Here is a 122,926-nt window from a genome sequence, read left to right on the forward strand (position 1 = left end):
GGCCTGCTTACGCCATGTTAGCCGGCGCAGACAGGTTTCCCCTTTGATTTACAGGTCTATGTACTAAACCTTGGGGAGAGATAAAGTGGGGCGGAGATAAAGTTCCAGCCAATCAGCTCCTAACTGTCATGTTGCAGGCTGTGTTTGTGAATGAATGGAGCTGATTGGTTAATACCTTATCTCTCTGGTGGTTACGCCTTGGAGAGAGACAAAGTAGCATGGCGATGAATCGGGCATTGTATAGCAGTTATGTGGCAGAATCATCGCATCACATGCGACGGGCACCTCAGACAATCGTTCTGAGGGGGCAATGTGAGACTTGGCTGGGTCAGATATAGTGAAAGAGGAGGCCGAGCCTTCTAGAGAGCGGAGACGTTGCCGATGGCAACCCATCCATTTCCAGCTAACATTCTATAGAGTGTGTTTGAAACACCTATATCCTGGATCTAAGCCACCCTGCGAGAAATCACTGATGCCAAAAAAAGCTAAGGGTCATCTTACCGTATAGGCACAGCAGGCATCTGCCGAGGGCCACACAATTCTAGGGGCCTCCGAGAAGGGACAGCTGCCGGTCACACAGTATCAGTGGTGAGGGAGCGTTCCGCCTACCATCCTGCAGCCAGGCAGTCAGCAAGCTGATTGGTGGATAGCTGGAGTGGTGTGGGAAACGGCGGCGTATTGTAACATGTGCACGTTTAATTGATCCAGTTGACTGTAACACTAAGGGGCGTCCTTCAGAAGCCAAGGACCCTGCCATAGGGCGCTTGCGCGGGACGCCTGACAAAGTCGTCTCCATCATATTAGATTGATTAATTACTGTGCATCCATGATTGATTTCAGTTCAAAATTAACAATAAAACGCACCTGTTGCCGGTAGGCTTCTAATGATCAATTGGCGATTAATTGTTTAAGCGCATTTTTATCTCAGGGTGCAATACTCCTAGTGACCTAGGGGTGGCAGTAATCTGCAAAAAAACTATGTCTGATTATGTATTATACACAGATTATATAGGACAGCTGCGATACCCCATGGGATCAGGAGTTTATCCCGGATCCCATGTGTGATCTCGCAATCACAAGTCCTTTTTATGGCCGATTATAAACGGGCACCGTGATAACGACCATCGTTCGTAAAACATGTTTTTATAGGCCATTAACATATTGTGTGACATAGGAGACCCCCTAAATGTATTGATACAGACAACAGCGGCCATACTTTACAAGAACATTTTATTCCGGGACACCTATAACTTCTCTGTATGGATCCTGGTTCTCCGGGAGGGACGGAGAGATTTCATGGACCTGCATTCCCTAAACCGGGCAACCAGACCATGTGCAGCAGGCTAGCTCAGTGGTCTGCATTGCTGCACATAATTGACCCAGGGTTCTATGGCCCCTATTCTGGTTAACTCGCAAAGGCAAATTCCTTCTCAAATGGACATAACCATGTGCACTGCAGGTGGGGCAGATGTAACATGTGCATAGAGAGTTAGATTTGGGTGAGTTATTTTGTTTCTGTGCAGGGTAAATACTGGCTGCATTATTTTTACACTGCAATATAGATCTCACTTTAAAGTAAAACCCCACCCAAATCTAATTATCTCTGCACATGTTACATCTTCCCCACCTGCAGTGCAGCATGGTTTTCTCCATTTGAGAAGGAATTTGCCTTTGCGCGTGAACCAGAATAAGAGTATTTATGTGTTGAGTTTGTATGTTCTCTCCGTGTTTGCACTGAGGGGGGAAACCACCCACAAAAGATACTGGGTAGGTGACTTGGTTGCTGGCAGAAACTGGGTGCATGCCTGCGTCTTTTGCAGCAGGAAATTTAGATTGTGAGCTCTGTTGGGGCAGGAACAGTTACTGCAAAGTGCTGCGTAAGGAGACTGTAAATAATAGTGTATGGGCGAGAGAGGGTTCCTGCGTACGAGGACTGCTGGGACTCTCAGGGACAGGCAGCGTGAGGTGTGAGCCTAGAGCAAGGTGCAAGCGAGCAGGGGAAGGGGGGTGGATGGGAGTGTACTGCGTCAGCATATTGAACGCCTGCCAGTCACGTCTCATTCCAGGAAGCCGGGGATACATTTAGCTGCAGGCTGTACATGAAAGTAGCCGTCGGAAGCCTGACTGTGTCAACATGCACAGGGTGACAGCGAGGTGACGCTGCCAAAACAAGTGAAGGGGAACCAAAAAAAAAACCTGTCTGCCCGACATGAAAGCCCATAGATGGTAGCATGCACCCCCCCCCCCTCTCCTACACTTTTACCCCACCCGCACAGCTTTCCTAAGAAAGAGACTATTGTTACACACCTGGGCCCAGTGAGTCACACGCTGACCCCGGCCAGCCAGGTGACCTGGCCCATGTCTACGTGCGTGTGTTCACACGTGAGGCGGGGGGTTCCTGAGCACTCTTCGCTCGGGGGAAGGAAGCCACAATAAGCCTAAGCGATATCGTAAACCCCACCGTTACAAAGCTACAGTATAACAAAAACAAAAGGCCACAGATATTCAAGAAATAAAAGTATTTTTTTTTATTTTTCTAAAAAATAAAAGAACGATATCCTCTCCTTAAGCCCGGGAACAGGGCAGGTATCCGGAACGTGAGGAATCCGATATTAAAGTGCTGTTTCCTGCAGTTTATACCCCATCCTGCAGAGCGGGGGCTGGCAGGTCACGGCGTGGACTTGCCACAAACCACGTCCAGTGCCTTAACAGTTTTGTAGGCTTTGGTATATTATGCGGGCAGGGGAGGGGTATTTGGTTCATCACCCCAGCTGCGCCTGAACTCCAGGTCCAGGACAGCCTCCGTTATCTGACTGGGAAAGACTGGAGGTGAACATGGGTCATGATAGAGTTGCCCCCCCCTCCCGTCGCCTCCTGATTTAAGTCTGAGGTGGTTGTCCCTTATTTTTGCATTTAACTCCCCAGCCAATAGGTCCTGGCCTGTACATCACATCTTGTAAGCGCTTGCATTCCCAACCAAAGCCGGTGCGGTCTGGGTAGACGTGGACACAGACACGTGCCTTCTGACCAACACCCAGGACCTATATAATTGTTCATTGAAGGTCCTCTCCACGTAGGTTGCGCACCAGGATCTCTTGCGGAGTCTCCCACATGCGGCCCAGAATCCATGTTTGTCTTCTGCTAGTAGGACAGCCAGATCTCCTTTGGTCAGTGTCAGTCCTTGGGCTCGGTGCCTACCATGGGCACCTGTTTGAGCGCTTGCAGGAGCGTAGACGAGTCCATAACTGGGGAGTAAACCTGTTGGGCTCTGTCTTGGCTCAGTAGCCCAGATTGTGATGGGGTGGGATAGAGCATAGGCATAGAACTGGGGTACCAGCATTTCTCCAGCATGGGCAGATAGGCAGAGGATGAGGGGGGTAGCAAATAAAAGGGGAGACAGAAAGGTGGATGGGTAGGGTATGGCCCCATTGAAGACAGGTCATTGTTGCAGTACCTGGCCTCGTCCTCGGCCGTATCCATCCTTGGCCTCTTTTTCGGAACTTCAGCGTCCTGTTCCTGCTTGATAATCCTGTCCAGAGGTGGAGAGGCAGAGTTTTTTTCTTTGAGGGCCCTGCCCTGTTCAGTGTTGGCATCAACCTTGTCAACTTCACCGCCATATCCACTATCAGTGTCCGTATCGGTACCACTCTGCTCACCGGATTGGAGGGGGGCTGCACGACGGATGACCGACACGCTGTTGTTGGCCTGCGCCTTTGGACTTGGCTTCTCAGCAAGTTTGGAAACCCTAGGGGGACTCTGTCCGAGATCTGAAGCCAAGCGATGGAGATGAGCGACCAGTTCACGCTTTTCCCCTCCTTGCATGAATCTCAGCGCCTCTTCTGCGCAGAGCTGGAAGCCGGAGCGAAACATTTCCTCCCCCGATGTCCTGTCAGCTGAGCCACCTGAAAACAACAGACATCGAATGAAGCAAAGATGTACATTGTCAAGGGGCCGTATCAAATATAACAGACTGCACAGGGGATTTATTTGGACATTTAACTCTGTATTGTGTTTCTCGATAAAACATTCTCACGCAGGTTGTTACTTTGCTTATAAGACCACTTGCAGAGCTTAACATTTAGTGCAGTGCCATTGTTTGCTTTCTATTCCCCATAAGCTCTTTATGACATAGACAAGGAAGTGATAGGTGATAATAATCCTCTCAACGCAATAGTTGGGCGAACCCATGGCCTGTTGCATTTTAGTCAAACACCCTACTCATTGAACTGTTTGATTCTTCATATGAACTTTGAGATTTCGAACTATATGAAGCTACTTGTGCTTTGTAAAACATAATCAGCAATTTAGCAGATCTATCTAGTGTGCAGCCAAATGAATAGTGTCTGACTGCAGAACCACAGGTGGTGGGTTTGAGTCCTAGGTGTGTCAGTGTCTTGAAAATGTAATAATGGGCAGTGTGACTGGGTTGCAAAGAGCTCACAATTTGGGTTTGTGAATGTTAGGTATTAGTGATGTAAGAGCTGGGGGAAGGAGAAAGAGACAGTCAGGAGATGCCAGTCTTCAAAGAGGGAAGGGAAGCTATGAATTAAAGTCATTAAAACCGATAATTGACAAGTGTGGCTCGCTCCGCAGCACCCTAGTTATGGCCGACAGATTTACAGGGTGGGGAAAGACGAAGGATGGTCAGGAACAGGCATACTAAGTGTTTCTGGGTGTTCTAGGAGATAGGGTGTACAAAGCGATGCTTACCACTCTGCAGGGTCAGAATCTGCTGCTGTTGCTGCTCGATGAGGTTAGATAAGGACTGTACATGTTTCAGGGTCAGTTCCAAGACCACAGCTTTCTCCAGATGTCCCAGGGTCTGCAAAGGAAGAGCAAACGATGAGCAGAGAGCCAACCCAAGTGGTGCATGCAACCCAACAACAGTACCCAGGGTCCCAATTACTGGCAAAGCCCCTCAGCAATGGTGTTGTGGTCTCCAGCCAAGACGCCATGGACCTCTCACCAGTATGGGATCAATTTGCAATAAAAGACCATAAAAGTTTGGGAAAACTTGATAAAATACACCCAACTTTCCTCTACTACACATCCCAGCATGCCCTGCCACAATTTTACCATGGTCTTGCATATCCATGGTGCTACGGGCCGTGCCCCTATAACCAGCCAGGACACGTACCGTTAGTTTCAGGTGCTCAGGCAGCAGATCTTTCAGTTGAGAGATACATTCGTTGATCCGGTCCCGGCGCTTCTTTTCAATAAGCCGATGGGGGAGCTTGTAAGTATCCTACAGGAGGAGAGAGGTGCGCAGACATATTATATTCCACGCTAATTCAGGACAGCTCCCAGGAATAGAGCACAGCGCTCCCTGGTGGCCATGTAGACATTACATGTGACTGTACACGTGAGCTTGTACTAATCACACACACACTCACCCCACCTCCCTCGCAGAGAACATGTGGGCAAACGTGCAGACACACACACAGTGCGGCACATACTGTACAGAGACAGCAGAACATGGGACTGGAATCGTGTTATCCAGTAACGCGATTCTACACGGTACAAATTGTACGGGGGAACAACGATCAGGCACAGGGGCCGGGAAAAAGAACTCTCTGTACATAGAGTCTGTTCTGTTACATGTAGGAATACAGAACAAGAACCGCAACTACGTTAAAGTACGGACGGTGTAATGGTTAGCATTACTGCCTCACAGCACTGAGCTCATGGGTTCTATCCCCACCATGGCCCTAACTGTGCAGAGTTTGTATATTCTCCCCGTACTTGCGTGGGTTTACTCTGGGTACTCCGGTTTCCTCCCACAATCCAAAAATATACTGTTAGGTAAATTGGCTCCCAAAAAATTAACCCTAGAATGTCTGTGTGTGCGTGTACATGTGGTAGGGAATATAGATTGTAAGCTCCACTGGGGCAGGGACTGATGTGAATGTTCAAATATTCTCTGTACAGTGCTGCGGAATCTGTGTGCGCTATACAAGAAACTGCTAATAAATAAGTAAATAAAGTACAACAGAAAGCCACCCAAAAATAGACTGTCCAATATACGCACTTCGCTACAAGAGGCTAAGGGTCGGACTAGATGGGGCAAGGGGTTGTGATGAGTTTTGGGAAAGTTTTTGGGTTACACACAAACACACGGGACAGCATCCTCTTACCTTCATGTCCTCGCACCTCTTTAACCCTTTCCTGGCCTTGAATACTGGATACATGTGTGCAAAATCCATCCTGCAGAAGAGAGAGACAGACACCGGGATGAGATAACGAAGAGACTACTATTACTATAAAACCAATGCAGGCGCGACCATGCAAACATACCGCCGTCAGTGTATACTATAGAACGTTGCATTTAAATGACCAAACGCGCTCAATGCCGGGGCTTATCACCTCCCTATATTTGCACAAATTATCACAGGCACGGCATCAGCCCACGTACGGAAGGAGGCATCACACGTACAGCCTGGTAATTATTAACACTATCCTCCTAGTGCCAGCCGGGCGATACACATTGGTGCCAGGCGACGCGTTTGCCCGTGAAAAGTCCAAGACTAGCTCAGGTTGAGGTTTCCAGGCCACACGGGGGAACTTACCCAGACAAGGAAGCCGGTCTCTCCAGACAAGCAGGCGGTGGCTGGGCACTGGGGATTCTCTCCATGCCAACTGAATGCCACAACAGGGTAACTGTAGATCCCAAAGCGACTCTCCAGCAGTGACTATACAGCTGCGCCTCTCTCGGAGAGGTGCAGGATTCCGGGGATGTGCACAGGTAGTGATCCAGGTAAGTCTCAGGTGAGAAGTGAAGCTGTGTCTGCTGCTCTACTGGATGTGATGGGGTTATGAGCTCCAGCTTCTGGTTAAATGGGTGGGAGGGGATGTTCTGGGCTGGTTGGAGAAGGGGGGGTCAGTCGGTGGTGTGTCCCTCCCTGTGACACAAGCACGCCCAGTGCCAAGTGAGACAGCTGCTGCTCCTGTCATATGAAGCTCACGTGCTGCTCAATGCTGCATCTGTTCCAGACAGGGAGGGCAGGGAGAGTGGGAGAGGGTGGAAGGGAGGCAGGGCTGCTGCCGCCGCACAAGGAGAGACATGAGCAGGCGGCGCTGTCACGGGTACAGCATGAGCACACATGGTCTCAGGGAGGCTGCACGCACATTTTACGAGCATGGGAGGCAAACACAGTACACACCAGGGATGTGAGGACAGGAGGTACAGGGAACCTCATGTACAATGTGCACAAGCTCATTTTCTATGCATGTATTCTAATGTGTTACTGTAAGCGACACACGCCATGGCAATTCATTTCTCTTTACAGCCAATAAAGGGCATCCCATTGTTCTCTGTACAGTGACAGAACATTCAATTACAACTTTTAAAATAGAAAATTATAAAACAGTTACAACACACTTTTATTTAACCCTTTGAGTGCCAAGTGAATTTGTCAAAATAGGTGTCAAAACTTGGCAAGCGGACACCTTTATCCATCAGAATGACCTGTGATGTTACCTTATCTATAGGAAATATACTATTTAATAAAAAAAAAAATGATTTGAATTGATATAACAATTGTGAGCGATGCCGGCATTATTAGCAGATCTCTCAGAGATGTTGGCACTCAGCGTCATTTGGTCTACAGCATGATGGTCGACAGTCATTAGGTCGACACCATAAGGTTGACATTGGGAAGGGTCGACATAGGAAAAGGTCAACATGGTTCTAGTTCGAAAGGTCATTATTTCGACATTGTCCGACTCTAGGCCGACAGTCAAAAGGTCGACATGGAGTTTTTCACTGTTTTTTTTTTTTGAGCCGACATGTGCCGACCGGCGGTATTTCATGCCCTACCATCCACCAGGGCGTGGTGGGAGAATAAAATAGTGTGCCGAGCGCAGCGAGGCACCGTGCCCAACACATAGCGAGCGATGTGGTGCACTTTAAACTGTGTCCATGTCGACTGTGTTGACATTCAGGTAAAAAAAACAGTGAAAAACCCCATGTCGACATTTTGACTGTTGACCTAAACATTGTCGAACTAATGACCTGTCGAACTAACGACCTGTCGACCTAATGACCTTTTCCCATGTCGACCATCATGCTGTAGACCAAATGATCCCAACCCGTGTATAGACAGGAGAACGTTGAGGTAACCACCCCCCAATTTAGTACCTACCGTAATGTGCGGCTTTATAGATTCCACCTTGAGAGTGGGGAACACTCAGTGTCTTCTTTTACAATGTATTAGACTTAAAAAGTTCCCACAATATTTACGCTCCCGTCAGGCTCGGACTGGCCCGCCGCGGAACCGGGGGGAGTCACAGGTGGGCCCCGGTGATTTAGGACTCTAAAAAAAGTAGACCCCGCCCACTATGTCATCCGCTAACCTGTCGGCACCGTTCCCAGAGGAGCTGGGCTGACGTCGCTTCGCGTCATGATGTCGTGCACTGGTCCCGCTGCCTACATTCCACCGGTGGGCCCTTAGCGTCCCAGTCCGACACTGGCTCCCATAGAGGACAGGTCGATACAACTGTCCCTTCTAAATCTGGGTTTACACCTATGAAACGGTGATATCGGGGGTGTGGATCGTGTAATAAGGTCAACATGGGGAAAGGTCAACACAAGTAAAAGGTTGACGTGATTTTTCGTTAGCGCACTACCTCGCTCGCCATGCATTATGGATGGTAAAGCATGACAATTTTTAGACAATAATAATAAAAAAAAAAAAACATTTGAAAAACTGGTGTCACATGCCGTCCATAATCGTGTCAACCTATTGTCCATGTCACCGGACAAGTGAACCCATTGTCCTGATCCCAATACCTCGGCCTCCTTCCTAAAGCCCCATACACACCAAGGGGTCAATGTGTGCGGTGGGCCAAATCGCTGAAAAGTGCTCACACATCCATAGGGGTGCGAGCAATTTTCAGCCCTGCGAAGGGTGCGAGTTAGGGTTAATTCGGGTGCCGTTTTCAACATGAAACGAGGCCTGCTCCCATGGGTCATGGTCGTCCCCCTTTCTCGTCTGTACATGCAGTCACATTTTGCCTATGACTGATCTATCACTGGGTGCATATTGTTCAGTGTGTATGAGACAAAGATACATTTTTCATAAAACAACATGGTCAGTGTTATTGCAGACAATATCTTTGTCATATGAAACTGCCAGCATTTATTCCGCCACTCCCAGGCGGGTACCACCCACAAACGCGCGGCTTCCTGGCTTGCGAACGGCGAGCGTTCAGATTAGACTCTGGATTTTGTCGCTGTTTTGGCAACGTGCATGCACGCTATGTTCCGTACGCATGTGCAGTTTTCCGTCCACCGTCCTTAAGGCACCGTAACTATCCTCGTTTTAAGGGTATCCTGCCTGAGTACACCTGGGCTTAAGCATGAATACCTTAAAATGTGGACTGTTAGGGAACCACCATGTTAGTGGATTTGTCCATCTCTCGGTTTGTGCTCCAACACCCACATAGGGATCTGTGGGGCCCAGTGGTGGAACTTGGTATGTTGGCCCAGGTGCAAAAATATTATTTGGGCTACACGTCAACCCAAGTTCACAATCTGCTGCACAGCAGTGGGGCCCTTAGTCCTCAGGGGCCCCAGGGCAATGCACCTTCTGCTCCAATGGCAGTTCATCCTCTGGCTGGGCCTCTAGTGAAGTTCCGAGGAAGCCCTTTTCCCCTGCACAGTAGGGGGCAGATTCATAACAATGCAGGTGGCGTTACCACCTTGTCCATGGCACCTTCATTGCAGGGTCTCACAGAGAGGTGGATAATGAAGCAGCTACACACCACAGAAATACTTACATATAGATATACTTATCTCCACCATGCATGGCTTAGGTGCAGTGGCGGATCCAGGGGGTGGGGTTGAAACACAGTTCAATATTCAAATAGCAGAGCTGCATCTATGCCAGGGAGTCAGTTTGGAAAGGCAGTTGGAAAGGGGTGTGGCGCCCAGCATTGAAGTAACATTTATAATTTGCATAATATAAAATTATACAGAGCGGCTGATTGGTTGCATCGTCTCCACACTCATCGCTGCTTCCTACATTCACCCCACAGCCTGTAACATGGCAGTTAGGCAGGAGATTGGCTGCTACTTTATCTCTCTCCTAGCCATAAAACACATGCTCCATATTCCATGATGAGTTTGCACATCCAGGAAGACTGTCCCAGAGGGAAGTCTCCGCATGTGATCCCGGCAAGGGCTGCGGGATCCGACAATTCCATAGTACAGCCCTGGTCACCTCCAGCCCTGATGCACATCGGAAGCGGAGGCAACGCGTGCGATTCGACACTTGTCATCCGATTTAGCAAAAGTGCCCAATTCGCACAAGCGTACGTCTCCTTTAAAAGAGGATAAATCGCTGCATTGGGTGTTCTATTGAGAGCGAACCTGAGCGATTCCAGGGGACAGATCGATGAGTTGGGCCGGTAGGTGGTCAACAAAGCACTCGGCTTTCCCTCCCCCCAGCACTAGCTATCACCTCCTGTATCCTAGAGTCAGGTCACAGCCCAGCACGTTTAATCCCCAGCTCCATCAATGAAACACTGTGCATTAAGCCGGATTGTGTGTCCACAGAGAGCTGGTTATATAATGTGAGCGCTCATTGAGGAGGCACATGCAGAGCCTTGCGTGCGCTGCTGACGTTACAGCGATTAACCACTTTATCGCTCAGCTGTTCCTGAGACAACAGCCACTGGGCAGCCGCCGGCCGCTGCAGGGACCAGGCGGACCGCAGCCGCGCACGGGTTCTGCACAAGCTTAACACCGTCGTGACCTCGGCACATGGGAGCTAGAGAACAAGGTTCTAACATAGAACACAAACATCTACACAGACAAATAAACTCAGAGCCTCACGTTCAGAGGATTAAGACCCAGACAAGACAGAGGGGGCGGCTTAAGTAAGAGAGGGGATTTCCAAACCTCTGTGCATCTAAAGTCAGACAACAGGGGGTGACGCGATCAACACAGATCATTAGCCACAGTCGTGGCATCTCCCCAAACGTCTCACTGGTCCATGCGGTATCCGGATTGTTGACGCCAAGTCAATTTTTTTTATGTACCAAATCTTTGTGAGTGATGGAGGTGGTAACCAATCAACTCCTGGCGGTCATTTTATAAACTGGGCTAGTTAATTAGAAGCGGATTGGTCCGTTTGAGCAACAGAGAACGAGAACCAGCTCATTTTGCAGACACGGCCTGTAACATAAGTTCGGAGCGGATTGCGGATTTTAGTGCGCATTGCGAGCCCAAATAGGGGGAAAAAATTACGGTATGGATCAATTCGCAATCTCCTCGCAGTTTGACAGACAGGAAGTCGGCGTTTGTGTGTAGTAACTGGCAGTTTTCTGGGAGCGTAAGAAAACCACAGGTGTACCCAAATGTTTTAAAGGGAGGGTCTGTGACATCAGCGCCGGCGTCGTTCAGTCGGTCTGCCGCAGAGTTGTGAAAGGCTCAGAGTTACATACACTTGCAGAAAAACACTTGATGGTTCTTGAATTGCAGGTGGCTAGCAAATAGCATTGTAATTCTGTTGCAGACTTGCACTTTTTTTCTCCCCTTTCTGTTTGTAAATAATAGTCATACAATCCCACTAATGTCCAATTACTATGAAAGGCTATATAAACTCATACAGTCAGACCAGCGCTATCACCTTGACCCATGACCTCACAGCACTGAGGTCATGGGTTCTATCCCCACCATGGCCCTAACTGTGCGGAGTTTGTATATTCTCCCCGTACTTCTGTGGGTTTCTTCCAGGAACTCCGATTTCCTCCCACAATCCAAATATATACTGGTAGGCCAATTGGTTCCCAACAAAATTAACCCTAGAATGTCTGTGTGTGCATGTACATGTGGTAGGGAATATAGAGTGTAAGCTCCACTGGGGCAGGGACTGTTGTGCGCTTCGGAGTACGTGTGCGCTGTATAAGAAACTGGTAATAAATAAAGTTATTGAGCGAAACGCATCGAAGTTTCCAGGAGCCCCACCAGGCAGCACTTCCCCTTGTGGGGGGGGGTGGTATATGGTCCCGACAGTCGGGGTCCTGACTGGCCAGACTCAGACAGCGGGGCAAGCGCAACAAAGCCCCTTGCTGGTTCGCTGCGCTCGCCACCTATTCTATTCTCCCTCTAGGGGGGTCATGGAACCCCACGAGGGAGAAAGAGCCGGTGGCCGTCGGGACCCTGAGTGTCAGGGTTTTGACAGTCGGGGTAATGACTGTCGGGATCACATACTGCAACATCGTGAGGACAATTGGACTCAAGCCCCGGAAGAGACCCAAGTGTTCCCCTACAGTAGTGAGACGTTAACAATACAGGCACCCATTGCCAATTTAACATGAAACTTCACATGAGGATTCCGTACGATTCATATTGAGAAAGCGCTGTGCCTACAGAGGCAACTGCTCCCCAGTGATTGTATTTTTACATCCATTTAAGGACTTCTGGTATTAATTGTTTATTTTTATATTTTGTTTAAAAAAAAAAAAAAAAATTAATGTACAGAGAATCCCACTACTGTTGAGTCTGATCATTTACATTGGTTCTAGTGCGGCTTCATTTTGGTTTTTATATTTGTACCAGTATGATTTGTGGGGGTTGGACTATAACTCCCTCCCCAAGCCACTTCTGGTAAGAAGCACCTTATATTAGCGCCCAAATAAAAAAATGTTTTACCGCTTGGTCACAGGACTACCAGATAGAATCTGCAAAAGAACCCCCACCTAAAAACGTTCATACAACCCCAGAAAAACAGACTAGATGTTCTGCATCAATTTGTTTTAATCTCAAACTTACATATTAACAAACTCAGGGAGCAGCGTCCGTGTATCAAGAAACAAAAGTGAGTTTACAAAACAGAAAACTGGGGAAGATCTAAACTGAGCCGGCTCCCTTCTACCAAACAGGAGAGGCGGAATGTGTCACAGCAGCAAGTCCCGGAGGAGGGAGACGCGGCCCAAATCCTCGCTCGCCGCCTTGTTTGTCCAAGATCCCATACACACACATATGAATTGCAAGATGTCCCAGGGAAACGGAGGCAGGCATGGCACAGAAAAAAGTTACGTTCAGTTGGGTTTGGTCACTCCCGGGACACAGACCTATGGTGCCAGGTGTGCTCCCAGGTACAATAAAGGCATTTCGAACCTCTGGCAATCGTTGAAGTTCTGGAAGGGTTCAAATGGGGCAACATCCCACACAAAAAAAAGTACGATACAGTTACACGAAGGTCCATATACTCAGACGTCATAAATTACAAAAAAAAAAGTTTCATAAATAGAATTCTTTAAGTCGGAAGTATAAAATTAGCTTTCCCTCGAAATTCAGTTTATTTTATTCTCATGTGCAAAGTCTGTTCCGTCCTGGCTGTCGGAGGATTTGGCACAAAACTCCAATGTTGGATGCCATCAGTTTCAAGGCTGGGGTTGGGACAACAGTAGTGGAAAGGGCGGCGTGGAGCGGTGTGTTCAGGTCATGAGAACAACATCAACCCATAGTGACTGCCAAGATACAGAGCAGCATTTTTGGAGTCCGGAGCTGGGAAGGGAATCTATGCTGGCTGCTGGGGATTGAGGTTTAGATGAGCTGGTTGCCCGAGAAGGCCGATCCTTTGCTTCTGCTTCCGTTGCTCGGTCATCTGTGAAGCACAAGACAAGAAGAGATGCTGGAGATGGACTTGGTCATGGTGGCTTCAATGCCTCCACCCGCATTTCAGACCCGAGCAACCACCAACCCTAGAAGAGGCCAGAAAGCCCAAGTCCTCCTTACCTGATCTTTCAGTTCACTCAGCTGGCTGGACAAGTAGGTGACCAGACGCATGGTGGACTCCAGCTTCTCCTGCAGGCTCCTTAGCTCGTTCTGCTCACCTTCAGAGTCGCTGCTCACAAGGGACATGGCACGCATCCTAGGGAACCAGTCCAGATTTCGCTCCTGGGGAAGAAACAGGACAAAGCTGATTCAGGGGACGTCCAAGCCAAGCCTACAGAAACATCTACTAATGGTGGAACGTTTCCCTGGACAGTCGCACTACAGGAACATCTACTAATGGTGGAACGTTTCCCTGGACAGTCGCACTACAGGAACATCTACTAATGGTGGAACGTTTCCCTGGACAGTCGCAGACTATTACCAGAAATGGCATGTACACCCCCATTAATTTCAACATTAGGATGATTGGAACTTCCAATAGCTACTAAAGTTTAAAGGTGAACAATGCCGATTTAAACCCATAGATGGGCAACTTTAACCAGGACATGTGACCGCGTTGCCCAAATCCCTGTTTTCCTATCTGCATGCCCAGTGGGTTCAATGTCCCACCCCACTCCTCACCACAGAATGTGGAACAAACATGAAGATACAGATATTGCAGCAACATGTGCTGTAGCGCCGCACAGTCCGGTGGGAGGCCCTAGAATAGAGAGCAGCAGGAGCTTACAATCTAAGGAAAATGGATGATAAGAAGCACAAGCGTGCACGTGGGCCGTTACATAACTATTATAAAAGGGTTTATAGTGCAAAACGAATGCCCGGGAAAGGTTAGAAAGCAGATAAGTAAAGCAGGCCTGGATTCCCAGCAGCAGTCTCTGCACAATGCAGCAGGTCTGACACTCGCCTGGATGTGGGACTCTACCAGGAAGGATTGCTTACATGTGATCGCTGCTGCAGGTTTCGTTTACATAGAGCGTAACAGACATATCTCCTGCACAGCTACTTCTCCAGCAGCGCACAGGGAAGCGGTACATCTGTCAGTCCAGACTTAGGTCTAAAGTCATTAGGTCGACTGGCCCCAAGGTCGACAGGGTTAAAGGTTGACATGGACCAAGGTCGACATGGGTTTAGGTCGACATGAGTTTTTTCACTGTTTTTTGACCCGAATGTCGACACAGCTGGAGTTGAACCACAGCCCCTCGCAATGCTTCGGGCACGGTGCCTCGCTGCGCTCGGCACACTATTATATTCTCCTACCACGCCCTAGTGGATGGTAGGGCATGAAATACCGCCTGTCGACACGTCGGCTCAAAAAACAGTGAAAAACTCATGTCGACCTAATGACTGTCGACCTAAACCCACGTCGACCTTCCGGGGTCGACCTAATGACTGTCTACCTAAGTGTGATCTGACAGATGACCGTTTCCCGCGCACATACCCTTCCCAGAAAAGCCCACTCCAGTCAACAGTGAGCACTACTACAGCCAGCAGTGCCTCATCCCCTCCAGCACAGTAGTGCCTGCACCACTCCCCCACCCCATCATCAGTGAGCACTACTACAGCCAGCAGTGCCTCATCCTTCACAGCACAGCAGTGCCTGCACCACTCCCCGTCATCAGTGAGCACTACTACAGCCAGCAGTGCCTCATCCTCTCCAGCACAGCAGTGCCTGCACCACTCCCCCACCCCATCAGTGAGCACTACTACAGCCAGCAGTGCCTCATCCTCCACAGCACAGCAGTGCCTGCACCACTCCCCCACCCCATCAGTGAGCACTACTACAGCCAGCAGTGCCTCGTCCTCTCCAGCACAGCAGTGCCTGCACCACTCCCCCACCCCATCATCAGTGAGCACTACTACAGCCAGCAGTGCCTCGTCCTCTCCAGCACAGCAGTGCCTGCACCACCCCCACCCCATCATCAGTGAGCACTACTACAGCCAGCAGTGCCTCATCCTCTCCAGCACAGCAGTGACTGCACCACTCCCCCGCCCCATCATCAGTGAGCACTACTACAGCCAGCAGTGCCTCATCCTCCACAGCACAGTAGTGCCTGCACCACTCCCCCTCATCAGTGAGCACTACTACAGCCAGCAGTGCCTCATCCTCTCCAGCACAGCAGTGCCTGCACCACTCCCCATCATCAGTGCGCACTACTACAGCCAGCAGTGCCTCATCCTCTCCAGCACAGCAGTGCCTGCACCACTCCCCGCCCCATCATCAGTGTGCACTACTACAGCCAGCAGTGCCTCATCCTCCACAGCACAGCAGTGCCTGCACCACTCCCCCACCCCATCAGCGAGCACTACTACAGCCAGCAGTACACCTCATCCTCTCCAGCACAGTAGTGCCTGCACCACTCCCCCACCCCATCATCAGTGAGCACTACTACAGCCAGCAGTGCCTCATCCTCTCCAGCACAGCAGTGCCTGCACCACTCCCCGTCATCAGTGAGCACTACTACAGCCAGCAGTGCCTCATCCTCTCCAGCACAGCAGTGCCTGCACCACTCCCCACCCCAACATCAGTGAGCACTACTACAGCCAGCAGTGCCTCATCCTCTCCAGCACAGCAGTGCCTGCACCACTCCCCACCCCAACATCAGTGAGCACTACTACAGCCAGCAGTGCCTCATCCTCTCTAGCACAGCAGTGCCTGCACCACTCCCCCACCACATCAGTGAGCACTACTACAGCCAGCAGTGCCTCATCCTCTCCAGCACAGCAGTGCCTGCACCACTCCCCGTCATCAGTGTGCACTACTACAGCCAGCAGTGCCTCATCCTCTCCAGCACAGCAGTGCCTGCACCACTCCCCACCCCATCAGTGAGCACTACTACAGCCAGCAGTGCCTCATCCTCTCCAGCACAGCAGTGCCTGCACCACTCCCCACCCCATCAGTGAGCACTACTACAGCCAGCAGTGCCTCATCCTCTCCAGCACAGCAGTGCCTGCACCACTCCCCACCCCATCAGTGAGCACTACTACAGCCAGCAGTGCCTCATCCTCTCCAGCACAGCAGTGCCTGCACCACTCCCCACCCCATCATCCCTTCCCACAGCTTCCTCCTTGCAGATGTGTCTAAACCACACGACCGCTCGCTTCTAAGTAAAGGAACTGGAAAAGTCCCTGACACAACCCAACGCCCAGACACGGGGGAGGACAGCTCTTGAAACTCATGGGGAGGGGTATTCTATAAACCACAACCACCACAGCTGCGCCAAGAGGGACAGGTGACGAGGACATGCCGAGCGCGCAGCACATCTATGGTTAATCCAGCTCAGGTCTCCCTGGACAGACGCGATATTGGGCAAGGAAGAATAAAGGGCCCCATACATCAGCAATTAATTGTGACAATTTTCAGATATGGAGATGATTGCCACAATTAATTTTAGATGTGTGGGCTCCCCCTTTTGGCAATCCCAATCCCAAATCGCCAATCGATTGCTTAATCAGGTTTTTAAACATGCTTAATAATCTGGTATTATCTGCGGATCTTTTTTAGATGTGCGGGCATTCCCAATTCGTTTTCTTCATGTATTTACATTATGAACAGCTGAAATGACAATCGATTGGGGCAATTTCCAGATATGAAGATGCAATTTCCAGATATGAAGATGCAATAAATCTGCCGATCACTGAAATAAATCTGTAATGTGTGGGCAAAGTCGGATAGATCTGAAAATCCATTTATCTGGCCAAAATATCCCAATATCTGAAAATCCATAAATTGTGATTGCTGATGTATGGGGCCCATTACGCACTTATTTGCCATGATTACCAGGATTAGTGCAATAGGGCCCAATAGCTGCATTTACTAGCCCTTATGTAACTGCACAGCCCAGATACTGCCGCCATGGAGTGTTGTGGGCACTCACAGGGTTAAACAGCAGTAAAATGCTTGTTTACTAGTGGTCATTATCCTAAATACAGAAAGATATCTGGCACAGTAATTGCCAACAGGGGTGACTTAACTGCGCCCCATTTGGTGCAATATACACTTTCAGTATGTCTGCCAACTTGGCCGACAACATCTCAGCTCACACAGAAGAAGTGGTGCAACACACACACACACACACACACACGAGGAGGAGGAGGAGGGTAGAGGGGGAGAGATGTTTTGACAAGGATCTCCCTCCAACGTCATCGCTTTTACAGAGAAAGTCTATCTGCACCCCACCCCCCCTCCCCATATATAGTCCTAGGGGTCATGTCTAGTCCAGGAACCAGATTCCTCAACTGCAGGTCTGATGAGACACCAGCAGCCTAATCCGGTCAGACAACCCACCCACCAGATGATTCAATTCTTGCTAATGAGGAAGATGTTGGTCCCCCTGCAGAGGCTGAAGTTTCCTCCCTCTGACCCCACTGTGGCCCCTCACTCCAGACGTGAGACTTAACCGCTTGCACGCCCTCATGGGAAATCTCCCCAGCAGCACGTATCCACTGTGCAGGCAAAGCTTGTGCCTGGTTAGCCGCTCTGCAACTACATGTCCCAGCATGTAGTCAGAGGCTGGTCGGTTATGCTGGGGCCTTCGGTTCCAATCCAACCAAAAAAGTCTTCAGTAACATGAGCTTATGAAGAGAAAGGGTCATAAATAGTTAACTATCCTGCAATTGATCAGACAACAGAAAATCGGACAAGTCCCAGCTGGGTCCTCACGTAAGAACAAAATAGTTTATAATCCATGCAGAGAGACGGTAGGAAAGGGAGAGAAACAATACGGAAAACAAATAAAGCCATTGTAAACCGGTGAGACAAAAACAAAACAAAAAAGCCAATTTGGGGTGGCGGGGGGGGTGGAAGGGGAACTATGAAGAGGTTTCAGGGAGCAGCCAGTGACGTCACTAGGAACCCGGTGACATCAAACCATAAGGAAAGCAAAGGCCTACGAGAACATTCATACAAGCCAGTGGCCCCCATCTGGGGATACGGTCAGTTGGTTGACCTAAAGATGGTCAACAATCATTAGGTCGACACCACTGGATCGACATGGCATTAGGTCGACATGGGCAAGGTTGACATGGGGTTTTTCACTTTTTTTTTGAGCCGACAGGCTGTATTTCACGCCCTACCATCCACTAGGGGGCGTGGTGGGAGACTAAAATAGCATGGTGAGCGCAGCGAGGGGATGCAGTGCATTTAAAACTGTGTCCATGTCGACATTCGGGTCAAAAACTGTGAAAAACTCAGTGTTGACTGTCGACCTGGACCATGTAGACTTAATGACCTGTCGACCTTGCAGTATGTCGACCCAATGACTGTCGGCCATACAATCCCCCCCCCATCTGTGTACCACCCATAATCCCATGCAGAGATTTAGATGGAAGGCAGGTCCCTGCATAGGTCCTTCCCCACAATACGCCCGTATCTCTATTGTGCGAGCATATTACCGGCAGCACCTTGGGTGTGTTGCTCCGTGGACTGCAGTCGCATTTTTTGCAATGCATCAGCAGTTCACAGTCCTGCGCACTGGCACCACCGCAAGTCTGCAAAAATCACGCATTCTGATTTTCTGCAGATCGACATGGCCACTGAATGAGGGACGCAGCCCGGAAGCCTGGTACAGAATTATGGTCAGGCTTCAGATACCAAATTGTACGAGTTGACTATTAGCATCAATACTGTTATACTGTGCGCAGAAGCAGTCGTGGCTACACGCATGCGCACATTAGCTGAGCTGCAAAGACCACTTCTGGCAGATGGGCATCAGAAAGCTGCAACCAACAGCCGGCAAACGTCACTTATGGAAAGACTACTTCTATCGCCCCATTAACTTCGATGGTTGAATCAGGGCTGGACATTGGAAGCGGAACAGATTAGGAACGTTTAATCTCCTCCAGAAAACAGACCCAGATTTCAGCAACAGGCAGAAGAATGACAATTGTGCCTTTTCATTTCGTTCCTTGACCCTTTGCAAGTCCCCTCAGCTAGAACGGGAACTGTGGCGCACAGGGGCCACCGAGCAGCAGTCAGCAAGTCTCACCTTAATCATTTCCGCCACATAGCTTTCCGGTCCAGTGTACTCCGTGGAATCTTTCACCTTCACCAGCACGATGAAACACAAGTAATGCCACATGTTGTGTTCTTCCTTAATGTGCTCCTCAAACGTCACAGTTTTGTTGTCAAATTTGTCCCGTTCCAGCCCTAAAAAAAAAAAAAAAAAAAAATATCAGATAAAAAACTAAAAATTGTGGGATCACATTAGCGTACAGGGCGCTGGTACAGGGCGAATGGTTTTCTACAGATAAAAGTATCGCCCAGAGCAGGGGTTAAATAAAACCAGAGAGTGAACATGATGCTACGTATTCATACCTCCCAACTTCTGTACATGCCGGGTCGGGACAGGGTGCGCGCGCGTCGATTTTTTTCGTGGGCGTGGCCTATCGGGAAGGGTGGCGTGGTCTGTAATCACGGCACTGCCGCGAGGCCACGCCCCCGTTTTTCACCACTGAGGCATGCCCAGCGTCTATTCACGGACTACAGGGGGGGACTCCCAACTGCCCCCCCCCCCCCCCGCCGCGGGACACTGCCGGCGGCGGGAGGGACGCGGGAATGTCCCAAAATATCGGAACGTTCCTGCGATAAGCGGGACAGTTGGGAGGTAAGCGTATTGGACAAATGTCAGATACCCAATCCTGCAGGTTACTAAAACAAAAAAACAACCATAAAACAGATTGAAGAGTCCGGAGGACCATAACATTGCATTGTACCAATCCAACCCACCACAAATGAAGCATGTGGTCTTCAGCACTTCCTCTTTCTTCTGTTTCTCGCTTCTCAAATCTGCAAATGTGTCGATGATGACTCCAAAAATCAAGTTCAGCACAATGATGATCACCATGAAGAAGAACAATAGATCGTAGATGACACGAGCTGCAAACAGAGGCTCCTGCGAAGGGGAACAAAAGATCAGTCACAAGTAGTCCACCCAATCCCGTTCTGCACCCACATTGTAATGGCCCACAGGAACCTCTTGCCATGTCTGCTACCTCTTTAGAAGGTTTCCGGAGCACGTCGCCAACGCCTCCACCGCTCCTCAGCCCGTGGCTCAGGACAGTCACTATGCACATGAGCAGGGTCTCGCACGTGTGTTCCTTCTCTTCCTCCTCTACCTCTGTAGTCTCAGCAAGCTCCTCTAGAAGAAGCAGATTTAGCTACACCTATATGAAGACCATGTCCATATTCAGCCTCTATACTGCAAGCATTGCCCTTACCCTGGGTGCAGTTACTTCCAGACTCCAGCCGACAAACTTCTGTATACAGCAGCTCTCTGGCCATAGAGCTGCCAGTGTCTGTAACGGGAGTACACACGTCAGAAGGGATTATAGTCCTATAAATGCCGATCTCTTCCCTTTCGAAAGGGATTGGTGACAAAGCTTTAAGGGTAAGGAACATTCATTGCCTTGGAAGACCCCAGCTCACCTGGAAAGGTGGTCTCATTTGGCAGCCTATCCACTTCCAGTATGAAGTCATCCTTAAAGAAGAGATATCCCACAATGGAGAACAGGTAGACTAGGATTAGCGCCAGCACGGCGGTGAGAATGATGGAGCGGCCGTTCCTAGTTACGCTCTTGATCACGTTGAGCAGAGTCTCTTCACGGTACACCAGATCGAAGAGCTAGGAGGACACAGGAGCAAGTCAAGCTGGTGGTACCTCCATCTGCAACATCTGCTCTACAACCCCCAAAGAATCGTAAATGCACAGCAAGCCTAATCGCATGGCGGGATACTCACCAGCAGACTGTAGAAGAACTCATGTACAAAGACACCCATGGCGCAGATGAGGAGATACAATAAGTGGTAGAGAAACTCTACGTCCAGAACCATAGCCCAGTAGCCCCGTGTGAAAGTGCCACGGTTCCCCACAAAGCTGGTTAGGAAGATTATCTTGTTACACACCTGGAGATATAAAAAATGTAGAACGTTATCTAATGAAGTAGGCCGCGGTTTACAGCCATTATTTTCGAACATCTCCAACATGAGAGAAATCCAAAAAAGTGGAATGTTTACCTACAAAAAAAAAAAAAAAAGGCAAGGACCATTACTGAAATACAGATGGAATAGAGTTTACGGGTTGCACGTGTCTTCAAAGCTTAAATTCAATTTGAAATCAATGGACAGGGCAGTTAAGTTTTTTTAAATATTATCTTGAGAAGGATACGGTCCACCCCTACATTTGGCCCATACAGGATTTAAGCTTGCAATGGAAGACGGCAAAAACATAAGAGAAGGCCACACAACTCACATTAAAAGCCCCGAGAAGGAACAACGTAGGCTGGAGGCCAATGGAGAAGATGAGTCGCAAGATGGTCGAAGCGATCAGTGCTCGGATTCCATGCGGCTTGGGAAGGACAATGACTATGGCTAAAGAAACCAACATGGCACTCCAGAGTAGGCCTGAGAGACGAGAATCCAGTGTTCCTAAAATAAAAAACAAACAAAAACCGCAACATAGTTGGGGTTTGTTGGCCTAATCACAGATGCAATGTACCCCCCCCCCCATAGAAGTACCATAAAACTCACCTCCTCGAACACCAATGAAGGGGTAGAAAAAAGCAACAAGGAGATTCATCAGCACGGCCAAGTTGAAGGAGATACTGCTCCAGAAGGTCATGTTCCGAGAGCACCAGTAAAGGACGTGCTGCGCTGCAAGACACCAGAACAGGGTGATTGTTACTGGTGCCCAGTAGAGGGTCCATCACCCTCTACTGGGCACCACCGCCTAATCTTCTCACCTCGCAACTTCTTCTGCCAATTCATTTCATTAAATAGGTCCTCAGAGCGCTGGAAGAAGTCGTGAATCTTGCTGCCTTGTTCATCCCGTTCCGTTGTGTAATAAACCCGCAGCTTTGACTCCTTGGTAAGAAACTCACAGATACTAGGCACAGGAAAGACGATCTGCTCCATCGTCCGGTCAAGACGCACAATCTGGGGAGAGACACGGCAACATTTTTCAGTCCTACCCAAACACCCCAGTCCAACCCGTCATCAGTGCACTTTAATCAGGCTTACCTCTATCTGAGCGGTGTGCTTGGCGTAGAACTCCAGGGCCTCATCGCCATCACCTATCTGGACACCTGGTTTCAGCATGTGCTGGAGTTCCTTGTTGTGCCTTGCCAGCTGTGGGCAGAAACACAATAGAACTTCATCATTGACCAGGAGTCAGCAGGACCAATTGTATAACCCAAGACCAGTTACTAGCTGGTTAAATAGTATACACAGGTCATGCCACCAGCAATAGGCCTAATGTAATGCCGCCCAAGTTTAGCAGTTGTGCGGGATGCCGGCCTAACTGCCTTTTGTTTTAAAAAAGGGGGCAAACTTTTCCAAGGCATGGATTTGCCTTTTAAGTGATTGCCCCTTTAAAAAAACGCCCAAGTTCAGCCAGCATCATGCACTGCCGCTGAACTCCGGCGCCATTACATTTGTCCCATTGACTGTCTGGCTTTTAACCATGTTTTTACTGATAAAAAGGAATTTCATTTGGTTGCCCTTAGATATGACCCAGAACTGCTCTGCTCACTGCATTAAACCACTTCCACAGAGCAGTTATAAATCATATCCATCATGTAAAGGGAGGACTTTTGTTATTGTGGCTATTTTAAAAATAAATGAATCATTACACTTTAATAAAAAGGGGGGGGGGGGGGGGTTGAGTCCATTCAGCAAATTGCGGGTGACCTGTACAATCCATTAATTTACACCTGGCCAAACGTGGATAATACATTTAAATAATACGGGAACGTTTTCATGATCAGAGCGGAGCTGTACAAGCAGCCAGGAGAATAAGTGATCGGAAATGCAATGTTGTAACAAGACTTTCACCAGGCTGTGAGCGTGTGTGTCATAATTACAGGCCATTATCAGCCAGCCCGATCTCAGTTGCAGGCTGAACGCCTTTACAGCTACACAGACTGATTCATCGCTTTGTCGTGAATGGGTTATCACCTACACACACAGGTGGGGGGCCCATTCGGTGCGTGCGCCGAGAGCCAGCCATGTGCGCCATTCATGCCGACAAGAATGGAGGTTACAAACCTCGTGTTAAGTCTGACTGCAGCCATTGTTATTTTAAGATGCAGAAGTTACAATGGAGAACAAGCGCTGCACAACAAAATCACGTGTATTTGGGTCATTCCGCACACCGACAAAAAAGGGAAAACACGTGTTATATATAACGCTCTCAATGAGGAACGCTTCTTCCTGGAAATGTATTAATATAAGTGGGTACTGCCACGTATAGCTTTGGTAGTATGGATTTGGTTTCAGTTACCAAGCAACAGTACTCAGACAATGCTTCTGCGTGCACGGGAGTAACAACCTTGTCTCACAAAAGCAGAACCCACACATGACAATGCCGTACAGGGTGACGGAGGAGCAGCAGTTCCCTCTCAATGCCACAGTCTGCAAATGTATCTTTAAATGATCCCCATTTTATGGGGATTGGGGGTACAGACAATACTGGGTGTACCTCTGTTGCTGGCAATAAGAATATTTGCATTTATTTGTGTAATGTGTAGTTTGTAGCCGTCATGTGCCCTACGAGTGGTACAAACGTGTGACAGCACCTGGGAGCAGGTGGTGGTGGGGAAGGGGGGGGGGGGGGGGGAATCTGTGTACATTTTCATTTGTTTGAACAACCCAAATGGTCTCCTTGGCTCTTCTCCAGCACAGCCCAGTTCCTGTTACGGTTTACAGACTGGGCAGCTCTCCAGGACTGCTGCCGAGCAGTGTACCCAGGCAGGGCTCGTGGCACCTGGCACACCCACAGCTGCCGGAGACTAGGACACAGTGTCCATGGTGAGGACACCTCACGCTGTTCAGCATTATATAAGTACACAAGGTGACGACGGTTCCCACCTGATGTGCTAGGATATAAATGTTGTGTCCCACGTTGCGCGGAGAGGCAGCCTGATCCTCACATTCCCCATCCTCAAACTCCACCTCGCCCTGGAGATAAGCCTTCTTTATCACCTCCACCTAGCACAGGAATGAAGGGAAGCAGGGAGATGACAAATGAGAAATAAAAGCAGTGATTAACATTGCCTAGTATTGCCCCAGTGCAGGGAGAGGAAGGGGCAGGAAAGGACATTGTAAAAAAAAAAAAAAAAAATTATAATTTTTTACGAATAGATTTCAAATTTTAAACATTTATTACATCTGCAGGGAAACCGCTCCGCCCCAAGGGAGAAGAGAAGATGTCTGCAAATTGCAAAGCACTTGAATTTAGATTTATATCAGTCAATATATGAAAGGTTCAAAAAGTTTGTATTGAACGTTAACCCAGAAAACTTTTTGCACTTTTTTCCTGTAATTATTTTTTTTGTTAGTATACAGCGGTATTAATTGGTCTCGGAAGAGATTAATATCATTTAGTTGTGCTTATTTACCAACATATTTGGGCATATAAAAAAAAAAAAAAAGTCACACCAAGTCAGAGATGTTGGGAGTAGGAACTGTGCGGACTGATTAATCAGAGGGTGGGTGGGGGACACCTGATGGTCATGTGATGCCCCATTCTCCAAACTCACCAGCTCCTTCGGCCTCATGTTGTACAGAATGCGCTCTGCGTTCTCGCTGTCGTGTCGGCTTTCCATGATGGCAAGCAGGAGCTTCGAAGCATTGTTCTGTAACACATACGCACTTAGGGGTAAGACATTTAACGATACTTATGTAGTTTCACGGCGCCACTTACGTAGTGTCCCAGTCAGCATCAGCGTAGTGTTCGTGCGGCCAGCGTAGTCAGCTTATGCTGCGACTGTGCGTATGCCTCACCGGAGCTTATACAGTTAGCGTAGTCGGCCAGCGTTACGCAGTCAGCGTAGTCGGCCAGCGTTACGCAGTCAGCGTAGTCGGCCAGCGTCACGCAGTCAGCGTAGTCGGCCAGCGTCACGCAGTCAGCGTAGTCGGCCAGCGTCACGCAGTCAGCGTAGTCGGCCAGCGTCACGCAGTCAGCGTAGTCGGCCAGCGTCACGCAGTCAGCGTAGTCGGCCAGCGTCACGCAGTCAGCGTAGTCGGCCAGCGTCACGCAGTCAGCGTAGTCGGCCAGCGTCACGCAGTCAGCGTAGTCGGCCAGCGTCACGCAGTCAGCGTAGTCGGCCAGCGTCACGCAGTCAGCGTAGTCGGCCAGCGTCACGCAGTCAGCGTAGTCGGCCAGCGTCACGCAGTCAGCGTAGTCGGCCAGCGTCACGCAGTCAGCGTAGTCGGCCAGCGTCACGCAGTCAGCGTAGTCCGTCAGCGTCACGCAGTTAGCGTAGTCAGTCAGCGTCACGTAGTTAGCGTAGTCAGTCAGCGTCACGCAGTTAGCGCAGTCAGTCAGGGTTACGCAGTTAGCGCAGTCAGTCAGCGTCACGCAGTTAGCGCAGTCAGTGTCACGCAGTTAGCGTAGTCAGTCAGCGTCACGCAGTTAGCGCAGTCAGTCAGGGTTACGCAGTTAGCGTAGTCAGTCAGGGTCACGCAGTAAGCGCAGTCAGTCAGCGTCACGCAGTTAGCGTAGTCAGTCAGCGTCACGCAGTTAGCGTAGTCAGTCAGCGTCACGCAGTTAGCGGTCAGTCAGGGTTACGCAGTTAGCGTAGTCAGTCAGCGTTACGCAGTTAGCGTAGTCAGTCAGCGTTACGCAGTTAGCGTAGTCAGTCAGGGTTACGCAGTTAGCGTAGTCAGTCAGGGTTACGCAGTTAGCGTAGTCAGTCAGCGTTACGCAGTTAGCGTAGTCAGTCAGCGTTACGTAGTTAGCGTAGTCAGTCAGCGTTACGCAGTTAGCGTAGTCAGTCAGCGTTACGTAGTTAGCGTAGTCAGTCAGCGTTACGCAGTTAGCGTAGTCAGTGTTACGCAGTTAGCGTAGTCAGCCACCGTTACGCAGTTAGCATAGTCAGCCAGCGTTACGCAGTTAGCGTAGTCAGTCAGCGCTTATTACATTGTGTGGGAACCATTGACCATTTTTAACCTGCCTGACATGACAGGTGTGAATGTGTTCCTGAAACACCCCCACTGTCTAAGTCAGCCCGAAGTGTGGCGAGCGACGTGTATTCTGCGTCGCCACGCTTCGTGCTCGTTTTCCGCATCCCCTCGTGGTGGCTCGCTACACTTTATAAAATAAACTCCAAGCCGACGTGGATAGTATGAACAGGTCGGGAGGACTTGTACCGCTGCGCTCGTCACGCTTCAGGCTGACGTGGATAGGGGGGGGGGGGGGTTTGAAATGGAGGCATTTGCCAGTATGTAACATGGAGCACCGGCAAACACATCCTTTATTGTACATGATACACTTGCGCTCGCACCCCCCCCCCCCCCTTTGTGCAAGAGACCCACGCGCTACCGAACCCCTAACCCTGACAGTGTCCCTGAAGCGGACACTGGCAGGGTTGCTGTACGAATTACTGAGACGCATTTGCGAATGAGACGCTCGTGCGTCCCAGGCAGACAGTTTGCCTCCCCGCTGGTGTCCACCAGCGCAGGGGATCTGGCTGTTACTTGCGCTGTGTGAGAGGCACTCACCAGGCTTGCCAGGGACAGAGCTGCAGCTTGCGGGGACAGTACACCGACTAGGCAGGGCTTCCGCGGGGACACTATGCTGACAACGTAGCTTCAGGAGCAGCATTTCTGCAACGCCAATGATGGGTACAGATCATACGTGGGTCGACCCTGAGAGGCCAACTTGGGAAAAAGGTGACAGAAGGGGAGAACGAGTTTTTCATGGTTTTTGGTGACAAATTGTAAATTTGAGCACATGGCTGTCTAATTAGTGTACCCCTTCGCTCGCTACATTTACCGCTAGCAATCCTACTCCAAGTGGATGGTAAAAATATATGATTTTTTTATTCATGTCGACAGTTTCATGTGTCGACTATGGTCTACATTTTGCTTGTGTTGACCAATTGTACATGCAGGTTATGGTATGAAGGGTTGACAGACAGAAGGTTTAATGCAATAGGTTTACATGGAAAAAAGTTTTTATTTTTTCATAAAAACCGACTACATGCTTTGCCATCCCAGTGGGCATAGAACAGGGGTAGCCAACGCCAGTCCGAGAGCCACCCCCCCCCCCCCCCCCCCAAAAAAAAAACCTCACACACCGCATGGAAAAAAAATTCATGTCGACTTTTTGACCATGTCAACTGAACGCATGTCAACTTTTTTTTTCATGTATGGACCATTAGGATCCCCCTAAGGACGCCCAGATATTTTCTATGAGCGCTTCTCAGTCACCCCAACCCCTGCAGCAGTCTGCTTGCCTTACAGACAGGTGCCAGCGTTACATAACACCTGTTCCGTGCCAAGGCCGAGGCTGTGTACGCGCTGAACTCCAGGTTCCTGCTTAGTAACAAATCTTTGGCAGAGAGCAGAGGTTTAGGATTTACCAGCTAATTGCAAATACCTCGTTTCCTCTGCTGGATCATTAATGCCCAGCATGACAGTACAGATGGCATTTCCTAAGTACGTACCCGGGCAGAGCACAGCCAGCTCTACCCGTATGACAAGCCAGACAATCGTTGGAGTGAAAGCCACCGGTACCAAGTCTCCTACGCCAGACACTGCTGACTAATGCCCCGAGACTTCATCTATCTGGGTTATTAAGCCATAAACACCTTTCGCTCTCCTGGCTTTCTCCGTAAGGGAAAGGCTTCCATGTTACTCATTGATGCGACTGCTGACGTGATTTATACTTTTACTCTGAAGTGTTTTTCTAGCCGTATCAGGTTATCTGCGTTATAAAGCTTCCTAGGAAATCTATCGGTAACCATGTGAAACAAAAACACAAACAAAACTACAATTCAGGCGGTCACCTGCACATTCCATCCGGTTGGCCACATGGAATGTGCTGACGCCGCGGGTTGGGATCATTTGGTCTACAGCATGATGGTCGACAGTCATTAGTTCGACACCATTAGGTCGACGTTGGAAAAGGTCGACATGGGAAAAGGTAGTCATGGTTCTAGGTCGAAAGGGCGTTAGTTCGACAATGTCTAGGTCGACAGTGAAAAGGTCGACATGGGGTTTTTCCAGGTTTTTTTTACCTGAATGTCAACACAGTCGACAAGGACATAGCTTAAAGTGCACCACATCCCCTCGCTACGCTCGGCACACTATTTTATTCTCCCACCACACCCTAGTGGATGGTAGGACATGAAAAACCCCATGTCGAACTTTTGACTGTCAAACTAATGACCTTTCGACCTAGAACCATGTCGACCTTATCATATTGACCTAATGGTGTCGACCTAATGACGGTCTACCATCATGCTGTAGACCAAATGACCACATCCCACAGCCGCACCAAAAAAAAATAGGGTGGTTGCAGGGCGCCAGAAACTTTTTTGGTTGGGGAGCAGAACATTTCTAGTTAATACCCCTTTTAGACCAAAACGCCGGGTCGCTGCGGTCCGCAGGTTGGACGTTCCCCATTCATGTAAATGGGAGCCGGGTCATCCGACCCGGCGTTCCCATTTACACCGCCCTCTACCCAGGTCCTAGCCGTGTTCTACCCAGGTCAGGACCTGGGTAGAAGTCCCATGTAAAGGGACACGGCATTAGGGATTTACACCGCCGAAGATCCGGGTCTGACCCGCCGCTGACCCGGATTTTTCGGCGGAGTAAAAGGGGTATAAGTCACTGCGCCTCCCCTCAGTCTAAACCCCCCCCCCCTGCAGTCTAACCCCAAGTTCCCCACTAGTGCCTAAACCCAACACCCCCCAGCCTAACACTAACCCGTCCCACATACTTTGGAATTCTGAAGTCAGTCTTACGTCGGAATCCCTGTGTTGGTATACTGACTGCCGACATGCCCTCCGTCAGGTGTGAACCACAACCCTGTGTGTGCGCATATAGAACAGACACTAGAAGCTCCGCTGGGGCAGGGTCTGATGGGAACGGCCGAACATCCTCTGTAACGCGCTGCAGAATAGGTGTGCGCTATACAACCAATTGATAGGAACGAATAAAGATTCTGTATTGTTAATCTTTTTTTTTTCTTTGAAAGCAGACAGTCAGCATTATTGCAAAGACTTCTGCACTCCGGATCACCGCCCATGTACAAGTAACGTGGTCTCCTGCTCGCTCGTACAGCGAGCAGAACGCAAGGCACAGATAGCCCACCTTCAGCTCCAGAACCAGGTCCATTCTCTTCCGCCCCAGAGGGTTGATGTCATTCAGGATGAGCGCAGTGATGATGTCGATGCCGTTAGACTCGTGGGTTGCGATGCAGTTCTGCAGGAGAACAGCAGTGGTTTATGCTATGGCGAGATCAGATACAGGTATACACTATTCTAACAGTATCAGCAGAACTGTACCCAACTATGGTTTGTGCCCCATCTGACCACGCTACAAAGTAACAATTACCCCACAGAGCTTGGTATAACATCAGTCTGTGCCAGGCTGCTGGCGTGAGCACACAATGTACCGGATGGCTGCCAGAGGCGTGTCTCTGCACCCAGGCAGCACCTTATGTAACAGTTACAGAGCGTTCCCAGAGAGCACCCAACACATGTATCGCCCCAGGGTAAGGATCCTGTACAGAGCTGGGCACAATGCTCAGCTGGCAATCCGTGATCTAGGAACCACATTCCTTTCTCCAGCGCCCTCCTCTACACACATACTCCGCACCTGGTTCTCGTGGCACGGCCCTTGGCAGTACTCAGTCAAGCTCTCCAGTGTTTGGTTAATGAGGGCGACGTTCTTCTCATTGATGTAGAGTCCGAGAAGGCCAAGACCACCGGTGGTGCTGCCGCAGATGCAGTCCAGGAATTGCAGAGTCTCACAGACCAGGTTATAATTGGTCTTATTGTTCTGGCAGCGCAGGAAGTTCTGTTAGAGGAAAGTAAATGGGGGGGGGAGGCAGGAATAGGGGGTATATCAGGTCAGCCATGAATCCACACCAATACTCCACCCACCACCTGTCCTAGAAAGTAACTACACACTATTAGGACCACCACCGCATCCTCCTCCATTGTACCACCCTAGACACCTGCACCATGCCATCCCCCTGCACGTGCCTACACACATTGGCACAACCCAACAGGGTCCAACCTAGGAGTTACCTGGAGATCCCGGTTGTGGTTCTCACAGAGCAGCTGCAGAAACCGCAGGATCGGCTGCATGATGGTGATGACAGAGCTCATTTCCAGCTCATCCTTCCCCTTTTCCGAAGCCGCCAGCGCCCCGTCCACGGCGGCAAAGTGGTCATCGGGATCCGCATCGCGCCGGAAGGAGCCAAAAGCCTTCTTGGTGGCAACAGTCGCCTCTAACAGCTGCTCTTTGGCCTCCTCTGTGATTTGGGCACTGGCCTCTTGGGCTGGTAAGTGAGAGATATCAGGTGTGGGCATTTATTTGTGCCAGAGACCGAGTCCTACAGATCTATTGCTTATAGCCATGCCCTCTATTGCAGGTGACGATGTCCAGGAGTTCGAGACACTGGACCAAGATCATAGGGGGGGGGGGGGGGGCTAAGACCCCTTGTTAACCTATCCCACCTGTTTTCCGGTGTGGGGTCTCCCTCTCAGACTGCTCCTCGTCTCGCTTCTTGCTCCCCAGGTCGCTCGTGTTCACCGAAACGGTGGCTTTAATTTCCTGCTGCGCAACTTTCATCCGATCAAAGAAAACTTTAAAAAACTTCTCAGATTTTTTGTCCTCCGTCAGCCGGCAAAAGAAGGAATGCTGGAAGAGATGGAGGGGGCCAAGAAGAAGCGCAAGCTATGTGAAAGTCAACTACGTATGGTAACTCCGCAGCTTTTACCCCAAATTCTGTGCGAGAATAATTTAACATTTTGGAAAAGCCGCCTGGGAGTATTCCATGCTTCAGTACCCTCAGGCATAACGCAATTTTCCAAGTAAAGAAATAAAATTGTAAAATATAATTTTTTTTAGGTTTTATAATTTATTATTAATTTATTGTTTATTACATTATACAACCCCCCCCCCCCCCGGACCCTACATTTAAAATTCCCGGTGTGCCACCCCCAAGGCCTACCCAGCGATGCTAGCGGCTGACATTGCTGCATACGGCAGAAGCCGCCGTATAACCAGGTCAATGAGTTCTCCACAAATCTTGTACTGCCTAGATTGTAAGCTCTGTTGCACAATTTTTTCCCCTCTTTCAACATGGTCGCCTTTAGCTATATGGCCCATGTGACAATTCACGCCAGGATGTCCCCCAATGAACTGTAAGAAGCCTGAAAAAAAAGGGGTGAGACAAAACTGAAGGTGTACTGGGGTAAGGGTAATGACACTCCAGCTGTTGAACTACACATCCCAGCATTCCCTGCTACACTTACTATTTGGTCATGCTAAAACTGACGCAGGGTATGCTGGGATGTGTAGTTCAACAACAGCTGGTGTCAAAGGTTAGCCATCACTGCATTAGGTTGACCACATGAAATATTTCGACATGGCTCAGGTCAGCAGGGTGGGAAGTCAGACGCAAGCATTAGAGCGACAGTCAAAAGGTTGACATGAGTTTTTGTCATGTCGACCTATTGCTTGTGTCCACCTAAGCCATGTCGACCGTGTCCCACTCATTTCAAAGTTCTCAGCAAACCACAAAAAATCCCAACTTTATCTGGAGTGCGGGGGCTGGAAGAGCAGGAGACCGTAAGCTACAGGGAGCGTGAAGCCAGTGAACCCAGAACCTCCATCTCCGCAAGAGAAAGCAAGAAGCCGGCCAGAGTCTCCAGGGGGATAAACGTACCCATGGTAACTGCCTCTTCCCAAGCAGGGCTCTGACGCACTCCCAGCAGCCTGGCACAGGGGAGGACCGGAGTCCGCGGCTCAGAGTCTCCTGCCTGCAGCCGGCTGATATTAATAGACCTTACATAACCTCGGCCGGCTCCTGTAGCTGCACACCTACATGGGTACATGGCTGTAGCGGGGAGAGGGAAGGAGGGGGGGGGGGGGTGATGGCGCAGGGGCGCGTTATAAAGACACCAATGACCTATAGACATAATCCAGGAGTTCTGGAATCGTGTAAACAGGACGCTGATGAAGACGGTTATGCAACCAGTTAGTAATAGTTTAACGAGGAAAATTTGTTTAACGCCCATATGCATTAATCCAGTGCTTGTAAAACTCCGTCCTCAAGGCACCTTTACAGTCCATGTTTTCAGGATATCCTTGAGCACAGGTGACTTAATCAGTAACTCATTCATCTTGCTACCACCACCTATGCTCCAAAAAAAACTTAGGGACAGATGGACTAAGCCCTGTACAGCGATAAAGCGGACAGAGATAAAGTACCAGCCAATCAGCTCCTTCAGACCGCATTTGAAAATTGACAGTTAGTAGCTGGTTGGTTGTTACAGACAATAGAACAGAAGGGGGGGGGGGGGAATATGAAGGCAACATGTCAACACATCAGTAGCTGTAAAGCGGTTTTAGGATTGGGGGTCGCAGCAACATCGCCACCCGCTGCGCAGTAGGTGGAGTCAGTAATAGTCAGCAACTGAGGGTAAGAGGGAATCCACTATTTGTCGGGCCCCGTGACACCTGGGCCCGGGCTGTTATCACTTGGCGTGAGCAAAGAGGGCTCACCCGGGCACAGAGGGCCGGCAAGGTTATTGGAGAGAACTGCTGCGATCCTGCCTTCATTAGGGACCCATTTTGCAGTCACACCCCCAAATGGGTGTTTTTCGGGAATAAGCTTCAAAATATTGGGGCAGATGTATTAAGCCTGGTGAAGAGATAAAGTGTAGAAAAAAAAAAAAGTCAAAGGAGATAACGCACCGGCCAATCAACTCATAACTGTCATTTTTCAAACACAGTTGATTGGCTAGTGTGTTATCTACTTCCACTTTTTCTCTTCACCAGCCTAAATACATCTGACCCATTGAAGGATAAACTGGCACCATAAGCACAAAGGGGATCTGGACGGCTATCTAGGTTGACAGTGATTGGGTCACAGGCAGTGTTCCCTCTAAGCTGTGCGCGTGTGTGCGTGCACACAACTCGCCGAGCCCGCGCACAGACATTACAACTGAGCGCACAAAGGTTAAAATCTTGTTTTAGTGTGCCACGAGTTTAATAAGGTTGAAAATCACTGCTATAGTCTATATGTGTGGTGTGTGAAGTCTGTAAACATTCAAATTACTTTATTAACTCAACAGAACTCGAAACCTAGGCCTGTATACGTTATGTGACGCACAAAAATGTACATTTCCTTCCAAAGTTGCACAGCCAATATCTTTTTCTGCACAAAGCCTTCGTAAAATTAGAGGGAACATTGGTCACAGGTAATCTGTCAACGTGGCAATGGTAAAAGGGTCAACGTGAGTTTTTCGAGTTCTCCTTATTTGGAGTTGGGGGGGGGGGGGGGATTTATACATACCACCCATGTGGACTCCGATTGGGAACAGTAAAGTGTGCCAGGCACAGAAAGGGAAGCGAGCCGCACAAGGCTACAGACTACACTAATTTGGGATCAATGGACACGGTTGACCGGCTATACCACACCCAGCACAATGTTAGTAGTAGACGTGAATTTGAATAAATTATGAGGCACCAATAACAATGCTGGAACTGTCTATATGAAAGACTAGACTTATTCCAGTGCTAATTATATTTATAGTACACACACACACACACACACACACACACACACACAGCGCCAAGAAAATATCAGGTGGTGCAAGAAACCGCAAACCCAACAGCAAGAACAAAATGTAGGTACCACGGGCAAGGCGCAGAGACACGAGCCGTGGCACCATCCGCCCCTAGCACGTACCTGGATAGTGGTGTTTCCCCCTTCCAGTAAAGCGATAGCCAGCAGGATGCTCTCGTGAAACACGCGGTCACTGGTAGCATTCATAATCAGGTCAATCACCAGGTCAGACGCCCCCTCCTTATCCAGGTGACACTGCACATCGGACAAGCTCATTTCTGCCCGGCTCAGGTTCGTGGTTCCGGCACTGGCTAAAGAGTGAAGAGGAAAGTAACCTCTAGAAATAGGCCTTAACCGAGGACCCCAAGGATTGTTCAGCCACTTACCGCCACTGCCAGATTTTCCACCACCGCTGCCAGATAATGCGCCATTACCAAAGCTGGTCAGACTCTCACGTCTTCCACCTTGCCGGATGGTGCCGTAGTAACGGTTCACCAAAACAACCCGTAGAGCTTCACCCTGAAAAAAAAAGCAACAGATACTCAGGTCCTACGATGGTGGTCATGTTCTGGACTCTAACTGGACTGTGTATGATCCAAGGCGCTCCACTAAACACAACCTCAACATTTATGCTTGGCATAGCCAGGTAGGTCAAAGAGGTCCTTACAACCTACACGACCATCTACCAACATTAAACCTCTGAGAAGTCCACCAAGAACCACTAGAACCTTCTATGAAGATACACCAAACAGCCCAATGACTAAGGTTTATGAATACAGGAAGACACGATAGACAAGTGGAGCACGATGAAAACGGAACCAGCAATTGGAAGGATCCGACAAACACGCAATGTTGGTACATACCCGCTTGACATCCTCCAGCAGCCTCGGAGGTTGGGCCTGGACAGAGTCCTGTGATTATGCAGAGATCAGATTTATAAAACGTAGGAGATACCACCCACCCCAGGGTTCCCCACAGGAGGACAAAGGGGGAAAGATGAAGGTGGCACATGGGTAAGGTGTGGAGGAACTGGCATAGCGTCCTGTGATCCAGAGCACTTGTACAACAAACATTTTGATGTTCTGTGAGGGACGAGGAATAGGCAACAGACCTGTCTGAGGTGCAAAACGGACGTTCTGCATATGAAGCCCCCTTAGGTGGCACTACATGCACCAGGTGCTTCTGACAGGTTTCACGTGGACAGGCAGCTTAGTGGCATTAAGATGCACGTCTCAGACAGCTGGGTGTGCAGACACGTTACACCCCTTTGACATACGCCCTATTTTGCTATCCAGATCTTCAAAACGTGTACACTATGAGAAGTTTGGCACTTACATAACTCAGGTGCAGGCTTTGGCACATTCCTCCGCTATAATTGAGGTTGCCGGTATCTTAAAATACTACTTTAAGACACAGAGGGGGGAAAATTGGTCCCTTCTCAAAAAGAAAAAAAATAATATTAATAAATCAGACAACACTCAGCAATTTCCATGGGTAGCACAGAATAGCTCTGGAACACAGGACCACATAGCCGGGAATGCTGGATGGAGACTTGGAAACATGGGGCTCGTTGTTCCATCATGCAACTATTTGCTTTAGAACAAATCTTTTCAGCGATCTAGCAATGGAAACCAGCGGTCTATTATGGTATCTGCTAGGACTTCGGAAAAATCCGTAAATACTTCTGGTCCCAAGCATTGGGGAGAGGAGAGATTTAACTTCTACAATTCATTTATGTTCGACCAAGTCTCTCAGGCCTAGTGTATCCCAATATCAACTGTAGCCCCCCTTAGGTCCCATTCCATCTGCTTTCCCTCCTATCTAGGTGCGTTTAGAAACTTCGGCCTACGCCGGGCTGCCCAGCGGTCCCGCATTTACCAAGAAACTTTGGCTAATATTCTTCTAGATCATTAAAACAAAATAGTCCAAACTTCATAATGGTCTGTCTGTACCCATGCGATTCATAAAACAGGATCCATGCCAGCCATCTTGTTCAGACAAACCAGAGTCCCGGACGGGCACTTATTCTCTGTAGTGCTTGTTCCAGGTCAAGGAACAAACTTTAAGTTTTTTTTATACGTAATGGCACAACGGTACATGGGGACTCATTGCGGGACTTGACTGCACGTGTTGTACTGAACAGAGAGCGTGACCGGATTATGAGCGGAAGACTGAAAAAAAACAAATAGCTCTCTTGCCCCAGTGTGCCTGGAGCCAACAGAATGGGGTAGTAGGGCACCAACAACCAGTGGGTAGAAGCAGGATAAACCCATGAAGGACAGCCAAAGCCAGAACGAACGAAAGGCTTCTGGAAGTCTGTAAACTTTACTGACGGACAGAACAAAAATCAGTCCGTTAAATTTCCATCAGTAACAGGAAAATAAAATTAGAAACAGTGATAACCGCAGCAGATCTGCAGAGATACAGCAGTGTGTGACCGGACAGACAGCACACCAGAACGGGGTTAATCTCCCACCCACTCCGTTATTCAGAAGGAAAGTCCCTTCCTCAGAAGACTGTGGGAAACGGTCTAACATCTGGACATCCTTGAGGGGCTCAGCCGTGGGCAGATATTGGGCCCCTGCCAGGCACATTTTTACTCCCTAATCACACGAGTCTTGTAAATGGCTGTGACCCGAAGCCCAACTTCACCCCCCCCAGCAGCTTCCGGCAATGCTGGAGGGAGAACGCAAGTTACAGACATGCCAGCATGGGGTCTTACTGCCCACACACAGAGCTGGGCATCAGAGACGCATCATTGGCAGCATCTGCACCCACATTGCTGCCAGTCACATGTCGCAGGCGTAAGTACCTACATAACATTTGGTGTACCCAAGACCACCCTCCCCCGTACTGCCTGCCTGGTTTTATATGTGATGGTTGGCATCAGCAAATTGGCGTGTGCTCTTTCTGGGCATGCAAAGATAAGTTCCGCAGCAACGCTGCATCGGTCCCACCATGTTTAGTGCATGGGCAAAAGCCGGCGCCCCGAATCAGGGAAGAGATACAGCCACGTTTGTGCCACCAATCACACAGACATAGAAGCGATGGGCGCCGCTCCCTGGTAACTGCACCCCCCAGACCCCACTCTACACAGCGAAGTGTTTATTGATAATTAGCAGTGAAGGTCAGAGCAGCACAGCTGCGGTTCCAGGAAAAGGAGAGGGTTATGCAACATATCTGTGGCTGGCGCAGATCTATGCAGCAGCAAGCAGGGCACAGAGACGGTGCAGAACACCCCCCAGTGGCCGCTTCCAGTACAGCAGCTGCTCACTAATGCAAACATGAACTAATTACAGACCAAATGGAGTAATCTGGTTCTGCCCATTACACCGGCCAATGGATTGTTCTCAGGACAGACCAGAACCAAGTTACCAGACCTCCCATCTCAGGGAGGACACGAGTTCCTACTATGACTATTGTATGCCAGGTTTATTACCAGTAACTACATTTTATTTATAAGGCGCCACAAGTGGATGGCACCCAAATCTAACTCTCTCTGCACGTTACATCTGCCCCACCTGCAGTGCAGCATGGTTTTGTCCATTTGAGAAGGAATTTGCCTTTGCGAGTGAACCAGAATAAGGGCCATAGGGTACACATTAGTACAATACAGGGGACACAGAACATTACAGTGACTGAGACACTACAACAGCACAGGTAACAGCAGCACAATGCTCAGTACACAATACAGCTGGGATGTAGGGAAGCAGAGGAGGTGTCCGTGTACTACCAGGGGCAGCGCCGTACATAAGGCACACATTAGTACAATACAGGGGACACAGAACATTACAGGACTGAGACACTACAGCAGCACAGGTAACAGCAGCACAATGCTCAGTACACAATACAGCTGGGATGTAGGGAAACAGAGGAGGTGTCCGTGTACTACGAGGGGCAGCGCCGTACATAGGGCACACATTAGTACAATACAGGGGACACAGAACATTACAGTGACTGAGACACTACAACAGCACAGGTAACAGCAGCACAATGCTCAGTACACAATACAGCTGGGATGTAGGGAAGCAGAGGAGGTGTCCGTGTACTACCAGGGGCAGCGCCGTACATAGGGCACACATTAGTACAATACAGGGGAAACAGAACATTACAGGACTGAGACACTACAGCAGCACAGGTAACAGCAGCACAATGCTCAGTACACAATACAGCTGGGATGTAGGGAAGCAGAGGAGGTGTCCGTGTACTACCAGGGGCAGCGCCGTACATAGGGCACACATTAGTACAATACAGGGGACACAGAACATTACAGTGACTGAGACACTACAACAGCACAGGTAACAGCAGCACAATGCTCAGTACACAATACAGCTGGGATGTAGGGAAGCAGAGGAGGTGTCCGTGTACTACCAGGGGCAGCGCTGTACATAGGGCACACATTAGTACAATACAGGGGACACAGAACATTACAGAGACTGAGGCACTACAACAGCAGCACAATACAGAAGGGATATAGGGAAGCAGAGGAGGTGTCTGTACTACCAGGGATGGCTGCTGTTGTTACAGATGAAGGATCATGGGTGGGAAGAGATGCCGGTATAGACGGTTGCTGAGTAGGAGAGAGCGGTAATTGAAGTGTGAGACAAGAGGGCACTGCTCCAAGGAGCTTACAATCTAGATGGAGGGGAGGCAACATGAGGTGCAGGCAAGGAGACCTGGGAGGCAAGAAGTGAGTATGGCAATGATGATAGGACATGGAGGCGGTAGGTAGGAAGATGCACCGCAGTACTAGGTTATGCAGGAGGGTACGCTGTAATGAATAGTTAGGTTTTCAGTGAACGTGTGAAGCATTGCTAGGTGGTGGAGAGTCTAATAAATCCAGTGAAGGGGGCAGCACGAGCAAAGTCTTGGATACGGACATGGCGTATCAGTACCAGTGACCGGGGTAGAGGATAGGGGATGGTCATTGGCTGACCGGAGGGGGTGTGTAGTGAGAGGAAGTTGGAGATGGAGGGAGCAGTGGCGTTAGAGAGGGTCTTGTATATGAGGGTGAGGAGTGTGAAGGACTCTGTGGGGGAATGGGAGCCAGGGCAGATTTCATTGACGGGGCTTGGGAGAAGGAAAGCGGCAGGAGAGGCAGATAAGCCACTCGGACCCATTTCAGTATTGCAGAGACTTCTGGACATATTAGAAACTGCAGTTACATTTCCCTATACACTTCAATGTTGTGTTACAAAAGCACAAGCAGCTCCTCCCCCCCCCCCCCCCCCCCCACACACACACACAACTGTAGTTTCCTAAACCACTTAGAAGCTGACGGGCAGCGCTTCTCCTGCCAAGAGACGTCTGCACCGGGAACAAGACACTGCGACTCGTTTCCCAAGACCACTCGCTGCGGCCAAAACACTGGCAGAGGGTAACGTTTGGGAAGGGGTGGGAGGATTCTAGATAATTCTGGCAGCAGCAGCAACGTTGTCGTGCTTAGCTCAGCCCTGTAATACTCGCCCCTCTATATGGGCCGAAGTTCCGTCCTATATTTAGTCGCACCTGTCCCGACACTTGATGCCCCTGCACATCTAAAAACAGACAGGAGAGTTACGGTGTGTGATGGCGGCGGCTCAGCCAGGTCACGCACACACGTAACATGGGATCCCGTAACACGAGACCAGCCCGGCCAGAGCACCACAAACGGCAACTCAGCCCCTAATATCCACCAATCTGTACCAAGGCAAAATGATCAGGACGAGGGATTGCCCAGGTTACAGGGGGACTCCAGGCCCTTCGGTCATATTAGCAGTGCAGGTTTTCCAGATCTCCTTGTTCGAATACAGCTGTATTCAGACACCTTTTTCTCTTGTGCTATAGGATTTTGTGAGGATCCCTGGAAAACATGCACCGCTTGGGTTCCCTGGGTACTGGGGTTAGGAAATTAGACAGTGGTCATGCTCTGACTTAATAGGAGGTTCCGGATCTCTGGTTTGTAAGTTTATCCGAGTCACTGGGTGAGTCACTTCTGTATGCTCAGCTGCAGGAAGGATCAGATATCATTAGTTCCCACTCATCAGGTCATGTGCAGCTGAACACATGCGGAATGCCAAAGTTACTCTGTCACCCCAAACGGGGGAAATAGACCCCACATCAGATACTCAGTGTTCCGGTCCACGCTCGCTAAGCGGGTCGTCTGCTCCACAGCTTGCGCTCGACACACGATTAGTTAAAGGTCCCCACACACTAGAACAAATTTTTGTCTGATTTCCGACCGATCGGTTGGAAATCGGCCAAAGAAAAATCGTTCTAGTGTGTACAGTCCAATAACGCCGACATGACATCGGGAAACTATCCGTGATGGAAATCGGAGGATGCATGCCTGTCACACACATGACGTGTACAAGGGACTCATCACAACTACTACAGGTAGACACAAAGCACAGGACTCCAACAACATGGCTGCCGATGGATGGAACAGATAAATGTCATGGGCACATCACAGGAGGGAAAGGGGGGGGGGGGGTAGGTGGCCACTTTATCTCTTCAAGATGTGAAGCTACACACTGCATCATCAAGAAGAGGTTAAATGGGTCACACGGATAAAAGGGATCAGGGACCATAAAGTGATAAACAGGTCAGAACCTCAGAGGTCTCCGGAGCATCGATGGCTAGCAGCTGCAAGAGAGCAGAGAGCATGGCATTAGGCAGCCTCCGGTACAAACCGCCAGCCACGTACAACCTATGGGATCCCTTGAATTTAGCCTAACCCCAAGTAGTCATATACAGCAGGAAGCCTCAGCCAGTAGGTCTGATATCCAATAACTATTCGCTTTACTGTTCCGACTACTAGCTGCGCTTTTCAGTCATGCCATTCTATCATCATTGCGCTATTTTATGGCACAACAGATTCCATAGCAGCTGAAAAAAAAAAAAAAAGGTCTTGCACCAATTTCAGGCAACCTGCATCGCTGCCCTACCACCTAGTGGCGGAAGTTTGTATTGCAGGCAATGCTGCTGCAGAGTTACATAGCAAGGCCTATTACGGAGGCTGCAGGCACCTACTGGTCCAGCATACCATCGTGGGTCTCATACCTTGTCTCCGTAGCCACGATCTTTTGCCATCATCTCTCTCAGGGTCTGCAGGACTTTAATACAAAGCTTCTCTTCATTTTCCTCTAGAAGATGTTTTGTGTGTCGGATTAACCTGGAAAAATATAAGCAGAACACTCAGAAAACCTCAGCAGGGAGTCGCAGACTGGCACCAGGTGTGAGGTTCTGCGCAACTACATAAACGCTTTGTACGCAGTTTCAGTACCTGGAACATTGGGTCATTGTGGTTCAGGTAGGAGTTTATTTGTAATCCACAAACTCTACTTTTCATTCACGCCACATACATTAACTTAAGTATGAAGTTAAAACACCAAATGTTAAGTTTCATTGACCTGGTGTTCACCGATCGACTTGACCACATCAGCCAGAGTATAGGATGGTTCAGTGTCCACCAGCCCAAGGCATTACACGCGTTTCGCCAAGATACTACTGCAGATTTCAAATATATAGCAGATACTGGATAGAACAAGAATGGACCCATTATCGCCCTTTATTCAGACACCGTACCCCAACCTCACTATCACATCTACTGGGCATTTCCATTAACCACCCCTATAGTATAAAGCAGGGGTGGCCAAACCGGTCCTCAAGATCTACCAATGGTCCATGTTTTCCAGATCACCTAGCTGGTGCACAGCTGTAGTCATTACTACCTGTCACATTTTCAAACCTGCTGCATTCATTCCTATTATAGATTCACAGGTTGCCTGAAAAGCATGAACGGTTGGTAGATCTTGAGGATAGGTTTGGCCACCCCTAGTATAAAGTGTCCGCCCCTGAAGCCACTATTGAAAATTGATGAAAATAGGAGACCCCATTCCGGTAATGCAATTTAATCAATCAATGTGGTCTTAGTCATGGTCTAGGACCCCCCCCCCCCCCTTCCATACAGATTCTGCTGACAACCTTAGTCCCCTCTCATGCACAAGACCCCTCACTCACTTGCATATGAACTGACCGCTCTCGCACTTCTTCCGGGCATCAGTCATCTCTGGAAACAGAAGCTCAGGGCGGTGCAGAACATCCACAAGCACGGAAAGTTCCGCCTGAACGAGAGGACGCAGTCGGTCTTCCAACGAGGAGACTATGTCCTAGGGGACGATAAGCAGAAGGTTATTTTGGGCTAAGGGTAAAACAAGAGAATGGATCAATCGTTCTCCACAATAGACACATCGGAGTCAGCCAACTATGGATTAGTCACCAGCAACTTGTACATAGAGTTACTACTGCCCCCTATACCTCACAGTGCGGCACTGAGCCAAACATGGGACAAGGAGGTCTCTATTCAGGAGAACACCGCACACCGGCTCTATAGGAACAGAACAGAGCGGAATGGTCACTGGTTCCTAGACAAAATGGACAGATTTTCCTTTTTGAAGGATTGGCCAGATCATCCAATAGGACACATAGGCTCATGCCTAGGGTCCCATGCGCTCTGAAGGCACCAATATTAAGATGTATTTTTTCATAATAAATGGAGAAAGGAAGCGGATGGCGGAGTTTGGGAAGGGCCTGAAGCCTAGGGCTTTGTGAGGTCTTAAGAACGAGCCCACAAGCCGAATACAGATAAACCAGCCAACCTACAAGGTTTCACAGTGCAACTCGCCATCCTTACCTGCAGCCTCTCAATTATATTGCGGTAGTCCCGCGACGCGGTTAGCACAGAGTCACGCCGAGCAGCGTTCCGTACAGACATGCGCCAGTTCATGGCAGTCTTCTGCACGATGTTATGGCTCTTCAGGAACAGGTTGTTCACCTGACTGTCCAGATCAACTGGGATGGCTATGGCGCGGCTCTTGGCTGCAGAGGAGATGCACAAAGAAACTCATTACGGCCATGACATGCCACAGCCCCCACACCCTCCTCACCTGAGCTTCAATCGCCCCACTCTCCCAGCTATGGCACACACGGCCTTCCCCGTACACATTACCTCAGCCGCCGCGCTTCTTACCCACATCTGACAGCACCCGGATGCAGCTTTCCACAGAGGCTTTCTGGGGAGGCAGGAGCCAGCTGCAGTGATAGACCCTGAAGACGGCTTGCAGGAGCTGGACAAACACCGGCTGCCGCGTCTGGGGACAAGACCATAGCGTCGGGATATAACAGAGGCCGGGGTTACGGCACAAGCCCCAGATTAATACCGTGACTTGTGTTTAGGTGAGAGACCTTGTCAAACAAAGAGGTGCTTTACCACACTACCCAAATTCAGTATTGTGCGTTACAGGAGACACCCAAAAATCCCCCAGGTGCCCCACACCCCATTTTACCTGTTTCATTTTGGCGAGCATAGACGCCTGCATTAAGAACACTGCAATTAGCGTAATCTTCAGATAACGTCCAGCCACAACCAGAGACTCCACCAATTATACACACACACACAAAACACAAAAACCCGGGACCCTGAACACCCCTCCTAAAGCTTCCAAGGTGCTTACACAAGAGCGGCCATTTTGTGGCCTGGCCACCATTTATAGCAAATCAGCCAATCAGGATGCATTAATGGTCTTCATGACTACTACGGATTGGCTGAATACAAAAATATGGTCCTTTTTTTTTGCAGCCTGCACAGTATGACCCGTATAAAGGGTGGGGCAAGGAAATTAGGCTGTAGACCACGGGAATGAATAGAAACAGTTATCCTCTGCACAGCGCAGACCAACATGCATTAATTTGTTCTGAATCTTCGAGTATTTTTCTTGAAGTGCAGGGAATTTTTTTAGCCACCAGGTGTCACTGTTGTACATGTCCAGTTAAACATAACACAAACACTCAGCTTTCCCTCCAAATTCACCACATACCTGCAGAGTTGTGCTCTGGTCAGAGAACGGAGAGCTGAAGAACGTGTTAACGATGCCCATCACCGTCTCAGTGACGTATCGCTCTAGAACCAGGTCGGCGTGCTTCCGATCACTAGTGCTGTTACACACCTGGGGAATGAGAAGTAGTGTCACCATGGAGCAGGGCAGGCCTCACACACGTACCCCAGTAGCCCACGAAGCACCCACAACCCTGGTCTATGTCGCATTATAAGCAGAAACCTCACCCTGCAGATGTCAACCAAGAAATTCTCAAAGAGCTTCCACATGTGGTTACTGGTGTAGATCTCCTTCATCTCCACTTCTGTGTCCACGTAGCAGTGATTGAGGAAGTTTATGTACGCGATCTTCACCTGTTAGGAGAGCAACATCTATGAAGAGATCCTCAAAAGGAAAGAAAATGGATTTTATTGTATTTCCATAGATGTAGAGTTGAGCGTAGATCCACTGGTTATCCATGCGGGTGTTGGACAGCAGCAAGCCTCCCTTCAGATGGCAAAGATTGGACTACACAGTTCCTGGAAGTCCCATCTACTAATTTTACAGGAAAATTACTGGAGGAAGGTTCTACCATCAGGTCAGTTATCCAGCCTGTTTTTAGGGCAAGTTATTACATATTTTAGCCCAATCTTGATGTTCGAATTGCTTAGATATCTGAAGCTCAACATTTCCCCTGTTGACCTAATGACGAAGTCAACTCTTCATACTGCACCCAACCCAAGGAGTCCTGATGAGCATATCGAGGAGACATTAAAACTTGGCCCCTTAGCACAGAGGTCTTGGCTCTCCCGCCTCACTCACCTCAGGGATGCAGTCCTCGTGCGTCACCACCCGCACAATGTCGTCTAGCGGAAGCAGGGAGTTGCACTTGATCTCCGTGTAGACGTTCTTCCCTTCTGTGCACACCGCAAGGAGCTCCACCAAATGGATGTGATACATTAGAGGACTGTTCTCATCCATCCGCTCCCTCTCAGAACGCATCATCTGCACCAGAGTCTGGAACGACGCCCGGTCATTGTAGAATACCAGGACATCCTCGCCAGAGTTCACCAACTGAAGGAGACCATGAGAAAGTCAGACGCCCGCGCTTAAGACAACACTGGTGTCTGCTCAACTGAGCAAAACAGGGCAGAGACCCAACAAGCAGCCAAGACCTACCTCGGCCATGACTATATCCTGGCACTTCTTAATGAACCTGCCCTCGGCCTTCACAATGGTCTGCAGGAACTTTATGTACTGAACGCTGCGCCCGTGAGTCTCTATACAGTGGGCAAAGTGCTGGACTACCCGCTCGTTGATCTCGCTGCACAACTGGAAATTGTTCATGAAGATGTGCTGCATGGTGACCGCTTCCAGGATCTGTAACCGCCAAACAGACAGACTCACCCCATGATCGAAACAGCGTTTTACTCCAGTTGCCACCATTGTTCCAGAAACTGGATTTGGCAGGCAGAAAAGCAGATACAAGTAAAACACTATGGGCCAGATGCACTAAGCTTGAACAATTATAACAATTGAGAGTGATAAACAGCCAGCCAATCAGCTCCTACCCGTCATGCCATGGGCTGTGTTTGAAAAATGACAGGTTGAAGCTGATTGACTGGTGGTTTATCACTCTCCAAGGCTTCGTACATCTGGCCCTATAAGAGTTATAAGCAAGTTGCAAAAATATACAGAGTGAAAATACCATTTATTTTCGTTTGCAAGGAGAGTACTGGGCATTAGTCTTTGCGTGGAACTTTGGCGCTAGGACACATCCATTCCTGACCGCAAAATTCTGCACCCTGGGTGGATGATTCAGGTTGGCTCATAAATGGCTGAATTTGGTAGTTGTGGAAACGCCTTTGGCGACAGTGGACACAGGAGGTGGACAGGGGGTGGCGCATGGTGACACCCAGAATTTACTGGTCGTACCCACAAATGCCGAATGCTGATGTCACAAGACAGGGGCACCCGCACGGTTCTCAGACATTTCCTAGGTAAATAAGTCAGGTACTTGTGTATTATAGCGGCGCCCATCGCATCATATACCATAAGGCAGACGATGGTATGCGACGCGATATCGCGCGATGTTGTACAATGGCATACAATTTTAAAATTGTATTACATTGTATATGGCATACAATGCGATTATAAATTGTATAAGCACCCTAATGGGTGCTTACAATGTAAAATGCACCCCCACGCCACCCCCCCCCCCCCACTATAAACGTGAACCCAAAGCGTGGCGAACGCCGCGAGCCCGCGAGGGGCGGCGGTACGCGTCCTACGACCTTTTTCATACCCCCACTATCCACGTGGAGTTGATTTTATATAGTGTGGCGAGCGCAGCGAGCCACTGAGCCCGAAGCGTGGCGAGCGCAGCGCGCCCCGTGCATAACTTCACAGATACGCGTCCGCTCGCCACGATTCAGGCTCGTTACACTATATAAAATCAACTCCACACCGACGTGGATAGTGGGGGTATGAAAAGGTCGTAGGATGCGTAACGCTGCGCTCGCCACGCTTCGGGTTTACGTTTATAGTGGGGGGTGGATTTTACATTGTAAGCACCCATTAGGGTGCTTGTACAATTTTTAATCGAATAGTCGTGTAAAATCACGTCGCATTGCATCGTATGCCATCGGTTGTATGGCATATGATGTGATGCGATAAAAACATCGCACGACAAACATTGGGGGCGCCGCTATAATACACAAGTACCATAAGTCATTTTACTGACATATTTGCGAAAGGAAAAAAAAAACCCTGCCCGGTATTTAACTGCTTACAGAGCCAAGCTGAAATCCGCCCCTTAAATCTGCGCTACTTGCAGTGCAACATGGTTTGCAAAGGTGCAAACTGCTCCCTTCTCTGAACTATAACCTGTGCAAGATACTCAGACCTGTGCAATTGGGCCCTTTACACACAAAGCAAAATTATTTCCAACCCGAAGGCCAAATGGCGCTAGGTTATTACCAGCCGCGCTAGAGACATGACACATACAGAACACAACGCCGGCTCTCGGCAGCTCTCACCCCAGGCGTCAGGAACAGGTTGATGTGCTTATGGAGCAGAGTCTGGTTCTGCTGGTTTCCGGCGCAGAAGTTCTGCAAGAATTCGTGAGCGATTCGCATGATCTCCTGCATCCGTGTGTCCTCTGTCTGACAGGGAATAAGAGCGACACGTGTCACATGCTCTTATACCACATACAAAAGGCCAGGTCACAACCCCGCTTCTAACCAACGTTACAAAGACTGTGTGGGCATTTACATAGGCTTGGTGCACAGTCTAGAACATTATTAATCATTGTTGAAAATGCACACATTAATTGCCAATTAACAATGGTTTTTGGTTAACGTTACCACAGATATACTTCACCTTTTCGTACGGTATCTGGAGCAGTTCCAGCACCACGCTGTGGGCGCCCATGTTGCGGAGCAGGCGCTGTTGCTGCTTGCGGTTTCGGCGGCCAGAAGTGTTTTCCTGCACGCAGAGCCGGCTGAGCCGCAGGAGTATCTGCGGGGAGGTAAAGCCGCCAGATATAGCGCATACAGTACAAGAAGAACCACAGCTCAGTTACGGCTCACACTCACCTCTCTGACCACCCTGTAGTTGTAGCTACTCGTACTCTCCGGTTTCTTGGGCTTCTTAGATCCCTCCTACAGACACAGATTACAGCAGGTTAGATGCACAGCCTTAAGCCAAACCCAACCCCTGAACCAGCCTCATCATTCCACTGTGTAGACTCCCTCTACATAACTGAAATTGTTACATATTTTGGGGTTCCCTACTATGAGAAAATTGTGGCGGAGGCATTTCCTTGGTAGGAACCAGGTTTGGGATTAAGAGAAAGAAGGAAACCCTGTATTTTGCACAGTTACACTGAAGGTTTATCACTGCAGTGGAAGAATAAAGCCATTCTACATCTGTGGGCTACATGCAAAAGCAGACAGTGTTTACCCTGCATGCAAACCTATTAAATGTAATTGCAGAATAGTAGGTTTTGGTGCAAAGCTTCTTATTTTTATTTAGCTTAGTTCCTAACTCAATGAGCCTCTTCAAACTGCAGACGGGAGAAATCGTCAAGGGGCAATTTTTTTCGGAAGACATTGTACTCCTGCAGCTGGCACAGTGGCTGCCGCCACGTTACTACATTGTCTCCGGATAAGCCGAGGGATTGAATACAAATTAGCAGTTTTGGCTACACCACTTCTAACAGAGCAGAGACTCCCCTCCTTGCTGTCCGCCTTCCCGGCCGAGGGCTCCGAGGCTTCGTCAGGACCAGACCCCTTGTACACCCACAATTCTGACTTCTCCACGATGGACCTCAGCTGGTCCAGATCCTGCTTTATCTGCTTGTAGTTGTCTACATCCTGGCTGGTAACTAGAAGCTGGACCTACAAGAGGGAACACTGGTCATATGAGACATGCAATCCACACACACACACACACACACACACACACACACACACACAGTCCTCCCGCCTTAACTGCAAGCCACACCCACCCTAAAGCCACACGGTCCTCCCGCCTTACCTGCAAGCCACACCCACCCTACAGCCGTGCGGTTCTCCCTCCTTACCTGCTTGAAGGCTTGCAGCACCTCCTGTCTCTGGCTGAAGTGCCGGAACAGGAGATGTAGGGCCCCCGACACCAGGGGAGGATAGTCATGCATGGTGAGGTGCAGCAGGACCCGGAGAAACGTGCGCCCTCCATCATCATCCAGGTCTAGGGGCGTATTCTCCTCACTACAGGGAGGGAGGGAGGGAGGAGGTTTCGTTACTACTCTCTCATTGCTGCATTCTCTATATGCGTTTAAAAGCCATATCTGTGCAGCCGTCACTACAGAAGCCTGTTAGGGTCATATCAGGCCACAATGCAAAATCTCTGGCGCATGAAGCAGTCCCTAATGCTGAGAGATGGGACCAGTGGCGGATCCAGAGGGGGGTTTGCAGAACACTTGAATCTTTAAATAGGGGAGCCACACCCACTTCAAACTGGCTCGCTGGCAGTGGGTGAGACTCCCCTATTTGAATTTGAACTGTGCTGTCCATGGGTCACTGTTGGCGGACTTTGCCATATGCGACTGAATGCCGCGTTCTGGTGCAGCACCGGTTCACCCAGGTAGCAGGAGTCTACAGATACCAGACGCCTCCTGCTGAATGATCTGCGCACAACTGCGGCTTCCAAGTAAGCGCAGTAACGCTCACTCCACCCACATCTGAATCAGGCCCCAACTTTGAATGACTAGACTCACAATACACAGATACACACCTTCCTCCAAAAATCCCTTCCGCCTGTTCCTCAATGTGCTCAAAGTCCAGGGTACCTAAAGGACGAAACACGGAATTCAATATAGAACCCTACAAGCGTCCAATTGTGAAATCTTAGATCATTACCCCACATACAGCCCTTAAACATTGCATCAAATCCTTTCCTGTTCTTAGCATAGACCAGGGGTGGCCAAACCGTTCCTAGAGATCTACCATCGGGCCACGTTTCCCAGATCACCTAGCTGGTGCACAGCTGTAGTCATTACTAACTGTCACATTCCCCCAAACACCTAGCTGGTGCACAGCTGTAGTCATTACTAACTGTCACATTCCCCCGATCACCTAGCTGGTGCACAGCTGTAGTCATTACTAACTGTCACATTCCCCCGATCACCTAGCTGGTGCACAGCTGTAGTCATTACTAACTGTCACATTCCCCAGACCACCTAGCTGGTGCACAGATGTAGTCATTACTAACTGCCACATTCCCCAGATCACCTAGCTGGTGCACAGCTGTAGCCATTACTAACTGTTACATTCCCCAGACCACCTAGCTGGTGCACAGCTGTAGTCATTACTAGCCGACACATTCCCCAGATCACCTAGCTGGTGCACAGCTGTAGCCATTACTAACTGTCACATTTCCCAGACCACCTAGCTGGTGCACAGATGTAGTCATTACTAACTGCCACATTCCCCAGATCACCTAGCTGGTGTAGTCATTACTAACTGCCACATTCCCCAGATCACCTAGCTGGTGCACAGCTGTAGCCATTACTAACTGTTACATTCCCCAGACCACCTAGCTGGTGCACAGCTGTAGTCATTACTAGCCGACACATTCCCCAGATCACCTAGCTGGTGCACAGCTGTAGCCATTACTAACTGTCACATTTCCCAGACCACCTAGCTGGTGCACAGCTGTAGTCATTACTAGCCGACACATTCCCCAGATCACCTAGCTGGTGCACAGCTGTAGCCATTACTAACTGTCACATTCCCCAAATCACCTAGCTGGTGTAGTCATTACTAACTGCCACATTCCCCAGATCACCTAGCTGGTGCACAGCTGTAGCCATTACTAACTGTTACATTCCCCAGACCACCTAGCTGGTGCACAGCTGTAGCCATTACTAACTGTCACATTATCAAGCCTGCTGCATTCATTCCTACTAAAGATCCACAGGTTGCCTCAGTAACATGAACTGTTGGTAGATGTTGAGCAGTGGTTCTCAACCTCGTTCCTTAACCCCTTCCTGACAGAGCCAGTTTTTGCGTTCCTGACAGAGCCCTTTTTTTCAAATCTGACAGGTATCACTTAAGTGGGGATAACTTTTTTTTGCTTTTACTTATCCCAGTGATTTTGAGATTGTTTTTTCGTGACACATTGTACTTCAAGTTAGTGGTAAATTTTCGTCGATACAGTCTGTGTTTTTTTGTGAAAAATACCAAAATGTCGGAAAAAAAATGGAAAATTTAGCAATTTGCAAAATGTTAAATTTTCTGCTTGTGAGACAAATAATCATACCACTCAAAATAGTTAATAACTAACATAGACCATATGTCTACTTTATGTTTCCATCATTATTTCAACTTCCTTTTAATTTTTTTGGACACTAGGAGGCTTACAATATGAATAGCAAATTTTCAAATTTTCAAGAAAATTTCAAACACTGATTTTTTTAGGGACCAGTTCAGTTCTGATGTGACTTTGAGGGACTTGTATGTGAGACACCCCCATAAATGATGCCATTTCAAAAACTGCACCCCTCACAGTATTCAAAACAGCATTTTGGAAGTTTGTTAACCCTTTAGGTGTTTCACAGGAATTAAAACAAAGTGTAGGTGAAATTTCAAAATTTCATTTTTTTTGCAGATTTGCAATTTTAATACATTTTTCTAAGGAACACAGTAGATTTTACTAGAGAAATGTGACTAAAAATTGATTCCCCCAATTCTTTTGTTTTCATAAATATCCTATATGTGGCCCTAGTGTGCACGTTGACCAAACCACAGGCTTCATAATAGAAGGAGCACCTACTTGATTTTGGAGCCTCCTTTTTATGAGATTATTTTTTAGGCACCATGTAGGTTTCTAGGCACCATAAGATGCTAAAAGTTAGGAACCTCCCCCACAAGTGACCCCATTTTGCAAACTACACCCTTCAGGGAATTCATCTAGGGGTATAGTGTACATTTCAAACCCCCAGGGGTTTCACCAATTTTGATACAACTGGGCTGTGAAAATGAAAAAAATTCATTTTTCATTTTCACAGCTCAGTTGTATCAAAATTGGTGAAACCCCTGGGGGTTTGAAATGTACACTATACCCCTAGATGAATTCCCTAAAGGGTGTAGTTTGCAAAATGGGGTCACTTGTGGGGGGGGTTCCACTGTATGGGTGCTTCAGGGGTCATTCAACCAGAATCTGTGCTGCAAAATCCAAAAATCACTCCTTCCCTTCTGAGTCCTGCCATGCACCCAAATGGTATTTTTTGGTCACATGTGAGGCATTGCCGTACTCGGGAGAAATTGGGGCACAGATTTTGGGGTGCTTTGTCTCCTTCATTCCTTGTGAAAATGAAAAATTTGGAGCCAGAACTGCATTTTTGTGTAAAAAATTTAATTTTTCATTTTCACAGCTCAGTTGTATCAAAATTGGTGAAACCCCTGGGGGTTTGAAATGTACACTATACCCCTTGTTGAATTCCCTGAAGGGTGTAGTTTGCAAAATGGGGTCACTTGTGGGGGGGGGTTCCACTGTATGGGTGCTTCAGGGGTCATTCAACCAGAATCTGTGCTGCAAAATCCAAATATCACTCCTTCCCTTCTGAGTCCTGCCATGCACCAAACTGATATTTTTTGGTCACATGTGAGGCATTGCCATACTCGGGAGAAATTGGGGCACAGATTTTGGGGTGCTTTGTCTCCTTCATTCCTTGTGAAAATGAAAAATTTTGAGCCAGATCTGCATTTTTGTGTAAAAAAATGTAATTTTTTACAGAAAAATGCAGTTCTGGCTCAAAATTTTTCATTTTCACAAGGAATGAAGGAGACAAAGCACCCCAAAATCTGTGCCCCAATTTCTCCCGAGTACGGCAATGCCTCACATGTGACCAAAAAATACCAGTTGGGTGCATGGCAGGACTCAGAAGGGAAGGAGTGATATTTGGTGGTGGAATGAATGGTGGGTGCTATGTCGCATTAGCAAGACCCCCGAAGCACCAATACAGTGGAACCCCCCCACAAGTGACCCCATTTTGGTCACCAGCTTTGGGAGGGGGGCTGGCGCTGCGGCTGGCGGGGGGGTGGGAGGGGTGCTGGCGCTGTGGCAGCCGGGTGGGTGGGAGGGAGGGGGGCTGCCGGGTGGGAGGGGGGGGGGCTGGCGATCGGTGGTGATCGGTGCTGTACTTAACAGCACCGATCACCACCGATCACTGTGTTACCGAGCGGCTTAGCCGCCGGTAACACAGAAAACGCTGCAATTGGCTGTTCACATTTGAACAGCCAATCGCAGCGATCGCCGCGAGGGGGGATGTCTGCTGTCAGGGACAGCAGACATCTCCAAACTGTCACCGTGTCTATAGACGCGGTGACAGTTTAAAACCATGACGTATATATACACGTCTTCGGTCGGGAAGTACCTCCCGACCATGACGTATGTGTGTGTGTGTGTGTGTGTGTGTGTGTGTGTGTGTGTGTGTGTGTGTGTGTGTGTGTGTGTGTGTGTGTGTGTGTGTGTGTGTGTGTGTGTGTGTGTGTGTGTGTGTGTATATATATATATATATATATATATATATATATATATATATATATATATATATCAGTTCCTTTTTTTTTTTTTTTTTAACCCATTGCTGCTGCGGCTTGCGGGGGGGGGTGGGAGGGGGGAAGCGCTGCGTGCGCTGACTGAGGCTGCCAACTGCTGCTGCTGCCGGGGGAGCTGGGGGAGCTGCCGGGTGAGTGCCGGGTGGGTGGGAGGGGGGTGCTGCTCATCGGTGGTGATCGGTGCTGTACTTAACAGCACCGATCACCACCGATCCCTGTGTTACCGAGCGGCTTACAGGATTTGAACAGCCAATCACAGCGATCGCCGACCGGGGGGGGCACCCCTGCCCCCCCTGGGCGGCGAGGGGGGATGTCTGCTGTCAGGGACAGCAGACATCTCCTAACTGTCACCGCGTCTATAGATGCAGTGACAGTTAGAAGCCATGACGTACATGTACGTCAAATGTCGGGAAGTACTTCCCGACCATGACGTACATGTACGTCAAATGTCGGGAAGGGGTTAATGACCCCCAACAGTGCACGTTTTCCAGGTCACCCGGCAGGTGCACTCATTAGTCACTGACACATTTTAAAAGGTCACCTGTGATTCTGTGTGGAGACCTGGAAAATGTGCACTGTTAGGGGTCCTTGAGGACCTTGGTTGAGAACCACTGATCTTGAGGAAAGGTTTGGCCACCTCTGGTATATACACCAATGACCTGGTTTCTCAGCTTCTTACTTGCAACGAAGCTCTGGAGCTCACCAGAACATCAATTTACCCGTATTCCTTCTGCCTTCCTGATAAATAACCCGTGCAGTAGGTGTGCGCCCGTCTTACCTGGCACCACAGGGGCAGTGTCCGAGCCGTCCCCAGTCTGAGCATTGCTTTCATCAAACTCACACTTGAAGATGCAGAGGAGGCAGGATATCCGGTAATCCAGGCGCACATTTAGAATGAACTAAAAAATAAAAAAAAAAACTGTTACAACAACAACGACCACAACTACGTCCAGAAAAAACACCCACAAATGCACTAACTTACCTGTAAAATCTCAATGATCTTCAGCTTTGTGTCCATGACAAGGATGTCCTCCTTCTCAGGTTCCCGCTGAGGTTTGATGGCTCCCTCTGGTGCGGCCATGGGGGTCAGGGGGAGGAAGCCACCACCACGCAACACTACCTGGGTCATGAGCTCTCCAACACCGTGTATGGAGCGCATCACATTACTGCCCCCTGCAGGTGGGAGCAGATACAGTCAGCAACTGGAGACCTACACTCTACATTCCTACCAACCACTTTAAGTCAAGGCTTGACTATTCTGAAGATGTAATGCTACATACAATGGCGGGTAAGTGCAACCTGATGGACTAAGCAAGTGTTCATTCCCCCTCCCCCATAATACCTTGCTTCTCTTCCCCTTTGCCCATTTTGTTGGGCGTGAAGCTGGTTGTCAGATGCACACAGTCGAGTATCGCCAGAAGGATCTTGGTCAGACGGAGAAGGTCACTGAAGTTGTAGAATCCAAAGTAAATGAGATTACGAGCCAAGTTCACCACCTGTAGAGATAAGACACCAATGGGGAGATGTTAATTTAGATAGAGTTCTGATTAGCGCCACGCAGACAACAGATCTGTTATCACCTCAAAAGTCAACTTGTTCTTCTCCTTGTCGGAAAACGGAAACCTCTGGCCCACCACATCTCGCAGATATTCCTCCACAAACTCCATGGTTAGAGCAAATCTCTCCTTTATATCTTCCCTGGAGGTCCCACTGCTGTCATAGCTGCAGGACAGAAGGAGCCATGGTCAGGGCTTCCCATCTTTGGAGGTCCAGGGAGACTGCCCCGATCCCACTCCCTTTCTCCTACACAGACACTTACTCGTCAATAGCAATCTCCGATGGGATTTCAGACCACAGACGAGCGTACTTCACTGGCGTGACTTGTTCCTGAGGGTCACGGTCTACATGCATGTGCAGCATTAGCCGGCAAAATGATGCACGCAGGTCAAATGGCAGGTTCTCATCGGACATACAGCGCAGAATAAGGTCCACGTCTAGCTGGCCGGAGATCTCATTGATGGCTAAATACTGCCGGTCCAGGCACATGCGAGCAAAGAGATTAAGTTGGTACCTGCGGAGACAGTATAAAGGCCAAGTGTGGGACACAAGACGACAACAACCCATCAATTAACGCAAAACAAGTCTCAAACACCATACCTGTAATAGCTGAGAACATCCTGGTCCTCCTTCTGCCCCTCTTTGGCATCTTGGGCCAGCTCCCTCACACTCTTGCTGCGGGTTTCCTTCTTGTTATCTCTCCAGAAAAGCCAAACTTCCTCCTCATCCTCTCCATTTTCCAGCGGGTTCTCACCACTGTTGACCCCTTCAAATTCAAAGCGAGACAACACCAGCCTGCAAGTGGCGATAACGGGATAAAGCCAATCAGCAATCAACAAGTCCACTTTGCAGTAGAGCCGTGGCCAACTGAAAAGATCGGAGGAAGGTCTTACTTGGTCTCTATGAGGATGTCCGCATTGGTCGGATTCAGCACAGCTTTGCATATCAGTTCCTGAGTTACTGGGATAGATTTATTCATGGAGACGCACAGATCAGACAGGTAGTCCAGGAACCTTTAGGGCAGAGAAACCACAAGATGCCTCCGTTAAATACTTGTCCTCTTCCACCACAATTCTGTTGGCCGGTAAGAGTGTCCCAGGCCACTCATCGTGTACAACATTCTGCCGGGTCTCTATAGCATTGCATGTCACCTCACCTTGGCTCCCGGTTCTTCCTCACCAGGCTCACGAAGGTGTCTATCTCTGCGGCCGTGATGTGCTTCTCCAACAGCTTGCGGTTATTGTGCAGCAGCGCCGTGATCGTGTCTTCCGCCAAAACGTCATAACCAATCTGCTTTTGCATAAAGCCAAACTGCTTGGCAATGTACTCCTGTGCAAACCAGAGAATGGGAGAGACTTATAGTAATGGAATATGCCAAAGCTTATTATAAACAGAAACAAGGTGGTGTTGCCCATGGTAACAGATTCTGCCTATTTTCTAGAGTACAGAACTGATAGCTAGAATCAAATTGGTTGCCAAGGGCAACACTAAACAACCCGATTACTAACTAAAAAACATTTGACTTTAAGAACTCGGTCCACTAAGAAGCAGGACAGCATGGAGGAGGGAGGGTTGACGAGGGTGGTGGGGTAGAGACCCATCAGCAAAAATCACGAGTGTCACACGGGAGACCATCCCCTTCCCCTTAAAATGTCCTTCTACATCAGGGGTGCCGAAACCGGTCCTTGAGAGCCAACAACGGTCCACGTTTCCCAGACCACCTAGCTGGTGCACAGGTGTAGTCATTACTAACTGTACCATTCTCACACATGCTGTATTCATTCCTACTATAGATCCACAGGTTGCCTGATATACCAGGGTTACCTACCCTCCCGGAATGGCCAGGAGGCTCCCAAAAATTGGGCCCCCCGGAAAGGTTGGCAACCCTCCCCGATACCAGCGGCCCCCTCCCGAGGCAGCGTTAATTTCCTGCAATTCATGGCATTTTGGAGGAGGAGGGGCTAAAGATGCAAATCGCTTCTGAAGTGCCGCTGACAGTCTCCTCTCTGAGCTTCTCCCACAGAGGAGACTCTAAAAAGTAGACAACCCCGTGATATACATGAACTCTTGGTAGATCTTGAAGACCGGTTCGGCCACCCCCTGTTCTACATGAATGTAAAATTTGGATGCCATGAATTTTACTAGCCCACCCATAGGACGGACCATCTCATTGCAAATGCCAGGTCAGAGTGGCTTGGGTCCAATGGTTGTGCTACAGAAGCCCCTCCCATGGGCCTCCTGTGCAGAGTATCACACCACTGACCGATAGATTCATCGGGTGTCCACCCAGAACCGCAGGCTCCGTACACTACAGATAACTAGACTTCTTATGACCAATACCGCACCTGATTTTTCCGGTAGTCCTGCTGCGAGTGCCGTAGTACCCGATAACAGAGCCGACATATGTGCCGAAACGGCGCATGTCTCTGATCTCCCAGTTCCTCCAGCCGCAGCATTGGGCCATCCCCACAGTCCGTGAACGGGGCCTGCAGCAGCTTGAAGATCTTGAACAAAGAGGTACGGTATACACTCAAATCCAAACATCGCCAAAAGGGATTGGTCATGTGGGATCACAGTGATCGTTCTCACCTGCTTCAGAATATTCTGTTCCCGCATCAACTTCTGGCGCTCCCGGTTGGGTTTGTTTACAAGAACCTCAAGGACATCCTGACCAGAATTCACCCCGGCGGTCACAAAGTATACCAACTCCTCCAGCAGCTTCGTTACAGCTCTTTGAAGAAAAAGGGGCAGAGGCGGATGTCAGTGGAAGAACCGGAATAATTCACTCAAAGAACATTTGAGATTTCAAACAGAGCCGGGCTGATGACTTCACTATATACCTCCCGGACTACTTTCCCATCAGGTGATAAAAATGGGAGTGTCACACAAGACCTGCAAATGAGGCACTTAGCCCTACTGTATAAACAGCAGGGTTGGGATAGTTTGGTCTACAGCAAGTTGGTCAACACCGTTATATTGACATGGGGAAAGGTGGACATGGTTCTAGGTCGACACAAGCAATATGTCGACAGGGTCTAGGTCTACAGTCAAAATTTCGACATAGGGTTTTTCAGTTTTTTTTACCCAAATGTCAACACAGTCGACATGAACAGTTTCCAATGCACCACATCCCCTCGCTTCGCTTGCAAGGCTTTGGGCACGGTGCCTCACTGCTCTCGGCACACTATTTTATTCTCCCACCACACCCTAGTGGATGGTAGGGCATTACATACCACCTGTCGGCACAAAAAATAAAAAAAAACGTAAAAAAAACCATGTCGACCTAATGGTGTCAACCCAACTTGCTATAGCCCAGTGGTAGCCAACCCTAGCCTACGAGAGCTACCAACAGGTCACATTTTCCAGGCAACCAGCTGCACTCATTAATCACTGACACATTTTAAAAGATCCACAGATGGAGCTAATTAGCTCACTTGTGATTCTGTGAGGAGAGCTGCAAAACATGCACTGCTGGTAGCTCTCGAGGACTAGGGTTGGCTACCCCCAGCTATAGACTCAATGACCGTATCCCAAACAGCATATAGATCCGGCTTGCAGTACATGCATTGGACAGCAGATGGCAGTAGTACTCCAACTAGAAGATGCTCTCTAATGTCCAGCTCACATCACATAGAACTAAATACGTACACCAAGACCTTCCCTGGATCTCTAGTAGGTGAGTAACTGTGCTAGCCTCCATAATTATTCTGGAAGACATAATATAACCTGCCCCATGCTGTGTACCCAAGGAATTGTGGCTTTGATCACCACCCTTATAAACAGAAGCAAAGTAAGAATGTCATTTGGAGGGAGAATAAATTAGTGTGTCGAGCGTAGCGAGCCCGCAAGGGGGGGTGATCCACGTCCCCCCCTTGTCGGGATTCCGGCGTCGGGATCTCGACCGCCGGCTTTTCATGCCGAATCCAGTTTATATCCTAGTTAGCGCTGCAGCATTCTTATCTGGTAAGTCTACATGCAAAGGGATAGGATCTTCTTTGCATAATTTGGGCATTCCTACAGCGCAGTATCCGCGTCACCCACCAGCCGCTTTCGGAACCCGCTCACCTCCTCTCGTTCTGTGTGATTGTTCCCTTTTCCAATTTGCCCGCAATGGACGACAACACCTTGCTGGCATCATTGGCAAAGTCCAAATCTCGCACCTCTGCCGGCGACACCGGGACAATAGCGAACGCTTCCTTATCTTCCTTCACGGGCGATGTACCGATCTAGGGAGACAGAGACATTATAGACTCCTATATGTACTAAATGATCAGACCATATCCCATAAGCAATAAATGCACACAGCAGCTTCACAGCGGTATCGGTAAGACTGACAAATCTGGCTGGCATGAGAACAGCCGGGTATCACCTACCCTCAGCATGACGGGCTTCTCCTCATCCTTATCTATGGGACTGTTGGTACTGTGCACCCACGTGTTGGTACAGAGATGCCGCAGTCTAACATAGGAGTTACTGAAATACACAGGAGCAGGAAGAACAGGTTATTGGTGATCGGGCTCAGCCAGGAACCGGTTCCACAATGTGCAGCATCTGTGCGCTACTTCTCACATCAGCCAGGAACCGGTTCCACAATGTGCAGAATCTGTGCGCTACTTCTCACATCAGCCAGAGACCGGTTCCACAATGTGCAGCATCTGTGCGCTACTTCTCACATCAGCCAGAGACCGGTTCCACAATGTGCAGCATCTGTGCGCTACTTCTCACATCAGCCAGAGACCGGTTCCACAATGTGCAGCATCTGTGCGCTACTTCTCACATCAGCCAGGAACCGGTTCCACAATGTGCAGAATCTGTGCGCTACTTCTCACATCAGCCAGGAACCGGTTCCACAATGTGCAGCATCTGTGCGCTACTTCTCACATCAGCCAGAGACCGGTTCCACAATGTGCAGCATCTGTGCGCTACTTCTCACATCAGCCAGAGACCGGTTCCACAATGTGCAGCATCTGTGCGCTACTTCTCACATCAGCCAGGAACCGGTTCCACAATGTGCAGAATCTGTGCGCTACTTCTCACATCAGCCAGAGACCGGTTCCACAATGTGCAGCATCTGTGCGCTACTTCTCACATCAGCCAGGAACCGGTTCCACAATGTGCAGAATCTGTGCGCTACTTTTCACATCAGCCAGGAACCGGTTCCACAATGTGCAGCATCTGTGCGCTACTTCTCACATCAGCCAGAGACCGGTTCCACAATGTGCAGCATCTGTGCGCTACTTCTCACATCAGCCAGGAACCGGTTCCACAATGAGCAGCATCTGTGCGCTACTTTTCACATCAGCCAGGAACCGGTTCCACAATGTGCAGCATCTGTGCGCTACTTTTCACATCAGCCAGGAACCGGTTCCACAATGTGCAGCATCTGTGCGCTACTTTTCACATCAGCCAGGGACCGGTTCTACAATGTGCAGCATCTGTGCGCTACTTCTCACATCAGCCAGGGACCGGTTCTACAATGTGCAGCATCTGTGCGCTACTTCTCACATCAGCCAGGGACCGGTTCTACAATGTGCAGCATCTGTGCGCTACTTCTCACATCAGCCAGGGACCGGTTCTACAATGTGCAGAATCTGTGCGCTACTTCTCACATCAGCCAGGAACCGGTTCTACAATGTGCAGCATCTGTGCGCTACTTCTCACGTGTCCACCATTTCTCCTTGTGTCAACCTTCAGATCTAGACAGTCACCCTAATAACTGTCAACCCCATGACCCAAACCAGAAAGGAGCCAACGTCTGAGTCAGGATATAACTGTACAACATAACCATACAATAGATTACCCAGTTATAAACACTAGCATCCTTTTTTAGGGGTAATTCAGATCTGCTAGCTAGACTGCATAAATTCGCTACTTAGCGAGCAGGTAACACGCTTACACACCTGCCCGAATGTGGCCGCACAGATGAAAACTCATTCGATGTTGCTCACAATCGAAAGATCTTTCCTCTGCTAAGTATGAAAATGAAGCCTATACTTCGCATATGGCTTCTTTCCCCGATTTTGGAGTGGGTGCTGAAGTCACATTGACGGGCACGTCCACTCTTTTTGTGAGAATGCCCATAAAACATAGGGTGGTCCTGTCGAAACGCCCCCCCTGCCTGTCACTCAGGCAGTGCACATCGTGGCGAGTGTAAAATTCACAGAGGTCGCTCACTGGAGGGTGTTGCACATGCGTAGAAGTGCACCTGCGCAGACCCCCACCATCTTGGACGGGGCCGAATTCGAACATGTCTGAATCGGTTCCATAATTCTAAGATTAACAGATGCTGCCATTTTGGCCCTGGCCCTTCCCCAAAATTAGGCAACATCCCCGTTCCACCAGTGAACACGCCCTAGCTATTATTGTGGTGTAGCACTTGACAATATAAAGACAGAAAATGAGGAATGATGGAGAGAAGGAGGAAACGTTATCTGTACAGAGCAAGCAGACCTGGAAAGGGCATCAAGTCACTGGACTTGGCGCGAGGACAGAAGAAACCGCTAAACCACAGAGGAGAGATCTGCATAATACTCTACCGTGGTACTAAGCTGTCTCCCCCGCGCAGAGTTGTAGGGTCCAGCTCAAAGATGGAGGAGATATCATTTCCCTCGGGGACAGAGACCAACGTGCACTTAATCTTCTCCGTTTCGATACCCAACCTGGCACGGGACGGATCTTGCTCCGAGTCCATCTGGAGAGTAAATTTGCAGATTAGGAACCAGATAGAAAGGTTTGGAAGCTGCAAGAAATCCAATTGGCAGACTTGACACAAGCTTCAGATACGTTGGAAAACAACTAGCGCAAAAGATGAAAATGCTAACCCGGCTATCCCGACACTGCCCGGGTACTTCCTGTGCCCACTATCCTGATGAGTCATGCCAATAGCTGAAGGACACTAAGGGGGTATTTATCAAAGAGCACAAGTACAAACACTCAGGATAGGAGTGTGTCTGTCCAATGAGGTGTCTGTCCTTACTCATCTACAGGACCACAACATCTTCATATGAATGTCCATAATCCAAGCTCACTGGTAAGTGCCCCTCACAATATCCAGCCATTCCAGCGTGCACAGATTCAATGTTATGTAAAGAGCACATATGCAAATACATAGTCATGTATGCCCCCTCTACATGGCCCTTACGGTATGTAGCTTGGTTGTCAGGGATGGGGTGATCGGAGAGCTATGAAATGGGCAGGTCAAGGATGCAATCCAGGAGCCATCAGCCCGAGCAGATGCCAGGGAAAATGAGGAAGGCAAAGCTACAATGGTTGGCAGGGAACAAGCGGGCTTGTTTGGGGTGGTCATGGCTCGGGATAGCAAGGCTTCTGCCCGCTATCCTCCTACTTACTGAGCTCTCCATCTCCAGACCCCCTGCCTCATAGTCAGGATTTACCTGAGGGAAGAGAACCGGACAGTGACTTACCAGACACAGAGGATCACCGCCATATTCAGCCAAACGTGAGCGGTAAGAGGATGGATACTCGCCCAGATAAGACCAAGGCTCGCAGTTGTTACACGCCAGCTTTCATACATACAATACTCTCCAGCCAGCGCGTCACTCACCTCTGCAGCTAGGTAATGCCCTGTTGCCAAATGCTTGAATCGGAAGAGGCTGTTCCAGTATCCTGCACCTCCTCGACACTGGTCGTGCTGCACCACCTACGGACATGGACACAGTCAGTCTACCAGAAGATAGAGTACAGTTCTGGCATAGGTCCATTGCCAGCTATTCTAGACCAGATGTTGCTGCATCGCCGCACCCACTTGCGGAGCATTTATAAAGAGGCCAAGAAATGACCAACACAAGGGCGTTCATTCAACGCTGCATCAGTCCGTAAACCAAGTGTTTGGTGAAGGAGTCATTGGGAACCACGACTATTAAAGGTTTAGGGCATCCCATACAGACGACTAGTCCTTATGGCTGGACCGCTTACCTCAACTTCCCATAATGCCTTAGAGCTGGTGGCGGAGGTGGCAGATTGCCGGCCAGTGGTCCTGAGGAAGACATACTGTTTTTTCCTATGGTCATCACAGGTCAGGAACTTCTCCTGCTCCGCGTGGAAGAGCCGCACCACATCACCCTGGTAGGAGGAGAACCAGGATTTAAAAAAAAAAAAAGGTCTACTTTCCCGATGGCGGTCACATACCAATAGCAGAAGTCTGTTTATTGGTGTAGGGCAGACCCATCATTGTATACCTTCTAATTCAGCAAGAACATGGTAGCATTGTGGGAAGAAGGGTCTTCTGCACAAGGTATGGATTTCTACACCTGCTACCAATTCACCAGATAGATTTTCTCTTTAAAGCACATTTTTATGTGAATACCAACGACGGCATGAAATTAGCCGAGCAGAGACGTTCCTGGCCCTGGAGCAAGGCATGATGGGACAGCTATCCTTGGAGCCTTTGCAGATTGTGCGATGTGTACTAGATGTTCATCACTAGGACCTTGCAGCCTCATGTGACAACAAGTGACAAAACCGCTTCTTACTGAAACAAACCATTCTTGTTTAAAGCAAGACAGACGCAATCAGTCGTAGGAGGTGACTCATTCCTCATGCCTCAGCCATGTGAAATCCCACAATGGAAAGCCAAACAAGTACCTCATAATAAGTGTGCTTAAATACAACAGGTTACTCTACAGCAGGGGTGGGGAACCTTAAGGGGGCCAAGGGCCGTTTCCATTGGTTGAAAATGGCTCGGGGCCATTTAAAAGAAAACTCTGGCGGCTGCCGCAGTTTGAGGGTCGGCGGTCTGTGTAGGGAGTCCGATACAGGGGAAATATTGTGAGAGGTCGGTAGCTCTTGCGAGATTTCCCCTGTATCAGTTTTCCCCTTCACAACTGCCGGGCGGGCCACAGACCGGCTGCGGGGGCTGTATGTGGCCCGCGGGCCGGAGGTTCCCCACCGCTGCCCTACAGGAAGGAGACTTGGAATTTCGAATTGGAGGAAAGTAGCTTTTCAATTGGTAGTCTTTAGCATCTAGCCCCTCTCCGGGTAATAATTCTGCCGCCCCCCCCCCCAAATTAAGGGCCATCGTTTACTCACCCCCTTCAAGATATCATCCTTATTGTCGCTCCATTTCATGAACAGAACAATCTTCCAGCTGGTGTTACAGTTCACAGAATTCACCTGCAGCCGGAGGAGAAAGTTAGCGCCAAGCGAGCAATAATAGGAATAACGGATTTAGGCTACAGACATTAGTAATCGCTCTCCGCACTGGCAGGATTGGACCATCAGTCTCCCAAACAGGAGGTCACCAATCTACATGCAACCCAACAGCCCCTCCTATGCAGGCGATCAGGACACTCAGGAGAGGCAGTCAAAGCCTCTAAAGCAGGCATGTCCAAACTGTGGCCCTCCAGCTGTTGCGAAACTCCAAGTCCCATCATGCCTTGCCACAGTTTTTGGCATTAGGGAATGCTGAAACTATGGCAAGGCATGCTGGGGGAGGGGGGTTTCACAACAGCTGGAGGGCACAGTTTGGACATGCCTGCTCTAAAGGCTGGACAAGCCTAGATGTGGACCAGAGCAAGCAGCTTCTAGCTAGTATTTATTTACAGTTTCTTATATAGCGCAGCATATTCCATTGCGCTTTACAATTGGATCAAGTGCATTCTTCAAAATGATTGAAGTTGCCCATAGCAACCAATTAGCCTATTTAGAAGCTTTGACGCAACTCCTTTGAAGAACTGGATTTACAAATGGAAATCTCAAGAACATGGGCCCCACCGGCAAAATGGCTGCCTCCGTTCAGCACATGACTGGTACCTTCAAAATAATCTCTTCCACAGACGTCACAAGTGCTCTCCCCCCAAACACTCACCTCATTGCAGCCGGGATTGTCAGACAGCTGGTGGCTGCTGGCATGTAATGGCTGGCCGGCATTCACTGGGTTAAGCACAACTTTATCTCCAATCACAACCTGCAAGACATACAGAGCGCTAAACAGTCAGCATGAAATGAAAGCGAACGTTGTTCAGGAGAGCACAGGGCATATATGGGAGGGCTGCGAGCTAAACTGAAGCAATTATACAGATTAACATCAGTATGAAGATTGGCAGCGGGACCGTCCGGCTCTGGCACAAAATACAGTGTTTATTAGCAGCTGAGCAGAACAGCCCGAAATGCTCTAAGTAAGCCGGAATCTGCCACGAATCCCACCGCACCAACTAGAGAGGGCGACCATTAACCCAATACAGGTAACCGATCAAGAAGGTGTATTACACTTATACGGTTTTCAGACCACATATGCCGTGTCGCACCTGGGATTAGGACAGGGGTCCCGTCCTCAGAGCGACACGGCATATGCGGTCTGAAAGCTCCGACACCGACCCAGCTCATTGCCGTGTCGGTGACGTCACACGGGGCGGAGCTGAGTGGCGGCGCGTCACCCGGGGCTTGGGAGGAGGAAGCATTTGGAGCCGACAGTGCTGCCTCCTCCATACTGTGAACGGAACCCGGGTCGCTCGACCCAGGCACCCGTTCACACTGCACTTGTAAGAGCTGTGTTCAACCCTGGTCATCAGGGTTGAATGACCGTGTTGCTCGACCCATGGAGGCTCTGTCAGACCGCACCAAGACCCGTGTTGGGGCCGCTAGGACACAGTAATACCGTACTCTAGACCCAGGTTATTGCCAAGCTGTTCACGAGCACTGGCACAGCCCAGCCAGCATGCTGCATATGCCATGGTAAGGCACCGCAAGGCCACACCATTAGCAACTCCATGTATACAAGGAGAAAAACACACCACACATGAAAATAAATAAAATCACGTTGACCTTTCGCCATGTCGATCTGGCCTCGTCAAACTTTTGGCTGTCCACCTACTGGGCCATACCGGTGCGCCATCACGCTACACCTTGTATCACTGCAACCTGTGGGCCCAAGTGGCAGCATCTGAAGGGGGATTCCTTGGCCATCACAGACCAGGTGAAGGAGCGCCAGAGATTAGCTCGGTCCTATAAGGACTCGCTTGCCCAACGGAATCTCCACGGAAAAGCTTATTTATACCGAAGCAATGAAATACATGAGGGAGAAGTTTCTGTATTAAATGAGCGCCGATGCGCCATGACAGGGACACCCCAGGAGGGAGAAAGTGTCGGGATTTCAGCGGTCGGGATTCCGGCGGTCGAGATTCTGAACGCCGGGATTTTAACTGCATCCCAATGTGATAGTGCCTCTTTACAAGGCACTGGTGAGACCACACTTAGAATACTGTGTTCAGTTCTTGGCACCGCACCTTAAAAAGGACATAAATGAATTGGAACAGGTACAGAGAAGGGCGACTAAGCTACAGTAGTAACAGGTCTTGAATCACTAGAATACAAAGATAGGCTAACCAGGCTGAATATGTGCTCACTGGAGAAACGGAGGCTGAGAGGTGATGTGATTAGTATGTTCGGTACTTGTTTCCTAGCACGGCCACAATCGCGGGCATCGTGTGCCTTAACTTTAAGGCACACGATGCCCGCGATTTCCCCATAGGCTTCAATGTTAAAATATTTTAACATTGAAGCCTATGCGATGGACCCGATTTGTCCATAGGCTTCAATGTTAAAATATTTTAACATTGAAAATGTGTGCATTTAACATAGGTAAAAATGGGAAATTGCCCAATATGGCCCATTTCTCATTGGGTATGGCCCCGGAATATGTGTGTAAAAAATAATGGCCCCCCATTGTGACCGCCACCCCCACGATTGACGCGAACACGAAGCGTGGCGAGCGCAGCGAGCCCGCGAGGGGCGGCGGTGCGCGTCCTCCGACCTTTTCATTCCCCTACTATCCATGTCGGCGTGGAGTTGAGAATATATAGTGTGGCGAGCGTAGCGAGCCACCGAGCCCCGCGAGGGGACGCGGATACCTGTCAAGCCCACGAGGGGCGTCCCTCGCGGGCTTGACAGGTATCCGCGTCCCCTCGCCACGCTTCGGTCTTGGTGGCTCGCTACACTATATATTCTCAACTCCACGCTGACGTGGATAGTAGGGGAATGAAAAGGTCGGAGGACGCGCACCGCCGCCGCTCGCCACGCTTCGCTCGCGTCAATCGTGGGGATGGCGGCCACAATGGGGGGCCATTATTTTTTACACACATGCCGGGGCCATAGCCAATGAGAAATGGCCCATATTGGGCCATTTACCTTTTTTTTCTATGTTAAATGTTAAAATAATTTAACATTGAAGCCTATGGAGACGCGATGGACCCGATTTCTCCATAGGCTTCAATGTTAAATTATTTTAACATTGAAGCCTATGGAGAAATCGGGTACATCGCGTCGGTCGCGTCGTGTGCGTTTTGGTATGCACCCGACGCGACTTTTTCCGACACGACCACCACGATCGTGGTGGCCGTGCTAGGAAACAAGTACCGTATGTTCAGATACAGGATTGGGAATCATATGGAACTGGGAGATGATTGGTCAGTAACAGGCCTATACTTAGGACACGCGGGCATGTACTGAGGCTCAAGGAAAATAAATTCCGTACTGAATTAAGAAGAGGATTCTTCACCATTAGAGCAGTAAAATTCTGGATGCATTTTTGGCCACTAACGCAGGGGTGGGGACCTTTTTTTGTGCCAAGGGCCGTTTGTATGGGGGGGGGGAATCCTTCGGGGGCCATATGTAAAAATTTCTCTTACAAATTGTCCTGCTGCAGCCGTCCCACACTCCGGCGGCTGCCGCTGAATAGGACTGACTGTCTACGGCTGCTGTTAAGAGGAATCTCGTAAGAATGAGAATTCCCCAGTACTTGACTCCCGGCGAAGCCGACGGGCGGGTGGTAGGGCCACTCAGACCGGCTACGGGGGCCGCATACAGCCCCCGGGCCTGAGGTTCCCCACCCCTGCACTAAGGGAATCCCATAGATATGACTTACTCACGTCAGTATTTACAAGTCAGATAGGTTGCACTCAATAAACTAAAGTCTTTTTTCAGCCTTAATTACTATGTTACTATGGCATCAGCCTGGACTTGGAGGTGGCCAACAGCCTCAATGATCCATCTACCCTCAGACTGATTTCATAGGATGTTTCCTAGGACAAGCTGGCGCACACAGATTATGGCAGATCTATGGATATTACCGCTTGTAACCTGACGGACGGGCAGCAAACCGTTAACCCGTATATTCTGCATACACCGTTCTGTACTATACATAGACTGCAGCCATACCTGGAAGGCAACCGCAAGCTAATAAGCGGAAACATTACATTAGAGAGTCTACAGCGAGTTTAGCAAGATGAAGCCTTCAGTGTAGGGGAGAAGACGATGTATTCAGTCTGACCCAAATGAGTAAGGACCGGAGGCTGTGGTTTTAGCCTGGGAAACCCTTTCACGGAGCAGCATCAGGGGAGGCAGAGTCTACAGCAGCAGCGAAAGCATCAGATCAGACAGAAATGGCTTTATACATACAGAATGTACGACTGCCTGGGTCTAGTCCGACCTGATAATGCTGCGCTGCAGGTGGGACAGATGTAACATATGCAGAGAGAGTCAGATTTGGGCAAGTTATTTTGTTTCTGTGCAGGGTCAATACTGGCTGCTTTATTTTTACACTGCAATTTAAATTTCAGTTTGATCACGCATCACCCAAACCTAACTCTCTAACTCTAAAAAAATAATAATTTACAATGAGGTTAGAATTGCAGAGTCTCTATCTGCGCTATAATATAGCAGCTGTAGCTTTTCCCAAATAAAAGTTCCGTTCTGCTCCGTATACAGTCTGAGTCACACACAAAATACAAAGTGTCATATCAGATTAATCAGTGCAGTCTCCTTGTGTGTCCTTGTCACATTTTCGGCAGAGGAAAAAAAAAAAACTGACATCAGCAGAACTGCACGGGGAGCTAGCAAACTACATGAGTCAGGCAACTTGTGCTGCATGGCGTATTGAGGCCGGGTGTATGAGGACCAGTGGTGGATCCAGGGGTGGGGGTGCAGCATAATTCAAAATTCAAACAGGGGAGAAACACCAACTGCCTCTATCCTCCCCACCTCCTCTTACCTTGCCACCATAGTGCCCCCACCTCCTTCCCCACCTCCAACCTGACCACCACCATACTTCAAAATGTCAGCGGATAATCTCAAGATTATTATGGTTTATTTATATGGCGCCACAAGGGTTCCACAGCGTCTAGCAATATTTAGCTGAGCAAAAAACAAGAAAATAACGAATTACAGTACAAGGCAATTTAGGACAAGTACATTGCTGAATAAAAGACAGTTGCATCGGCAGATGGGACACTGAGGCTACCACATAAGGACTTCTCCCTCCCCATTCCATCAACACTGTCCAGTTATCCTGGCCACCCCCAATCACAGGGGCTAACAGCGCTACAAAATATCTGGCTCCTTCTAGTTAAGCCCCGGACTTCTCCCCACCCCACTCACACTGTCACCGATGGAGCGCAGCTTGTAGAATGGCTGGATGTAGAACCAGGAGCCTTCGTTTCCAGCTTCGTCCAAAGTCACGCGCATGGCGTTCTTCTCCAGCAGCGCAGGCAGACGCTTGTTCACAGTCAGGTATTTGTTACTTTTCAAGTGCAGCATCTAAAAAGAGGAGAACATTAGTACATAGGAGGGTTACCTGCTGCACTCAATAATGACCGGCATAAGTGCCTGCAAGACACTAAGCCAGTTACTAGTACATTAATACCACCCACGGGGGGGCTAGGATAGTACACACCCTCTTCGAACACTTCGTTAAAAAAACAATATATTTGAAGTTTACATCTTGGCTTACAAGCCCGGTCCTTATATTGATAAGCCATACAACTAACTTCAATACGCCACGCGGCGCCAGATAGACCCTAGGTCCGGTGTCACTGCTAATGCTGGGTGTTTGTGTTTTTTTTACACCGGAAAAAGGAGGAGGTCTTAGCTGCAAGGTGATGTTGCTAGAATGCACCGCACTGTGCTAATTAATATCCATTACTTGTACACTGCGTATGACTGAGGCTGTATACGGAGCAGACTGCGCTGAGTGATGTGACACCTGTATACCGCGTGTGACTGAGGCTGTATACAGAGCAGACTGCGCTGAGTGATGTGATATGTGACACCTGTATACTGCGTGTGACCGAGGCTGTATACGGAGCAGACTGCGCTAAATGATGTGATATGTGACACCTGTATACTGCGTGTGACTGAGGCTGTATAAGGAGCAGGCTGGGCTGTGTGATGTGATATGTGACACCTGTATACTGCGTGTGACTGAGGCTGTATACGGAGCAGACTGCGCTAAATGATGTGATATGTGACACCTGTATAATGTGTGTGTGACTGAGGCTGTATACGGAGCAGACTGCGCTGAGTGATGTGATATGTGACACCTCTATACTGCGTGTGACTGAGGCTGTATACGGAGCAGACTGCGCGGAGTGATGTGATATGTGACACCTGTATACTGCGTGTGACTGAGGCTGTATACGGAGCAGACTGCGCTGAGTGATGTGATATGTGACACCTGTATACCGTGTGTGACTGAGGCTGTATACGGAGCAGACTGCGCTGAGTGATGTGATATGTGACACCTGTATACTGCGTGTGACTGAGGCTGTATACGGAGCAGACTGCGCTGAGTGATGGGATATGTGACACCTGTATACTGCGTGTGACAGGCTGTATACGGAGCAGACTGCGCTGAGTGATGTGATATGTGACACCTCTATACTGCGTGTGACTGAGGCTGTATACGGAGCAGACTGCGCTGAGTGATGTGATATGTGACACCTGTATACTGCGTGTGACTGAGGCTGTATACGGAGCAGACTGCGCTAAATGATGTGATATGTGACACCTGTATAATGTGTGTGTGACTGAGGCTGTATACGGAGCAGACTGCGCTGAGTGATGTGATATGTGACACCTGTATACTGCGTGTGACAGGCTGTATACGGAGCAGACTGCGCTGAGTGATGTGATATGTGACACCTGTATACTGCGTGTGACTGAGGCTGTATACGGAGCAGACTGCGCTGAGTGATGGGATATGTGACACCTGTATACCGCGTGTGACTGAGGCTGTATACGGAGCAGACTGCGCTGAGTGATGGGATATGTGATACCTGTATACTGTGTGTGACTGAGGCTGTATACGGAGCAGACTGCGCTGAGTGATGGGATATGTGACACCTGTATACTGTGTGTGACTGAGGCTGTATACGGAGCAGACTGCGCTGAGTGATGTGATATGTGACACCTGTATACTGTGTGACTGAGGCTGTATACTTAGCAGACTGTGCTGAGTGATGTGATATGTGACACCTGTATACTGTGTGTGACTGAGGCTGTATACGGAGCAGACTGCGCTGAGTGATGTGATATGTGACACCTGTATACTGTGTGTGACTGAGGGTGTATACGGAGCAGACTGCGCTGAGTGATGGGATCTGTGACACCTGTATACCGCATGTGACAGAGGCTGTATACGGAGCAGACTGCGCTGAGTGATGTGATATGTGACACCTGTATACTGCGTGTGACTGAGGCTGTATACGGAGCAGACTGCGCTGAGTGATGTGATATGTGACACCTGTATACTGGGTGTGACTGAGGCTGTATACGGAGCAGACTGCACTGAGTGATGTGATATGTGACACCTGTATACTGCGTGTGACTGAGGCTGTATACGGAGCAGACTGCTCTGAGTGATGCGATATGTGACACCTGTATACTGTGTGTGACTGAGGCTGTATACGGAGCAGACTGCGCTGAGTGATGGGATATATGACACCTGTATACTGCGTGTGACTGAGGCTGTATACGGAGTAGACTGTGCTGAGTGATGTGATAGGTGACAAGGGGGGGGGGGGGCGGCTCAGCCACACAGATATACACGTGTCATGTCACAGTACGTTACCTGGGAGTCCCAGTAGGGAGAAGAGATCTCAAAGCTTAAAAAAGGGTAACATGTAATTGTAGGTGGTCACAGAAGTTGCTGGTGGGCAGCCAGTCTCCGAATAACCCTCTACGGGTGGAATATTAGACTCCACAGTGGGAGCAGCATTTTGTGCAGTCTGTCTATACAGAATAACGCAGCCGATCTGTTCATTAGGAACAGAGTCCTTCATTCAAGTGTAATAAAATTACCACCATAGGGTCCAGAGGACAGAACATAACCAATGCACGCATTCCCTTTCTGGAGTTAATGCCAGCACCATCCAGTGCAGCTAGAGACCAGTTACCATTTACTGTGTTACCTAGGAGAACGCACAACCAGGACGGTGCTTCATAAAATAGCAGAGGCTCTACCCTTTCACCACCAGTAGCAGTCTCCTTTCAAGCTGGAGTAAAAGCAAGCGTAGTTCTGAATCAAGTACAGTCTGCGTGAGTTTCATGGTTCATAAGAGTGTTCCAAATTTTAGGCAGGTGGCTAATTTTTTATTTCATCTTTTACAAAAGAACATTAGTGGTTGACGTAGATGATGTGACGATGTTCTCTTACATCATGTTACACTGGCGAACACCAGGGGGAATGCCACAGTCTTACAGTTCCTATGTCCTGCAGGGTGACTCTGGTTATTAGGCCAGGCACAGCTGCTCAGGCCAGGTCCCCCCCCCCCCCCCCAACAGGCCTTCCAAGAAGAGGTGCCCACATTATGAAGATGAAGGTTCCATCTTTAAAAATGATGGGGCCAGCTAGTACTTATGGCCATGAACAATGGCTAGATTAGGAAGGAACGAACTACATGTTTAAAAAAATTAAAAAGGAGGACTTTAAATGGCATCAGATCATCACCATCTGGTTCTCCCCCCGTCAATGGTAAAAGTTACCATTGGTGACAGACTATAATTTGAAGTCAATGCTCACTAGCCATGTCTACGCTGGAACCCCCATACAGCAGCTAGGACTCGGCCAATCGCTACCCAACCAGACTAAGGACTGCACCTGAATAACATTTCCATACTGAATAACTGTTCCCAAGAGCTTGCGATTCTCAGTATCGTTTTGCTTCTTCTCCAGGTCCGCCGCATGCTGTAGAGAGAGAGAAATAAATGAGACTGGAAAGCTACAGCTATGACCCGTAATCATGAGTGCGGCTGTAATCCGGGGACTCACGTGTAATTTGTTGAGTAGGACAGTGTCCGTCGTGTTACTAGCACCAGGCTTCGCAGCTTTCCAGAATTGCTTTTGTGCAGAATATCTGTTCATAGGGCACAGCCGGAACAGGCAATCTGCAAGAGGACATTATGTCAGTCTACATGCAAACCATGCGGCCTATATACGTCTTATAGGAGGGTCTATGTGAGCAGCACTGACGGTGTAATGGTTACATTACTGCCTCACAGCACTGAGGTCATGGGTTCTATCCCCACCATGTGTTATATATACGGGGCAGTACGGACGGTGTAATGGTTATATTACTGCCTCACAGCGCGGAGGTCATGGGTTCTATCCCCACCATGTGTTATATATACAGGGCAGTACGGACGGTGTAATGGTTATATTACTGCCTCACAGCACTGAGGTCATGGGTTCTATCCCCACCATGTGTTATATATACGGGGCAGTACGGACGGTGTAATGGTTACATTACTGCCTCACAGCACTGAGGTCATGGGTTCTATCCCCACCATGTGTTATATATACGGGGCAGTACGGACGGTGTAATGGTTAGCATTACTGCCTCACAGCGCTGAGGTCATGGGTTCTATCCCCACCATGTGTTATATATACAGGGCAGTACGGACGGTGTAATGGTTACATTACTGCCTCACAGCGCTGAGGTCATGGGTTCTATCCCCACCATGTGATATATATACAGGGCAGTACGGATGGTGTAATGGTTAGTATTACTGCCTCACAGCACTGAGGTCATGGGTTCTATCCCCACCATGTGTTATATATACGGGGCAGTACGGATGGTGTAATGGTTATATTACTGCCTCACAGCGCTGAGGTCATGGGTTCTATCCCCACCATGTGTTATATATACGGGGCAGTACGGATGATGTAATGGTTACATTACTGCCTCACAGCACTGAGGTCATGGGTTCTATCCCCACCATGTGTTATATATACGGGGCAGTACGGATGGTGTAATGGTTATATTACTGCCTCACAGCGCTGAGGTCATGGGTTCTATCCCCACCATGTGTTATATATACGGGGCAGTACGGACCGTGTAATGGTTAGCATTACTGCCTCACAGCGCTGAGGTCATGTGTTCTATCCCCACCATGTGTTATATATACGGGGCAGTACGGACGGTGTAATGGTTAGCATTACTGCCTCACAGCGCTGAGGTCATGGGTTCTATCCCCACCATGTGTTATATATACGGGGCAGTACGGACGGTGTAATGGTTACATTACTGCCTCACAGCGCTGAGGTCATGGGTTCTATCCCCACCATGTGATATATATACAGGGCAGTACGGATGGTGTAATGGTTAGTATTACTGCCTCACAGCACTGAGGTCATGGGTTCTATCCCCACCATGTGTTATATATACGGGGCAGTACGGACCGTGTAATGGTTAGCATTACTGCCTCACAGCGCTGAGGTCATGGGTTCTATCCCCACCATGTGTTATATATACGGGGCAGTACGGACGATGTAATGGTTACATTACTGCCTCACAGCACTGAGGTCATGGGTTCTATCCCCACCATGTGTTATATATACGGGGCAGTACGGATGGTGTAATGGTTATATTACTGCCTCACAGCGCTGAGGTCATGGGTTCTATCCCCACCATGTGTTATATATATACGGGGCAGTACGGACCGTGTAATGGTTAGCATTACTGCCTCACAGCGCTGAGGTCATGTGTTCTATCCCCACCATGTGTTATATATACGGGGCAGTACGGACGGTGTAATGGTTAGCATTACTGCCTCACAGCACTGAGGTCATGGGTTCTATTCCCACCATGTGTTATATATACGGGGCAGTACGGACGGTGTAATGGTTAGCATTACTGCCTTACAGTGCTGATGTCATGGGTTCTATCCCCACCATGTGTTATATATACAGGGCAGTATGGATGGTGTAATGGTTAGCATTACTGCCTCACAGCACTGAGGTCATGGGTTCTATTCCCACCATGTGTTATATATACACGGGGCAGTACGGACGGTGTAATGGTTAGCATTACTGCCTCACAGCACTGAGGTCATGGGTTCTATTCCCACCATGTGATATATATATGGGGCAGTACGGACGGTGTAATGGTTAGCATTACTGCCTCACAGCGCTGAGGTCATGGGTTCTATTCCCACCATGTGTTATATATACGGGGCTGTACGGACAGTGTAATGGTTAGCATTACTGCCTCACAGCACTGAGGTCATGGGTTCTATTCCCACCATGTGTTATATATACGGGGCAGTATGGACGGTGTAATGGTTATATTATTGCCTCACAGCGCTGAGGTCATTAGCACCAGGTGTTAAATATACGGGGCAGTATGGATGGTGTAATGGTTATATTACTGCCTCACAGCACTGAGGTCATGGGTTCTATTCCCACCATGTGTTATATATACAGGCAGTACGGATGGTGTAATGGTTACATTACTGCCTCACAGCGCTGAGGCCATGGGTTCTATCCCCACCATGTGTTATATATACAGGGCAGTATGGATGGTGTAATGGTTAGTATTACTGCCTCACAGCACTGAGGTCATGGGTTCTATCCCCACCATGTGTTATATATACAGGGCAGTACGGACGGTGTAATGGTTATAGCATTACTGCCTCACAGCGCTGAGGTCATGGGTTCTATTCCCACCATGTGTTATATATACGGGGCAGTACGGACGGTGTAATGGTTAGCATTACTGCCTCACAGCACTGAGGTCATGGGTTCTATTCCCACCATGTGTTATATATACGGGGCAGTACGGATGGTGTAATGGTTACATTACTGCCTCACAGCACTGAGGTCATGGGTTCTATCCCCACCATGTGTTATATATACGGGGCAGTACGGATGGTGTAATGGTTAGCATTGCTGCCTCACAGCGCTGAGGTCATGGGTTCTATCCCCACCATGGCCCTAACCGTGCTGCGCATTGCTTATATCGTGTGCCTTATAGGAGGGCCTATGTGCACCAGGCCAACTCGCTCATCCAAGAAGACTGCTCGCAAAGCTATTGGGCAGCTCCGGGCTTCCTGCCGAGTGACGGTCACATTATAGACAGCGGCTGAGGGATTAGTGCCGGAGTTTGAGAGATAATAGGCCGACATCTGGAGCACGACATCAGCCCACGGTCCAGAGGATTCAGCAGATAAATGATGTTTATTGTGCAGATTAAGAGCGACATCATTACTATAGGTCCAGCAACGGCTATAGATCTGCTCCGCAGCGCGGCTGCTAGTTGCAGACAAAGACGGCGGCTTGCACCGCATTGCGAGACTGAACAATGAAGATCTAGATCATAGCTGATTAATGTCAGCAGTCGATGCAACTAGACCGGAGCGCGCAGGGGAGGGGAGGGGGCTTAAATTTGGGATATTTGTGTGCTGCATTTAAAAAAAAAAACATTGAGATTCTCTCCTTAGATGACAATTTTATTTAGGTATAGCATTAGGATTAGTCTGCCGGAGTGACAACGCAAATCCAGCAAACTGAGTCATAATCGTCCTGTATTTGGCGCCACACGGGATCTGCAGCACCCGATTACAGAGCACATAGAATAAGCAACACAGAGACTTACAATTAAATGCTACAGAGGACAAGTAAAGGGCACATAGACCTCCATGCATCAGCAGAGGACACTGGGATAAGTATCAGGGTGACAAACCGGCAGGATTAGGAAAAGACCATGAGGGCAGAGGGCCCTGCTCGTGAGAGCTTACACTCTAAAGAGAACTACAATACTGGTGCAGCAAGGCCTCGTTATAGGCATCCATCCCCGATTACAGCTAGGACTGAATTACCCCGGAAGAGGACAGCTATGTATGCTGGTACTCCAAACCAAAGTTAATATTAGGAAGGGTCCTTTGCGATGCTTATTTGGGATAATACATCTCACATGTACAGCACAGAGTTCTATAGCACTTTCCTGTGCAATCGGCTTTAAATCTATCCTGGAAGTGGTCCCAAAGCGCAGCTGTGTCAGAAGCCAAATCGCACCCCATTAGGAATCGGTGGTGCCCCTTGATTACTTCCCTACCACTGAGGCTACCGAGGTTTGGAGACCGAAGCCCCCCCCCCCCCCGAAAGCTACAGATGCTTCATAAAAAATTAAATCTTGTGTATTAAATAAAAAATGTCACTTATTCTGACCCCTTTTAACAATGCAATATGGATGCGGCGGTGGTGTGACCCCCGGCAGATGTGAAGGGGTTAACCCTTTGTCATGCGAGGCTGATCCTGCCTGGGAATCCGAGGGCTGTCTGGGAACGGAGCAATGCGCTGTCCTTATTTGGTAAGTTAGCTGCCTTGGAGTAAGAGGGGGGGAGAAGGGCTTCATGAGAGGATGCAGGATGAATACGAGCACGGCCAGGTTACAGAGGCTGCAGGGGGCAGGAGGGGGGGCAGATGTGATCTAGAGGATGAAAGGGGTCAGATCGCATAATGCAAACCTGGTTTAGGTGGAACTTAGCCATTGCTTCTGTATAGAACTGTATTAATGCTACAGGGGGCGATGACCTTGGGGTCTTTAACCTATAAAACCAAGACTTTAAATTCCCCATGATGGACACCAGGTATGCGGCAGAATAGTCTCCAACGTGGAACCAAAGCTTTAAGAAGTGTTCCAGATTCCCTGCTCTGCACTGACCGAGTAACGGCTCATGGGAATGGCAGGAATGGATAGTAGAATGGAGGATGATCCACAGCACACAGGGGAAAATCCAAACCACACAGATCAGCGTTCCGTGCAGAGCTCCCCAATCTGCACACACACACGAGCCCCTGACTTTCTGCGCCGGATCGTTCCCAGAGTCACACACAGCCCCGCAACACCGCAAACCTGCACGCAGCGCAGGCTCCCCTAGAATTAACCCTTCCCCAACCGAGCCGAAATCACCCTGCGAAGCCGCCAAGGCAGCAGTTAAGATGCTGGCAGAGAAAGCAGCAGCCACCCACCCACACATGAACGCGTGCAGGGAGGGTTTGGGAGAGAGGAGGCTGGGAGACTAAAATCAATGCCAGCTTGGGGGGGGGCATATTCAAGACCTTTTCCATGTTGAGTCCACTTAGGAGCGGTGCTTAGTATACAGTACATCACGCTGGTATGTAAACTTCGCCGCGTCTAGTAGGAAGACGATGTGCAAGGGAAGAGTGGTTATTTCCCAGTCCCCATGGCTGGAGAGAATTCCAGGTACCAGACATTACAGTAAGCAGAGGGGAGAATCCCAGGCCAAAAGCACTGAGCAATCTGCTTACATTAGTAGGAAATGGCTGCAGGGAAGCCCAGAGATACTGGAGATGCAGGCAGGAGCCCAGGGGGGGTGGGGTGGGGTGTAGAGGTGAGGGGTCCCAGAGGGGAGATGAGGGGAACGTGTATAAGCCGAGAAGAGGAAAAGGTCCTGCAGGGCAAGAAATGAACACTCCACACAGGAGCAGACAGGTAAAGTACTACCAGCCAATCAGCTCCTACCTGCCATGTCACAGGCTGTGTTTGTGAAAAATGACAGCTAGGATCTGGTTAGCTGGTAACTGACATTTTCCAAACAGTCTAACATGGCAAGTTGGAGCGGATTGGCTGGTACTTTATCTCTCTCCATTTTATCACTTTTGTCTTTCTCTTTAAGCTTAGTACATCTGGCCCTTAGCCCGGTTTAGACCTTTCTCAGCATAAAATGGTAGAAACTAGATGCCTCACCTCTGAACTTTTTGGGCGGATTATTCAGATCGCCGGCTTCGGGTTGCACCACACAGCGGTCATCCACCAAGCTGCAGAGAGAATAAAAGTACCACCAGGTTGGACGGAGGCTACACATAGCGTTACAGATTTATAATCTATGGCACAGGTTCTCAAACTCGGTCCTCAGGACCCCACACAGAGCTAGGGATGGCCATCGCTGCAATTGCCATCGATGGCAATTCTGCAACTGGCCATCGATAGTGCTAAACTATGCAATGGCTGACCATCGATATTTTTACATATCAATGGCCAGCCATGGTGTTTGATTGGTTGGCCTGTGGGCCAATCAAAACACGGGGGCGGGGCTATGCTCCGTGTCCCGGCACTTTGAAAAAAAACAAAAAAAAAAACGTTGTTTTGCTGTTCCATCGATGGAGGGAAACCATCTGGTTCTCCCCCATCGATGGCAAAAGTATTTGACATCGGCCATGAACCATCGATGATTTTGAATCATCGATGGTCGATGTCCATCCCTACGCAGCACATGTTTTGCAGGTCTCCTCACAGAATCCCACCTGTGTCCGTGAGTAATGAGTGCACCTGCCGGGTGACCTGGAAAATGTGAACCGAGTTTGAGAACCACTGATCTGTAGAAATGAAGTCTATTGCTGTTCCACAGCATAGCCCCTGCATGAGGGTGTACCCCCCTCTGTGACACTAGTGGACACCTGTGCAGCGCATACTCACCCCAGCGTGCTGATGAATCCGTTCACAGACCCCTCGGCATAGAGGGACACAATGTCCCCCACGTGGAGGAAGCTCGACATTTTATCCGACATGTTTCCGAATCCTGGAAGAGAAGAGACCGATAGTAGTAAGGGGCACATCCGAGCGCCATCTGCGTCATGTAGCGGTAACACAACGGCCAGGGCGTGCTAAACTACTGCATTACGGACCCCAGACCCACAGCCCCCCAACCACTCTACAGCACGATAGGGCTACACAAACACTTCATGAAGGCCGGATGTACCAGGTTTCTCTCCGCGGGCTTCTACATTTGGCCACCATTAATCTCAGTTGGATCAAAACCTCCACGTGTTTTACCAGTACACTTATCACATATACTGTATATTTTATAACTATTTTTATAACATTTTTCACTTTAGTGACTGTACAGGGATCTCTTAATGCATGGGTCTACATAACCGATGCCCAAGGTCCCACAATTTTAGTGGCCTCTGAGCAGGGCCGGCGGGAGCTTCTTGTTAGGTAGGTACATGATGTACTCACAAAATCAGTGGTTCCAGGCGGCATTTCATACCTACCTCCCAGACAGGCAGTGGGCAGTATTCAATGACGGAGTTCTCCGTGCATGGAGAGCGTTTTATTTTGCTCTCCATGCACTCTCCGTGTTCCGGAGGGCTCGCTGCCACTCCTGCTCCCACTATTCAACGTTTTTAAGACTCGCCGCCACTCGCGGCGAGTCTTTACCCCTGCAGCGGACGAGCGTCCGCGGCAGGGAGCTGACAGGGAGCCGTGGGACGTGGCATCCAGGGAGATTAAAGTCTCCCTGGATGCCACAGAACATATGTGAGGGTAGGGGGCCCCCCTGGGACCCAGGCAGCACAGGCTGCCCCCCCTATAGCCAGCGGGGGACCCAGTATTCACTGCACCCGAACGTGCATACGGGTGCAGTGAATATATGAATATCTAATGAGCGGCTCGAGCGCTCCGGCCCCCTGCTGGCTGCACTGTGTAAAAAAAAAAAAAAAAAAAATATATTTTTTTTTTAAATTAAATATATATTCATGTGCTATAAGCACATGAATAAAAATCACATGCCCCTTCACAGAAAAAAAATCCTGATTTTTTGACACCAAAATTAAATACAAAACCCTTTTAGATTAAAAGTTCACATTCCAGCTCTCCATCAAAAGATGGAGAATTGCTACACGGAGAGAGACGGAGAAAATCACTTAGAAAGACGGAGAACATTTCACATTGAATAGGGTTGCTCGCTTTTGGAGAGCAAAATGCTCCGTCCAAGGCGAAAAAAGCACAAATTCTCCACAAAACACGGAGAACTTTTCTCATTGAATACTGCCCAGTGAATGGCTGCCAGCTGGCTGATTGGTAGATGGCTCTAGATATCCACTAATCAGTGTAGACAGCTAGTCACTGTATGGAAGCGAGTGGAGACACTGTATGGGGCAAGTCTATTATTTTTTATTCCTGTGAATGGGCGAGAAGAGGCCAAAGGGCCTTGCTTTGCCCATGGACTTCAATGCGGTTAGTGTATGTATGGGCGAATGCAGTGCAGCCACAAAGGCTACACATCTGGATCACTTGGGTCAGGAATGACGTTTCAGACTTGCAGAAGCAGCTGCAATCACCCAACAAAACACAATGGAAAAATTGGCTGCAGGTCTGCACACAGCATCTGCCAGTGCCACCAAGTCAATCGTGGGAATGGCCCACTAGCCGCAGCTTCCTTTCCCCCAAAATAGCGATCCCACTCCTACACCCTTTAGTGGCGGATGTCGGAGCAACATTGCTGTTTCCTAGGAGATGCCCAGGATGCCCGCTTTCAGATTGCAAATCATTTCTGTGCCAGACGCTAGGAGCCATCATTGGGTAGTGAATATAATCTGATTAAAAAGAAGGATCGGATGACGCGGCTGTTTTCTGCATCAGCATAAAGTCTACAGAAACTGCACAAGTCAACAGATTCGCCCTCACACTGTACGCGGAATTAGCAAGTTAGTGGATTGTGTAGAATAAAAGCAATCGCATGCAGCAGCTGCTCGGTCTCTGCCGTGATCGGTAGGAGATTTCGTACCAGGCTTCGCCCCTATTCTGGTACAGGAGCCTAGGGCCCTAGATAGGTCCTGTATGTCAGAAGGCACCCAGAGACTAGACTACACTCCCCCCCCCCCCCCCCCCCCGTCTCCACCCAGAGGCCAGCAGAGACTGCGCCCAAGGCTACCCACCTGGATCTCCCTTGGGTCAGGAATGAAGTTTCGGACTTGCAGAAGCAGCGGATATAACCCTAGAAAACAAAAAAGCAAAATATTGTCTGAACAGAGTCACACAGAGCAAGCCACTACAATCCCCGATCACTCATCAGTTACTAACCAAACTTGCTCATAGTGGTCGCATAATCCTGACATTTTCTCCAACACGGAACCCTAGAGTATAAGCATTTCTCCTTGGCACATTTAGGGCTGCATTCCGGTTGGATCAGATAAGTCCTAGAGGACAGTGTTGCTATTTGATTTGCCCACATTAAGATTGGCAGCCACCAACTCTGGTTTTGCCAATAGCCATAAGTAATTGGATATGGTATAGGACCAACAGCCAGAGGTGGATTTTCCACAAGGCAACCTAGGTGTTTGCCTTGGGCCCCGCAGGCACCAAGGGGCCCCAAAAAGATACCCTAGCCATCTAAAATATTCAGAGAGGAGCATTGCAAGACTACGTCAGGACATCTAATTTACAGGACATGTGGATTTAGACATGAGGTCCAAGGCCCTTATTCTGGATCACTCGCAAAGGAAAATGCCTTCTTCGATGGACAAAACCATGTGCACTGCAGGTGGGGCAGATGTAACTTGTGCAGAGAGAGTTAGATTTGGGTGGGGTTTTACTGCAAAACGAGATCTATATTGCAGTGTAAAAATAATGCAGCCAGTATTTACCCTGCACAGAAACAAAATACGAACAAATCTAACTCTCTCTGCACAAGTTACATCTGCCCCCTGCAGTGCACATGGTTTTGTCCATTTGAGAAGGAATTTGCCTTTGCGAGTGAATCAGAGTAAGGGCACAGTCACATCAGACACCCCCCACCCCACCCCCAGCAAGAGCCCCGCAGAACCCAGATTGAATCCATTTGTTACGTAATGAAGATTTTACTTTGATTTTTACGGTCTCCTGCGGGAAAGGAAATTAAAAATAACAGAGAGGGAAAGATAACGTTTTAGAGTATTAATTGCATTTTTATCTGTACGCTACAAGAGTTTCCTATTTTAGGTGGGAATAAAGACCAGCGCACACACTTTGAATAGAGGCCAACACACACACACGATCAATTTCAAAGTAAAAATTGCAGGTCCACCGATTACACTGCCCTTATAATCCTTAGAAGGAACATCTCCTACTAGTCTACATTCTAGAAGCAGGAAACTCGTTCCATCGCCCAATGTGCTGACAGCAATAATCTAGGCTTCCCTGTGTACATGGGTCACACCAGTCTTCACCCATTGTGCCTGGAACACAATTAGATAAAAGGCACTTGGCCCATCTAAGCTGTCCCTTTCTCCTTTATACCCCTTTCACACCAGCCTAAATTCCCGGGTTGGGCCTGGGAACAACCCGCGACTAGCCTTGGTGTGTAAGGTTCCCGGGCCAAAATCCCGGGAAAATTTCCTGGGATTTCAGGCCTGCTATGGAGCAGGGTTGTTCCAGGGTCCACCCCGGGGTCCTGGCTTGTGTGAAAGGGGTACTTACCCGGGTTGACGTCCTCGGTGCGTGCTGTTAGACGGGGATCCACACAGGTGGGAGCAGATGACAGGAAAGTCAGCGTATGTAGATGCAGCTCTCTGGCTCCCTCACTGCAGTCATCCGCGCCCGCCACCTGTGTGGATCCCCGGCCTGCAGCGAGGACAAGCAACCGGGTGGGTACTCTCCACCTCCTGCCCACACCAGAAAATGCAGGGACTTTTCTGGTGTGAAAGGGGCCAAAACCGGGAATGCCCCAGCATGATCCCTGGGCCATATTCCCGGGTGGGTCCCTGCATTTTCTGGTGTGAAAGGGGTATAAGGCAACTTCAACCCTATCCCTATTTGATCTGATCCCCCCTGAAAAAAAAAAAAACACAACACTTAACTGTGGCCCATTCCCTGCTCCTTCTGTAGTGAATACTAAGAAAATATACATTGCCTGGTCTCCCTTCAAACTCATCTCCCCATTACTACAGACACCCTAAAATCCTAACACCTTTGTCTGTGCGACAGGAGTTGTACCCAGTCTTCACACTAAACCATAGCGCCTGATTGTTACTGGATCATGGTTCCCTCCCACATATATGTCAGATATCCAGTCACCATATGTGAGTACTAAATCTAATATATAGAGTCAGAGGGGGCTCCCTCACCAATAGCCTGTAAGTAACAAGTCGGTCTCCAATGTGGGTGTGTGACCCACCTACAACAGGTCTGCAAACATAGCACTGAAAATGATTACAAATGTAGCCCAAATGTCCCAGATAACAGCACCTAATGCTGATTAATGCACAGTGACCTAGTGAAGCGCTTATATCCGGGAATTGGAGGAGTGTAGAAATGTAACACTTGTAAATTAGGAGGGGTGCTCTGAAAGATGTAGAAATTATGTCCTTTAATAGGCTCCCGTCCAGTTCATGTCCCCAGGAGATCAGTGCAAACAGCTCCGTTCTCCCCTGCTTCTACGGTCACCCAATGGGCCTCAGTTTGCTCTTCGATGCTCTTTTATGCTCCCCCCCCCCCCACATACATGGTGACCCCTCATCCAATTCTTCCCATTCTGTCCTTCATAAATAATGTTTTATCCTGGTATAGAGATATGTCCCAGTGAGGATGCTCATTGAACCATGACATCATAGCCACAACATCTAGATCATCCCTTGTCAGAATCCCAATTAGCTCTGGAATTTTGGGTCAGATTCAGACCCTTCCCCAATGTTTGGGGTTTTGCGCACACACATTTCTGCGCAGACCCTGGGAGTGGAATGCACAGCATATTATGGGCCCTCCCTGGGAATGCAGGTGTGGGAATGCACTGTGACGTCAGTGCCCACCACCTTTGTCGGAGATCTGCGGCCAGAATCAAACCCAGTTTAGACTGGACTTATCTAAGGGGAGATTAAGGGCCTTATTCAGATCTGAGCTAAGTACAAATGTGTTCAGAAAATGGCCAAAACCATGTGCACTGCAGGTGGGGCAGGTGTAACCTGTGCAAAGAGTTAGATTTGGGTGGGGTGTGCTGAAACTGAAATAGTAATTGCAGTGTAGAAATAATGCAGCCAGTATTTACCCTGCACAGAAACAAAATAACACACAAATCTAACTCTCTCTGCCCCCCTGCAGTGCACATGGTTTTGCCCATTTTCCAAACAAATTTGTACTGCGATCAGATCTGAATAAGGCCCTATGTGCGACCATCAAATGAGTTCTCTCCCATTCGAATGCATGAGGGGGAGGGGGGAAGAAAGTAGACCTCCGCTCGCAACAGGATTCAGGCACTGGACGGTCGGCAAGCAGAGCTTACCGGTTCGCTAGGCTGTGAACAAGTCTGAATCAGGGGCACTTTATGTGCAAAGGCTAGGAGTTTTGTCTCCTAATTTGATGATGATTTTGTTCATGCACCCATTATTGTCCTGTCCATGTTCAGACATTACATAACAAATGTGAAGCTTCAAGTTGACATTACCTTTTTGTTTGTTTGTCCTGTACAACATGGCCGGCCCTCGCCAACTGTAAAGATATATTATTAAGTCCGATTAGGACAGGCTACATCTGACCACACGCGGCCAAATGAGCAAACGAGACTCAGTAATTGCTGTAACACCAGGCAGCATGCAATAAACAATGAATCACTGAATAACGCCAACACAAGGATTGAAGCACTTCACTAGGACTATTGTACATTAGAGCCCGCTATTAATCAGCATTAGGTTTCGTTATCCCTCTGGGACATTTAGGGCTTGATTTATAATCATCGTTTTTAAAGTGCTTTCTCCACAGACATTCTAGGTGGATGTGCAATATGTCCGACACACGACTGCATTACACATCGCCATGTTACTTTCTGGCAGATGTTACCCATACAGTCGAATGGGTCTCCAGTATAAAAGATGAAGCTAGCCTTTATGTACAGAATACATCAGTCACTGGCAGAGCACTGCAACAGCAAATAGAAATCCAGACAGCTCTGTGTGACTGACAGGCCATTGGCCGTTCCTAGTCAGGAAGGCCAGATCCAGTCCCATCTACAGCCCACTGTACGGGGATGTAACCAGAACTTGATGGACCCCATTGCAGCGTATAGAAGGGGCCTTGGTCCCAGTGATGCCTGAGAGACCCCTCTCTACAGCAGTTATTTATATGCCCAATAAAACAGCCCTAGTTCATTTTCTGAACCGAATGCTGGCCACACATCAGACCAACTTTCCTCCAACTAGTTGCTTGGATGGAATAAATATATGGTACTGGATGGGTTGGAGGAAAGTTGGTCTGATGTGTGGACAGCAATAGTAGTGCCCTAGTTAATATTATGCCCCAGTTTATATTTTTTTATAAACCATCGCAGTTCTAGTTCCCCCAATATTATGGGCAACTAGTACACATTATGCTACAGTATCATCAATTCACATTGTGGCATACAAAGTCCTCATATCATATGCCACATTAGTGCCCCCTATTCATAATGTGTCACATCATAGTGTCTCCATTACATTACAAACACATCTCATTGAAAAATGATTAAGACTGGACATTGTAACAGACCCTATTGCTTAGGGTAAATTGAGAAAAGAGGCTTGCAACTTTATAACCTGTGCCCATACCCCCCTAATCCTACAGGCTTCATAGCATTGGCATCCCTTGTAGTTATGCCCATGCTCCCATAATAGACTTCTCACTTCTAGGCCATATAGGACTTCTCCAATGCACCCTTCCCATACTCCAAACACTGCTTCCTTACCCACCTGAGACAATGCTCCCATCACCTAAACACACATTGACCGGCATAACTGGGACAATCACAACAGGATTTCTCCGTCACTTTTCAGCCATCGCCACAGTCTGCTGCACCAGACAAAACCCAACATGGCTAGAGCAGTGACTTCTACAAAACCATCTCTCCCCTTAAGCAACCTTCAAACCACAGAATTTGACGGCAGATAAGAACTTCTTTGCCCATCTATTCCCACTCTCTGAAGTAATTTGGTCTTAAAATTTTCTCCCTATCCTTTTAGATGAGGCCATACCAATGACCTATACAGAACCGGGCACAGTATTTTAGATGAGGCCACACCAGTGACCTATACAGTGGTTTTATTACGACTTCTTTCTGCAGCCGATTCCTCACCCTGGGGGTTATTCTAGTTCATTCTTTCTGACAAAATCCTTCTTAGATGGACAAAACCATGTGCACTGCGGGTGGGGCAGATGTAACTTGTGCAGAGAGAATTAGATTTGGGTGGGGTTTTTCTTCAAAGTGAGATCTATATTGCAGTGTAAAATCATGCAGTCAGTATTTTCCCTGTACAGAAACAAAAAAAAAAAAAAACTGAACCAAATCTAATTCTCTCTGCACATGTTACATCTGCCCCCCCCCCCCCCCCTGCAGTGCACATGGTTTTGTCCATCTAAGAAGGATTTTGTCAGAAAGAATGAACTAGAATAAACCCCCCTATGCATCAAGCATCTGACGTTCTTGGCTCAGTGCTGTGTTACATTGCCTACCTGCCTTTGTCACCTGAAATAGTGACTCCTAGATCCCTCTCCTGCTCAGCAGTTCCCAATATAATGCCATGAATACTAGATTTAGCCTTTGGATTTTTGAGACTCAAGTGCATGATTTTTGTCAGGGTTTGGCACTAACTGTAAATGCCACAATCACGCCCACTCCACCAATGCCCAGCTACAAACAGTTCACATTTTCCAGACAACCTGGCTGCTGCAAAGGTGCACTCATTATGGCTATTTCACACATTCCGGCTCCTGCCGAGCGGCAAAAACCCGTACGGCCAAAAGCTGTGCCGTGCACAGTAGTTGTGAATGGACACTATTGTGTCCATTCACACGGGACGGCCATGGCCCGGCCGTCCGGTTGCAGCCGGATCCCACCACTGGAAGGGACGGCTGCCGGGCTTTGGCCATTTCCTCCATTCTAAACTGCTGCATAGCTTCCTGGCCGTACGGGTTTTCGCCGCCCGGCAGGAGCCGGAGTGTGTGAAATAGCCCTTACTCACTGACATTTTAAGAGATCCACAAGTGGAGCTAATTACTTAATTTGTGATTCTGTGAGGAGATATGGAAAACAGGACTGGAGTTGGCTACCCCATGTCTACCCTATTGCATACCTCTGTGTCATCCACAAAAAGGTGACATTGCAAACGATATTGAAGGGACAGTATGCCAACATAGATATTAAAGAGCACTGGTCCAAGTAGAGATCCCTGGGGTACCCCACTGATTACCCTTTATTTACTAAACCATTAACTAGCTGGATACCCAGCATTACCCGGGCGGACATCTGCGGCCTTCATTGTCCTGGTCTAGAAGCTCATTACATTGATCCAGAAGATTACCCCAGTTTGCCAACATAGTTTTAGATGTGCTAAAGGACCTCAGAACAGAAATCCTTGCTGAGCAGAAGTCTCTGCAGACCAACATTGGTGACCCTGGCTAGTTACTGCCACTGCTGGTGCAGGGTGACTTACTGTTCTGTCTGCCCCCAACTGGTACATACAAGCCAGAGCCTTCAGATCACTGCAGTTTCTGGCACTGGGAGACTTCCTGAGTTAAGTTCCATGACAAAAGTTTCAGAGATTCCACAGCCTAGTTGGTGGCCATCACGTAGACCTATAGTATTTAGACCTGGCGAAGTTCAAACAAAGGCAACATCCTAATTCCGGGTTCAACTACACCAAAACTCCTGCTAAAAACACAAAAAAAAAAAAAAAAAAAAAATCTTGATTCAACCTGCAAGTAGTTATTATTCTTTATTTAAATGGCGCAACAAGGGTTCCGCAGCGCCCAGTTACTGCGTACACATAATCAAACTGGAAAACAGTAACTTACAGTTGAAGATAATACAGGACAAATACAGGGTAAATTATTATATGAACATCAGCCGATTACTGCAACATAAGTATCCAGGTGGCAGCAAACAGCGAGCTTTGGAGCAGTGGAAGACTGCTGAAGTAAGAAAGGATAAGCACATGAGGTAAGAGGTCCCTGCTCGTGAGAGCTTACATTCTAAAGAGGGGGGCAGACAGACAGGGGTGACACCGGAGGGGTAGACATGCCGAGGAACAGAAGGTTAGGAGGACAGTTTGCTGGGTTTGGTGAAGAAGTGGGTCTTAAGAGCCCATTTGAGTTCTGTATAGAATTGGAGAGTCTGAGGGGGAGAGGTACAGAATTCCAGAGTAAGGGAGCAGCACGTGAAAAATCTTGGAGGTAGGAGGTAATAAGTCAGCAGGAGAGCCGATGGGTGTTAGCCAAGCGAAGGGGACAAATAGGAGTGTAAAGGGATATAAGGTCAAAGATGTAAATGGGAGAGGAGTGGATGACAGCTTTGTAAGCGAGTGTGAGAAGTTTTAATTTAATTCTGAAAGGGAAGGGAAGACAGTGAAGGGCTTGTGGAAGAGGGGAGGTGGAGGTAGTGCGTTTGGTGAGGAAGATGAGCCGGGCTGCAGCATTGAGGATAGATTGGAGTGGAGACAGGCATTTGTCAGGGATACCAGTTAGGAGAAGATTGCAGTAGTCCAGCCTGGATATGATCAGTGAGTGGATAATAGTCCAGTTTCATCCCGAGTGAGAAAAGGTGTAATTCTGGAAATATTTTTGAGATGAAGATGGCAGGTTTGTGAGAGGTGCTGAATATGTGGTTTGAAGGAGAGAGAGAGAGAGGAGTCAAGGATTACTCCAAGACAGCGTACTTGGGGGCTAGAGGTGATAGTCGTGCCATCAATAGATAATGAGATTGTGGGATGTGAGGTTGTGCGAGAGGGTGGGAAGATGATCATCTTAGTCTTGGACATGTTAAGTTTGAGAAAACGCTGGGACATCTAGGAAGCGATAGCAGAGAGACAGTTGGAGATACGAGTGAGGAGAGCAGGGGAAAGGTCAGGGGATGAAAGGTAGATTTGAGCATCAGCATAGAGATTATATTGGAAGTCAAAAGAGCGAATGATCTCACCTAAGGAGGATGTATAGAGAGAAAAGGAGGAGAGGACCAAGAACAGAACCTTGTGGGACACCAACGGTTAGTGGAAGTGGGGGGGGGGGGTAGTGTTTTGAGAGGATACAGAGAAGGAACGATCAGAGAGGTAGGAGGACAGCCAGGAGAGAGCAGTATCACGCAGAGCAAGGGAGTGAAGGATTCAGAGAAGAAGGTGTGAGGTCCACAGTGTCAAATGCAGCAGAGAGGTCAAGAAGAATAAGCAGAGAGTAGCGGGCCTTAGATTTGGCAGCATGAAGATCATTGCAGACTTGTGAGGGCAGTTTCAGTGGAGTGGAGAGAATGGAAGCCAGATAGGAATGGGTCAAGCAGAGAGTGGGATGAAAAAGTCAGTGAGGCGATTGTAGACAATACGCTCAAGGAGTTTGAAGGTAAAAGGGAGGAGAGAGATGGGTCGGTAGTTGGAGAGGGTGTCGAGAAGATGTCAGAGTTGGTAAGAGGGTTGGTAAGGGATAGGAGGTGGCTGGTTGCTGGCGTTCTGGTGGGATACAATGTCTTGACGTATGGAATGAACCTTGGATGTAAAATAGGTGGCAAAGTCAAGAGCAGACAGTGAGGAAGGGAGAGGAAGTGGTGGTGGGCAGTGGCAAAGAGGCATTGGGGGTTGGAAGACTGGTAGAAGATGAGAATTTTGAAGTAAGATTCTTTAGCGAGGGAAAGGGCAGCACCAAAGGATGAGAGCATAAGTTTGAAGTGGAGGAAGTCTGCCTTAGAGTATGATTTCCTCCATTGTCGCTCGGCAGTGCGTGAGCATTTTTGAAGATATCTGGTGCATTTGGTATGCGATGGTTGAGGTGTTGATTTGTGAGGGTGAATTGTGGTTGGTGGGGGCGACAGTGTCAAGTGCAGAGGTAAGGGATGAATTGTATAGTGAAGTGGCTTGGAGAGGGAGAGGGGAGTCAAATAGGGAGGACAAGGATGAGGTGTCAATAGCCCAGGGCTTGACAAATTGCTATAAAATCTAGGAGCCAGGATGAAAATGTAGGAGCCAGATAAACTAATAATAGGGAGAGTTCCCTCCAAAAACGGTCATTACATATACCACGGGCCGTAATAACCATTACACCAAACATCGTAATGCTCATTACATCTAATACCACATGCCGTAATTACATATTATGCCACATAAGTTCTGCTTATACCTACATGCTCGTCGCTATGGGTTTCATGCTTGACCCAAGGGGTTAACAGACTCATTTCCAATGGGGTTAAGATGCTCTGCCAGGGGTCAATATGCTTGTTGCTATGGGGTTACCATGGTCTGCCAGGGGTTAACTTGCTCATTGCCAATGGGGTTAACATGCTTGTTGCTATGGGGTTACCATGTTCTGGTAGGGGTTAACCTGCTCGTTGCCAAGAGGTTAAACTGCTTGTTGCCATGCCATAGTCTGACAGCAGCTAGTGGTTAGTGGCAACAGCTGGGCTCTGACAGTGCCGGCAGCCGGGTACATGGGTGAACCAGCCGGAGCTGCTGCTGCGTGCTGGGGAGGCTGGGCTGCTGCGGCTTCAGTACCGCAATGCCGGCTCTAGCGGTCATATAGCCGCGGCGGACCTGCTCTGCCATGCACCCGGCCATGACCAGATTCTGCTTCCTCCCCACAAAAATCTGGTCGCAAGGAAGCAGAATCTGGTCGCCGTGGCGCCCGGGGTTTGTCAAGCCCTGAATAGCCTCAATGTTACGTTTGGGGATGGTAACCTTAGGAGGTAGAGATGGGGAAGCAGAGAGAGATAAGGTAAAGGAGAGCAGATGGTGGTCAGAGGGGAAAAGGGGAGTTGGAGAAATCAGAAATATCACAACGATGAGTGAAAACCAAATCCAGTGTGTTTCCAATCACATGGGAGGGAGAGGTGGTTCACTGGGAGAGACCAAGTGAAGATGTGAGATTGAGGAGATGAGGCAGGTGATTTTGAGGGGTTATCAATAGGGATGTTGAAATCACCTAAGATAATAGAGGGAATGTCAGAAGAGAGGAAGTCAGGAAGCAAAGTTGTCAAGGAATTTGGAGGGCATGCGAGGGGGACGGTAAAAGACAGAAACTCGAAGATTGGCAGGTTGGTAGAGGAGTATAGCATGGACCTCAAATGTAGAGACTGTAAGGGATGGTTCTGGAGGAATGAGTTGATAGGAGTATCTAGAGGGCAAAAAGGACCCCAACACCACCACCATGGCGACCTCCAGGTCGAGGTGTGTGAGAATGTGAGGTCCCCAGCAGAGAGAGCAGCGTCAGAGTAGGTGATCCAGGTTTCAGTAATGGCTAGCAGATGCAGGGAGTTGGAAATTAAAAGGTCACGAGTGGGAACCAGTTTGTTGCAAAAAGATCTGGCATGCCAGAGGGAACAGGATAGGGGGTATGAGTTAGTGGTTGGGGTGTGAATGAGATTATCAGGATTGCTATAGCATTGAGGGGATATTAATTTAGAAGGCAGAGATGTAGAGGGGGTAGGGATTGAGCCGACTCCCAGGCTAGGAAGGGAAACTGTAGGAGGAAAGCGGTAGCAGGGCTGAGTGGTGGAGTAGAAGTGAGTGCGAGTGGGGTAACAGGAGAGGAGGGGAAGGGTAACAAAATGAGAGACAGAGGAGAGGCGAGAGGAGGAGACGTAAGAGACTAGGAGAGAAGAATGGGAGATAAGAAGAGAGGATGTACCAGGGGAGTAAAGGATTATGTAGACAAGGAGTGTTGGGGGGGGGGGGGGTGGGGTGTTGTCAGGCAGGACAGTGTGGATAAGATAAATTGGGTTTGAGAATGGAAAAGTTGAAGTGGTGGCAGAATGACAGAGCAGCAGGTAATAGTAATACCAATGTAATTCACTGGTTAATAGTAAAGCAAATATTTAGCTGATGAGTATAAATTTGATCGTGTTTGTTGATGCAAACACCAACCTTTCTAACTCAGTGGATTACAATGTCAAACAAATGATAGCATTATAATCAACATTTAAACAGGAGTTGGTTGTATAAGTGAGGTGAATGGTGAGGAGTGCACTCAACATTACAACAAGCATGTATATGCTTGGACAGATCAGCCTTACATTGAGGCTTGCACAAAAAACCTGAAGACATTTTCCAGTTAATGAAATTGGGAGAAGTATTTACATGTGGACTTCTGGATATAGGAAAATCCCATACACAGCTACTATGTATCTGAGCTGGCTCCAGTAAAAATGACTGGAATAGCAGAGGTGGTGAAACCTTTAAGGAGCTGACAAATAAGGAACATTACCTTGCCCACCGACGGACACCACTATCCGATGAAGACCCCAGAATTCCATGGACATGGCCAACATTCTGGAGCACCAAGGTGTAGGATCTGATAGGTGCCCATGCATCAAGTGGAGAAACCGTGCAGTGGAGAATATGGGGGGGGGTTTTGGAAATAAGGGTTACAATGGGTGAAGGGACCAATTATAGCTGGTGGTATCCTGCACAAACGACCCTAATAAACAGAGGATGCAGGGTAGCAATTCTTTACTTGATTTGAGGAGAAGGTACAGAGAGTCACCGGTTGATAAATAATCTGTTCTAGTTGGGAGCAGGATACAGAGAAGGGGAACCAGACCCGCATTCCCATGCATCGGTTCAGGACCAGTGGCCACACTCTGTATATAGTGACCTGCTCTCTACATACCCATGACCGTTCCACTACTTGGTCAGCAAATTTACCATCTGCCAGCAACCATGAAGGCGTATATATATATATAGCTCAATCAGATAACAGGCAGAGGACACAGAAGTTACAAACCAACCATGGCGGAGGAGAGCACCAGAACGTGATGCTGGACTTGCGGTGATACAGATAGGGTTTGTATTTAACCTTGACATAGAATTACAGGATCCATGATTTCAAGAAGTCTGCTGGCAACACCGCTTAAAGTCTGTTCTGGCTCATCCACTGCAAAGACCCCAGGTGCGATTATCTAGGTGTGTCGTGACCTGTGGGTTCTGCATGGCTTTACAGGGAACAGTCATAGTAATGGTAAACTCCAATTGGGCAAGTCTATTATATGCCCTTCCATATGGAACTAACCTGGGGAAATCTGCTCAGAAGCCAGGGAGAACATATAAACCCCACACATACTCCCTAGCTTGGAAGGTAACCCATGACCTTGGTCCTGTGGGTCAGCTATACTAACCACTCCTCTACAGTGTTCATGAGCACTATAGCAACCTCTACATGCCGCCCACAGGGGTGAACCTGCGGCCTTGATGATGCCATTTGACTTACTGCAGCCCCATCTACCTCTATGGTACAAACCGTACCAATGGCTACCCCAGTGACTCCATGTCCCCTACTCAACCTGGTTAAGCACTTCACATTTGTTATAAATTACCAAAAGGTAAACCGTAAAAACTAGCCATCAGGAGCAATTCAATCCATGCTGCAACGCAAGGACTGCAGTTTCATGTATTTTTTTATTTTGTATGCAAGAAAAATACGTTCCGCTTTTGCATGCAACAGACCGCTTTGCATCAGTATAGAAGAAGAACTCTAAACTTCAATGTAAAAAGACAAAGAGGGGCACAAACACAATATTTGCAGACAAAGGTCAAACAGATGTGTAGCCCATTAGCAGGACTGTGCTAGAGATTGTAGATAATGTGGTTCTATAGGTCTGAACCAATCACAGCTACCACCCTCTACAATTGGCGGCTGTATTGCAAGATGGCACACTTGGACCAGAACCAGTCTGAGCTGCACCGCAGGAGCGCCACAGGAGGAGCGCGGTGGACAAATGGCTGGCAAGAACTAGGCCTGAGCTCTGCGGAGAATCTAGTGTGGCTGGACCTGGCCTCTCTAGGACCCTCATTGTGAAAGGGTTAAGCCCCAGCACCGCTCAGGGAAAGGAGGCTACAGCTTGGACAGGAATTGGAGGAGCAGATGGGATGAGCGGATTGCTCTCCTTCCAGGTGACGGCGTCGCAGTCTGTCACTAGGACATTATCCACAATCTGTCACACTGAGCAGAAAATTAAAGGTTGGACTCCGCACTTCCCTTTCCTCCAGCACTGGATAAATGCTAGATCTCATCGTGCTATTGCAGCTCTGTCAGTCACTGGAGACGGCTGTAACAAGAGGCTGCGTGTTACCGCATCAGGCCGGAGCAGTCATCCAAGACTACTGATAACGTGTGCAAGCAACCTAAGCGTGTTCGGATGTCAGAGAACAATCTGCAGGATTAACCCAGATACAACAGAACATGGGCTCATCAGTACAGTTGGCAGTAGTAATATCATCGTCTGGAACAAACCATGTTGCCATGCAAGGGGGGGGGGGGATGCATTTAGATAGTTTCTGTGCAGGTTAAATACTGGCTGCTTTGGCATGTAGCCCACGCGTTAGAGGGCATTACTTTAACATTTCAGTTTGAACGCACGCCATCCAAATACCATCCACCTTAAATAATGCTCAATAAAGTCCGACCGCAGCAAAAAAAAAAAAAAAAAAAAAAAAAGAAGTTTAGTGTCCACAGGCAAAAAAATAAAATAAAAATTCTACTGGTATTAGCTGTACATAAACAACGGCCCTGATAGATTACCAGCTCCTGTCCCAATTTACTGGGCCAAAAACTTACTTTATTTGCTGGAAAGAATGTCTAGCACAGCTCGCCCAAGCAGATATCCAGGCCAGTCAGGATATTAATAACTAATCCCCAATGTAAGGTTATCTGGGGCCCCGTGGACAATCACTCCCCAATCTTCTGCAGACAGAGAGCAGATTAAGGGGTTACGCTCTCGGAAACGCCATCTACATAAACACAGGAAGTTTCCCATCACCAGAACGCAGCGGTACCATCCTGGTTACGGAGTAGCACAAACCACTTGTCGCGGCTCCAAAGCAACTCAAATATCGGAGCTCCATCAGGAATTCATCTTTATAGAACACCAGCAACTAGAAGGGATTAAAACAAAGTCAAATCAGTTTTCCCCAAAAAAAGCATTGTTACTAGAGTTTAAGCCCCCAGCAGTCTAATGGTGTGTATACACACGGCAGATATGCCGTGCTATGCGAGTCCCGATACGATCAGATCATATCGGGACTCGTATAGCACGTCATGCTGCAGAGGCACAATTTTGACTATATAATCTTGCCTGCCCTCTCCATTTGGCTGCCGATTTGCGCTCACACGGGAGCATGCATCTGCAGCGCATCAGGCTCGCAAGCCCTAAAAAAAAAAAAAAAAAAAAAAAAAAAAGAGCACACAATCAGCATGCGATATGGCTTCCGATGTTCACTATACACCGGAACCATATTGCACCGTGTGTACACACTAGAACACCAGGACCCCTGATCTGTAGTATGAGGGCTTTCCCAGGTTAAGCCCCATACACACTAGACCAGATTTCTCTTGAACTTCTGGGTAAATGAAAGGAATTGGGACCAATTTTACCCCTTTTCCTTTAAATACTCTTCACCCACAGAACACTACACTCCATTTGTGAGATGCAGTAATACAAAGAATACAAAACCGTAATGATTTAACCAATTCCCCTACACAGAGTCCGTAACGGTCACACGTCCAGGCAACTGGTTAGAAAAGCCGGACAAGGGTTTTTTTTTGTTTTTTGTTTTTTTTATGCCTATTTCAGCTGCATTGGATGCGAGGAAACCTTCTGCCGTACAGTTATTCCGTCACAACGCTACACCGGACCAAGCCGCTTCTCCTCCTCCCCCCCGCGCGCCGGCCTGGTGCTCTATCCATTATAGGATTTTACCATTCATATGAAGCCTATTTTAGGGATTCTAAAAATAACGCCATTATATTTTTGTTACAAGGGCCAACATGTTCTCCGTTATTCTGCAGGATGGATTAAATGTTATTTTGTGAAACAGCTTACTTAAAATAAAAAATAAAAAAGGGGGGGGTGTAACTGCCGCATAACCCATACTGCACCGGGAACAATTCACAACACTATAAAGCACATGAAGGTTACTAATCCTTTATATAGAGACCAAATACCAAGGTCACTTCCTACGCTGCACAGAACAGCTTTTGTCTCCATCAATGACCATTATTGACGCTTTTCTCCATCTTACACACCGATAAGTGGATTTAGGACTAGTTTTCCCCTTTCCTCTACCATCATTATTCACTAAATTACCCGATTACAGTTTAATGTCATTATGACAGAACCTGCTGCAATGCCACTAAGAGGGCCAGATGTACTAAGCGCGAAAAGTATTAAATGGAGAGTAATATACCACCAGCCAATCAGCTCCCATGTGCCATGTCAGTGTTTGAAAAATGACAGTTGTCAGCCAAATGGCTGGTGGTTTATCACTCTCCATTTTAGCTCTGTTAATTTTTACTACATTTCCCCCTCAATGTCATCACTGCAAAGTTCTGGACCATGTCAGTTATGGGGGTGCATCGGTGGATGAACAAGTAGGTGGTAGAGGTCATGTGCAGATGGATCTGCTGACATCACAGAATCTAAGACTGAATCCTATGGTTTCAGTTCCTACATGAGGAACTTGGCTGCTTCATTAACCTGAAGGCAAATTCTGGAACATTAACCTGAAGGCAAATTCTGGAACACTCTGGTAAAGCGAAGAGCTTGGTGGACCCACTACGACAGCTTAGCCACATTGACAGGACCATCAGAGTCATCTGTCCATGTTGTGAGACATCACTGAAGGATTCCTTCTGTAGGACCAAGCCCAAACCAAGTCATGAGGACTTGAGGGAGGAGGCCATTAATAGCTTACATATGTCAATTAACTCCACTTGCAGGAGTGTCTGGTTATATACTTGGACTTTCCAGGATCCCAGACCCACTTCGGTGCTGTCTAGAGATGATCTTTGTAATATGCTCAAAGAGGTCTCCTTACTGTCCCTAAGGAAACCTCTCTATTTACACTATCTGTATGTCCCTAATAAACCACCAACAGCAGAACCTGCACCACCATGGGCTACTCATGGACATAGAACGGAAAGCCAGTCCTACCACTGTCCGGGCCATAGTTTTCAGTCTCACATCTTCCTCTGCATGGGGCAGGACCACCATCGGGCAATACAGGAGACCGCAGATAATCATCGCTGGAGTCAACACTGAAGCGTTTATTGGAAGCCTATGATGATAGACCCTCACGGTGCAATGTTATGGAAACACTAGCTACACCGGGTAGTCACTGATGGAGTTCTCCCGCAGGCAACTAGACTGCAGCCAGATTGGAGCCCATATCGCCAGAGTGTTAAAATCCGGTCACCGGGACCACCCAAGCACAAACCCCCTCCTGCGCAGTCTGTCTGGAGTCCATCAATGACAGCACTATCTGCGATACATCTGGTGGGAAACCATGAGACAGCTTCCTGGCAGAGACACCTCTCATTCACAGAACAGCAGTAGTGGCGCTCAGCAGCCAGAGCCACGCTGCTATATATCACTGAGGGCAGCCGACGTCTGCAATATAGCACAACAAGTTGGAACAGCCTACTACAACTCTGCATGAACCTCAGTGCCAGAAAGTGGGTCTAATGGCTCATGGCTGGAGCGCTGCCAAAGAGGGAGAAGCAGGCGATGGCAGTTAGAGGCGCACAGCCCTAAAAAGACAAGTAACCTGCCAAAACCTCAAACCTTTGTACGGACTGAACAGTCACAGAACACCTGGCTCACGTCTGCCCAAGTAGTTTGTCCAGTCCTGACAATTGCCAGGGATCTCGCAAAGCCAGAACTTCTGCAAGTTTCCCGACTTGCAAATAATATAGCTTCCTTCCAGAAACCACAGGTCCTGTCACAGGCCCACCTGTCTGTCAATCAATAGATAGATAGGAATCACATACACTGGATAAGATGAAGACTTGGTCTTTATTTTGTACCAAGTACACAGAATAGGATGGTTACAGCATAAAAACAAACAAACAGACTCCTCAGTAGGTTCCAGTGGTCCCGACCAAATCCCACATCCCCAGCTTATCACCTGGCTATCACCTGGCCAGCTGTTCCACCATCAGGAGCAATTACCTCCTGCCCTGGAAACACTTATCGGTACTTGTGGAGTATCACGGCTCCCACGACCTGCATCGTATGCAGATCGTATGCTAAAAATCGCATCGCATGTGGCATACGATGCGATGTTTTACCGATTTTTGACCATTTTTGGTCAAAAATCGTATGCCATCGCATGGCATCGTATGCCATATGTAGTGGCATACGATACGATGTTTTACCGATTTTTGAGCATTTTAGCTCAAAAATCGTATGCGATGGCATCGGATGCCATGCGATGGCACCCGATTTTGCACTGAAATGCTTCAGAATGCATTGAAATGTGTATTAAACTTGTGAAATACCCCCAAATGCCATTTTTCATAGTGCACCACCTCCACTATCAACGTCAACCCGAAGCGTGGTGAGCGCAGCGAGCCCGCGAGGGGTGGCGGTACGCGTCCTACAACCTTTTCATACCCCCACTATCGACGTCGGCGTGGAGTTGAGAATAGAATAGTGTGGCGAGCGCAGCGAGCCACCGAGCCCGAAGCGTGGCGAGCCCCGCGAGGAGACGCGGATACCTTCACAGCTATACGCGTCCCCTCGCCACACTATTCTATTCTCAACTCCACGCCGACGTGGATAGTGGGGGTATGAAAAGGTCGTAGGATGCGTACCACCGCCCCTCACTGCGCTCGCCACGCTTCGGGTTGACGTTGATAGTGGGGGTGGTGCACTATGAAAAATGGCATTTGGGGGCATTTCACTAATTTAATACACATTTCAATGCATTCTGATGCATTTCCGTGCAAAATCGGGTGCCATCGCATCGCATGCCATCGTATGGCATCCGATCGCATACGATTTTTGAGCTAAAATGCTCAAAAATCAGTAAAACATCGTATCGCATCGTATGCCACTACATATGGCATACGATGCCATGCGATTTTTGAGCAAAAATGGTCAAAAATCGGTAAAACATTGCATCGCATCATATGCCACTACATATGGCATACGATGGGAGCCGTGATACTCCACAAGTACCCACTTATCAGTAACGCACATACAAAACTTCAGGTTCCACCATTATTGTTTATTTATATGGTACCACAAGGGTTCTGGAGCCCCTAACAATATATAAGTGAGCATAACTATAAAAAGGACTTACAGCACAATGCAATTTAGGACTAGTACATGGTAAATAAAGACACACAGTTGCGACAGGACACGATGCAATTATTACGGTGGCAGAGACCTGGGGTTAGGTGGTGTTGAATGGCACATGGGGTAAAGATCAGAGGAAAAGAGAGGGCCCTGCTTGTGAGATCTTACATTCTAAAAGAGGAGCGACACGCTGACAGGGGGTGACAGAAGGAGAATAGCCATTAGTTGTGACACAACTAGTTGTACAGTTATCAGGGTTTAAATCAAGCAACAGTCATACCTATAGGAGCCAATAAGATCACTTGTTGGCAAGCGGTGCCTCGCTTCATAACATAAGCTGGTAATATAGATAGTCTTGAAAGATGTGTGATGATCAGCATTATATGGCAGAATGTGGGAAGCAATTTCATATGAAACAATGGATGTTGTGTGAAAGAATGATATTGCCAGACATACCAGTTTTTTTTTGTTTTGCTTTTTAACCACACAAGTTTGTGACGCAGCCTATAATTGCGCAAGTTCCCAATTCACTGCCCTACAGCGTGCACAAGACAGAAGATCTATTCCAGACTGGATCACAGATGATAGACCAGTGTGTGACAACACACGAAGCATTACATGGGTGTCACTAGCTAGACCCTATACCCACATTGTTATTCATGTGTGTGAAAGTGTTTGTGTTGTGCTGCACTAGAGTGGAACAAATGAGAGTTAACAAAATAAAAAGCCCAACGCCACTGACCCATATTATTTTTTGGTAAATGCAATAACAGACGCAATGTACTCTTCAGGCAGATTTGGAATCCACAGAAAAAACGAGATCTCCTAATTTTTTTAAGGATGGAGAAGCCGTCATTTAGAATTAGGACAACCCAGCATCATTAGGAGGCCTTAACTTCTGGGTATAGGATACTCCAGATCTGGGCAGCCCCACAGGAATGACATGAAGTTTGTGTTCATTATGTCCAACGCTTTACATTACAGCTGGGGGTGGGGGGGGGGGGCGCCATATACCCTTTTTACACATCATGCAACACAATAGTAGGCCCCTTATATTAGTAATGCCCCCCCTGCCACTCCAGATATTCTAAACACCTGCATTCCAGCCTTAAAAAGTGGTGCCGATTGCAGCCCCATGCAGTTACAGTGACTGTTGGCGCTGCGGCTGTAGTGACATGCGGGGGCAGGCAGCTCAGTGCTGCTGTATGTCTGTCCAATGGCAGCTGTGTGTGCGCGCATCGTAGTCCTGCAGCCTTTCAAGCATGCGCCGGGCACCTGTTATGCACAGGACTATGCCGCTCGCACACATACACCAGCGGGCCAGTCAGGAGCTGTTAAAAGGGCCGCATGTGGCCCACCTCTGCTCTAGATTGTAATCTCCATGGAGCAGGGCCCTCTTCCCTTCTGTTCTCACAGCACTCTTCTCTTACAGATCTCTACTTCTCAGCGACCGTCTATACCGGCATCTCTTCTCACCTTTAATCCTTCATCTCTACCAACGGCAGCCACCCCTGGTAGTACACGGACACCTCCTCTGCTTCCCTACATCCCAGCTGTATTGTGTACTGAGCATTGTGCTGCTGTTACCTGTGCTGTTGTAGTGTCTCAGTCACTGTAATGTTCTGTGTCCCCTGTATTGTACTAATGTGTGCCCTATGTACAGTGCTGCCCCTGGTAGTACACGGACACCTCCTCTGCTTCCCTACATCCCAGCTGTATTGTGTACTGAGCATTGTGCTGCTGTTACCTGTGCTGTTGTAGTGTCTCAGTCACTGTAATGTTCTGTGTCCCCTGTATTGTACTAATGTGTGCCCTATGTACAGCGCTGCCCCTGGTAGTACACGGACACCTCCTCTGCTTACCTACATCCCAGCTGTATTGTGTACTGAGCATTGTGCTGTTGTAGTGTCTCAGTCACTGTAATGTTCTGTGTCCCCTGTATTGTACTAATGTGTGCCCTATGTACAGCACTGCCCCTGGTAGTACACGGACACCTCCTCTGCTTCCCTACATCCCAGCTGTATTGTGTCCTGAGCATTGTGCTGTTGTTACCTGTGCTGTTGTAGTGTCTCAGTCACTGTAATGTTCTGTGTCCCCTGTATTGTACTAATGTGTGCCCTATGTACGGTGCTGCCCCTGGTAGTACACAGACACCTCCTCTGCTTCCCTACATCCCAGCTGTATTGTGTACTGAGCATTGTGCTGCTGTTACCTGTGCTGTTGTAGTGTCTAAATCACTGTAATGTTCTGTGTCCTCTGTATTGTACTAATGTGTGCCCTATGTACGGCACTGCCCCTGGTAGTACACGGACACCTCCTCTGCTTCCCTACATCCCAGCTGTATTGTGTACTGAGCATTGTGCTGCTGTTACCTGTGCTGTTATAGTGATTCAGTCACTGTAATGTTCTGTGTCCCCTGTATTGTACTAATGTGTGCCCTATGTACGGCACTGCCCCTGGTAGTACACGGACACCTCCTCTGCTACCCTACATCCCAGCTGTATTGTGTACTGAGCATTGTGCTGCTGTTACCTGTGCTGTTGTAGTGTCTCAGTCACTGTAATGTTCTGTGTCCCCTGTATTGTACTAATGTGTGCCCTATGTACGGCGCTGCCCCTGGTAGTACACGGACACCCCCTCTGCTTCCCTACATCCCAGCTGTATTGTGTACTGAGCATTGTGCTGCTGTTACCTGTGCTGTTGTAGTGTCTCAGTCACTGTAATGTTCTGTGTCCCCTGTATTGTACTAATGTGTGCCCTATGTACGGCGCTGCCCCTGGTAGTACACGGACACCTCCTCTGCTTCCCTACATCCCAGCTGTATTGTGTACTGAGCATTGTGCTGCTGTTACCTGTGCTGTTATAGTGTCTCAGTCACTGTAATGTTCTGTGTCCCCTATGTACAGCGCTGCCCCTGGTAGTACACGGACACCTCCTCTGCTTCCCTACATCCCAGCTGTATTGTGTACTGAGCATTGTGCTGCTGTTACCTGTGCTGCTGTAGTGTCTCAGTCACTGTAATGTTCTGTGTCCCCTGTATTGTACGGCGCTGCCCCTGGTAGTACACGGACAACTCCTCCTTCCCTACTTATTTTGCACAATGCTGTTATAGGGTCTTATTTATGTGTACAGCGCTGCCAACCCCTTGTGGCGCCTTATAAATAAAAATGGAAGGTTAAAGGACTCCACAAAATTGATGTCGGGTGCACAGTTACTATCTCTGCTAATAACAGCCATGAAAGGCCAGTAAGCCCATGTTCTACTTCCCTGCTCTGAACTATATAAAGAAGTAGCGAGCAGGGCCATCCTACCTCCATGTCGATTTGTATCTAGCCAGTTTGTTTAATCACTGTTGTTTCCAATTGTAAAGCGCAACGGAATCTGCTGCGCTATATATAAGAATCTGTAAATAAAGTACACTAACTCCATAGGCATTAGCGATGGAGGCTGCCTATCCTCCTGAAGACCAAGGAATGGGGGGAGCCCCATATAAGAAGGGGGGAAGGGGACACATTATGTCAGCAGTTTTCACCCAGGGCCATGGGCACCGCAGCATTAAACCTCCCGCAGAGGGAATTATTGTGCCCTATTTAGTTGATCAGAAAGTTAGGTTGCAATCCATGTCTATGGTGGGAAGAGAAACCTAGATGGCATTATAATCCTGCACAGCTGCAGTACGACTGGAGCACACGTATAATGCTGCTTCATTAGCAAGTCATTAGCAATCACCACTCGGCTGAAACTAACAGTCACCTTAGGTGCTGGGATTTATAGACACATTAACCTGAATAGGACGGAGGTCAGGACACGTTCTGAGGCTGCTCACAGCACAGCATCCGGCGGCAGCCAGAAGTAGTCCTGGGTTAGTCATCTAAATGCTCTGAAACCAAGACCAAGGGCACCCGAGCCGTGCCCAGCATTGCAAATACAGAATGTACACACAGGTTTACTATTAGTGTTGGATTCCCAATTGTAAAGCACAATAGAATATTCTGACACACTATAGCACCCTGCATCTTCCAAAACCTGCCCAGATACTCTTCCCTGCTGTGGTGCATCTAGCACATGTCTGGTCTGCATATCAGTGCTGAAGTACAGACCACACTGTGATAGAAGCATCACAGAAGAGAGCGGCACCCCAGGCAGAGAAGCAGAACTGTTCAATACACTAATCGGAGATCCACATAGACACCAAAAACACACGTCAACCTACAGACTATACACAATGTTCGGGCATTATATTGCCAATCACCATTTAATATTTAGAACATAAGAGGTCCCAAATGGCCAATCACCAGGCTGGTATTCCTTATACCGAAACATAAAAGGGAATTCGATTTTGTGACTAGATCACTTACTCTGCTGGTAGGAACAGATTGGCTGGTGGGCTTCATCATCTGTCACCATAAGTGACCGGATCCCCCCACTGCATTTTGCCCCCCCCCCCCCCCCCCCCATCCAATTATTATTGACCAGAGCTGCTCTTGGCAGTAGGCTTGAGTTTGAAGACACTTTACTCCATGGTTTGGCAGCTGGAGAACGGAATAGGGTTTGGCACTTTCCAACACAGGACACAGGCTGTGTTGAAGCAAACTGGGGCTTCTAATCTTCAGATAAACTACAAGTCTTTAACAAGAACAATTCATTCCTTGGCGGAAGGTGCGAGGAATAATCACAGTATACAAGAGTATTCATGAGTACAAATTAGACAAGCCTCAGTAACACAACAGGATACATACTTCAGAAGCGTCTTCTCATCTGTGCCACAGAGTACAGCAGGGGGTAAGCAAGCCCAAGCCTCTTTGGAACCAATTAAGATCAGTTCTCAAATCTAGAGGTCTCATCAGTAAACTATGCCTTCCCAATTTGGAGTTCTACCCAACTGAATTATCCATCCAGTGTGTTTATCATATGAAATATTTACCATTTCGGAATGTTTACACATCAGGAAAAAAAGTTGTTTGGAATTAAAACACAATCTACATTGTCCAAAGTCTTATGAAAAAAAACTCTAGAACTCCAGGAATTCCACTGCCCCAAGAGCAAGAGGGCTCTTCGAGGGACGTGACCAGGTTATCAGAAGTGTGACAGACTTACATAAAGACACTTTGCAGCTCATTACCCTTGTCACGGTTATATCTCTCATACACCGATCTTATAACATCGATGCCGAGGCAACTCTTGCCCATCTGCGTCCATTTGATAAACGCCAGTTCGGAGCCTACTGGTTGGCACTTTCTCTCCATGCTTTGATAAATACCCCTCAAGAGCTTTACAATTTCTGTAACCAGTTATACTCGGGCTGCGTTGCTATTGGCCTGTATGCGTGTTTTTGGGATGTATATCCCAGATTTTGTTTAATAGTAGTGTGTAGTGAACTTGCTGAACCGCAGCAATGACGTTGTGCACTTGAGTCCTACGGACACCCTATTTATGGAAACGCATTCTTAGAATTCATATTCCGGGAGAGCGACCGGGGGACCCATTAGTTTTACAGCTTTTGTGTGACATCAGGGAGCAGATAGAACAGAATACTTTGGAATTCAAGAAATAAGCAACAGATCAACCATTACAGCAGCACCAGGATATCAGGCATAACACAGGCCGGCCCCAGTCATATCTGCATGACAATCTAACTGGAAACAAGAACGCGCTGGCGTAACGCATGTGGACGATATCGGTAAGCTGTGCGGAACCCTTGTCCAGCGCCAATTTACCACATGGCAAAGATAGTATTATCGGGACATTCAATTACAGTAAACGACCCATTTTTGGGCAATAACACTTGGAGGAGTTCTTGGACCTATGTGTTACCACACAAAAACAGGTCTGAGGGCCGCTTGTGAGTGATGCTGCTTTGCTTGCCTGAGGAACACGAAACGTAATCACAAGAAGTGCCGGCGTTTGGTACCAATTGGATAGCCTTTGGGGAATCCCTTCTACATGTCAATTTACAGTGGATATCCCTAAACCTGTATCTGTTGGTGACAAAATTGGGGGCTGGGGTTACCCTTAAGCTGGCCATACACCAGTGTGATTTGGCCACTTCACACCTGTTTCCAACGGAACCGGCCAAAGAAAAAAAAAAAAAAAAAAAAAAAGTGGTGAAAAGTGGCCAAATCGCATGTGTTTGACATTCAATCCGATGAGTGGTCTTGGTCGCATTGGATTGGTGTCAGACGCTGAAGGTGTGGCCACCCGATATAGGTGATATGCTGGTCTGGCCTAACACTCAGAGCCTGAAGCGAGGCTAAGTTCAAGCTAGATGGGCAACATGAACGTCCCTGCAATGATGTGCGGCAGTCAGTGATGTAATTAAGGGTGTGCGAGCCCCCCCAAGGCATACAGCGTGGCATGTTGCAGTCCTATGGAACTTGCTTGTGGCTTGTTGGGACCAGACACTGCAGAACCACCCAGGAGTCCACTGGATGCTCCCGGAATCCTTCTCCCTGTCCTGGCCACTATGCCACCTTGAGGTGACATCATAGCATCACATGTCCAGGGGTGGCATTGGCACAGGGCAGATTGCAGCCAGAGGACAATAGGGGGATCTCGCCAACCAACGACAATGACCTAGAGGGAGACCATGCAATTCACGGATAAAACAGAACTACCATTGCATCATTACAGTCCTGTTATTTGGCAATATTGATTTACTTATTTTCTTGTAAATGAGCGAGTTATATCTTGCAAAAAACTATGGAACAGGCCCAGAGTATCGTACGGCTTGCCAGGCATGCAGTGATGGGCATGCCTGGCAACACCAGTGATGGTAGATAGAAATTTGGCCAACACACATACCAGAATCCAGCCATCAAGGGCGGGTCAGGATTGGCAGACGTACAGTAGCAAACAATAGACCCTTGTACGGTCCTTAGGAGTAATTTACTAAAGAATCTAGAAGTAACGAGGTGATGTTGACCGTAGCAACAGATTCTGTCCATCACTGAGAAATTGCAGACAGAACCTGAATGGTTGCTATGGGCAACACAACCTCTTCTACCCATTTATATCAATAAAAAAAAATAATAAAAAAGTATATAGACCAGGGACCTTAGCACAGGTGTATACAGTATACGCCAGCTTACTGGTCTTCTACTAGCTCAGGATGAGCTAGACCAGTTCCGCCATGTAACAGTTTGCCACCCTCTGCGGGTTAACCATTCAGAAAACATGTAGGCCGGACGCCAATCCCTGTGTGCCATCAATCAAGGAGGATCTTGGCGCTCGTTTCCCAAGGGTATACCCAGGATCAGTGAGGTGGTGTCATAACTGTACAGTGCTAGATGGCTTTAAGCCCGCTGTAGAGTTCACAGCGAATTGGCAAGAACACCAAGCCCACCCCGTCACACGAGACTTGTGCCAGTCTGCCCGGTAAGAACAGAAATCAGATCAACATCCTGAACCCAGTCTATGGGTTAAAGAACGGTCATTGAGCTACCTGATCTCAGCCTGCTTGGTAACAATAGAGGGACCGGGCCATGACCCAACGCTTTCCGCAAGATTGCAGTCCAGGCAACCAACAAAATATTTGGTCATGGTGATAGGTGCAGAACCCAAAACATTGACAGAACAGAGCAAAGGGAAGGGTTACAGGCAGATTAAACAGCCTGAGAGCAGGCATGAATGGCTGGAAGGAGGCGAGAGGGGGGGGGGGGGGTGTCTCTTCCATAAAACAGGGACATTGCCCCAAGGAAGAAGCTGTAAGTCCTGAGTAAAGTTTGCTCTGTGCTGAGAGATGTAGTTCAGCAGGGTGACGGAGTGTGTGCAGCAATCCAGATGGTGCGGCAGGCAGGGGAGGGAGGTGACTGAATGAAAATACACTTTTCAGCTTTGTTATAATAATGTCTTGTGATCCTATAAATAGAATAAGAAGCAGGAGGAGTGTACAGCGGGAAGAACGAGGGGGGGGGGGGGATTTAGAATACACTCTGATACACAGCTGAATTCTGGACGGGAAAGGGGGGGGGGGGCAGAGGTGCTCCCAGCCTGCAGTTGATGGGTAGTCTGCTTGGAGCCCTCCAGCTGTGATGGGCTACAAGTGGGATCCACTTAGGTTGGCAGGGCATCCTGGGTCTTGTAGTTCTACAACAGCTGGCGAGCCACAGGCAGTCATGCTGTTGGGAGAACTGGAGCATATGAACAGTTCGAGCAGATGCAAACAGAGGTATTCAACATGCAGCCCTCCAGCTGCTGCTGGCTGCACATCCTGGAATAACCTTCAGCGTGCCCGAATAGAAGAACGGTGGCAGGGAATGCTGGAATGTGTAGTTCCACAGCAGCAGGTTGAATATCCTTAAGATGCACAACGCAGAATATCCAATGAGATACAGAAGAACGAAGTTGAAGGAGACATTGAGGGCATCTGATCTCAGGTGACAGCACAAGTCATGCGCAGTAGGCACACAGCTCCAGAAGGTAGGGGAGCGTGCTATGGTAGACGGTGGTCTTCCTCAATGTAGGGTCATTTCTCAGCTTAGAAGATATGGGCCGATTCCTATAGCCCAGCCTTGTTGCGTGAAAATCACGATCATGGTAATAGCACCATCGATACCAACGCCTTATTGAACATGGTGATAGGTCCAAAATAAATTTGTTCATAGTCGATATATTACACATAATTTATACAAACCCATGTCCACACCATCGGAGGACCCCCATTGCCACCATCCACCACAAACTGATGAATACAGACAAAACCAGAGCACCATAGACAATGTAGCCGCCAGCCACATAGGACTTTCACGAGGAAGATTATCCACAACTCGTCCTTCAGGATATAAAGTCTACAGATAAAATACATGACCCCTTTAGGTTTCATTGAAAGTAAATCCCAGGCAGGGTTAAGCCAATCCAGGCCTATTACCATATCTGGCCTTGTAATATAGCCAAACCATACAATATAAACCCAACGCTTCAGAGCGCACACAGAGGGCGAGATCTGGTCACATCAGGAAAACTACCCAATGGCCGAGCTAGGCTGCCATTGCACAAGACATTCAAATATACAATAGACCGCATGACACAATGAACCGAGCTACATTCCCCACTATTGCACAATTATAGAATACATGTATAGGACCAGTCAGTGTTGTTCATGATCTGGAGCAATTAGGCGTCCCATGGCCAACCCCCAATTAGAATAGGTTGGCGCTGTATGCATAAACGCAAATAAATACAAAGCAAGCAAATGGCCTTAAACCAGATTACATACATACATACATACATACATACATACATACAAGTCAGTGTAAACCAGAGGCAATAGCCAGAGCTGTGGGTTTGGTGCAGGGGACGGCTCTGCCTCAAATGCTGCTGAAACTTTTGCAAGAACACATTACACCTGGGCAGGTACCTTGCTCCTTGCTGCACTGCACACCTGTCACCTATGGACCACAGCCCTGAATGCCATCAGAGATGATGGTCTAGGAGAACAGTGTGGGGGGGGGGGGGGGGGGATAAATATAAATAAATGCAAATAAAATGAAGTAGAATAAATAAATAATATACAAAGTTCCCCTTCCCAGCCACTGTAGCCCACACACCAGGCAGATGCACTGCAGGAGCCAGGCTGAGGATAACCAGGGCTGACACCATGTATCAAACAGCTATACAGCCATGGTATAGAGAGATACATATGCACACACAGACATAGAGGATGCAGCAGGAACCTAGCAGACAGACACATCCATGGACCTATGCAGTATACAGTTGCTGCAATGCACATACAGTATGCATGGAGAGGGTGTAATTATAATATATATATATATATATATATATATATATATATCTCATAGACAGTAGTACCTGCTCAACATGACAGAGCCCCAGCTCCCAGCAGAAGCTGCATGCTCCTCTCCCGCTGTAGCCTCAGTCTGTGTCCTCTCTCTCTCTCTGCCTCCCACCACAATCTCTTTATATGGGCTGCTGCTGCTGAGCCGCCGGGGATTGTAGTCCTGCATCTTCCCCCACTCCACCTGCAGACTACAAGTCCCGGCATCCACCGCGGCGCAGCCCGTTACTCCGAGTCTGATGCAGGAAACTTTTACCCAGCGCTGATTGGCTGGCGGGCGACTGTGACGTCTCTGGCTGCTCTGCTGATGCGGCATGAAGTTTGCAGTTATGAAGAGAGGGGTCCTGGTGCTGGGCTGGGGGTGCAGCCTGGGTGGGGGGCTGTAAGGTCACAGTGATGGGAAGGATATACATTTATATCATTTGTGTGTGTGTCCTATTTCATTTGCGTTTCTGCACAATCTATCTATATGCATTAGTTTCTTTGCTCCTGGTAAATATCTATGACCATTAATGGGTTCCTAATGGGAAGGTGGACAGTCAAAATGTTGATGTGAGTTTTTCACGTTTTTGCCCCAAATGTCAACAGTCGACATGTACTCCATCTAAGTGTACCATGTACTCCATCTAAGTGTACCACTGCGATCGGCACACTATTATCTTCTCCCACCATGCCGGAGTGGATGGTAGGGGATGAAATACCGCCTGTCGGCACATGTCGGCTAAAAAAAACCATGAAAAACTCATGTCAACCTTCCCATTGTCGAACTAATGCGTGTGTCGATATTCCAACCCTGTCGACCTTAGCCATGTCAACACATTTCAGGTGTCGACCTTCATAGCATCAACCTGGGGACCGTATTCCCCATATACAGCAGTGGAAGAATGCAGAAACGCTGTGTGGCAATAATGTGTCTAAAGCCCCGTACACACGGGGGAGATATATTGCTCAGTTTCTCCTTTTCATCAGCGACCAGAGATGGTCACTGATGAAAAAGAAACTGCCGGGGGGAGCCCGGCAGTGGTAATCAGCTGGTCGCAGGAGCATGTTCCTGCGACCAGCGATCACTACAGGGGTAAAAACGGGAGTGCGCACCCGGCGATATGTCGCCGGTGCACACTCCCATCGTGGGCAATATGGTCGCTTAGCGACCATATTTCCCGCGATATTGTACAAATTCGCCCCCGTGTGTACGCACCTTTAGCTACACAGATTCGCCCCCGTGTGTACGCACCTTTAGCTACACAAATTCGCCCCCGTGTGTACGCACCTTTAGCTACACAGATTCGCCCCCGTGTGTACGCACCTTTAGCTACACAAATTCGCCCCCGTGTGTACGCACCTTTAGCTATGTAGATAACAAACAATCAGGGATCACGCCTTGTGGGGATGCAGAGAAATAGCATTTAATTGAGATGATATGGTAATGAACTGCGGGGGATGTGAGTGGGCATTTTAAGGCTGAGAACCTGGGAACAGAGGTCAGCCGGCGGAGGAAAGGGAAGGTGTCAGTAATAAGGGGCAGGCGCTGCAGACATTAGCATGTGATTGGTCAGACTCACCCCAGAGACAGAATTCACACTTGAGACATTTTACATTTCCGAATGCATGCATCTTGGACACATAAAAGCAGGTGTTAAATCAGGCATGTCCAAACTGTGGCCCTCCAGCTGTTGTGAAACTACACATCCCAGCATGCCTTGCCATATTTTTAGCATTCCCTAATAGTAAAACTGTGGCAAGGCATGATGGGACTTGTAGTTTCACAACAGCTGGAGGGCCATAGTTTAGACATGCCTGTGTTATATGATTGCATCGAACACAATATGGGTGTATTTAAAACACTACAAAATTGTGGGTCTGCACCATATAAATGACATTTTATGACGCAATTTCAGTATTGAGATGGTGGTACTGTTGCAATGGGGATTCCGTGCTGACTGTGGCTTAGCCGTATACTTGCACATCATGGCCGCACATAAAGCAGCACAATACTTATGATAAAATAATACAGTCTATACAGTGCTGCTCGCTTGCCCAAGTCAGCAGCATTAGCTCTCCCGCCTTGTTGTACCTGGGTCAGGTGTGCCTGGAATAAGGCTGCAGGCCTGGTTTCCCTGTGAGTACTAAAGAATCTCTTATTACACAGCGCATGCTGATCTCTTTTAATGACAGCATAATGCACATAATAAGCAACCAAATGGCTCGGAGCAACTGAATCGCTAAACGAAACAAGACACAATTGTGTTATTAAGACAATTATAAACATGTGTGGAGACTTTTCCCAGCAGAGGCTGCAGAGCACTCCGTGTAATGCCGATGTTCAGCAGAGGCTGCAGAGCACTCCGTGTAATGCCGATGTTCTGTGCTTTGTATTTTGACCTTTTAAACAGTGTCGCAGCAGTTTTCGATTTTATAAATGGGTGTGCTTGAGACATTTTTCAACCAATCATATGCAAGCTGACAATGTCCTGCTCATCAACGTACACATGACACCACAGTGTTAGCACCCGCACGCCTGGCCCCGCCAAGAAATCTTTATTGCAACCCACGAATACATGCCTACACCGAGTCACATCAAAATTCTGATTCATCTGCAGTGACAAAAACCGGGTGCTGCAGTGTGTAGTTAACCTGCAGCAGCTGTCTCCCGTCACTTATAAGGAGCCGGCAGTACTGATTAAGTCTCCGGGGCAGCTCTCCAGGATATCAGTGGACCAATGTGAGGCCACATTCCCTTTAAAAGTGACTTTGTCTCGGGAACCAACCATGTTGCCATCTGAGGGGAGCGATAACATTTATATTGCTTCTGTGCAGGATAAATACTAGCTGCTTTTGTATGTAGCCCACAGATGTTAGTTTTATTATTACCCTCAGTGGTGCAAGTAAGGGGGTACGGAGTGTTATGGTGTACCTTTAAGAAATATGTTGCAGGTACGCCATACCATCCAGCATCCAGCGAAATGGGCGAGGGCCGCCGGAGTGGCCCGGGAGTCACTGCCAGTAGGAGCTGCACATGACAGTGATGCTGTGTGGGGAAAGGGGCATGAGCCGGCATGGTTGGAGGGACCCCCTTGGGCAACAAGCATGGAACCCCCATGGCAACAATCATGTAATCCTCCCATGGCAACAAGCATGAAACCCCCTGTGCCAACAAGCACAAAACTCCTGTGCAACTAGCATGTAGGTAAGCAGCACTTATGTGACATAATATGTAATAGGCATTACGGTGTGTGACATAATCTGTAATGGGGATTATAGCATGTGGTATAATAAGTAATGGGCATAACGGTGTGGGACATAATGTGAAGTGGGAATTACGGTGTGGGACATAATGTGTAATGGGCATTACTGTATGGGGCATAATGTGTAATGGGCATTACGGCGTGTGGTATAATGTGGAAGATTCTTTACGGTGTGTGGCATACTGTGGCCATGCCCCTATTGTCATGTAACCTCGTTTAATTTGATATGACTATGCCCCCTCATGACACATGGCCATGCCCACTTTTGGCACGTGCGCCTACGGCGCGAATTTATAGAAATAATTTCTACTTGTGCCAATGATTACCCTGCAATTTTGATTTCTTTTTGAACACACCCTAGAAAAATCGACCTCTCTCTCTGCACGTTACACCTGCCCCACCTGCAGTGCAGCATAGTGTTGCCCAGTTGCTTATTTATTTTGTTAACGCTTTCTTATATAGCGCAGCGTATTCCGTTGCTCTTTACAATAGTAGCTTGCTTTTTTTGCTGTGCTTGCAAATTAAAAACAGGCCGATTGTGCTACAAAATATATGTGATAAATTAAAATTCACTGTGATAAGAGGAATGTTGGCAACTGTCACACATTATCTGTGATTCTCGCACATTGGGCCTAATTCAGGTTAACTCGCAAAAGATTTTTTTTTCTAATGGACAAAACAATGCTGCACTGCAGGTGGGGCAGATGTAACATGTGCAGAGAGAGTTACATTTGGGTGGGAGGTTTTCAAACTGATATCTATATTGCAGTGTAAAAATAAAGCAGACAATATTTACCCTGCACAGAAATAAAATTTCTCCCCCAAATCTAACTCTCTCTGCACATGTTACATCTGCCCTACCTGCAGGCACATGGTTTTGTCCATTAGAAGGAGTTTGCTTTTGCAAACCAACCTCAATCACCCCAATTGTATAGAAGCGAGTGTACGGGCAGGGAGTCGGGAGGCGAGGAACAGTCACCTTTCTCATCACTGTTCTATTTCCAGATTATGTGACAGTATTCTCTGCCCGAGGCTTCCTCTTTCCGCTCTGCCTCGGAGAAGCGCGAACAGGAAGCGGAGCGCACGTGGTACAGACGTTAGTGGCAGCATTTTAGTGAAGTACTCTGTAACTGGGCGCTGCGCATCCCTTGTGGCGCCATATAAATAAAGGATGATAATAATAAGGGCTAAATGTAAATAAAATACCATTATAAGTAATAAATAGGGGCTAAACCAGACATTGCACCATTTGGATGCCTATTGTTCCTTCTAGCACCCGGTATTGGTCATAGGGTCGACTGCATGGAGGTCGACATGCATATGGTCAACACAAGCATTAGGTCGACAATGAGAAGGTCGACAGTCACAAGCTTGACCTGAGTTTTTCATGTTTTTTGTCCCGAATGTGACATGGTTGACGTGAACATCGTCTGAGTGCACCGTGTCCCCTCGCATGGCTCGCTGCGCCCGCCATGCTGCGCTGGGCACACTTTTATTCTCCTATCACACCTAGTGGATGGTAGGGTATGAAATACTGATGACTGTCAAACTTCCCATTGTCGACCTAATGCTTGCTTCTGTCAACTTTAGCGATGTCAACTTATTTCAACTGTCAACCTAAGGCCTGATCTAATGACCATATCCCTTAGCACCTTGCACCTGTCGCAAACCATGCAGTCCCTCCTTCCTTCCTAGGGTGTCACACTGTGCTCTGGTGCTTCTACCACACTGGTCTGTATTGCAGCACTGAGATAAAGACCAGAGTATGCTGGAAGCACTAGAGCGACAGAGAGGAGAAGAGAGGATCTGGAACCTTTGTGACAGGTGCAGAGATACAGGGGACTCCCTACATAACCATGACCTGCAAACAAATCTTTATAGGTTTAAGATTCCTGCATCTTCCAAAACTTGTGCAGTTCCTCTTCCCTGCACAGGGTGTCGCTGTGATGCTTGTAGCACAGTGTGGTCTGTATTTCAGCACATATACATGCCGACCAAACCGGTTCTAGCAGCACTGCAGCAGAGAGCGACATCCCAAGCAGAAAAGAGGCTGTGACAGGTGCAGAGTGTTGAGATACAGACCAGAGTGTGCTAGAAGCAGCGGAGCAGAGAGCGACACCCCGGTCCGGGGAAGCAGGAACATTGTGGTTTGTGACAGGTGCAGAGTGCTACAAGGATCACTAGATGCCGATGCACGTTGTGTAAATTATTACTATTTGTATTGTTTATATGGTGTCACAAGGGGTTCCGCAGCACCTGACAATACATATATGGGTATCGCATGGAATATAGAATTAACATTGATGCTGTCTGCCTCATCACATGAGGGAGAGGTCTGGGAAGTGTCCTAATTCCGGGTGAGGACACTATAATACCCTAGGCAGGGACACGGAAAGCACTGGTATTATAGCAAGAATGTCATCTGGTTTGCGCAGAAGCGGCGTTTCCCTAGACAGCCGTAATCCCCCTACTCAGCGAGACGCATTGCTTTCTGGCATGGGGAGAGTGACCACTGTGATTGTAGAAATGGAGAAAGAGGATTATGAGCACTGCCCCTCCCCCCATTTATTACATAACACTCACAGGGGGATCAACGAGATCCAGAGTCACAACTACGCAGGAAATTCTGGGCTCCTTCCGGCGGCCTGTCCGCTGAGCGCTCACATGCCTGGGATATAATAGGCATTATCTATAAATCATACCGTAAAATGTTGCAGGACCCTACATTGCCAATCAATCCATAATCAAGAAAAAACATTGGGCCAGATTCTCTAAGCTTCAAAAGTGATCAAATCCAGAGTGATAAACAGCCAACCAATCAGCTCCTACTTGCCATGTCACAGGCTGTGTTTGAAAAATGTCAGGCAGGAGCTGATTGGCTGGCTGTTTATCACTCTCCATTTTATCACTTTTGAAGCTTAGAGAATCTGGCCCATTGTCACGAATTTCAACATAAGTCAACATGGACACTGCATCAGTCCTAACCCCTCTTTCTTGGTGCCAAACCTAACCCCTCCCCCTGCAGCCTAACCTCTCCCTCCCTGCAGCTTAACCTTAGGTCCCCCCATTACTGTCTGAACCTAACCCCCCAATCCCCAGCTTGACCCTAACACTCCCACATACTCACTGATTGGGATGCGGGCTGTCGTTATTCTCTCATCTGCACCTTGATCCTTCCGAGGATGCAGCGCAGGTTTTCTGACGGCAGTTGGGATGCCAGCGTTGGTATACTGAATGCCATTTGCCCCCCATAAAGCAGAACAAATACCTATTAAATAGTGAAATAGAGATCCCTCCCCAGTCACCGCTTGTGTGGTCAATTGGGCAACAAGTGGCTTCCACTCCTTTACATGAAGTCAAACCAAGACACAATTATTTTTAAATATACAATGTGATATAAATACATATAAATACATATTGGCTCTAGAAAGAATTGGGTACTTGTGTATTTGCAGGGTGCCCAATTTACATACGTACGGCACCGTAGGAAAATCGCATTGCATGCAATTTTGCAGTGCTATGCGATGCGATTTTCCTTAGTTAATTTTTAGTGCACCCCTGCCCGCGGATCGCATTGCATGCCATTTGCAGAGCGATGCGATTTTTCATTGTATAAGCATCCATGCGATGAGATGTGATGGTACTTCATTTTAAAAGCACCCATGCACACCCCCACTATCCACGTCAACCCGAAGCATGGCGAGTGCAGTGAGCCCCGCGCGGGGACGCTGTTACGCATCCTCCCGACCTTTTCATATCCCCACTATCCACGTCAGCGTGGAGTTTATTTTATAAAGCGAGCCACCGAGCCTGAAGCATGGCGAGTGGACACAGAATACATGTAAAGTAATCAGCGGACCCTCGCTAGGCTCGCCACGCTTTGGGCTCGGTGGCTCACTACACTTGCCACACTTTATAAAATAAACTCCACGCTGAAGTGGACGTAAGAAAATGTCGGGAGGACGCACTAAAAATGAACTAAGGAAAATCGCATCGCACCGCAAAATTGCATGCGATGCGATGCGAGTTCACTAAGCAGAATAGCCCACTAGCTTAGTGGGCGCCCTGAATATACACAAGTACCAAGAATTGTATAGAGAAATATAAAACAAAAGATATTGCATTCCACAGAGGACATTCTAATCACAATCAGCCGATGAACCAGGAAAAGGTTTCTATGTGTAATATACGAGGAATTCCTACGTATGTATGTCACTGACAGATTAGCGTCCAAAGTTATTTAAAAGAGATTATCTACAAATGTATAACCAGGAATGTTTGTCTCCTGTGGGGTCGTTCGGTAACTATGGCACTTATTCTGGTCCATTCGCAACAGGGATGCGTTTGCACGGGGACCGGTGTTTTTATTACTGTGCATACATAGGGTGTGTGCGGGGGGCAGAGAGGGGCATGGGCTGGCGTGTGGCAGCATTAGCATATGGGAACAGTGTTTCATGGGCGTTGCCATTAGAATGCTGGACGTTTTTATGCTAATGAGACCATGACGCGGGGGCGGGTAGCTGACATCACCGGATGTAATCTGCCCTTCCGTTTCCTTCCCAGCATGCATGCATATGTACTGTAAGTGACTTGAGAATCACTTTTATATGGTCGCCGAAAAGAGTCACTTTTCGGTGACCATCGAAAGATGTGGGGGGTTCGCAAGCGAGCGAGTCGCCTTTGCGAATGGGTGGCCCCAGCCAACCACTCGTGAGGCGGGGTTTGGTGGACTCACAAGGCTGCAACCAGAATAACCCCCCATGTCCGCAGCTGTAGAAATCTCTGATTGGATGGCTCCTGTTATGTCCAGTCCTAAGAAGTGTCTGTGACTGTCTCACAATCCCAGAATCCAGCAGTTTTCACACAGGTGCAGTGATGTATTAATCCCGCCCATTTTGGTGTTGGACCCTCCCACATTTGATTTGGTGCCGCCCATGTGAGGCCATTTCTAGACATTTTCCAGGGCCACTATTAGGGGGTGATTCAGATTGGCTCAGATGTGAATTCAGTCCTCAGACTGACGGTGCGGATCTGCGCATGCGTATCCGTGAATATTCACATGTGGCGACTATCACAGTCACCGGGCATTCGCAAAGAGGGGGGCAGACTTTGGGCTGGCGCATGGGGATGCCCAGCATTTCCTGGGCGTGCCCACAAACATGGTGGGTGTGTCCAGAAAAATGCTTGCATGCTGGAGGGGACATTTGCGAGGCACAGGGGATTGGCGTTAGCTCACCCTGCGGGCAGCGTTTCCCCACTTGCTAAGCAGAAAATGTACACTGCTTAGCAAGCGCACCTGAATCAGGCCCTTAGTTCCCAAACCACACCTGTACAATAGTGTACAAATGGGACACGGTCGTATTGTCGACACCACTTAGGTCGACACCGTTGGGTCGACAGGTGTCTAGGTCGACATAGATGAAGGTCGACAGGTGTCTAGGTCAACATAGGACAAGGTTGACATGGGTTTAGGTCAACATAGCATTAGGTCGACACGGGTTAAGTCGACAGGTCGGAAGTTTTTTTTTTACTGTTTTTTGAGCCGACATGTGCTGACATGCCCTACCATCCATTAGGGCGTGGCGGGAGAATAAAATAGTGTGCCCGACGCATTGCGAGCGGCTGCAGTTGACTTCCAACTGTGTCATCTGTGTCGACATTTGGGTCAAAAAACAGTAAAAAAAAAACCATGTCGTCCTTCCGACCTAACCCATGTTGACCTAACGCTATGTCGACCTAAACCCATGTCGACATTCACCTATGTCAACCTAGACACCTGTCGTCCCAATGGTGTCGACCAAATGATCCCGACACCCGTATAAATAACCCTTAGAGAACATCCCCTAAAGGCCCATACATTATATATTATTAATCACCTTTGCAATGCGATCTACCCAGGATCTCACTGCAATATGTGACCAGGCTGATGTATTAATGAGCGCCCACAGGGTCCCTGCAATGTACTCAGAGGGGAATTGGGAATACTGCACAAACGCTGTCCCACTAACTGCACATGCAGCCAATTGTGGCGAGGGTTCCGGGGGAGGGTTTGCAGTGTGCAGCCCATAGGCAACACCAAGCTACTGTACCGCCATCTCCAGCAGTGGCTGTGGGGTCAATCCAACAATGATAAATATGACAGTATCCTGTATACATTCAGGTGATACTAAAAATTCATGGCCAACCCCTGAAAACGAAGCAAAACATTCCATGTACCTATCATGGTAACACACACACCTCAAGGTACTGAAAAAGTGTTTGTTTTGTAGCTATTTATCATTCTGGATGCAGCAGATGTGACAATGTAACAAAGGAGCGAGATAGAAAAACATCAGAATAATAGTTACATTCATGTGATACAAATGAGTTAAAACAGAAACAACATCAGCTAATCACACCAAATTGCTGTGACAGGGTTAATAGGATTTCCCTGTTTAAGCACAGAACAGCGGTTACACATGGATCCAGTCCAGGTTTTGGTTTCAGCTCAGAAATCTACTGCAGCCAAGTTGATTAGTTACACCTGTTAGCTGCCTTTAAGGGGACATACACACGGGGCGATTAATCCTTCATTTTTTTAAGCGATCTCTCTAGATGTAATAAGCTTACATCACCTATATGTCCTATAGCGATGGTGATGCGTGGTCAAGCGCGACGCCATCGCCTGTTCAGATATTTAGCGTGTGCTAGAAAAAACACTGGTTAGCACAGATCGCTCAGCACACATCGCTATGTATGTATGTATGTATGTATGCGTGGTCTAGCGAGCGATGTGTGCTGAGCAAACTGTGCTAACTAGATGGTTCAGTAGCACAAGTCACCCCGTGTACGAATATAAAAATGGTTTCTGAAGTCATGGAAGACACTCCTGATGCTAGACTAGCTGGCCAGGTGATAGGCTGGGGGTCTGGGATTACCGTAGGAGTCATTGGACTGTTAACCAGGATTGATAATGGGGCCTAGGGCAATTTATCTGACACTTGAAATTGCATGAGATTTCTTGCTGAAATCGCATGTAAATTGTAAGGGGGCCTTTACTCTGACTGCTGTTTGAACTTTTTCCCGGTCTATGTGATCCTTGTCATGGTGCAGAATAATTACAAATATACAATTCTATGCAAAAGGTTTCTGGCAGGCGTGGAAAAATGCTGCAAATTAAGATTTCTGTCAAAAAAAAAATAAAAAGTGTTTAATCGTTTTTTTTTTTATTAATTAATTAACAAAATACAAAGTAAATAAACAGAAGAATCATCTAAATCCAGTCAATATTTGGTGTGACGGCCCTTTGCCTTTACACGGCAATACCTCTTCTAGGTACAATTGCACACAGTCATGGATTTTGTAGGATTGTAGTCAGGTGATAACGATCATCATCTTTGTATGTAGGTTGAAACACAGTCATTCAAACGGAAGTTGTCCAGCAGTGCCAACAGCTCAGAACTGACAGAAACCAGAGGGATCCAGGTACATCCATCTACTGTTTGTCCAGAAATGGTCATCGTGGAAGAATTGTGCTCAAACATCCATACCTGAAATATAGAAACAAGGCCACGCGACTCATCTATGCATGAAAACATAGGAACTCAGTTGCAGAAAAATGGGTATAGATCATTGGGTCATCCTAAAGATGGTCGACAGTCATTGGGTCGACACTACTGGGTCGACATACTGCAAGGTCAACAGGGGTCTAAGTCGATAGGTCATTAGGTCGGCACAAGCCTTAGGTCAACATGGTCTAGGTCTACAGTCAATAGGTCGACATGGGTTTTTTTCACAGTTTTTTTTTTACCGGAATGTCGACACAGTCGACATGGACGCAGGATTAAGTGCATCGCGTACCCTCACATGACTCGCTGCGCTCGCACTGCTTCGGGCACATTATTTTATTCTCCCACCGCGCCCTAGTGGATGGTAGGGCATAAAATACCGCCTGTCGGCTCAAAAAACAGTGAAAAACCCATGTTGATCTTTTGACTGTCGACCTAGATCATGTCCACCTAATGCTTGTGTCGACCCAATGACCTGTCGACCTTCACCCCTGTCGACCTTGCAGTATGTTGACCCAGTGGTGTCGACCTAATGACTGCCGAACATCTTTAGGCCGACCAACCGACCGTATCCCCAGAAAAATGGCAGCAGGTGCTCCGGACTGAGGAGTCCCAATGTGATATTTGGCTGTAACAGAAGGCGGTATGTTCACCAAAGGGCTGGAGAGCGGTACAATAATGAGTGTCTGCAGTGAGGCATGGTGGAGGTTCCGTGCAAGTTTGGGGCTGCAGTTCAGCATTGGAGATTTGGGGATTCAGGAGCTTTCCAGTGTGATGTTATTAAACATTTGGCAGCATTCAGAATCTGGACCACAAGTTTATCACCAGTATCGTCCAAAACAGTGAGTGGTGGTCCTAAAAGCAAAGACTAGGCAACAATAGGGACCTTCACTGCCTGGGTGTGGTATACAGGCCCGACAATCGGGATTCCGGCGGTCAGTATACCGACATTGGAATCCTGACTGCGGGTCTTCCAAAAGAGGGGCGAGCGCAAAAAAGCCCCTTGTGAGCTCACCACAGGTTCTATCATCGCTCTATGGGGGCATGGACCCCCGTGAGGGAGAATAGCCCCTGTCAGTGGGGATCCCAGCTGTCAGGTATTTTTCAGTCGGGGTCCGGTGTCAGTGTACGGACAGTCAGAATCCTGACTGTCACTCCGTCATCCGGCTCCCCACTGCCTTATTAATCTCTGTACAATACACTTACTGTATCCCGGCATGTACCGGAATCTACAACTATGACTCTGTATGCACACAATCGGAACTATGATGGCCAATCTTGGGATCGGGGAGAACCTGGGATTTGGCCCCAAAATCACCAGGATTTGAATCCCGGGATTGGAGTTTCCAATTCTGGGATTTGGGGGTTAGACTAATGCCGGGCAGCCTCTGAGCTCTTGCTCAGAGGCTGCCCGGCTGCTCCTTCCCGGCTGTACACAGTGTGGCGCGGTTAGAGGACTCCCCGCACCACAGCTCTCAAGTTCCGGCCCCAGGGAGCCTTACACGAATTTACTGTATGTATGTAGCAAAAAATAACATCGCTCCACTGCCTCCGACATCGGCATGTGATAGTTGGGGAGGTATTTTGCAAATGTTCCCTATAGTCACATCTATAAGCCCTCTGATCTGCTGGCTGCGCGCACCTCTCACTACAGATGTTGGAGCCTATTTATGTACGTCTGCATTAATTGCCCAGTAAATATCATCTCCGATTGCTGCTGTTTGCAGTGATAACACACAGAGTAATGGGATAATATATCAATCGTGTTGTGCTGGGACAGATAAGAGGTTGTCCTGGTGACTGCAGAGTATCATTACTGTTTACTGTCACCGTGACAAGCAAACGGACTTCAGAGTTCTGACCCACTGTCCTCAGTGCACATGTATAACCCATGGCTGCCTACCCGACCCTCTCCTTCACGGAGAAAATGTGTACTGCCCCGTATATATAACACATGGTGGGGAATAGAACCCATGACCTCAGTGCTGTGAGGCTGTAATGTAACCATTACACCATCCATACTGCCCCGTATATATAACACATGGTGGGGATAGAACCCATGACCTCAGCGCTGTGAGGCAGTAATGTAACCATTACACCGTCCGTACTGCCCCGTATATATAACACATGGTGGGGATAGAACCCATGACCTCAGTGATGTGAGGCAGTAATGTAACCATTACACCATCCGTACTGCCCCGTATATTTAACACATGGTGGGGATAGAACCCATGACCTCAGCGCTGTGAGGCAGTAATGCTAACCATTACACCGTCCGAACTGCCCCTGTTCCATCGATGGAGGGAAACCATCTGGTTCTCCCCATCGATGGCAAAAGTATTCAACATCAGCCATGAACCATCGATGATTTCGAATCATCGATGGTCGAATACCCTCCAACAGGACCCATTCCATTAGGTACAAAATGCTCTGTTCCTGGACTTCCCTGTCAGTGGCAGTTGCAGAGGTGGGGCTCCAGCACAGTCCAATATTCAAAGAGGGGGTCAGTGAGTCCAGGACAGTGATGTTTGGGGTGGCTGTAGGTGTGGCTCCCCTTTTTGAATATTGGACTGTGCTGCAGGCTCACATCTGTAACTGCCACTAGCAGGGAAGTCCAGGAACAGAGCATTGTGTACTGTACCTAATGGAATGGGTCATGTTGGAGGGTATACGGTCGATGGCCATCCCTAAGCCT

The 122,926-nt window shown here is 48.4% G+C and overlaps 2 protein-coding genes across 9 annotated transcripts; both read right to left on the reverse strand.

Annotated features, from left to right (window-relative positions):
• Nucleotides 1–2,504: 2,504 nt before the first annotated feature.
• On the reverse strand, nt 2,505–6,970 carry BHLHE40 (basic helix-loop-helix family member e40). Its single transcript, XM_083155742.1, has 5 exons — nt 6,567–6,970; nt 6,135–6,204; nt 5,138–5,245; nt 4,711–4,822; nt 2,505–3,902 (listed from the first exon to the last, which is right to left on the reverse strand). The coding sequence occupies exons 1-5, from the start codon at nt 6,629–6,631 to the stop codon at nt 3,175–3,177; spliced, it is 1,083 nt and encodes a 360-aa protein (XP_083011868.1). The 5' UTR covers nt 6,632–6,970; the 3' UTR covers nt 2,505–3,174.
• Nucleotides 6,971–12,733: 5,763 nt separating this feature from the next.
• ITPR1 (inositol 1,4,5-trisphosphate receptor type 1) lies at nt 12,734–109,589 on the reverse strand. 8 transcript variants are annotated; one of them, XM_083155743.1, is made up of 62 exons: nt 109,454–109,589; nt 81,537–81,595; nt 79,294–79,396; nt 78,565–78,635; nt 72,846–72,961; nt 72,675–72,761; nt 69,176–69,334; nt 64,611–64,709; nt 63,833–63,916; nt 62,720–62,866; nt 62,349–62,444; nt 62,134–62,178; nt 61,321–61,475; nt 59,158–59,257; nt 58,850–59,010; nt 57,374–57,515; nt 57,130–57,288; nt 55,941–56,113; nt 55,678–55,797; nt 55,385–55,579; nt 55,047–55,298; nt 54,808–54,949; nt 54,570–54,723; nt 54,210–54,400; nt 54,006–54,126; nt 49,401–49,455; nt 48,709–48,874; nt 48,358–48,523; nt 47,720–47,784; nt 47,505–47,642; nt 47,162–47,287; nt 45,303–45,503; nt 44,946–45,197; nt 44,372–44,497; nt 44,127–44,255; nt 43,596–43,622; nt 43,280–43,400; nt 42,944–43,128; nt 42,271–42,419; nt 41,311–41,422; nt 40,861–40,893; nt 35,133–35,180; nt 34,656–34,788; nt 34,393–34,580; nt 31,151–31,334; nt 30,719–30,972; nt 30,285–30,485; nt 29,778–29,888; nt 25,217–25,312; nt 24,546–24,665; nt 22,698–22,805; nt 22,421–22,613; nt 22,209–22,331; nt 21,931–22,106; nt 21,420–21,584; nt 21,108–21,303; nt 20,900–20,977; nt 20,675–20,820; nt 20,409–20,574; nt 19,669–19,829; nt 13,745–13,906; nt 12,734–13,613 (listed from the first exon to the last, which is right to left on the reverse strand). In XM_083155743.1, exons 3-62 carry the CDS (start codon nt 79,383–79,385, stop codon nt 13,527–13,529), a joined length of 8,208 nt encoding a protein of 2,735 aa, XP_083011869.1. In that variant the 5' UTR covers nt 79,386–79,396; nt 81,537–81,595; nt 109,454–109,589; the 3' UTR covers nt 12,734–13,526. The 8 variants fall into 8 exon arrangements, with proteins under 8 accessions (XP_083011869.1, XP_083011871.1, XP_083011870.1 ...); XM_083155745.1 differs by lacking the exon at nt 62,134–62,178; XM_083155744.1 differs by lacking the exon at nt 43,596–43,622.
• Between the last annotated feature and the right edge of the window lie 13,337 nt (nt 109,590–122,926).

The sequence above is a fragment of the Crinia signifera genome, chromosome 8 (assembly GCF_055691185.1).
Source record: "Crinia signifera chromosome 8, ASM5569118v1, whole genome shotgun sequence".
NCBI lineage: Eukaryota > Metazoa > Chordata > Amphibia > Anura > Myobatrachidae > Crinia > Crinia signifera.

Bases quoted from the DNA above. Each gene is read 5' to 3' on its own strand.
- BHLHE40 (XM_083155742.1), bottom strand. From the start codon at position 6,631: ATGGAGAGAATCCCCAGTGCCCAGCCACCGCCTGCTTGTCTGGAGAGA. The intron at 6,205-6,566 runs GTAAGTTCCCCC...TCTCTTCTGCAG, and splicing joins AGACCGGCTTCCTTGTCTGG to GATGGATTTTGCACACATGT. The intron at 3,903-4,710 runs GTAAGCATCGCT...TGTTGTTTTCAG, and splicing joins GATTCTGACCCTGCAGAGTG to GTGGCTCAGCTGACAGGACA.
- ITPR1 (XM_083155743.1), bottom strand. From the start codon at position 79,385: ATGTCGGATAAAATGTCGAGCTTCCTCCACGTGGGGGACATTGTGTCC. The intron at 59,011-59,157 runs GTAGGTGATACC...CTGTCTCCCTAG, and splicing joins AGAAGCCCGTCATGCTGAGG to ATCGGTACATCGCCCGTGAA. The intron at 22,332-22,420 runs GTGAGAAGATTA...GGTGTCTTGCAG, and splicing joins TTGGCAGAAGAAGTTGCGAG to CGCAGCACGTCCTTTACTGG.